Source organism: Lytechinus variegatus, chromosome 6 (assembly GCF_018143015.1).
Source record: "Lytechinus variegatus isolate NC3 chromosome 6, Lvar_3.0, whole genome shotgun sequence".
In the NCBI taxonomy this organism is placed as follows: Eukaryota; Metazoa; Echinodermata; class Echinoidea; order Temnopleuroida; family Toxopneustidae; genus Lytechinus; species Lytechinus variegatus.
Window position 1 is genome coordinate 11,049,223 of NC_054745.1, and position 144,179 is coordinate 11,193,401.

The 144,179-nt window shown below is 36.0% G+C and overlaps 3 protein-coding genes across 3 annotated transcripts; all 3 read right to left on the reverse strand.

Moving 5' to 3' along the window:
• Window positions 1–15,689: 15,689 nt before the first annotated feature.
• On the reverse strand, window positions 15,690–16,646 carry LOC121416828. The gene is made up of 2 exons (XM_041610343.1): window positions 16,407–16,646; window positions 15,690–16,088 (listed from the first exon to the last, which is right to left on the reverse strand). Exons 1-2 carry the CDS (start codon window positions 16,644–16,646, stop codon window positions 15,690–15,692), a joined length of 639 nt encoding a protein of 212 aa, XP_041466277.1.
• Window positions 16,647–16,685: 39 nt separating this feature from the next.
• On the reverse strand, window positions 16,686–17,551 carry LOC121416830. Its single transcript, XM_041610344.1, has 2 exons — window positions 17,043–17,551; window positions 16,686–16,766 (listed from the first exon to the last, which is right to left on the reverse strand). Exons 1-2 carry the CDS (start codon window positions 17,418–17,420, stop codon window positions 16,686–16,688), a joined length of 459 nt encoding a protein of 152 aa, XP_041466278.1. The 5' UTR covers window positions 17,421–17,551.
• A 7,160-nt stretch (window positions 17,552–24,711) lies between these two features.
• Window positions 24,712–93,124, reverse strand: LOC121416831. The gene is made up of 47 exons (XM_041610345.1): window positions 93,109–93,124; window positions 91,108–91,290; window positions 84,567–84,648; window positions 83,640–83,817; window positions 81,185–81,349; window positions 80,032–80,178; window positions 79,583–79,648; window positions 79,042–79,156; window positions 78,385–78,516; window positions 77,592–77,689; window positions 74,643–74,669; window positions 72,619–72,781; window positions 71,942–72,067; window positions 71,254–71,429; window positions 68,424–68,566; window positions 63,376–63,438; window positions 58,999–59,250; window positions 58,327–58,443; window positions 57,653–57,752; window positions 56,830–56,976; window positions 56,017–56,201; window positions 55,458–55,540; window positions 54,579–54,690; window positions 49,747–49,821; window positions 49,163–49,330; window positions 48,547–48,630; window positions 48,060–48,136; window positions 45,939–46,000; window positions 45,267–45,322; window positions 44,530–44,714; window positions 43,970–44,073; window positions 42,660–42,803; window positions 41,489–41,650; window positions 40,042–40,158; window positions 39,582–39,715; window positions 38,686–38,839; window positions 37,963–38,347; window positions 37,213–37,442; window positions 36,797–36,868; window positions 36,130–36,392; window positions 35,033–35,163; window positions 34,375–34,494; window positions 33,828–33,955; window positions 33,022–33,104; window positions 31,955–32,045; window positions 31,325–31,465; window positions 24,712–29,885 (listed from the first exon to the last, which is right to left on the reverse strand). Exons 1-47 carry the CDS (start codon window positions 93,122–93,124, stop codon window positions 29,598–29,600), a joined length of 6,330 nt encoding a protein of 2,109 aa, XP_041466279.1. The 3' UTR covers window positions 24,712–29,597.
• Between the last annotated feature and the right edge of the window lie 51,055 nt (window positions 93,125–144,179).

Here is a 144,179-nt window from a genome sequence, read left to right on the forward strand (position 1 = left end):
CTTTTGCTTGTATAAAAGGATCACGCGCATTTAAAGCCGCGTATTTTTGCTGCGCGCTAAAGAGAAGAGACAAAATTTATGAAAATTTTTGTGAAAAAAGTTATGACCAACGAACGTAGAGGGCAGCAACACACAAGCGTGTTGCTCTAAGGAAGGTCAACTCCGCTCGAATTTTGTGACCACTCTAAAAAATAAGGGGGACTTTTCGGAAATTTGTCGAGTTGATTTTTTTTCATTTGTTAATTTTAAATATTTTTAATGAACAATCATTAGGTCGGTTATTCTAGGTAAAAATATTAAAAATATTATTTTTATTTTTAAAGAAATTATTTAGCTTAAATAATCATGATATTGACATTTTTTCTCATTTTGAAATATTAAGTCTATGACGAGGATACCTCTTATCTCTTATTTTCCTCTGCTGAATTTCGCTGCACCACTAATAAATGCATAGACAACCACCGTAATAATCGAGGTCATTTTTCTGGCCTGGGTGCGCCGAGTCTGGGCCGGTCGCGTAGCTACTAGTAACGTTGATGATGCGCTGGGGCTTCAGTCGACTCGTCATAGATCTTCTAGCACAATGACGTCTAATTTGACTGGTCTGATTTGAAGTGCAATTGCTTCAGGGCTGAAGTTTATCAACGATGATTGTTCAAGGTCAGATTTCAAATTTTAATTTTCATTTGACTTTTAAGTCTGTTAATCTTAATACAAAGCGCCTAAACCCCGAAATCCGGGTATAAATTTCAACTTCGAGTCCGAGACTATGGACGGCGAAAAAAAAAACCATGCATCGGATGCATTGCATTGGCTGCGCGCTGCGCTGCAGCTGAGCTGCACAGCCAGGCGCTGCGTCGCGTCGAAGGTCGATAATCATTGAGCAACCAAACTCCAAAGCCAAATTAAAGCTTGAATAAACGGCCACCTATTCACATTTTCCCTGGTTTTCTTCAATAATTTCTAAGAAAAATCAGCCAATTCTGGGAAATTGATTGCAATGTTACATCGTTTGCAGAGTGCCATCATCGTTTTGCGTTAGACTTAACCTGAGTTATACTTAGATCTAGACCTAGACTAGGAGAAATGGGAGCTAGATAGATTTTACACCATCTTAATTTATGATTTTGGGCAGAAAGTAGATTTGATAGACAGCATCCATATCTTAATTTGACCATTGATTCTGTGCAATCAAAGACTTTTACATAATTTGTTTGCCATATTGCAAGAATTGGTAAATTTTCCTGGGTCTGCATGGCCCGGGCTTGGCTGGCAGAACGCGTATTTTTTTTGGAGAAATTTCCAAAGTGAAAGAGCAAAGTGACTAAGCTCGTCGTGATTTTATTTTTATGCATTTTCTAACTGAATTTTAAAGATTTCATGCCTAACGGTAAGGCCTTACGGATTTAATGCATTAAATCTTCTAGTTCTAGATCTAGATTTTACCCTGTAGGCATTTAACGTACGGACTAAAAAATAATAACCTCCTAGCGGCTAGCCCATGCAGGCTGGCCTTAATTGAACCAAACTTAGCTGGCATGGACCAACCCTCAAATGGTCTAGATTTAGGCGTCCTATACTATAAAGACAATGTGGAATTCATCTGTTTTGAGTTTATTATTATTTTAGTATTTTTTTTATTGTTGTATAGACTATCTCATACCAACAAGTCGTGCTAGATCTATATATATTCTAGATCTACTTAGATATCCAGTGTGGAACAACATCTTCAACAAACAGATCGAGACTGGTCAGAGTATTTGTCTAGTTAGACAAATAAAGTTAGATCTTTAGACTTGGGTCTATCGATCAACTAGACAGGAATAACCGTCGTTTCTGGGGATTTATTCAATAATTTCTGACATTTTACGATAATCTCCATCGGTGAGTGAGCCAGCGCAGTTCAGCAGAGCAACCAAAATACAGAGACTGAAGCTTTTGGTCTATCGATCAACATGATCAAGATCTAGGTTAGATGTGGACTTCACTTATTACTGATTGGAATGTATTTCTAAATTTATAAGTTTTGGGGACAATGGTGAAAAGAAATGCTAACATACTACTGATAGATACGTGAATTATTTTTTTAATACCCCTTGGCATTGCTGCCTATGGAAGCTTAAAAGTGCCACCGAGATGTTGAGATAATTATCTCGGGAAGTCGACATCTTGATAGCAAAAGATAAGATGACGAGATCCTGGATCTCATCATGTCGACATCTTTTAGAAGAGATGTTGAGATGACAAGATCATCTCATCATCTCATCATCTTTTCTACAAGATGTCAACATGATGAGATCCGGGATCTTGTCATCTCATCATCTCTTCTAAAAGATGTTGACATGATGAGATCCAGGATCTTGTCATCTCATCATCTCTTCTAAAAGATGTCGACATGATGAGATCCAGGATCTCGTCATCTCAACATCTCTTCTAAAAGATGTCGACATGATGAGATCCAGGATCTTGTCATCTCATCATCTCTTCTAAAAGATGTCGACATGATGAGATCCAGGATCTCGTCATCTTATCTTTTGCTATCAAGATGTCGACTTCCCGAGATAATTATCTCAACATCTCGGTGGCACTTTTAAGCTTCCATCGCTGCCTGCTCTAATAAATAAATAAATAAATGAGTCACGGCCTATATGGACTGCAGATAAATGCTGATCGACGCCTAGCAGAACAAGTACCAGTGCTAGACTAGGGGGTTGAAATCTAAGCAGACGACGGAGCTTAAGCATAGAATGATGATGGGTTCAGCGAAGAGCCCAGAGAAAATAAGGGGGACATATTCAATCCCGAAATGCTTTGCGAGTGGTCACAAAATCGTCTCGGCGCAAATCACCTAATTCAGCCGTCTGGTGAAATCGCTGATAACAACAATCACCGATTTGGTAATGATTTTAGTTTCCTGAAACTTGCATTTGTAAAGTTTTAAAAATCAAAGTATGTGTTCATATTTATGTATATCCTTCAACATATTTTTTAATGTTATCTTTGATATCGTTGTAGTCATATTCTTTCATATTCGTTTCTTGATCACTACTAATTTGTTGTTGTATTTGATCGGCATTTGATTTCGTTGTCATGAACAATAAAATGTGCGCGCAGCTCAGTTGCATGCGCGTATCGAGTTGACCTTCCTTAGAGCAACACGCTTGTGTGTTGCTGCCCTCTACGTTCGTTGGTTATGACATCCACCAGAATACCGATTTTGTCATATCTCTGAGATAAGATAAAATATGGAGAAAAGACAATGTTCAGAATACCGCCCGTGGCCTCTATTCAAGATTGGTTAAAACACAATGAGCTTTTGTTGAATGTTAAAAAGTTTATGGTCATTATAGGCTCGAAGCGTAAGACCAATTTATTTGCCAATGTCAATGTACGGATTAATGACCAAGTTGTGGAAAGAGTAGAAAAACCCCAATTGTTTCGCTACATTATCAGACTATTTCTGTTGATTGCTTGAATGTAAAGTTAAAGAAAGACCTCGTCACTTTGATATTCAAACTATTAAATAATCTGCTTCCAAATGTACTAGACTCAAAACTTACAATATCAAGGACACGCACCACTCACTTAGAAATATCGAACAGTAGGCCTATTCATCTTCCAAAACCCCACACCAATTATGTGAAAAACAGCTCTTTATAACTTGCCAGTCATTTATTCAATACCCCCCCCCCCCATCGTTAAGAACACAAACAAATCTACCGGTTTTTAAAAATGCATCCAAAATATCTTTCCAACCAGTTTTCCGTAATTGTTGCTGACTGAGATTCCGACCATTGAATTGGTTTCATTTTTTATCATGTATATTGATTGTACTTTTGTTTATGTTTTAAATGTGTATATATTTATATTTTTGGTTGTTTTTTAGTTCTTATTCTCTTATCTCAAGTCTTTATTTTTATCATGTAATTTATGTTCGTTCAAATGTTTGTATTTATTATTTTTTCATGATTTATAATTTGATTTATGTTTTTCAATTTTTATTTACGGACTTGCTGAAAAACAGCTTTGCGGCTGAAAGCAGGTTTTTATCTCGTGTTTAGATAAATAAGACAAATAAATAAATGAAAACACCGAAAAGCTCAGGATTTCACTCATTTACTGAATGAATACACATAGGCAGATGGAAAGTGTGGAACACTTAGGTAATTGTTATCAGCACCAAAACGTTTACCTGCCTGTCTGTAAATTATTGTTCAATTTTTATGACTTGTAAGTTTATCCGATCTCTCTTTTTTTCAGAACCTTATAAATCCAGCAATTGTGGTGAAGGAAAGAGCCATCAAGATGGTAAAAACAAAGGTGTTTTGAAAGTACTCCGCTCGTGGATGGAAGACAAACTGGGTATTAGAAAAAGAAGAAAAAAAAAGCATTAGAAAATAATCGGTTGATCTGGTAGTAACCTGGAATTGAGGTTTGATCATTCCATTACAAAGGGAAAACAAAAACTCGATTCTATTTGAAATTTAAAGGCGTATTGATTTTTTCTCAAATTTTGCGTAATCTAGCATTTTATAACCCCTATTATCGATGATCGATAGTTTTTTTATTTTCACCTATTCTTGGTGTATTCATGTACTACTGGTACAAAGACGGCCAGTGTGTGAACGTACATTTGTGAATAGTCCGTTTGATAATAATAATAATAAAAATAACTTTTAATGAACCCAGGATCGCCATTTCGGTAAAGCATGGACCTATGAAGAGAATGACATTCGTCGCTTAAATAATGAATTCACTCAACATGCTCACAGGGGACTATTATTGTCATCTAAATTATATTCTCTTTATACTTGTCTACTTTTGTCCTATGATCGTTACCGTGGAAAGGGCCTGAAGCAATTCGTAATCGGAATCGATGTGCATTTCTTGTTTACCTTTAGTAGTCTTAGTTCCATGTGTTTTATTGGAGAAAATGTTTGCATATTTTAATATAGAAAATGTGTTTTATTGGAGAAAATGTCTGCATATTTTAATATAGAGGCAAATTTGACATTTTTAACCACTTAAAATTCATTTTTCCCAAGTTTCTCCATAATATAAACGTGGCACATAACGTGTATATCTCTCAATGTTATTGAGGTCCTTACGTGCGTCCAGAAGAGTGTCCGGATCGAATAATATATTTTATACAGTGGCATAACTACGGGGGCATGGGGGGCACGTGCCCCCCCCCCCCCCCCATCGGCTGACCAAAAAAAGGGGAAAGGGAGAAAAAGAGTGAGAAAGGAAGAGAAACGTAGTGGGAAAGAAGACATTATTGTTCATTATAATGTTCTATTGTATCATGATTATGTTATATACATAAGAAACATTTTTTTTCATAACTTTATGAAACAGAATTTGCTCAGGGACTATGTCTTCATTTTTCCTGGTGCTCGCATTGTCTGTTTACCGAGATATATAATACTGTTTTACTAAAACCTCCCATTTTCAAGTCAATATACACCAAACTGCAAAAAAAAATCCCTCGCACTTCGAGTTATTACTATTTTATGTACAATAGTATGCTTCTTTTTCATGACTACTTGAAGTGATTGCCCCATTTTAAGGTCTTAATATAAACATTTCCTGTCCGAGCTTACGTTCGCTGTAATGGATTGGTGAAATATGTCTTCTCTCCATGAATTCCTAGAATCAGTCCATGAAATGACCCTTTTTCTAATCTGAATATCACAAATTTTCAGCTCGCGCTTCGCGCTCGCATCATTTGGTTAGTGAACTACGTATGGTCTTCGTGAATTCCTACAAACAAGCCTTAAAATGCCCCTCTTCAGGTCTGGATTTCCTAAATTTTCAGCTGACGCTTCGCGCTCGCAAGAATTGGTTAGTGGGTTGGGTATGTTAATCATGATTACAAGTGCTTTATGTCCATGTTTAAATTCTAACAAAATCAGCAAGCGCTTATTGGCACTCGCATTAGACCACTATGGTGAGATGTGTATACTCCTAATGGATTCCTAAAACATAGTCCTTAAAATCTTCCTGTTTGGTGGTCAATATTTACAAAAATTTCAGCTCGTGTTTCACGCTCGCATTATTTGGCGAGACATGTACATATCATGATTACAAAAGATTGGTTATTGTGTCCCCTTTTAGGTCTGAATATCAAAATTTTAAGCTCACGCTTCGCGCTCGCATTATTTGACAAGTGAGAGACATATCCATTTAATGGCACTGTCCTCAAAAAAATTCTCTATTAGGTCAGTATACCTGGCAACTGGGCGCGCTTCGCGCGCGCTCACTTAGTAACTAAATTTTTTTCTGGTGCCCCCCCCATGCCGTGACCCAAGGTACGCCACTGTTTTTATATCACATAAATTCTCTGCATCTCAAGTTTGCTGCTCCAAATATGATTGATATTTGGAGCAGCAAACTTGAGAACTAGAAGCATGTTGATTAAAAGGCACATGGTGAAACATGGTATCAGCAAACAAAACAAAGACCAGGGACACTGATCCGTCTTTAAGTGATCAGATACGTCTTGGTAGTCAAGGTAATTGTTATTGTAACAACACCTGTATATTCCTATTAAGATGCACATAACCAGGTGACGGTAACTATCATTGGATAAAAGAAATGCTCGGGTTAATCGTCCATCTCTTTATAAATCCATGAGTAAAGTAACTATATAAAGGGCCCGCTGCAGTTACTTTAAGCCCCAGTCACATATAAACATGGATCCTCACGGATCAACACGGCAATGCCGGCATGATCCGGGGAGGTCCGGGATAGTTTTGCCCCGGATGACTGTAAACACGGCATCAACACGGCAGCTTCACACGGATCTACACGGACCATGCCGGCAGAGCATGTCGTCAACACGGACCGACACGTCAGCAACACGGACCTACACGTCAGCTACACGGACCAACACGTCAGCAACACGGACCAACACGTCAGCTACAAGGACCAACACGTCAGCAACACGGACCAACACGTCAGCTACACGGACCAACACGTCAGCAACACGGACCAACACGTCAGCTACAAGGACCAACACGGACCAACACGTCAGCTACACGGACCAACACGTCAGCTACACGGACCAACACGTCAGCAACACGGACCAACACGTCAGCTCAAGGACCAACACGGCAGCTATATTGACCAGCACGGCAAATGAAAATCTGTTCATAACAATGAGCTGATATTTATTTAATTATTTATTTATTTATCTATTTGTTCATTTTTTTCTCATCCTTGTCGCAACATTATCATGTTGTGTTTAAAAAAGATATCAAAACTCCCTTAACCAGTAAAAACGCTGTTTTTTATACAACACAGTTTACTGTTTTAACAGTAGTTGTTAAGTACTTTAAATCTTGAACGACAAATGTAATTTCGATTTGATTTGATATCACTTCATTGAAATCACAATAAAGGAAAGGAATTTACAAAGTCTACAGTGCGTATCAAAAAAAAGTTTACACTTTGAAAAAGCCCTGGGAATTAAAAAATATACAACATGTTGGTAATTTTTTCACATATAATTATGAGTTTGGGTCTAATCTATCCAATGAAAGTAAAAGTTTTGACAGAATGTTACACTTTAGTGAGCACTGTCCATTTTTGTAAAGCTCGCAGAAATCTGTTTGCGCAGAAATGCTTGTTTTCACGCTGTGTCAAGGAGAAAGGGCGAAATCAAACTTACCCTGCGAGGCATTTCTCATAAATTTCCCTAGTTTTTTTTAGCCGATTGAAATAAAACGGATACATTCAAGCATTTTGTAACAATTTTGCCGCCCAAATTTGAAATTTCAACACTTAGTAAGCACAACCTTTACCCTTTTTGTGCCAGCTGGATCTGAGGACATAATTGAATCTGAACAAAAGTTTATATCAGATATCTCCAGCATTTTTCACTTAGTTCTTATCATTTAAAGTTGGTTTACATTTCATTTTCATTTAATACTTGTTTCTCCACACTTTTCCCAAGCTTGGCAATGATTAACAAAATGAAAATCAAGCCTAAGCCATTTCATGTAAATCACAGCTCAGTGTAAAGCAAATATCGTCACGATGGACTCGGTGTGTGGGGGAGTGGGATGGGGCGCAATGCACTCTTCGAAGTGTTTTGGGCAAGGAAACAAGTTTAAAAAGGTAAAAGATATTTTCCTATCAATTTTACTTGCTAATTTTCATGTGTTCTTCATGATTAAGGTCTACTTTTATTCGCATAACTATTTCAAAGTTCTGCGCAAATCATTTTTCACCAACTTTTCAAAAGTGGTGCTCACTCAAGCGGAAATACTTTTCGACAGTTATATCGTCATTTGCTTAAATGGATCTGTACCAATGCTAAAATGTGGAAAAATCGTCAGGATATTACAAATATATAATTTTACAGGATTTTTTTTAAGTGTAAACTTTTTTTTGATACGCACTGTATAGAAAACATAATAACAATTAAGATGTTTTTGACAGTCAAAAACTGCCGTGTTGGCCTCCCGGACGTTTAAGGACCAACACGGACCACCCCGGACCTCCAAAAACATCCGGCGTCATCCGTGGACTGCCGGGTTGGCAAAGCCATCCGGGATGGTCCGTGTAGGTCCGTGTGGCTGCCGTGTTGGTCCGTGTAGGTCCGTGTGGCTGCCTGGAGTATCCTTGGCAGCCCGTGTTCTTTTTTCCCATCAAAATCATTACAACGCTATTTACCTTATGAACTTTTCAGTAGTTGTTAAACAGTTGACACAAATATGCTTAATTTATTTAAATGGATGATTAAATGTTTCAGGATATTTTCTTACGCTTTGGAGATTGGCCCCAGCCTAATATTTGTAGACTTAGTGCATGTATGAATATTTTTTTTCTCTTTTTTCTTATATTTACCCCCAACTTTGTCTGTTATTATTTCACATTTCATTTTTTAAAAAATATTTTATATGTATATGTTATGTACCTGTTACATCGAAATTGTACATTAAGTTTTATACTACTGCCCCGCATCGACAGTTATGCGTCATGACCTTTTCTTATCTTAATTGTTATTATGTTTTCTATAGACTTTGTAAATTTCTTTCCTTTATTGTGATTTCAATGAAGTGATATCAAATCAAATCGAAATTACATTTGTCGTTCAAGATTTAAAGTACTTAACAACTACTGTTAAAACAGTAAACTGTGTTGTATAAAAAACAGCGTTTTTACTGGTTAAGGGAGTTTTGATATCTTTTTTAAACACAACATGATAATGTTGCGACAAGGATGAGAAAAAAATGAACAAATAGATAAATAATTAAATAAATATCAGCTCATTGTTATGAACAGATTTTCATTTGCCGTGCTGGTCAATATAGCTGCCGTGTTGGTCCTTGAGCTGACGTGTTGGTCCGTGTAGCTGACGTGTTGGTCCTTGTAGCTGACGTGTTGGTCCGTGCTGCTGACGTGTTGGTCCGTGTAGCTGACGTGTATATAGGTCCGTGTTGCTGACGTGTCGGTCCGTGTTGACTACATGCTCTGCCGGCATGGTCCGTGTAGATCCATGTGAAGCTGCCGTGTTGATGCCGTGTTTACAGTCATCCGGGGCAAAACTATCCCGGACCTCCCCGGATCATGCCGGCATTGCCGTGTTGATCCGTGAGGATCCGTGTCTATATGTGACTGGGGCTTTACGCGTGGATTTATAAAGAGATGGACGATTATCCCGACCAAGACGTATCTGATTCTTTAAGCCCCAGTCACATATAGACACGGATCCTCACGGATCAACACGGCAATGCCAGCATGATCCGGGAGGTCCGGGGTCATTTTACCCAAACCAGCAGATCCCACCGCACAAGCCATTCAGAGTCTGCATAGCAGACTATGGCAGATATGGCAAATTCCGACTCGGAGTCCTCGTATAAGACACAGTAGAAGTCCGGATCTATGCTAAGTTAGTTGAGCCACATAGCTGATTGGCTTGTTGTGTTAAAACAGAAGTCAAATACATTTTATTTAAGGCATTTGCCGGCTTAAAACGAAACTCGAATTTTAGTTTTTTTATTTTTCCAACGTGTTTGTCCCATTGAAGACACCGTTAGAAAAAAAATTGCATCGAAATAAAAAAAAATCGCCAAAAATCCAAAACCCGAGTGACTTCGAACGCGCCCGCAACCCGAGTGATTATAATAAGCCATTAAACTGATGTTTCAGATCATTTTCCCATTTATCTTATTTTTAAAGAGCAAAGTCATTTATGTTTCCATCATTAAAATTTGATGATCTATATTTTTGCATAGATTATGCTTCCTCCGAATACATTTAATAATACCTGGTGATATCCAATGTTTTAGGAGTGTAGATCTCTTCGTTGATTTTATTAGGTGCATGTTTGTTTATCACACACTTGCACAAATATTTCACAAAATTTTGCATACACTACATTCACATCTTCATATCAATACAAATTAGTCCAACTTAGTTTAGACATATCATCATGAAATATAAAGTTGCACTGTTTATATAATCGAGTAACTTTCCTTGCAAAAGAATTATTCCCTAAATGACTTTGCTCTTTAAAAATAAGATAAATGGGAAAATGATCTGAAACATCAGTTCAATTGCTTATAGGCAAAGTCAGTGTGCCATCTTTTTTAGAAATCCAATTTGATATGACAATTTTATGTGGAAGGAGCACATTAAAAAAGTTTATAAATGTATACGAAGGAAAATTGGGTTACTGTGTTAGTTGAGACACTGTGTGCCTAGTACATTCTCATACGCTGGTATAAATCCGTTATCCAGCCACACATACCATATGGAATAGAAGTCTTAATAAGTTGCTATAAAACTGATGTATACTGCACATTACTGGCATAAAAAAATGACCTTGCGTGTAATAACATTTAACCCATTTTGAACAAGGTCCAGATCGACCACTACGTTTACATGTGTTAGACATTCATATGACTACGTTATCAGATAATTTTCGTCACTTGATAAAGAGTTGCAGCGGCACTCGAAAGCTCGAGAACTTGTAAGCTAGTGCACACTTTTTTGCGAGAGTGATCACGAATTTTCTTGTTGACCATAGTAGATTGCGAGACAAATGAATACCATCTAGCAATCATGTTTAGTCAGCAATAATGAACCGATTTAGTGTCATTCATAAGTTGTTTGAGCATTCAGTTTCAACATTTTGTATACGACCTTCGAAAGGGACATTTACCACACTCGTTAATGGATTACTTTAAGCATGGACCTACTACTGTGTATAGAATAAGACGGACAGAGCACTTAATGCTACGATTTCCTATATGACACATGGGACTTTTTCAATTTTTTTCATTGGTGCAAAGTTATGAATAATTACCCCCAAAATGTAAGGGAAGAAACAACAAGATCATCATTTCGCAGAAATCTAAACTTTTAGTTTTAGAGTTGTGATCAGTCATTAAGACTGAATGATATCATATTAGGTCCTGATATTTTTGTTTCTTTACGTTTATAATTTTGTGAACCCAGAGCCTTTGACTTTGGATTAAGAATACAGTTAAGTTAAAGAATCTTGAAGAACCAATCTCGACTAGCACTCGTGCTAACTGTTAGTTTTCCTTTTAACAACAATGGTTTTTCCCTTTTTTGTCTACTGTTAATAATACAATTTATTTAAATATCTTACCAATATTGACATTAGTTAAGTTGAATTTATTTCCATTGTTTTTTGTCCATTGTTAAAGAAATCACTGTTCAATGTACAATACATACACGTACAGTTGATATGATAGGGAATTATTAATTTTTTATTGGAATTTTGTGCAGAATGTACTTTGTTACTAATGTTTGAATATCCTCGGTATGTGTGTTTGCATAAGAACATGATTTATATATTTCATAACAATCTTATCTTTTTATTGTTTGTGACTTTGATCTGTCCTTCATTGTGAGTGCATGTTAAGATAAAGGCCTCTTTTGTGTGGATGCTTAATTTGGAAGCTATTGAAAATTGGGAATGACTAGCGCCATCTATGTTAAACAAATATGACGAAAGTTCGTTAAACTTCATTTCTTTGTCATTGAAATGATCCGTTAGGTAAGAATATAGTTAATGAAAATGAAAGAAAGAGAGAAATCTTTCCTGGGGCCCGTTGCAGATAGAGTTGCAATCAATCACAGCTCTAAAAATCATGCGCAACTTGATTCTCAACCAATCAATAGCGTGCAATTGTCACTTGCGATGATTTTTGACTTGCGTTTAAACGGAACTCTTTCTGCAACGGACCCCTGGACAAGCAATCATAGTTTAAAGAGAAAATAGAGTATATTTCAGAAAATCAGATATTACCAGCATGATGTTAATAATGCTACAATGTTGGAAAATTTATCGTTAAGATAAAAGAAGTTCCTGCAGCAGAGTCTCGAGAACACCTGTAATCTTTACAGATTGCGTAATCTGACATTATATCATGTATATCGTGTAAAATTACATGAAATTGGTATTTGGTGTATTGAACCTTACAAATTTCCTTTGATAAAACACCCGTTTTCCCTTTTAAACAGACCTGTTCTGTTAAATTGCAGAAAATTCCTGTTTTATGAATTTACGGAATGATTATGTTATTGCTTTCCGCAAAATCTTCCCTTTTTTGTCTGTAAACTCGGGGGTTAACGGTGTACAATAATTAGTGTTGCTTAATGTCTCTTGTGCTATCTTAAGATCGGAGAAATGAATAGAACTGAAGGGAAGGAAGAAGGAATTGTGGATACTGTGAAGAAAACAGGACAAATGGAATAAAAAAATATATATTTTCAGCGCTGTGGCCCAGTGGAATAGTCTTCTGTTTCTGAAACTGAGGGTCCTTGGCTCAAATCCCAGCCCTTGGCGTAATTTCCTTTAGCAAGAAATTTATCCACATTGTGCTGCACTCAACCAAGGTGAGGTGAATGGGTACCCGGCAGGATTAATTCCTTGAATGCATGAGCGCTGAAAGGCAACTCGAGCTAAAGCCGGGGTAATAATAAAAATTACAACGCGCCTCGGAATAGAATATTTCTAGATAGATGGCGCTATACAAATGCCTATTATTATTATTATCATTATTATAAAAACAACAAATATTTAAATTATGATGAACATGAGGTGAACGCTTGAATGACGAGCGGCATTTATGATAAATAGCAGAAAAAAAAATATGTCATGGAAACAAGGAAGACGGAAAAGCGCAGGTAAGAGTAAGAATAACGAGAACAAGATTGAAAAAATGAAAAGAGAAAGGAAATAAAAGCAAAATAGACGATTATACAAGAAAGAGAACAGTTGGTCTAGTACACGTGTGTTAAATAACATAATTGGAATACTCACACATTGTCTGAAATCGCTTTGAAAATAAACAGATACACGACTGTATTTCGCAATAATACGCAAAGTATATTATATATTTCGTTCTAAACGAGAAAAAAAATAATTGAATAAGTGACTGAGGATGTGTGCGTGTATGCTTTTAATCAGGTTATTATAGACCTTTATCTAATGCTAATGCTTTTACAGATAAACGTAATTTAACATTGATATTTTCATTGCATTCCGTAATTGATATTTAGAGCCTCAAACACAAGCAGGTCCTGGCTCATTTATCATGTTTATACGTATCTGGGTTTGTTTGGGGGTTTTTGTCTTTTTTTTGCTTTGTAAAAAGTGAGCTTGATGCTATACCAACACTGCTTCTGAAAAAATGTCTCCTTGCAATCTTACCCCTCAATTATATCTATTTTAAACTCAAGTCTTTATTCAGGGATAGTTCCTGATAGTATGAAGGTTGCAGCAGTGCGCCCTACCCTTAAGAAGCTAAAATTCAAACAGCGACTGTCTCTCAAACTATAGACCCATTTCAAACTTATCTTATCTTTTCAAGGTCGCCGAACGAGTGGCCTTATCACGTCTTCGTGCATATCTTCTTGAAAACAGTTTAATAGACAATTGCCAGTCTGCCTACCGCCCAAACCCTAGTGTAGAAACATCACTTACTAATCTTGTAGATAACATCCTATCGGAAATGGATAGAGGTAATATAACTTTTCTCGTGCTGCTTGATGTGTCGAGTGCATTTGACACCATTGATCACTCTATATAAAAAGACTACACTCTCTTGGAGTAACAGGCATGGCAATGAAGTGGTTTTTTTCATACATCGATCAAAGAACCCAATATGTGTCTGTCAATAATTCTCAATCAGATAGAACTCTCCTTTCGTATAGTGTGCCACAAGGGTCTGTAGGTGGCCCATTAATGTTCTCTGTTTACCTTCAGCCTATCAGTACAATTATTAATAAACAATATTAAGTATCATTGCTACGTTGTTGACATTCAGCTATTCATTTCTGTACACCCTTCCCCTGATGGGATTGCCAGTGCTTTAAGAGTCTTAGATACTTGCATCCATGACATGAAGTGCTGAATGGATTCAAATAGTCTTAGACTTAGTGAAAATAAAAGTGAATTCATTGTATTCGGTTCGAAAAAGTCTATTGTGAAAATTAACCATGATCGCTTGCTTGTACATATTGACGATAAAGTTATAAGGCCAGTTTCTAAGGTACGTAACCTATAGGTGTAGTATTTGATACCAATATGTCTTTTGTTGAACATGTATCTAGCACATCAAAGTCTGTTAGATATCAATTGCGGAACGTAGGGTTTATTCGAAAATTCTTAAACAAACAAGCATTAATTCATGCTTCAATCACATCTCGCCTCGATTTTTGTAATTCTCTTTTCTATGGACTCACAAAACAACAACTTAATAGACTGCAATCTCTTCAAAATTCAAGTGCCAGACTCCTTACCTTTACACCAAGAATGGCCCCAATCACACAAGTTTTACGTTCTCTACATTGGCTTCCTGTCCACAAACGAGTTCAGTTTCAACTTTTATTATTTGTATATCGAGCCCTCAATGGATTGTCACCGCAATATATCAAGGATTTCCTTAGGCCATACAATCCTATCCGCACTTTACGATCTACAGATTATAAGCTGCTTCAAACTCCCCGTATCTATCATTCCTGCCCAGAAGGAAAAACCAGTTCCACTGGACCAGTAAAGACCAGTATAATTTTAACTGGTAACTCTGGAAATTGGAACATCGGTTTACTGGTCTAACTGGTCATTCTGGTCCAGTTAAAATTTTACTGGTCCAGTTAAAAATTAAACTGGTTTTGATATTTTATACTGGTCTTGTTTCCGGTGGCTGTTACTGGTCTCACTGGTCTTCATACTGGTCTTCCTGGTCCTCTAATGCTAGGTTCCCACTGCCGATCAAACCAACCCAACCAAGCCCGATCAAGCCCGATCACCCATTTTTCCCCGACCAATCCCGACCACATGATTAAACACGAGCTCTTCCCGACCGCTATTTGACCATTCACGACCCATATTCGACCATTCACGACTCCTTCACGACGTACAGTCGACCACTACTTAGATCTCTTCTCGATCATTCCGATCTACTACGATCCCAACGCGATCCCTACTCGACTAGCTGGACGTCCATCCGATCTCTACACAATCTAGACCCAAGCAGATCAACTTGTTCGAAAAGAGATCCAAGATCAGTGGTGAATTGACTGTGGTTGCACAAACATTATCGTCAGCTGATGGTACAGTACTCATTTTTTTTACCAGGGTTCAGTTCATCTCAAACTTGAAAGAGATGGAAATCGAACAGTTACAGTTGTGGGCTAGGTGGTTAGAGCTCCAGAGAAACAGGGTAATGGCTGTGGTTCAGCTCGAAAAAGAAGAAGTTGATGAACGTAGATGCAGGAGGACGCGTAGGCAGCAATTTCTCCCCTCGGCTCTCATCCACAAGGTCGAGAGCCTGTCTAGTGACTCGGGTGATGAACGAATTCATCCTTTGCTGACCCATTTGGCGCATCAAGTACACCAAAAACTGGCCACTCTGAGAAGCTGCATCCCGTGCACCTGTAATGGCACCACGCACGGACTCCAACTCAGATGTCAGCGAGGAGATTGCACTAGCTGCTTTTTGACCGCCTCCAGATGAAGTTGATGGTGCTGACAAATCAGAAGCGGCATCACCATCATCATCTGTTTCCTCTGGGGCAAGCTCCTTCCTCTTTTCAGCAAACTACAAATATATTGGACATAAAGTAAATGGAAATATCTGTATATCCATCCATATTATGCACAATGTGAACATTCATTAGAGTTGGACTACAATATCAACATTTTTATAATTGAAAAGCACACTGTAATTAGCACTAAATCTCATTGTCCCATGGTCTTTTGGCATTTTGTTTTTATCTTATAGAGTATGTTTTCAGGTTATCTGGAGTACTTATTTGATAAAAGGGTTTACTGGGTGATATTCCAAAAGCCTCTTGCCGAAAAATTGAAAAAGGAAAAAAGAAAGGAAAAAGAAAGAGAGAGAGAAAAAAAATCTTACATTGGATCCTCTCTGATGACGCAACTGAACCAGGTATGGCCGGATGAATTCAAATTTGTTCACAATCCATTCCTGTCTTGCTGTTCGCTCTGCAGCACCAGATCCTGACTTGCGAGATGTCTTGATGAGTCTGGAAAACAGGTTTCTCATGTTGAGATACCAAATCGATGACAGATCTCCGGGATTCAAGTCCAATTTGTCCTCCTTTTCCCGCCATGTCCTGCTCTTTTTTTCTCTCATTTTGAACTGGGCAGATGACTTATCGTACAGAAAGGTGTGCTACCTTAGACACGTCACGAGATCGTCCTCTTCATCCTGAGTGAGCATTCGACGCATGGACTTCCGGGTTTTGAATTCAGTCTGAATAAAATCAATGTTCATAAATTATAGACCTACCACTGTAAATGATCATTCATTCTCTCTCTCTCTCTCTTGGGGGCGGGTACTACAAGGAAATTATACATTTATTTATTTGCCACTTGTGGGACGGAAGCACCCTCATCAGCAAAAGATGCTGTTTTTTATAGGGGTCCACGTTTAATGTATAAGGAATTTAAAGAATTGCTCTTACTGATATTTTTTTATATACAAAAGTAAAAAGAAAAAAAATGCATCAATACAAGTATTTAGGCCTACCTCTTTCTGCGGGAAGCGAGGCTGTTCCTGCTCTTGACTTTCTGTGCTATTGCTTGGGGATTGGTTCCGAGGTGGAGGAGCTGCCGATTGCTGCACGTTCGTTTTTTTCTTGGTCAACCGAGGGATTTCTACAGGAGGTGAGATGGCCGAGGTTGTAGCTACATTATCACTTTCAGTCACATCAGATGACGCAGCAGTAGCACTGACACTTCTTTTCATGTGCTCTTGTCTTCGGGTGTGTTTGGCAGGGGAGTCTTCGGTTTGAGGTGCTGCTGTACGCTCTTGGGGCCTTGTGACTGAAGATGTTGAAGATGTCGATCCATCGCCATCATCTGTATCAGCAGCTGTCGCAGCTTTACGTTTAGTTCTACGCGGCATGTTGGAGTATGTGAAGAGCTGCAAGTAGTCACCTGTTATCACTCCCAATTCCAGAACTGATTAATTTTAATATCAATAATAGGCCTACTGGTACGAAGAAAATGTGATAAGATCAGCACGTAATTGTGTCTTTGCCCCTTTTTTTTTTAAACAAGTGCACACCTAGTTACCAACAATGCATACAGCATTTCCATTTATTTGAAAGCAGGATAAAAGAGCATTGTAGATTAAATGCCTTGCCGCGGCCGGGGATCGAACCCCGGACTTTCCATGTATAGCCAGGCGCCTTAGACCACTCGGCCATGGCACCTCGGCCACGGCACCTCCACTGGCTTCCTTGGTTGAGTTGCGATCCGAAAGATCGAGTGCGGTCGAGAAGTGATTGGGATGTGATCGTAAAGCAGTCGAGAAGTGAGCGAGTTCGGTCGAGTAAGTGTTCAGGGCAGACATGTATCGATCGTGAAGCAGTTGAGTTGTTGATCGAGTTGATCGGGAACCAATCGTGTAGAAGTTGTGTGTGAATCGAGATGATCGGGTAGTGATCGGCGGAAAAAATCCACCCCGACCAAACTAGACCTCTACACGATCGATTTTCGATCAACTCGATCTCTACTCGATCAGTACACGATCGCTGTACGATGGCTTGCCTTCACGACTCCTACACGATATTTTTTGGCATGCCAAAAAATGTCGTGTAGGAAGCCAGATCGATACCGATCAAGGTAGACCGACCCCGATCGCCCTTGCCGACCGAGCCCGACCAGGCCAAAATAGCTTGATCGGGCTTGGTCGGGCTGGTTTGATCGGCAGTGGGAACCTAGCATAATGCTAGGTTCCCACTGCCGATCAAACCAACCCAACCAAGCCCGATCACCCGTTTTTCCCCGACCAATCCCGACCACATGCCTAAACACGAGCTCTTCCCGACCGCTATTTGACCATTCACGACCCATATTCGACCATTCACGACTCCTTCACGACGTACAGTCGACCACTACTTAGATCTCTTCTCGATCATTCCGATCTACATACGATCCCAACGCGATCCCTACTAGACTAGCTGGACGTCCATCCGATCTCTACACAATCTAGACCCAAGCAGATCAACTTGTTCGAAAAGAGATTGCTGCACGTTCGTTTTTTTCTTGGTCAACCGAGGGATTCACTGGCGTAAATCCGTGTTGATGGGTTGGGGGATGACTGAAATATTTTGGCATTTTTTGCAATCATGTTTTTAGATATGCAAGGAATTGTCATTGATATGTCCACACTGGCGTTCCGTGGGTCACGGCATTGTGGGGGCACCAGCAAATTTTTTGAATCACTGAGTGAGCGCGCGAAGCGCGAGCTGATTTTTTTTATATTCACACCTAAAAAGGGACATTATAATCAAATTTATGTAATCATGATAGGTACCTGTCTTGCTAAACAATGCGAGCTGAAATTTTCTTATATTTTGACCACAAACAGCGAGATTTTAAGGAATATATTTTAGGAATCCATTAAGAGTATGCATATCTCACCATAGTCATCTAATGCGAGTGCCAAGCGCTTGCTGATTTTATTAGAATTACATCTGAACACATGAAACACTCTTCGTAGTCATTGCAATCATGATTATCATACGCATTTCACCAATCAAATATTGCCAGCGCGAAGCGCGTGCTGAAAATTTAGATAATTCAGACCTGAAGTGGGGCATTCAAAGGTTTCTTTGTAGGAATTAACTAGGACCATATAGGTATTTCATTAACCAAATGATGCGAGCGCGAAGCGCGAGCTGAAACTTTTTCATATTCAGATCAGAAGAAGGGACATTTTAAGGACTGATTTTAGGAATTCACGAAGAGCAGACATATCTCACCAATCCACTAATGCGAACGTAATCACGGACAGGAAATGTTTATATCACTTTTTGAGTCATGTAAAAGAAGCATATGTCAATATATGATAACTTAAGTGCTAGAAAATATATTTGGTTTATATTGACTTGAAAACGTGATGTTTTAGTACAACAGGATTACATATCTTGTTAAACAGACAATGCGAGCACCAGGAACAATGAAGACGTAGGCCCTGGGCAAATTATATTTCATGAAGTTATGATAAAAATGTTTCTTATGTAATGTAACATAAATAATTATAATATAACATTATAATGAATTATTTTTTCTTCTTTCCCACTACGTTTCTCTTCCTTTCTCCCTTTCCCCGGTTTTTTTTTTTTTTTTGGGGGGGGGCATGTGCTCTCCATGCCCCCCTCCCGGTAGTTACGCCACTGTATGTCCATATGGCAAATACCCCTCCGATATTATTATCTTTTTTACCCCATTATGGTTTAACGGTTTTATTAGAGATTACATTCAAAATGTTTTGACATTCCATCTTAATCCCTCCCCCAAAACCCCAACATTGATGAATTGGAAGAAACGGGGGTTTCTCTTCAATGTTATAATAAGGACAAAAGTAATTCGTTTGCAAATGGTGAACTGGCTCTTTATTTGCATTTTATGATCCAATGATATTGTTTTATTTATTAAGCGGTATTTTAGGAAGAATTTTCACCAACAAAACAATTATCTCTTGTGATTTTTTTTTTCATTTCTTCCGTAAAAAAGTGGGGGGATGTTTGTACAGGCCATCCCCCCTCCTCAAAAAGTGGGGGGATATATCCCCCATCCCCCCGGGATTTACGCCAGTGGAGGGATTTCTACAGGAGGTGAGATGGCCGAGGTTGTAGCTACATTTTCACTTTCAGTCACATCAGATGACGCAGCAGTAGCACTGACACTTCTTTTCATGTGCTCTTGTCTTCGGGTGTGTTTGGCAGGGGAGCCTTTGGTTTGAGGTGCTGCTGTACGCTCTTCGGGCCTTGTGACTGAAGATGTTGAAGATGTCGATTCATTGCCATCATCTGTATCAGCAGCTGTCGCAGCTTTACGTTTAGTTCTACGCGGCATGTTGGAGTATGTGAATGAGAGCTGCAAGTAGTCGCCTGTTATCACTCCCAATTCCAGAACTGATTAATTTTAATATCAATAATAGGCCTACTGGTACGAAGAAAATGTGATAAGATCAGCACGTAATTGTGTCTTTGCCCTTGGTTGAGTTGCGATCCGAAAGATCGAGTGCGGTCGGGAAGTGATTGGGACGTGATCGTAAAGCAGTCGAGAAGTGAGCGAGTTCGGTCGAGTAAGTGTTCAGGGCAGACATGTATCGATCGTGAAGCAGTTGAGTTGTTGATCGAGTTGATCGGGAACCAATCGTGTAGAAGTTGTGTGTGAATCGAGATGATCGGGTAGTGATCGGCGGAAAAAATCCACCCCGACCAAACTAGACCTCTACACGATCGATTTTCGATCAACTCGATCTCTACTCGATCAGTACACGATCGCTGTACGATGGCTTGCCTTCACGACTCCTACACGATATTTTTTGGCATGCCAAAAAATGTCGTGTAGGAAGCCAGATCGATACCGATCAAGGTAGACCGACCCCGATCGCCCTTGCCGACCGAGCCCGACCAGGCCAAAATAGCTTGATCGGGCTTGGTCGGGCTGGTTTGATCGGCAGTGGGAACCTAGCATAACTGGTCGAACTGGTCCTTGTACTGGTCTTACTGGATCAGTTTATTACATGCATTTGGTTTGTTATATACCATGGCCAGTGAAATGTGATGGAAAAGATGGTTAGTAAGTTAATCTTTCTGCTGTTATTTTGAATGTGATGTATGAAATGACACATTTTCATTGTTAATTAGTTCCCACACTTATTTTGAAGGTTTTTAAACAACAATGAGTTCTATTGCAAGGATATCCCATAAAAAATCCTGATTTTTCTTTAAAAAACAGGAAATATGCAAATGAGGTAAACCACGTGATCAACATCATCAGAATTACTGGTATTACTGGTCTTGACCAGTTTAATTTCAAACATTAATGAATTACTTTAGACCGATTGACTATATCAAAGGAATACATCTTGTTTTGATCTTAATCATAATTAGAGGAAATAATTATTTTAATGATAATATTAATACTTGATAATTATGATATTATTAATAATAATGATTACAATATCAATAACAACAATAACAGTAATAAGAATTATTACAACAATGATCATAATAATCATAACAACAATAATTGTGATAATCATAAGAGCAATGATGATAACAATGATAAATGATAACGATAACTTTCTCTGAATTGCAAGATTCATTTTTCATAATTTGATTAAATGATCTGACTTGAAATAAAGACATTATTTATTTGACCAGTAAACAGAATGCATTGTTTGAACTGGTCTCCAGTTCATTTTTACTGGTCCAGTTAAAAATCAACTGGTCCAGTAAACATATACTGGAAACCATTTATTGGACCAGTAACACCAGTTTAATGATTACAATTTAACTGGTATTACTAAATGCTTCAACTGGAATACAATAGTTGGAACTGGTCTCCAGTTGATTTTTACTGATCCAGTTAAAAATCAACTGGCCCAGTAAAAATATACTGGAAACCAGTAAAATTATACTGGAAACCAGTAAAAAAAAATTACTGGTCTTACTGGTTTTTCCTTCTGGGTGGGGAGACCATGCTTTCTCGAATGCAGCAGCCAGGTTATGGAATATGCTTCCTCTCTCACTTCGCTCCATCAAGACATATACTACTTTCAAAGATCACCTTAAGACATACCTATTTAAATTGTAACTGATTTTAAATGTATTTTGTTGTATTCCATTTATGATTATAAGAAAGATGATTCATCCCTTCCCGTTCACTGGCTGTTCATGTGGGACCCGGTGTCCTCAGATTGCTAGAGCTCCTGTGAGTTATGTACTGACTGGGTTTACCCCTTAAATTGTCAGTGAACGGGGCAGCTCGAGGGCACTGGGTTCCGCATGATGATGGGCTGATGGATGGGTTGTGGTGAATGAAGCAGATGTGAAATTATTATTCTTACATTGTACTTGCTCATGGTTCTTGTGTAGTATTTATATAAATTTCTATAAAATCTCATTTTTCCATTGTAAAAGAGAACTGTTGCTCGGCTAGCGCCATGAGCGTCTACTGACGGTGTGCGCGCTCTACACTATTATTATTCTTAATCTTGATTGTGCTATTTTTGCCAAATTTGACGCGATAGTTGTTTTGAACAATAATTGAATACAAAATGACAATCTTAAAAATTAAAATCCCTTTTTATTTTTTTCCCCTATCATTACTCATAACAACGCATCGTGCTAGTTAGTGATGATTAGTGCAATCTTCCGTGGAGAAAAAGAATGAAAGAAACTAGACGAATGAAAATGGAAGTAATGAAGGTGTAAGGAATTAAAAGGAGAAAATGGAGAAGCAAGGAAAAAAAAGAAGAAAAGGAAAGGAAAGTAGAGATCACGTTCATAAAATATTGGCGTTTGCACGTCATATCCTATCACTTAGAGATGGTAACAGGTAATTGATATCGGTCAAGTAGATCTATAATCTTCAAAAACGTGATATGATAAGGATGAAAGATTGTTCATCTTCAAGAAAACCACCGTCATTAAAACAGAACAAGAGATTTTAGGATCTTATTTACCTGATCTGCTCATTATTTGTGGTATTGATATACCATTCAAATATAGCGTGCATTTTCAAAATAAATTTGCTCTTTGGTATTCTCCATCAACATGATTAATTAAAGAATAAACAACTCATACTGTTAATTACTCATTGTATTATTTGGAAACAACCCTATTTATCTGGTTAATGTCTCTATCTCAATAGCACGTATGACTTCGGGAAACAGTGACCTCTTTTGTGTGTGTGGGGGTGTGTGTGTGTGTGTGAGGGTGAGGGTGTGTGTTTGTGTGTCAATGATAATTACATCAATTTTGCCATTACCAAGTCCTAAGTCCTTAGCAACTACATGGCGGTGTGTGTTGAAAAGCTTCATTCTGTCATTTACTATCACTTTAATAAGTGTGGATCTGGTCATTTTCTGCTCTCATAAATATACACAAATGATCGAGAACCCTAGGTTACGAATATAACATCAAAATAGACAGTAAGCTTGTAAGTTTTTCATATATTACTTGTAATTATTGCAAAAATACCATTGTTTTGTAGCTACAAATTTCCCCTTGTTGCTGTTCTATAAATTCAAATATTTGGTGATGATAATCTTTCCCATATATCATTAAAGTCTTTGTATAAGTACAAATGATGATCTAAGAAAAAAATTAATTATGTGAACAGGTGCCAGTCACAATGGAATAAAGTAGATGGATATTCATAATAAAACAACATTTCAAATAACGCTCATCTTCATCATATTCTTGCTTATGACAAGCGACCATTTTTTTATCCTGTGAATTGAGACTCTCTTTTCTTATGACTTGTGATATTCAATCCGTATTGATAGTGTGGTCATTTTAGTAATCACTCTTTCACATCACGAAAACTTTTGGACGTTCGCACTAATGTACATACGTTAATTTGTATATTATATATTTTGTGCAAAATGAATTATTTACTTGAAATTCGACTGAGCACTGGGAAAAAGCAATAATAATGCACAAGGATAAAGAGGAAAGGTTGATGGAGTAATACACCAGACATTTTTTTATTGAGAACTAGAGGCCCTTGCTGGGGGAAAATGGTTATCAGACGCAACTCCAAAACTCAAGCTCAACTATAATTTTCAACCATGAGGGAAAGCCTTGTTATTTTTAGTAGTAGTAGTAGTATCAAAGTTGCGTTCACTTTAAAGCAAGTCTTCTGTTTTTTAAATAGTCCCACATGGTGAACAAGGAAGAGAAAAGGGACCAAAAAAATCATAGATAAAATTTTTAAAAAATAAAAAGATTCAATACAGAAAGATGGGGAATTCAGGGCCCAAACTCTCACACTATGATGCCACACACAAAAAAAGAAACCTTAGTTGTACCTTACACGACAATAGGGAAACCATACAAACATCGTTATATATTCTTAAAACACACTGGAAACTTTTATTGCAGTGTGAAAATACATTGTCCAATATGAGAAACCATAATGGTACTGGGCAAAAACAGAATATATCAACAGCATTTCCCGGTTACATTACCGATGACGAAAGAATAGGCAAAAAAAGAAAGATTCAAGAAATAGATACTCCTCAACCAACTACAGAACAAGAATAAATAAGAGAGAAGCATATCAAATGGTTTTCATATAATTCTGGGCCCCAATTTCATAAAGACTTACAACTGTTGTAACTTTACCATTATTGAAACTACCATGGTAACCTTGATTTTGATTGGATGTTGTGCCCGGTTACCATGGTAGTCGCCATTATAAGAAAGTTAACATTGTAACTCTTTATAAAATGTGCCCCTTCATTTACAATAAATTCAACAACCTGTTAGAATACTAATTAACTCTACAGTTAGGCAATTTTATGCTTTACAGTTATGTTTTGAAAGCTTATGACAAATTTATTTGGTTACAATGCGCATGTAAGTGTGCCTAACTATCACAGGCTTATCATTGAATAAATCAATTGTCTACCATAGGAAAGGGTCCAAGCCACTTGAAGAACATCAAATAGCACAGATCAGATAATTGTGGATCCTTGACCTTTGTGATATTGCCAAATATCATTACTTATCAATTTATGAAATATCATTTATAAACTACTTCAAATTGCCTGATTAATGTTTATGAGTCAAGTCATAAAACTTGGCAGTTATTCTTGATTACAAAGAACTCTTAAAGGAAAGATAATGTATATTAACATATATATTTTCCTCAATTCATGCGCATGAAAGTACAATTTCAAATTAGGGGCAGTAGATTGGTTGAGCTGCCTTGCAAAAATTAGATCAGGGGGATAAAACCAGCTACAGTCATTTCATACACACAAATAAAAGATAACGTAAGTTGCAAGAGTCTTAATGCCTAGTGCCTAAAACCTATTTTCACTGCATAATAGATGTCTGCAAGAAACAAGGTTGTTACTCTACGTGTTAAGCAATAGGGATAATTCTGTGTTGATAATTAGGTTTCTTTGGCATAATAAATTTCTACTTCATAGCCTGAGAAGCAAGACACATGCATACAAATTGAATCTAGCATAAGCATTCATCCTACTTAGAAAAGCAATAAGCATATGCATTCTAGATGTTAGGGTCGCTGGCTTTCCATAGTTAAACTAAATTGGATCAATCACTACTCTTTGTAAGACAGGGCCAGATTTCCTGACCATTTATCTTACAAGAAGACATGTCAGGCAATCAATACTGCCATTTACTACAGGAAATGCGACTTGGCTTCTCTTGCCCAATTTTGATAACTATAATGTCCCAGGTAAGTTCCAATATATCATAATTTGATTATCATCATCTAAACATGAAAAACCATCAGAAATGCTTGCATATATAAGATTGGCAACACAAATAAGATAAGATCTCTTTATTTTGAACTACTCTTTTTGAAAGTCCACAACTTAGCACAACTGATATATGATTAACAAATTGATTTCCTTTATACACTAATATATACAAGGTAAAAACTCTATTGACAGTTGATATAGACAAGATCATACAAGCAGAAGATAACTAGATCAAGAATAAGCATATTCCAAGAGGGAAGGATCGGTAATACACACAAATGAGAGATTAGGGCACCCTGTTTTAACGTCTTTCATGATAAGACTACCATTTTTTTTTGTCTGAGAAGTATCTGCCTAACTTTGAGAAAAGGAAACAGCTGGTGAAAGAGACTAATACACTGGCTTGATGTTTTTGGCTTTCTTCTATAATAATTATTGTGAATAGATAATACACTCAAAACTCCAGTTCTCACCCTGATGAAAAAGAATTAATGAAATATATGAATACATTATGCATGAAGGTGAAAAAGGGTCTGGCTAGAATTAGCTATAAGAGAGAAATTAAAAAAAAGAAAATAAAGACAAAAAAGGAGGAAAAGGGAATTGAATTATATTTTGAAGGGCAAATCATAATTAGGAGATATTTCTCATGTTCTTGTGCATACCATATTCCTTTTCTCAACGCAAGGCAGATAACGTATTATGTGCCAGTTCAAAAAAATAGTACAATGCCAATGAAATATAAAATGGTAGAAAAGGGGAGTATATTTTATGAAACAGTACAAGAATAATAATCCTTAAAACCAATTTTCTCTGGCCCAAATATTTCAGAACTATAATATCACCAAAAAAAAATCAAAAGATGTATAGTTTTGGGTAACTGAAGACTAATTGGTCCAAATTATTGACAAAAGACGAATTCCTCTCCATACACACACTAAAACAGGAGTAAAAAGGCTATAATTAGCAATGCACAAGCTTAAGCCATTAGATGCAGAATTCTCAAAATCCCATTGACTTTTTTACAGGAACCATGTGCTTCCTGTAGGCAATGATTGAAAGAAAGTGTATGATAGACGTAATTTAATGTCCCTTTATTCTTTAAACCAAATAATGGTTAAAGACAAACTCCTCTGTGAAATTTGGACTGTTAAGATCTTTACTATCAACTTCATCTGTATGTTGTGTGCATGACAGTTCTGCAAATGACATAGGATATTGTTTTTCAGCTGTCTACTCAAATATTTACTTTAATACACTTATTATCAAACTTTGCCTTAACGATTTTGGCTTCAAGAGTGATTAGAAAAGTCTGTTTGTAAAGAAAGAAAATCATATCAGTGATATTGACAAAAGGAGAGGTATAGTTTGAGGGGGTGGTGATTATACTCTATTTCACAACAGGTACAGCCTCGGGTGATTTGGAATAGTAATGAATGATGCTACATGTTTATACAATTCATATTTCTTCAAAATGACGAATATCTACAATGATGAATATAATGTTCCCCATTTTCAGGGGTTGGCAAGAAAATCTACATCTATGATACTGTATGTCCTATGTATAATTTAGAATTATGACAAGTAAAGCAGTACTGGTTCAAACATAATTATGCAGAAGAAATTACAATAATAACACATAGAAACTGAAACATGAGACCACACAGAAAGGAAACATTATTGCTGGTGTTACAATTTGAATCGAGAAAACAATACATTGACAAGAAGCAATTGTAGTTTAATGAAATATAACTTTAGGAAGATAAATACACCTTTGCAGACTGAAAGAATGAAATACTTTAACTGGCATTTCTAAGAAGATCCCTCACCAAAGCAACTGTTTGTTATAACAATATAAATGACAAATCTTCTCTGGCATAATACACAAACTAAATTTCATCTCTAAATTTCAAGAAGATAAAATAATTCAGAATTTCTCTGGACAATCATCATAAACACGTCCCAAGCAAAGTAGATTTAATAACATTTCTCAATACATTAATTGTCCAAATGAATCAAATTCTTTATAACCTATATCACTGTCCATTTACTGAAGATCATTGATGTTTAACGATTTAGATCTCTAGAGAAATTAACATCATTTGATGTGAGGTTCTTGGAGGAAGAAAATAAATGGATACATACAATATAATATACTCATCATTCACCATAACCCAATACGCATAGCTTAAATTAAAGAAGTAAAACGACAGAACATGAAACTGCTTGATAAAATCAAAATTAAAAAGCAACAACTCTGAAAAAACAGTATGAAAAATGTTATATACAGGTTTGAAATATTCATATATATACACACGCAATCATCTTCTAGTTAAGCATTCAAATACATCACGTTATACATAAGATTTATCAGTTAAATTCATACATTTGATAGACTTTTTTGTGTTTTTTTTTTACTCAGAGTAAGGAATTCAGAGAAATTTCTGTTGCAATGCATGGTAACAACAATAAATAGAGTATTTCGATTAAGTTACATCATTTCAATTCCGATGAGGATAAAGTTGAAGCAAATCATTTAAAATACGATAAAATAAAAATATTCAGCCAACTAATGGATATTCATTATAATCATGAATTCTATAGGTAGTGTTTACATATGTTGTATAATGTATGGACGAGATATACAATTTGAATACCGTATCCACCAGAATGGAATATTCTGATTAAGAAAATGTGATTATAAAGTAATAACATCAATTTGTGGCAAACAAAATGTCTACTTAGGAAAAAAGAGTAATTTCCTTAAAGAAAAGTCAGTTGAATATATAGAAATAAAAATCATGTTTTGCCACGATCAGTGAAAAAAGCAAATTATAGACGAAATGAAAAAAGGTAGAAACCAGATGGTAGATTTTTCATATGATTTTCTGCAAGATGTACATTGATTCGACATGTTCAATATTTTGATTTCTTTCTACATATTTTTAGATACAAGAAAGGACCCTGTTATAATATATGAATAAGTCTTGCACAGTCATTTCATGATGGTTTAGAATTATTTGTGATATACGTGTATGAACAAATCATTATATAATATACAAGATATAAGAGACAAACCTTATCGAGCTGCCAAATTTGCTCAGTTTGGGCGACAAAATAGCCTAGTCATAAATAACCTTGAATCATTTGGCACAAGTATGCATTGCATACACAAACATGAACACCTAATTGTTGAGTTGAAAAACTCTAGTACTGCGCTATCGCAACCTACAGGAATAAATGCGTCATAGAATATTACTGTAAAATTGATAGCTCACTCAACATTTCACACTTGGCATCACAAACAATCACGAAGTGGGCTTTGAAAATGACTGTGTAATTGCATACATTTCAGCTCGTTTCCAGTCATCCGATTGTCTTTGCATAGATGTATGCAAGTTTCGCTTTAGTTCAGAATTCAAGGAAAATAAGTACATGTATTCCATGAATATGTGAATTTTGGGGTCATCAAGCACTTTGTTTTGATAGATATGTCATACATATTCACACCAGTTGGGTATAGAGATGCATTATCAGTTTTCTAATCTATCTATTCACTGTGTTCACTACAGAATTATTAGGAATACACACCATCATACAATGCACACAATTGCATAATATATGTCTAAAAGAAACATCGTATTTAGGCCACAATTGGCTATAAATATGCAAGTTTTTCTTTCTTATTATCTCTTTCGCTCACACCTTACTCGTCACCTGCCAGCAGACAGTTCATCCCTTGTCACCAACGTTTAATACTTTGGGTGAAACGGACGCTCTGCTTTCAGAAGCAGAGCTAATAGCTTTTCTGTTCATTATTTAGACTTCAGTTTGCTTGGCAGGGAAGTTCTCCTGGGCATTGACACTGTTGGCGTAGTCACCATAAAGCTCTTTTCCAATCCGACGAATCTGTGCTTCGACCTGCGGATACTGCTCCAGCACTGATTTCAAATCGTGCACCGACAGTGAGAGAACATCAACGTGGGTTCGGCCTCTGTATGAAGTTCGCCGTGGTACGTCGTAAAGGAGGTTAATGTCATCCAGGAATTCGCCAGACTCTAAAACTCGGGCAACACGTGAATGGCTGTTGACTTCTAGCTCTTCAACCTAAACAAAATTATAGATGGAAAACAAAAATATAAGATATGGGACAAGCCTTTATTTTGTGACAAGAGAACAAAATAGGGCAACTTCTGAAGGTTTCCATGGCAAAGAAGAATGTAGTGGTTTCACAGTAGACCATGTATTCTTTCATGGGCAATTTTTGGTCCTGAAATTAAAAATCCATATTTACACTAATTTTTTTTTTTTAGGGGGCAGGGCAACAAAGGGGATTCTATAAAAGTGTATATGGCATTTTGACTAACAAATTCTTGTAGCAGAGGTCTTTATGGGTACTTATAAAACAATTCTTGAATGGTACAAATCAGATCAAAATTTACATCATGTGCTACAAAAAACCTACCTGAATTTAGAATCAAGAATTTAGCTTAGGGATGGGAGTTGACACTAAAAATGTATCAAGGATTAACCATAACACTGGGGGGCTGATTCAGCCCCCCCCCCTGACATTTTTCTCAATAAATCCGCCGTGCAACATATTTTTTAACCGCGTCGCTTGTTGACTTTTTACTTTCAAGTACCGCGCAACTTTTGAGACCAAAATTGCGACCCCGAGGTATGCGATTCCGAAATTACATAACATTTTGTAAGTGCATGCAGACCCAAAATTGCTCAAAAACGTGAATTTGTATACAAATCTTATGCAAATAGTGCTTTGAGCCAAAATTCATAAATATATCATTATTTTTTCTAATTTTAACTGATTATAATCAATTGATTTCATCAAAATAAAGTACCCAACAATTTCCAATGAAAAAAAATTAAAAAACAAAATACATAAGAAATCTAGAAAACAATAAAATACATGTAGAAAAAAATATGTTGAAATCTTTTTACAGTACTTTTGATCATATTCCTATAAAGAGACTTTTAACCTAAAATTATGATTTTAGGGGCATTTTTTAGGTAATTAGGGCAAAATTTTGATTCCAAGCATAAATTAGCATAACTATGAGATTTTTTGCAAAATTTGAGCCTAAACTAGTTTATAGATTATGCCATGGTTAACACCCACACCAATTTTCAATGCAATCACATGATCAACAGCCAGATCATAAGATGGGGGCTGTATCAGCCCCCCTCCCATCTTCTTAGGCATTGAAATAGCCCAGTCTATTTAGGGTTAAGCTTTGAGTGTCCATTATCATGTGCTTTCTTCTGATGTAATTTGTTGTTGTATTTACATACTAAACAATTATAATTTGCTTTTGAGGGTTATTTTTATTGGTTTGGCTCTGGGCAAGGATCCCTTTTTCTATGGAAATTCTATACAAATTTCATAAGACTACCATCTTAGATATTAGTAACATGATACATTTTCCCATTGTGTCATCAAATACAAGTGAAGTTAACATGCATCCTCGTATGCCGAGTTGTGTATTTTTTTTTTCAAATGACAGGATAAAGGAAATAAGGAATCCTACCACTCCTCTACAGATGAAGTACATTTCATCTCCAACATCTCCCTGTCTTACGATGAGATCATTAGGCATAAAGAGAACAGGTTTGAGCATGAGGGAAAGAGCACGCAGGAATGCTTCGTCAGCCTCTCGGAAAAGAGCCACCTGTAAGGATAAAAATATTCACATGACGAAGTGAAATAAATCCCAACGTAACATCATATAAAATATACTAACAGAAAGCAGAAGGTTGTGAATACCATCATGAACACCAAGCAAGCTAACAAGTTCTTACCAAGTAGAATGAAGCACAAAATTAAATTTATTGGGCGAATAATGAGTATGATAGCCAAGATGATAGGATAATGGTAGCCATTAGCCATTCTAAACCAGGTAGTCTCTGCAACGAATTACTGAAGTTTTCATGCAGGAATTCCTTATTGTCTTCCCATCTTTAATTATCACATTCACCACAAAAAAGGGAAATGTGAGAAAGTCGGTATAAAACACACACAGCACCTTTGTGATGAAGTGTGAAGATTTGAGATGAAAGGACAATTGTGAGATTCCTGCATGAAAGAAATTGCTCAGGCTTCTGTTTTGGACAAGGCTTCTTTGTGAAGGTACCCAACTGAAACACTACTGTCTACTGACCTTCTGTAGATGTTCGCCAGCAACATCCAGACCTAGATCAGTCTGCAGACAGAATGGGGCATCTCTGAAGAGAATACTTTGATCTATACCCCTGAACAAAAAGAATGAAATAGAGAAAACTTAGTGTATGATTTACAACTTTGGCTCATATAATGCAAATAATGCACAGGTATGTGAATAATCCGCTTTTATATAGCGCTTAATCCATCGGAACTTGTCTAAGCGCTTTACAGATATATTATTACCCCGGTCGTCGGATTCAATCAGTCATTCCCGCACACAATGTGTGTCCTCCACTCCCTGGGAGTATTCCAGTCAGTCGCCTGTGAGGTGCACACAGTACTGGACAAGCTACAATGACTTTCACATCCTTCCGGGTACCCATTTAGCACCTGGGTCGAGAGTGGCAGAGTGTGGATTAACGCCTTGTCAAAAGGCGCCAGACTACAGTGGGATTCGAACACACGACCCTCTGTTTACAAGGCGAGAGTCAGAACCACTACACCACGGCTCCTCCGTATGTGTTAGTGGGTAAATACAATGCACGACAAATTACAGTACAAATACAAATTTTGTATTATTTGCTTTATAAACTGGCTGGATCTGTATCTAAAAGTTCAAATTCTTTTTTTATATTCCTTGAATCACTAAAACGAAGAAGCAACATTCTGCTTTCTATCCTTTAACCTGTTTCATGAAATACAACATTAAATGTAATGATACAATACAATTCATGCAACTGCAAATTATTTGGTAGGATGGTCCAATAAGTTTCAAGAGTTATTAATATGAGCTTAATGTAATGGTCACAAATACCTTTTATGATCACGGTACAAACTTTTTTATATATACCAATACCGGGACCAATACATGGTATGAAATCATTCATAAGGTGTTCGTTTTTGTGACCGTAGCATTAAAAGGTAAAATTCATTTCATTTTCCAGAGGGTTACAAGGAAAATATATTACCATATCCTCTACATGATGAAGAGAGAGAAAACAGCAATATATCAATAAGAAATGTACATCGCTTTAAATGGCAATCAAATACCAAACTCTGACTTACTTGTTACGTGCCCATAGATAATCAAAATAGCTAATAACTCGATTCCTCAACTTGCTGTTCAATCTCATGTCTTTCATTTGGTCCTGTGACAGAATGATATAAAATGCAATATTTAGACAGAGTTGAGCGAACTTTGTGGTGCTGAAATGCTTGGCAAGAAATCCAAAACAGAATTATTTTAGAACTGTGAAATACCAGTCGTTCATAAACGCATTTTTGTTTTTTGTGGATGTATATGAAAAACACAATTTAAAAGAATATTATGAATAATCAAGACACCAAAGTTGGTGCTTATCTCATTAAATTTCAAAACACCATGTCACTTTATTACCAATGACCTTCCTCTGATCATGTGCAGAATGGAACTACGAACTGGCTTATTAGCAAAGATCTTTGTTAATGATGATACAGTACTCACAAATCTTTGGTTCCATCACATTTCACAATATAAAAAGCACTATAGGATACACTGAAATCTCATTATCAACGTACAACCAAGAAATGCTGCTGCTTATTCTTCTACGCTTTAGTACCAACAATAGTAATTTACTATGCTGAACCAGAATGTTTTTTCCAAAAAATTTTTAAAAATATTAATTAATTTTCACCACACAAAAGGCCTTACAGGGAGTGCTTCGTGAAGAGTTTGACGGAATTGATCTCAGCTAATCAGATGCAAGGATTTGGATTAGCTTATAACATATGGCAGTGAAAATCACTGATAAAGAACCATACATATCAATATTCCTGAAACAGACTCATCTCTCACAGAGAATAAGATGGAGGGGTGAGAATGCCCTACATACCTTCACCGCTGCAAGTCTCTCTTCATAGCTGACTCGTCCCGACTCTTCGTTTGCGAGGGTGGAGGCGATGTTTCCGAGCACCCAACCAAAGAGTAGCTTTCCAAACACCATCACCATACTTGCAAATACTAGAAACAAACACAAAATAGAAGATGCAATGTGAAAGCTGAAAACAGTCGTAAAGCTATAATGTAGAGGTTTTAATAATCTAGTACATATTTAAGTTCAGAAATTCTTCTACATACCAATGGGGGGAGTAATCACTCTCCTGATTGTTAGAATAATCGTTTGGCCATTTATTTAAACTATAAACCATCTAACAGCACTACTGTAGCTATCCTTCTTCACTTTCCTGAAGATCTTTCTCTTCATATTGCAAAATGTGGGGAGTACGATGACCAAATGGATTCTGTATAAAACCTATGAAGTCAAAACATTTTTTTTTTGTGGGACTGAGAAAGGGAGCACCCGACCAAATGAAATTAGTATCATGTATGGGAGCAAGACTACTCGCTCTACATTTGAAATTGTTGAAATCCAAACTTACTTAGCTCAGGAACACTGTACGCATGTATGTCACCATACCCCGTTGATGTCAAAGTAGCCACAGCCCAGTAGATAGTATCACAGTAACGATAGAAGATGTATGGTTCATTCCCTCTGTAACCTGTCAAAGATTGAATAAAATTGAGATATTGACAATTAAATGGAAGTTGTGAGCTCTATAGCAATTGTTGGGCAACTGTTTTCATGTCTTTTTTTGGTTTACAGCACATGAACTACTACTATATGTACTACTAATAATAATGTTTTACCCAGGGTAGCTACTTCAGTTCTGAAAACTGTTTTGTAGCTACCCTGGGTAAAACATGTTCCAAGTTTGTTGACCCTTACTGACCTTTGACCTTGCTCATGTGACCTTACACTCAGGAAGGATTTTCAGTAATACACCTTATGTTTGAGTTTCATGAACTAGGTCCATATACTTTCTAAGTTATGATGACATTTCAAAAACTTAACCTTGGTTAAGATAGCAGCGCCTGTAGTCTATGCTATGCAGGCAAGACAAAAATGAAGAAAAAAAGTGCATGGAAGAAAACAGAAAATTTTTGACAGAGTAAAAATGTTGCAAAGGAGAAGTGAAGAAAAGAGAATCGCAGACTATCATGAAAAAAAAAAGAAGAAACGGAGGATGGACAACTTACCCATCTTAGTAGCCCATGAGCCTTCTTTGCAAACACCAAGAGGACATGCTATGGTGTACCAGATGCTAGCAAACAGATGAATGATGATCAGCAGTAAAACAAAGAACTTGGTTAATCTCACTTTCAGGATACTGTAATGAAAAAGATAATCAAGAGACAACAATTACATTACTGACTATATACAACTCAATCAACCACGAATGTACTGAAACTAATGTTTGCATTACAATTTGGAGCATATGTCAAACTTGTTTTAAAAACAACTTTTTGTTTGTTTTTTTAATTAGTGTATATGTCTGAAGACCTGCTAACAGTGGCGGTTTAGAGGGACTAGACACATTAAAACACCGGGTGGTGTTTCACAAAGTTTCAAGTGGGACATAGAGTCCCTCTTCACTTTAAGGTGCATGTGGTATATAACACATCATCGCAGTGGCCAAATCATGCGCACAGGATGGGAACTTCTGCACATCCTACAATAAAAATAAAATTGAGCATTAAATAACATGTGTGCGTGCACGAATCTGTTACACAGGACTTCTGTTACACCGGATTTCCCAAGTAGTCTCGGCGTGCCCTGAGACCAGTCATGAGCAGGTTTCTCATCCGGTGTAGACACAAAAACCTACCCGAGACCCCTTCTCAGCAAAGCTATCTCAGACCACCTCGCAGTGTGTTCCGAGACCGGTCTCAGGGCGCCCCAAGACTGCTTTGGTTTCAGTGTAAACACAAACCTGCCCAAGACTGGTCTGACGCAGGTTCGCTTGATGCGCTACAAAGACACGATTATCCAAACTACAAATAAAGCGCATGCTGGGCGTCCTGCTAAACCTATCTCCGACAACTTTGGTAAGTCAGTGTAAACGCACAGAAAGCTGTCTCGGGGGGGAGGGGGGCTGTGAACCGAGACTCGTTACAATTCCGGTGTAATAGGGGGTCAAAAATTTAGGTCAACTTTTTGAAAACCAGTCTCGGGTAGGATATCCAGTGTAACAGGGTCTTAGTCGCACTTAACTCCTTGAAAAACACCACCCAGAATAAGTGACCACTTTACAATAATGTGTCATCTTCCAATCAAATACTCTTCCATTACTTACTTGATATTAAGTTCCTGTTCCCATCTATCAAAGAACTGTGACACACGCATCAGACGTATAACCTGCCGGAACCTCAGGAAAGACAGTACTGCAAAGTGCTTATCCCCCTGGGCCAGGAACGCAAAGAGTTCTATGGGAAGCGTAGGTATCAGGTCTTGGGCAAAACCACTCCACTTGCGTAAGTAGCTTTTGTATATCTTGCTGAAGTCTTTCTCGAGGGCGCCATATTCGTCTGCATTGCTGACATGGAACTTGATGTAGATCTAAAGGAAATGGGCAAAATGGGAAATACCTGACCTTGTTCATACTCATACATAAGACAAGATAATTCATATTTTGTATCCTACTCAAAATAAAATGCGAAATCAATACAAAGTATGCTTACTTCTGGTTAGTACAATCTTTACAATAATAGACATTTCCTGAAGAAGCAAGACACTCTTAAAAGGCTAAAAGCAAGACACTCTTAAAAGGCTAAAAGCAAGATACTCATTGTAAGAATAAATCTACAAAAAAATTATGATACCTAGAGAACTACTATTGTAAAAGAAAAATTGAGATTCTTCCAGTTCAAAGAATTGGAGCAAGATTAAAATTCAGAAAATGAACAAAATCTAACCAAATCACCAATGAGCATTAGACAAATATAACCATATTTTAAACTGACCTCAAAGATGAAGACACATTCACAGACATAGCTAAAGATGAGGAAAGGCATGCTCTGGACCTGGTAGAAAGCCTGCAGAAAAAAGGAAACAAAATGCATTATTTATCTTTATTATGATCTTAAAACAGGGCTACCACTGCAGTAACCTCATATTTTGGCATTCACTTATTTTCAGTATTTCCAAAAGTTTGCTGAACTCCAAATTTCTAATAACTTTCTGTGTAGCCAATCAACATATCACTGTTATGCCCTGAAACGTAAGAGATACAATTAACTATTCAATTCAATATTTTGTTTACCATCCCTCCTACCCTGTATGGCATGACAACAAAAACTTCTAGATCAAATGCACCCTCGCCTAGATTGGACACCGAATAACATGAAGAATATGAAACAAAAAAAAAAATTATATCTACCTGGTACATGATGGTCCAAGAAGTCGCTACAGCTAGACAACATGTCAGTCTGGCCAGATTACGCACCACAGGGCTGTCAGGGTTCAGAACAAAGCGGTTGGCATGGAGAAGTGCCTCTAGGTAGTTCTTATCACGTCTGATGCAGCAGAACGGCATGGGGTAGCGAGTTGGTACATGGGTCGTAGAGGAGGAGCTGTCAGGAGCCGATGGATCAGACTGCGTGTTGGAGGCTGTCAAGATTAAAGAGTAAAGGTTTTGAACAGTAAGATTCAACAGACTACACTATAAATCAGTGATATCAAGGGTTGCTGACTTCTTCAATGAAAAAATAATATATCTATAAAAGAAAGATGAACAATTGATACTGAAACAAACAAATAATTTAGGGATCTCTAATTTCATGAGAAATTTCATCCCCAAACAGACAATAAAAACTTTTTCTTCAATAGAAAATACACCACTGTTTGCTCCACATCCTTTGAGTTTTTACCAATCCTTGTTAAGCTCTACACACAATACTCTTAACTATAAACTACCCATTCCCAACAACCATGCACATATGTGGCATAGAATTGATTGATCTACATTTGATTGCATTGACTTCAATGCACAATCAATCATAAAAATCAAGCCAACAATTTATCGCTATCCCTCGTGTTACGGGACCCAGATCACTGTCCACCATCATTTTTTTGCAACATAACTAAAATTCCTTTACAATTGTTGTGGAAGGGTAAAGCAATGTCTTACCATTATTTCCTCCTTGGTTGTTGTTATTACCACTACCTTCCGCAGTGCTGGCATTGTTATTGGCATTGGGCTGTGGGATCTGACGGGCCGGCTTCATGGGTGCTTCACCAGGGGGTGGAGGTGGACTAGTAGACGTTGGCGTCGTGGCTGCCGTGCTGCTGACGCTGGGACTCTCCGGCTCACTCCTGTTATCACTGGCAGCTGCTGCGGTGCCGGTGGAATGTCCGTCCTCCGGTCGGGTCTGGCTGCTGGCGTTGTCGGCAGTAGAAGAGGATGATGGGTGGCTGCTGCTGCTTGCGCTGGCTGTAGAGTTTTCAGACTTCTCAATGCTGTTGAAGCTACTACCCTTGATGCTGTTGTTATTGCTGTTGTTTGGGGTATTGCTCTGAAAATAAAATGTAGAGCAAATATTGGATTTGTGCAATCTATGGCCTTTGTTTTGATGGTTAAATTTCACTATAATATCATCACAAGAACATGCAGCATTGTCTATGAGCTGCTAACAGAATTGCTTCAACAATAGGAGGAGCATTTCATAAAATAAAAGTCAGTAATTTTTAGTTGAATATTGTGAAAAGCTTCTGCGAATCCTTGCATCTGATTGCCTAAAAATGAGTCGGTGAAAATCGCTGACTAATCCTTTCATGAAATGCTTCCCAGGGGTCTAGAATCATGCGGTTAGAATAGTTAATATTAACTTTAGACAAGGGATTGAGAACTCACTGCCTGGTCAACTTTGGCCTCGCTTCTCTTGCGTACAGCAGTGATCCTCTCCTCAGCAACCTTGTTGATCTGATCCTTGATGGATGGGTAGTGGGTCAGTACCTCATCTAGATCTTCCTTGTTCAGCACAAACATGTCCACATTGTTCTCTGCCCTGGTAAGTAAGATCAATGATCAAATATGTAGACTGAATGTTCATGTGAGAGATGTAGCTGAAATCCTACAATGATAAACTTTTTTTATGTTGGAGCAAAATATTTTTAAATGACTTAAGAAATTACTCAAGCCAAAGTTCTCACATTTACAACAGAGAAAGTCTTTACAACGTATGGATTCCTTTTAAAATGTAATTAAATAACAATGGAGAGCTGCAAAGCTTTTGTCGAAAGTTGGTGGACTGGGACAGCAGATCAAAGATTTGCACCAGGCAGAGAATTGCAACAAAAATGTATGTCGTTGTCAAGAATCAAGAGATTCTGATGCTATCCCAGTCCACCAACTTTCAACAAAAACCTCTCAACCCTCCATTAAGATTTGATTTGCAATTTTAAAGGAAGTGGTGCTTTGTAGAGGGTTTCCCCCATTGTAAATGTGAATTTGAAAGCAGTACAAAACTTATATGGAGCACAAAGAGGAGACAAATAACATTAGAAGTAAAGTTACTACACATAAATGTTCATTCTTTCATGCGAAGAGACCCTAGGCTTGGTGCAAAGACCTGGGGCGTTTTTCATAAAAAGTTGTAACTGTTGTAACTTTGCTAATACAGCAACTACCATGGTAACAGAGTGCAGCAGCCAATCAAAATCAAGGTAACCATGGTGGTAGTTGCCATAATGGCAAAGTTACAACAGTTGTAACTCTTTATGAAACGGGCCCCAGCTAATTCAACCTACCTGATGGAGGCAGTTCTTGGACAACTGAAGACCAGACTGATTTCACCAAAGAATCTACCAGATTGCATTGTATCAAAGACAATTGATCCATCTTCAGAGACAACCTCAACAACACCACGATGGATGAAGAACATCTACAAGAAGGGAACAATAATAGGAAGTGATTATCATTTTATTTCTAAACATCCCATCCCAGTCTTTCTCCATTCCTATTTTAATTCATGAACTGCACAAGTCATTATCACGTAAGAGCATTGGAAATATCTATCAGGCATTTTGTTTATTTTGTATATATTTTTCATATCCAATCTTTCTTTAATGTTTCCAAATTACAAATCCATGACAAATTATTGCAATTAATGCTGCTGTCAATGACACTTCATTGCAAGATAATGGTTATAATCATGATCCGCAGGTGAGGGACATTGAAACAAGATGAATAGGCCATAAATATACTTACTTCTTTTCCAAAGTCATGTTTGCGTACGATGTATTCCCTGTTGAGGTAGTAGACTGGCTTGATGCACATTGCCAACATCTTTTGAAAGCCTATCTCTGTGTTCTGGAACAATGGTACCTGGGGTTGAACAGATTTCACAGGATAGATATCAAATGCCGACACAAGGAACATTACTGAACCATTCTCATATATAGTAAATTAAGAGGCTTTTATAGGAGGAAATTATAATTTAACAAATTTTCGGCATTACTCCTATTTGTTAAACAAATTATAATTTCCTCCTATAAAAGCCTCTTAATTTACTATCTATTGTCCACGGCAGACGGCATTTGAATAGTGTTGAGTTAGAAAGAAGAGGATCGAGGGTATTTGAATTCCAGTTCATCGTGGCTTAGCCGTGAACCAGAATAGCCTGGTGGTTGAGTCGCTGCCCGGAAAGCAGTAGATGGCAGATTCGAATCCCACTGGTTCCAATTTTTTCTGATTTATGATTTTCATACAGATCGAGCATACTGATCTTATGATTTTCATTACAGATCGAGCATACTGATATTGAACAAATAGGAGTAATGCCGAAAATTTGTTAAACATTCTCATACAACATTGAACTATGGGGTACGGTCACAAAACAGTGCAGTGTTTTCCATTTTTTCACTCCCCCCCTCTTGCAACACTTTACCAGCACATATTATTTTTTTCTATTCACTCATGATTACAAATTTGATTTACAAATTCCATTTATGTTCAATAATAGGTCATGGTTAATGGCCAAAGTACACACAATATTCATCCTACAATCTCATTGGATAGTACATGGTCGGCACACCCTTAATTTCATTCAGACCAATGTGATGATGTCACAGTGTAATATTTTACTCACACTTAAATTGTTTGGTGTAGGGGATCGTTAGCTCTCTTAGGGAGTAAATTATAAATTGCTGGCGCTACATTTGTTAAAAGCACTGAGAATATCTGTTGTCAACCTTGAGGTTAATCCCAAATCAAATTGAATTCTTCGTGAAAATTGATGATTCTCTGGCCCGTATTCTGAAGTCGGGTATAACTTAGACCGTGGTCTAACTTTGTACTAAAATCGTGGGAAGCCAAAAATGTCAGAATCTTGTTTACATTGTATATTTGTTATGTTTCACTGTGTTTGTTTCTAATTCTTGAATGGAGAAGACACTATCTTATATATCCTTCCCAGGCAGCTAAGATTGATTTGAGAGCCAAATGAGCCGCTACATTGAACCTTTAACATTAGAAATTTATGTCACATCTGGCTTTCCATAGTTAAACCACAACTTTAAACAAGAGTTTAATTTGAACCGGACTTCAGAATACGGGCCTCTGTCTTTAAATCTTTGTGAAACAACCCCACCAACCTCCTGTTACTTTCAATGAGGACTTTGTTCATTGAGTATGATTAAACCGAGAGTAATTATACCTTGTTGATGATCCCTTGATAGAGGTCAAGGGAGACATCAGCTTTGAGAGCCAGAGGAAGTCCATCAAACAGGGAGTCCGGTTCCACACCCTTGGTCCTGAGCCACATGTAGTTGTAGTAGACGTCAACGTGCTGCGCCAAGGATTTCTCAACAGCCTGGTCCTGTGTGTGGTCAGGGACAACAAACATTTGAACTATCATGAAACTTTCAGCTCTAATAAACAGTTGTTGTGGACAGCTATGTGTCAAGGCAATCATTGTTCAATTACTATGGAGCCTTTTCATGAAAAGCTTCATTTGATGAGTTGATTGATAAAAGTCTGTGCTGCATCTTTCACTTGTTAATTTTTTTTTCAATTTCCATGTATTTATCGATTTAATATTCTGTATTGTACAAGTTGTCATATGTTAATTTTGCACTTTGAGTGTCATTATCAACAGATATGTGCACTATATAAAACTTAATCATTATCATTTATATCATTGTTAGTATTACTATAGCAAGTCACGCTTACATTCACAGAGCTTTGCACATTCCTCTTGTTTTGTCTTTTATACAAACTCTCCTGAGAGGAGTCAGTCTATTAACAATTGTAATTGCCCCCTCCCCCCCCCCCATAACATAATTAAAACTGGTAACCTCTTGATGTGGTATGTCCCTTGCATGTGATATGATTCTGTCTGCAATGGGCCTCAGGGCCACTTTATGCAGGGGCCTGTTACATCTGGGCCAAGTTGCATAAACTGTAATAGTCACTTTGCTATTCTATGGTAACTTCTGATAGTAACAATGCTATCAGCCAATCACAATCAAGGATTTCAGGGAAGTTACCATTGGATGGCTAAGTTACTATAGTACCAGTAGTAACTTTTATTGCAATGGGGCCCTGGGTCGTTCATTGTCAAAATAATACCTGTACAGCTGGGCATTTAACTTTGATGATAAGACTCAATATTTTCACGAGCATCCCCCCCTTATACCCCTTAGCTCGAGCTAAAGCCGGGGTAATAATAATAACAACGCGCCTCGGAATAATAGAATATTTCTAGATAGATGGCGCTATATAAATGCCTATTATTATTATTATACACTGATCTACCAGATGAGCTGAAGTCCGTCCTCATATCAACATAATAATGATGACATATTATGTACGTGAACACTCCATACCTTGAGGTATCTCTTGATGGCTGTAAGCTTCTCCTGGTATCGTGCTCTCTGGGCGTCTGCGTTGGCCAAGCTGGCTGCTACGCTAGCTATGATGTACCCGAAAAAGACAATACCAACGATCATGGAGAAGAGGGCCAAGATCATCTGAGAAGGATAAACAAAAGAAATATTATAGAGGAGTTATGGATTCGTGCATAAGTCCCCAGAAACAACAATACAAATCCAAAATCATTACTACATGCAGGGTCTTAAGGCGACCGCACACCTTACGATTGGTCTGCGACCCGATTTCAGAATAAAATGTAGTAGAATTTGATGCTAATATTGAGACTTGGAATATCATACTGTGTGATGTTCTAAATCATCGTAAGAATACCTATATTCAAATCTGATTATGCTATCATCCCTCTTAGAATAAAAGCGAATTTAAAATCTCATTTTAATGACATCATAGCAGTCGTACGATTGGCTTCGATTTGAAACTAATATGACCTTTTCTCCAAAAATAATCTTTCAAAATGCTTATATTTGTATTCTTTCAATTAATTTTAACCTCAAATAAAATGATATGTTCCATTCACATCTTTAGAAAATGAGCAAAATGCAATTTGTTCCAAAATCAAGCGCGAACAGTTGTAAGGTGTGCGGTGGCCTTTAGGCAAGACACTAATTTGCATTTACTTTCAACACAGGTTATAAATGGATATTTCATGGATAAGTCATTGTAATCAACTGGCTGTTTCAGGGAAAAAAGAATGTGCACACATTGAATACAGGCAAAACTGGTTGAGAAAATATTTGTGTTATCATAATTATACAAGTGTTAAACTTAATATTACATGCCTTTTAGCAAGGGCTAGCATTCTGAGCTTTCTTTCGTCTTTTATGTTTTTTTCAGTTATGATGATCATAAATGAGGTGAGCCGTTGGCATAACATTGCACATATTTGTTCTGTTGGTATATTGATGCAATTTGGCACACTTCAACCATTCACCTTCAAATGCACTATAAAATTTTCAACATGGAAGATTTTTGGAATGCTAGCCCAGGCTAAAACTAAAAAATTCTGTCTTAATGCCACTTTGGTGAGGGTAATTACAATTTTCAACATTGACCTCAATGTCTCAATATTTAACTACACACATAGCTACCACGAATGCATACAGCATCCAATCATTTGAATGTAGGATAAAAGAGTACTGTTGATTAAATGCCTCACGGGCACAAGTGCCGGGACCGGGGATCGAACCCTTGACTTTCATGTGTCAGCAAAGTGACTTGGACCACTCGGAGAGTCAGGTACACTTACCTCTGATACATTGTTGGCATGGATATCTCCATATCCTACTGAGGCTCCGGTGGCTGATGCCCAGTACATACTGGTCACATATTGGGCAGCAATCGATTGATTGTCTATCAACACACAAAAGAATAAGGTTGGGGTTATAAATCAATCAAGTACAGCAGCTGCAATGTGATACTGCTAATTTGGTTATCCAGACACCTTAAAAAAAACTCAATTTGTTGGTGAGGGTAATCCTGCCCATGTGTGAAAACATATTGTTTAAAATATAAATTATTGGTAAAATTTTGGATTATTTTAATTAATTTTAATTTTTTAAACAAAGAGTCCCCTTACTGCCATATCTTTGAGCAGCTGTCAATCTAAAATCATGAACGGTTATGGTCAAACAAATTCAAAATTATATCTGCATGTGACAAACACAAGCGTAAATGAACATATAAGCTCTTCAATAAATGAAATAAATCTTCTTTGGATAAAGAAAAATGATAAAAAATTAAATCTGAAAACTAAATTCTAATTAACTGATCTAACTACTAGTTATCTAACAAATCACACAGACTTACAGAAACTAGTATCTGTTTTGGATGTCCAGGAGTTGTTCTTGCAGCGGTGGAAGTTGGTGTTGATGAAGCCACTGAATGTATCACTGGTGATAGGGTACTTGAAGACAGGTGGACAAGCATTCATGTACCACATACACGCCAGCATGTGAATGAATAGGACCATGTAGAAGAAGAACTTCATCATTCTGTTAAAAGGAGACAACAGGGTGAAATAAAACTTCACAGTCTTAGGCATGAATAAAATGTGTTAGCCATAATGGAGGGAAAATATAAAAATGGATTGGTAAATCAGTAATGCTCCCCCCCCCCCCTTTCCCGTGTTATACTGCACCATTCACCAGTTTAAAAAAAATAATGAAAATTAGGGTCGGTAGGCACATTTTGCTTGGTCAAATATGAATAAAGCAGAAAAGTGCACGATTGGCAAGAGCAGAATGGTGAACAAACTTTTTTTGCCTATTAACCATAAGCTAAAACCCAGAAACCCAAGTTCACTCACTCTTCAGGTCTTACAAAGAGAGTGTCATTGAACTTTAATCATAAAATACTGTTCTATTGGCAAGGTACAGGGAAAAAAGCGCAGTGGAAACTAAGAGCAAATCTGCTCAAGACTGCCTATAACAGTCATTTTATATTCCCAAACAGCCCCATAAAGTCTGTATGAGTTAACTAAAAAGATTACTTTCTAATGAATAGCAGGACAAACAGCCCTAGTATGCTAAGAATTTTTCTTTTACCTGATGTTTCCTGTCAAGTTCTGGACGTCGGACTCCAAGTAGTTGAAGGCAAGTGGCTGAAAGAAGGAACCAAAAGGACGTAGAGTATAGGAAAACACTGAGAGGGGACAACTTTCTGCACAGATTAAGCGAGGAATACAAACCTATAAACTGAAAACATTCATTCTTCACGTAGTTCCTTAAGTTTTCAATATTTCCTGAATTGATGGTATCAGGGGAAACTCTCAACCCTTAATCTTAATTTCAAGCAAATATTGTTTTAAATTGTCACACTGATTTCAGCTTATAACCTACTTCAGCTACGAGAATTATCAGTGAAGTGCATCAATTGATATTAAATGGAAGAAGAAGAGTGTTTGTCAAGGAAAATCCTGGATCATCATATGAGGATAGAGGGGCCGAGGCATACATGTGTTTATATTAGGATTGGACAATGGGGAGCTGCAAGAAAATATTTGCAATCAATTACAACTTTCATGTTGAGAATTTACAAGTGTTAAAACACTTTCAAAAAGCAAATCAATCATAGTTGTTGATACAAGAAGCGATTAATTGCAAATTTGCAATAATTTGCAACATTCTGTAAGAGTGTATGATCAGGACCTACATATATTCATTGGATGAATTGGGATTACTTGAAATAGTTTATGTTTGTATAAAATGGTCTCTTACCACTCTGTAAAGCTGAAGAAGCCTGTTGATTCTGACCAAGGCATACACATGAATTGCTTCCTCTGTTCGTAAAACCAAAAAAAACAGATATCAATTTTTCAAATTGCGGTAATAACAGAAGAAATCAATATATGAAGCACAACTTTACTGGAACATGTTATTTGGTGCAAAGTATTTAAAGCTACATAGGCATAAATAATTTAGGACAGGGAAGGATCATCAGTCAGGGAAATAGTATAGCCATGAGTGACTTATTAAATGTCTCCTACATATAGATTGATTGTATATCAAGACACTGACATTACGAAAATCTCCTGTTTAAATCTCTCCGAGTTATCCCTGGCAAACTCGGAATTGAAACATTGACTTCTCTGCAGCACCCCAAGAAAACTTATCTGTCCCCCAGACCACAGAATGCCCTCGGGTGTGATAAGGGCATAAAGGGCTTGATAACCACAGAATATACAACTACTGAATTCCTACCAAGCTGCATAGTTGAATGATACTCTCCTGTCACAAAAGTTGTCTCTTTTTAATATTACAATGGAAAAGTTGTTAACAAGAATTTGTATCCCAGAATAAGCTTTAAAGCATGAAAATTTGATTGGAAATAGATGAAATAATACTCAAGAATCCTCTAAACACAGACATGATCAACTTGCATTGCGAAGGGAGTAGCCAAAATATGTTGTTTACACAATAGTCATCGCCAATCACTGACCTTGGCTGTGGTTTTTAGTTTTACCGCAAGTGCAGATTAATCTGACTAGCTTGAATTTCTGGACATCATGATTCGTTTTCTTGTTAGTTATTTCATCTTCATTTTATAAATAAGACTTCTTAAATTGATAGCTACCCCAGATATAACTTTGAATTTCTGAAAAGGACCGAGTATAAGCCAAGATATGTTATATTCAGTGTCTCTCTGCTGAGCGTGCTGTCAACGCTCTTCATGTGTTCGTATCGAACGGACGCATTTTGCCTCGTTTAAATTGAAACATTGACTTCCGAGTTTCCCATGTAGACAGTCTTCGGGAACTCGGAAGTCAGTGTTTCAATCTGAAAGACAGCAAACTCGTTATCATTGACTAGTCTAATTCATAGACCAGACTACTGTTCTATAAGTGTATTTTTGGTTTCTAATGTAAATGAGAGGGGTGTGAATCACTTCAAAACTATTAATTAAATGATGGAATTATGAGGTTAAGCGTGGCAATGATAATACTCCTAATAAATAATATTTCTTAAAGTATGAAAAATTAGATCGCAATAGATATTAAAGAGTGAGTATGCATGTTGCACAGATGGAAATTGGAGTAGATAGTGAAACAGCTAGGAGAATGAGGAAGGAGGATGAGGCAGAAGGGAAGAAGAAGCAGAGGGAGAAGTAGATAAAGAAGAAAAAAAGAATCAATGAATGATGATATCAAGCGTAAGAGTATAGAAGAAAGAGGGAGAGAGGAGAGAGGGAGAGATGACCATGACAAAGTGATACAGGCAGGAGCAAAGAGAGAGGGGGAGAGAGATGAACGACTATAAATTGCGCCAACAAATGTCTGAGTACAAGACTATCCAACCTATTAAATGGGTTTCATTGATGCGGTTAACTGTTGCCCACAAGGGGCTACTTGTGTTTACTTTCTTTGATAAGCTTCTTCGAGTTGGAACTCTCCCCTCTTTCAAAGGCAATGACTCAAAGTTTAAACGAGAGGTTTTCGTCATGGAAGAAGAATTTCAAAATGTTCCTTTATACTATTTTCATGATTTTATCAAATAGTTTCAAAAAGAAACAGAAAAAAATCAGTTTTTCTGCTCATAATCTCTTATTTCTGATAATCATTGTTGCAAATGAAACAATTATATTACAATGCAGAATCCTAATACCTTGCATATTGACAATTAAAATAAAACGATAAAAATCTATGATAATCACTAATGTGCGAAAAGGTTAAACATTTACATGTTTATATAGCCAAGTTATTCAAAATAGACCTGAAGAATTTCCATCATTCATGATTGATACCGAATATTTCATTTCGTCTCTATTTTACCTCATTTAATGAGGTAAATTTCAATTTAAAAGAATAATAACAGAGCTATAAACTGGTTTAGTGTACTTACGAGAGAAATTTCCAATGACGGCATAAGCTATGAGCTCCGTTGGGAAGCAAGCAAGGACATCAATCAGGAAGTTGGTTCTATAAAAAAATTTAAAATAATTTTCAATCAGATAATGTAGACTGCATACAACAGTCTGTTGTTCATACAAAGAAATGTATACTTTAAAAAAGATTCAAAATGTCTATGCAATGTCAGATATACCAGAAAATTAACACAAAATACTAGACACGGGATAAAATTTATTGTTGTATCATGCAAGCAAATTCATCAAACAGTCCTGAAAAAAATAATAGTACCTATAATAGAAAGAAGGGAAAACATCAAAAAGATTATGAAATTAAAAACTCACAAACTTTGCAAAAAATCACAGAAAATATTATACCTTGTAGATATTAATCAACTAGATTGAGAATTTGTTAAGAATATCGATGTCTATTTCAATAGAAATTTTCCTATGGAAATGTTTAAATGATTAATAGTAACTTACCTTAGATAGTGCTTGGCAGTAGACAATGGGTGAGTGACCAGTACATTGTTTTCATTGTAGAATGCAGTATGGAATTTCAGGTACCTGTTGAAGGAAAAATACATTGTCAAACGATAAAAATATCACACATCTACATACTCAAGCATGCACAGGAAATCTTGCAACTCAGATTTGAATAGCTCATGACAGAAGTTGACAAGCACAAAACTAAGCAAAACTTAAGAAAATAATACTAAGAGGCAGCATTGTTTAAAGTCATTACACTCATGATATGAAGTCCCCAAATGCAAATTCAGATTTTATAGACCATTGGCAATTGCATTGCCCTACAAAACTGTCATTCTGTTGATATTTGTCTTGGACTAGCAATTAATAAACAAAACTTTTAAAACACATTAATTTTGCCATCATGAAACAATGTGTTAAAACAATACATTTTTTTATTTTGCAGAATAAAGCATGTTTAGTTTGCAAAGTATAACACATTTGGGGCCACTTTAAATATGGAAATAAAAGGAATTATTTAGTCTATGGAATTTACTGAAAAGTTACTACAGCCTGAACATACATCATCAGATTTTGCTTTTTATGGTAACATATCATTCGCAGCTCTTACATGTCAACAAAGCAGATGAAATCTAGGGCGTAGTTGACAACCCACAGGCCGATGTTCATGTGAAGAAAAGCTGCTTGGAGGGTCACTGTGAAGGCAGCTAGGATCGCCACAGCAACTCGGATGGCTTCCCAACGCTTGAAGCATGTTCCGTTCGGGATGAAAGCACGACTAGTTAGAAAAAAAGAGTATGTTTAAATAATTACAAATAGTAATTCATACTTAAAGTTCAGCACATTGAGCAATGACAGATACTTATAAAATGGTTTTACACAATGTAAAAAAATAAAGAGAGAAAAATAATTACCCATTCAAATGTTTATTCCTTTACATTACTTGTAAAATCACTGCTATGTTTCATGATCTTATTCATTGGAATTTTTTTTACTTTTTGTTCTGAGGAACAGTTATATTTGCACTCAATTATAACTTTAGTTTTATAATACAGTATGCTGCAACTATGCCATCCTTGATATTGTAGACATTGACAATTCTATATGTATCAAAACCTGTGTTCTGGTAAAGGACTATCATTACAAGAGACAACACACTTCTTATTTCATTGATCAATGGTATGCGGTGTTTACCTCATGAGAAGTTTGGCAAATAGACGACTCAGCAGGCTGATCTCCTGAAAGGGTTCCTGGAAATCTTCACTTTTCCTGAAAGAAAATTTTACAAAAGTACATTGTGAAATATCATTAACATTTAACAATGGTGTTGATAATGATGATTACAAGAGAATTATATATCATCTTCATACTATGAAATATCAACAACAGTAATCATCATGACAATGACAGTTCAGGATGAAGATTATGAAAATATGCAGAAAATTACTTTTCAATCAAATCTCTCTTTCCTGTGATGTCCTTCGTTGTTTATTATGCATATGTATAAAGAAAAGTTTTTGTTAAATCCACTAGACCATACAGTAATTAATACAACTAAATTGACCAAGTGGGTGTCTTTGTAAACAAACCAGTGTTGTAGTCAAGGCTCAAACCTCCAAGGCCAAGGCCAAGGCTTTAATACCCAAGGCCAAGGCTTCAATAACCAAGGCTGAGGCCAAGGCATGGAAACCCAAGGCCAAGGCCAAGGCCTGAAAACCTCAAGGCCAAGGCCAAGGCATTTCAATTGTACAATATATGGAAAAAAATTAAACAATGCTTAGGCAGCATAGATGACACACAGGACCAAATGTATAAAAGGTGTGAGCGAGCAAAATTTTTTACCCTTGTACATTTAAAATGAAAATAATTTCATAATAGATCATGTAGATTTAGACATAAAAACATTTAATTATTGTTCTAGGCGATTCACATTGCAATAATTATTATTACCAAGGTGATCTGATCCTGGCATGCCCATTCTCAACATATGTCTTTCTCCTCTACCTGGTACAGGGGAGGCAGAATGTATTTTTTTGTGGGGGGGGGGAGGTCAAAGCCAAAAATGCACTTACAATATAAGTCAAAATGAGAATTTTGGTGCAATTCAGCAAAGCTTTTTTAAGTGATTTCTAATTGATAAGACAGATATTTTTATCTGGCTTTAATTTCCCGCTATAGAAAGCATAGCGAGCAAGTGGTTTTGAAAAAAAAAATTGAAGTTGTAAAACTCGATTTTGGGTCAATTATGGTGCTAATCACTGTTAAAAGGGCACCCTTGCGAGATGTTGTAATAAGATGTAATAAGAAATGAAATTTAAATATTTCGAGCTGTTTTTGTTATCATGAAAAAGGTGTGCATCTTACTAAACAAATTAACGCGAGCACAAAACACAAGCTGAAATTTTTACTAACCAGAAAAGGAAGCTGTTCTGGACTGCATTTAGTGACTCATAAATAGGATACATACTCACCAATCAAATAATGCGAGCGCAGAGCGCGAGCTCAAAAATTTGTAATATTCTGACCTAAAAACTAGACTTTCTAACCATTTTTTTGTGTTGAATGCGAACCTTTCTTAACAATAATATGCAAACACAATCCAAAAGTTGTTGATTTTGAAACCTAAAATTTTGCTCTGTATGCCATGCTTGGCCCCTCAAAATTTTTGGCTCATCATGCCATTGATGCCATAGCCCATCTGGAAATGACGAAATTGAAGTCTGTGTTCAAGTTTACCGAATCTTTTCAGAATATCATTAAGACTTAAAACATTCTTGTTGGTCAAAGAAAATAATACAAGGAAAACCTAATGGAATAGAAATCAACCTTGTTATCATTCTTTAGAGTAAGCTATTTTTAAAGTATGAAAATTGCAGTCAGATCTGTCAGAATGATTCCTGTCATAAAATCACTATAATCAGTGGTGTACCGTGGGTCACGGCATTGGGGGCACCAGCAAAAACTTGGAACTGCCTAGTGAGCTCGCAAAGCGTGCCCACTTGCCAGGTATACTGATCTAATAGAGATATTTTTATAAGGACAGTGCCGATAAACGGACATGTATCTCACTAGTCAAATAATGCGAGCGCGAAGCGCGAGCTTAAATTTTTTGATATTCAAACCTAAAAAGGGACATTACAATCAATCTTTTGCAATCATGATACGTACCTGTCTCGCTAAATAATTCGAGCGCGAAGCGCGAACTAAAATTTTTGTAAATATTGACCCCAAACAGGAAGATTTTAAGGACTATATTTTAGGAATCTTATCTATTTAGATTATACACATCTTACCATTGTCATTTAATGGGAGTGCTAATAAACGCTTGCTGATTTTGTTAGAATTACACCTACACATGCACATAAAGCACTTGTAATCATGATTAACATTTTCATCTCACTAATCAAATCTTGCGAGCGCGAAGCGCGAGCTGAAAATTTAGGAAATTCAGACCTGAAGAGGGGCATTTTAAGGCTTGTTTGTAGGAATTCAAGAATACGTACTTCATTAACCAAATTTTTGATATTCAGATCAGATAACAGAAAAAGGGACATTATAAGGACTCATTCTAGGAATTGATGGAGAGCAGACATCTTTCACCAATTCACTACTGCAAACGTAAGCACGGACAGGAAATGTTTTATATTAAGACCTTAAAATGGGACAATCACTTAAAGTATTCATGAAAAAGAAGCATACTATTGTACATGTAAAAGAATAACTCGAAATGCGAGGAAATATATTAGGTAGTTTGGTGTATATTGACTTGAAAACGGGAGGTTTTAGTATAACAGGATTATATATCTCGGTAAACAGACAATGGGAGCACCAGGAACAATGAAGACATATATGCCCTGAGCCAATTATGTTTCATTTATATGAAAAAAATGTTTCTTATGTAATGTAACATAACATAATTATAACATTATAATGAACATTAATGTCTTCTTTCCCACTACGTTTCTCTTCCTTTCTCCCTCTTTTCCTCCTTTTTTTTAGTCAGCCGATGGGGGGGGCACGTGCCCCCATGCCCCCCTGTAGTTACGCCACTGACTATAATCCTAATCATAATTATTGTCATTATTATTGATATTGTCATTATCCTTATTAGTCATGATTACATCATATTACCAATAAATAATATTAATTTTCATCACTTCTCTTTGTTACACAATTATGTGATGATAATTGCAATTGATGGCACTGCTAAGTACACTTACTGCTTCTGCTGCTGCTGACTGGTAGTATTTAGTGTCATTAGATGTACAGAACAATTGAAACATTTATAATTACTTTTATAAAACAAATGAAAGTACAAAATACAAAATGCCTTGAAAAAGCCTTGAAAATGCCTTGAAATTTCAAGGCTCAAAATCCTCAAGGCCAAGGCCAAGGCCCTCTCAAGGCCAAGGCTTGAATGTTCAAGGCCAAGGCTTTGAAAAAATAGGCCTTAAGGCGCCTTAAGGCCAAGGCCGAGCATCAAGGCACTACAACACTGAAACAAACTGTAGGGGAAGGCGGGGTAAGTTGAGCATAGGGGCAAGTTGAGCCACCAGCCCCAGGCCAATAATGAATGAGTCAGACATTGTGGTGGTGTCATGTATTGATGACCCATAGCATAACCCCTAACCCCACCACATTGTTTCCAACTTTGAAACAAAAACTATTTTTTTAGAGGGAAAAATGTGAATTTCAGCCAAAAAAGTAAAAAAGAGTGTGAAATAGATAAGTGCTTTATAAACACACACGTCTTTAAATATAATAAGACATGATAACAACATTATTAGTCCAGGTATGGATCTTCATTCTTGTCATAGTCTTTTATATGATGGATGCATAATAAATGTGTGGATACAAAATTATCGCACTAAGTTCGGACTGGGGTAAGTTGAGCCAAACGGCATGGGGCAAGTTGAGCCATGGTAATTCCTATGGTAATGTATCTTAAAAAACAAACAAACCATAAAAATCGATTGAAATGCAGGCTGAAAGGAACAAATTTACATGACTGCTCTTTTCCTTTTACAGGATGTTAGTATTTATAGAGAATTAGCAAGTGAAAAGACTTTAAACAAAAAATTGACATGCTGGTTCTCCCCCCATACATTTTGGACATAGTTTTTGTGGCTCAACTTACCCCAGAAGGTGGCTCAAACTTACCCCATATATGGGGCAAGTTGAGCCATTTGACATCGGTTTTTTCAAAGGTCACGATGACTTTCAGTGTTGGGGTAGAAAGTTATATATAGGTGGAAAATATTTCAGAAGAATGAAATTTCAAGGCAAGGTAATTATTTTGACAAGATTATTAATCATATAAATTCTAACATGCAAAAAGCAAAAACTGTCACAACTTACCCCGCCTTCCCCTATTGTTCTATTTGACCTGATTCTGGAGGATTGAGTTTTGACATCGGAAGCGGAGTGTCAAGACTTTTTTGGCCCTCATCGCTAGGATTCAGTAATTAAAAAATCCCAGAAACTTGGCGGTGAGGAATTTGTGCTCGAGCCCCCACTGTCAGAGATGGTCCAGGCTTGATTCTCCGGAATCGTTTCAAGCACACCTCTCTGAAATACATAGCCGATTACATCTTTACGCTCAAAACTTGATCCTTTATATTTTGTTATAATTTTTTTCAAAATGCTGCTTATATTGTGATTTTTTTTGCTATATTTACCTTTGTTGCCCAGCATGTAATTTATTAGTTCATGACCTGGGGCCCGTAACACAAAGCTTAGCAATGATCGTAGAAACATTTTCTACGATTGATTGCATAGACTACAATGTGCAATCAATCGTGAACATCAAGCGTACGATTTATAGCTAACCTTTGTCTTAAGGGACCCTGGTCTTATTTATTTTATATTATGTATACCCCTATGTTCCTTGTTTGATTTTGAATATTGAATAATGTGATAGAAAAAGAAAGCCATGATGATTCTCTGACCATTGAGACCATCCCTTGTAGACCAAATGGATACAACCCACCCAAAGACTGGATTGGAATAAATTGGGAAAGGCTTACTTGTCAAAGACCTTGATAGAGATATCGACAGGTCGGAGGGACGTGGCAGCAGGGTAGAGAGACATGTCTTCAGTATCGTCTTCATCTTCAGGCTGCAACACAGTACCAGCAACTGGCAAACAAAAGGAGTCAACATAAGCATGATCATCATCATGCACTAATCCGAAAGGTATTCATTTATGCCTATCTACTATGCACCTTGAGCACTATAAAGAGAGAGTTTGGCACTTGTATGTATGTATTATTACTTTGAAAATATTCATCCCATTTCTCTGAGACATGAAAGAATGACCATAATCCAGACCTGACAACCTTCTACTAAAAAAAGGTATTCTTAGAAGGAAAAAAAGTATATTTCAACAAAAAGAGTATTTTTAAAAATCGCCAGCTTGTTCTAGTGAGATCGGTGAATAAACATGTGAGATGACTCTACTTGAAAATTCACCCTTTTAAACATATGCTCATAGGCAAGAATTTACTTGTTCTTTTCATGCAACAGGTTACTGGCCCGACAGTGATTTTTACTGGTCTGGGACTGTCCCGGCACTAGTGTCACACGCTGTGTATAAAACATACTCCATGATCGGAAATTTTAAGAATACTAGGGCATTCACAGCAAAAAAAGGGGAACAAATACTCTAGACGGGAATGGTTGGCATGTCTGATAATCCATGATTTGAGTGTATTGGATTGAATGAGGAAACAAAATCAGATTGTAATTTTACCAACCCAGATTGACAAAGTCTGTTCATTATTCTAGCTGTTTGAGGCACAAGAAAAGTGTACCACATTGAATACTGTTCATGCAGAGTTTGCATGGCTCATCACTTGAAGGATCTGTTATATCAGTAAAAGATGTGGGTGACAGTGCTAACTTACCAAACGGGTCTGCTTTCTTCTCTTTGGATGCATCTCTAAGCTCTCTCAGATGGCCTTGATTCCTGGCAGCATCCGAGAATTGCCTATCAATAATAAAAGGGTACACAATGAAATTAATAATTTGAAAAAATATAGAATATAATCACAATATTTAAGAAACATCCCAAGTCAATGAACACAACTGATGATGAGATGATGAGTTTCATGGAAATTTGGGAAGGTTATCAGTATGTGCCATGATGGTATAGTATCTGGGTAATCATGGTAAATGCTTTAATTTTTTTAGGATCAAAAAGTCAAACTACCAGGGAATAATTTTCCTGGTATCACAGTGCAATTTGCTCCACGTTTTTGAAAGAGTGCTATGCAGAAAGTCTTTTGTATATAAACTCTGAATATATCAACTGTTTATATGCTGTAGAAGGTGCAGATTCTCATCAACTAGTATTTGTGATCAAATAACAATATATCCACAAAAAACAGCCATCACCTAACCACATTTCCTATGACTTAATAGAGAGCTCTCAAAGTCCAAACAATAAGGAGGCTAGGAACTTACTTCTCAATCAGAGGGAAAAACTTGAGCACCTGGTCAAGATCCACTCGCTTCAGCATCAACAACTCACAGTAAGATGCTGCACGCACCGTGGCCGTGCGGTAGTCCCCAAAGATTAGGCCCACCTCGCCAAAGTACTGGCCAGGTCCAATATTGCTCATCACACGGTTGCCGTCTTTGGACAAAACCTGGACAAAGAGGTGACAAGAAAAGACAAGTATGACAATATGCAGCCGATATAGATGTTCATTTGTGACTAGCCATCCCGACACCAACAGTGAGTTGCCTAAAATGAACGTTAAGACTATTATTGAGCTTGAAAAGCCCTTCCTAAAGCGTTGATATATCTTGTCAAAATTGATCAACAATGACCCTCACATGTATTTGAATGAATGGAGAGGAAAATCATTGAGGGCATAAAAAAAAGAGAAAATGATGTTTGAAGTTTGGAGTTCACTCAAGCATAGATGTACACACATTGCAATCTCGGTGGAACTTCCAAGAAGTGTGCAAGAGTTTGTGTCAAGGACACTCTCATTTCACTTTAGTTTACAACTTCATATTTTTGCAGTAAGAAGTATTGCTATTTTAGATTAGCTAATTTATATATATTTTTTTTGCATTTTGAAGACCAAAATTGTTTAGTCTAATGACAGAGAACCTTCATGGTAAGTGACTTATGTTGGTTTTGTCATTTGAGGTGGCTGGTCACATTTGTTCTACATAAATTGAATTCTTCCACTTGAACAAGTACCATACAGGTGCAAGCGTTCACGTTTTGAGGGGTCAAACTTTGATTTAATAGTTGTTTCTTACCTCACAGGTACCTCTTCTAATGAAGTACATCTCGCGGCCCATATCCCCCTGATAAACAACCACATCACCAGGCATGAAGATGAATACATGGAGCTTCAATGCAAGCATGCGTAGGAAGTTGGAGTCACACTCCTTGAACAGTGGCACCTGTGAAATTGACAATTGATTGTTTGATTGAGTGATTTTATTTCTCATGATAAAAAACAATACAAAATATATACATTCAAAATATAAAACGTTAATGATTGAATTACATAGTAATCAGGTACATGAATTTGAGATTATAAAAAACTTATAAGAGAAATATGGGAAAAACTAAAAAGCTACAAAGAGCTTGAAAGGGAAGTCAAGTCATTCCAGAGAATTCAAAATATGAGAAAAACATACAATGGCTGAAAATTAAGATGAATACTTATAAGTATCGACACATGTATTTCCATGCACAACATAATGATGCACAGCAATAAAAAATAAATTTGCGATAATTTAGAGGATTCAAAATCTTGCAGTATTAATCGAGCACTTCTATGAGTTGATTCAACAGTTCACAAACACTCAAGCCTGCAATCTCCAGATGAAACTTATTTTTCTCTTAAATAGATCATATGGAGAATGTCATGATGGCATAAGACACTTCCTTTGAAGTGCATTTCCGAAGCTCTTTAAGGAGAGCTGGCAGGCTTATTAAACTTTGTTTTCAACTTTTTTAATCAGTTAAAATTCGATGAGCCTGGATTTCCCGCTGAAACACTGTGGTTCAGGTCAAAACTCATCAAATTGGTTATGAAACTGTATGCACTATCACAAAGTCTGAGTTGATTACCTTGCTAAGTGTCTCATGTACATCTTGGTATGCGATATCCTGCTGAAGCTGAATAGGCATATCATGCATCACACGCTCTCCACCCGGGATCGCTTCTCCTCTGAAAATGAATGATAGGATGAAATAAGAATGAAGGTGAAGTTTAATTCTATATCAATGCTTTACAAAAATATGATAAAACAGTCAAACCTGTCAGCGGCCACATGCATAAAACCTGCCCATAATGGCCACCAAAATTGCCTTTCATTTGAAAGCCACCTGTTTATAGTGGTCACTTTTTCTGTTTGGGGAGTGGCCTTAATAGACAGTCACAGATTTTGACAGTACAATATCTTTGCTCTGAAAGAAAAAAGTTAGTTCCATCTAAAAGTCACCATAATTCACAGAGACGTAGCAACTACCTGCCTATCAACATGCAGTCTCATCTTACTGTAGTGATCAAAGACCCAATCATCGATCACATCAATGTAATGCACGATTTTGATTAGTTGAAAATCAAGTTGCGCATGATTTTTAGAGTTGTGGTTGATTGCAACTCTTTCTGTAACGGACCCCAGGTCACACCACTGAGGAAGGCTGCACTCAGTAGACGAAATTTTGAGGTAACTCTTCAATTTTTTTGTGTGTTTTGCGATCAGAAGTAAAACATTTTGTTAGCCTTATTTTGAGTGTACCTGTGTCTTCTAAAGACAAGACTGAGATAGTTGATAACCCTCTGTTGTAGATCTAGGTTCAGATTGTGTTTCTTCATGAAATCCTGCACGGCAAACAGCTTCTCCTGGAAGCCCACTCTGTAGAAATAAATCAAAATCAAACAATGTCATATCAAAAAGTCTAACAAGTGCATGTACATGCTCTACATTCATGACCATACATGATTCAAATTGTTTTTACAATATTTGGCCTACAATAAATATGTCCCAGTATTCTCAATTTCTCATTACGAATTTCACTTTAGAATTTAGGAACAGGATACATTATCATTTGGAGGCCTAGTGCGTTTATTGCACTGGACACTCAGGAGTCTGATGATTTGAAGACAGATTTCTGTTAAGTATTTTTTCTGCTTTTCAAATACTTCTTTTCTAATTATTTTTGCTAGAGGGTAGTCATTTTAAATCAAAAGAATCAATGGTGTTTTTGTTTTGGCTATTACAAAGTTTGTTTTCATATTTTATTTTTTTAATTCCTTTATTTTTTATTTTATAATAATCAATGGCTAATGCTATTGTTAGGTCCTAATTCTTGATGTTTAATTCCTTATTGTTGAGTAAAATATTTAAATCATATAGTTTAAATGATTCTTTTAAAGATATCATGATAAATAAGTTTAAACTGAGACTGACCTGGGAGCATCTGAGTTTGCCAGTGTAGCAGCGATGGATGAGAGGCAATAGCCGTAGAGGAGGAGTCCAACAAGCATCGCAGCCAGGGCGATGGCGCGGCCGATGGTCGAATGCGCGCTGATGTCTCCGTAGCCCGTAGAAGTCATCGTAGCCGCGGCCCAGTATAGCGATTGAATGTACTCGTGGGACGCCAGAGTGAAAACCTCCGCCTCCGCCGGGTCGGCGACTGGAGCGGCCTGCGCACTGTCGTCGCTGTTCGAACATCGCGAGGGAGGTAAGAATAATTTTTCAGGATTAAAATCACAAAACTGACATCAAATTACCCATTGATAAGAGACCAACTAACTCATCAATAATTCATAGTTCACTCTGACCACTTGCCAGTAATCTACACTTGAGAAAAGAACTAGCAATTCGGCTGCAATCGGGTAGTAACTTCCGCACCTTTTACGCAATGGAGATTCCAATAATGTTCACGGTCATCTGGTAATCACCTTAACCGTGGGAAGCGGAAGTCGTCTAGGTTGTATTTTTTGTAAACAAAGTGTTTGGTTTAAAATTGATTGGAGGAGTCCAAATTAAAAAAAAAAGTGAATACATGAAAAATAAAATGCAGCAAGAATATAACTAACTTGACATTCCACAACCAAGGTCTCAGAACAGCTCCAACAGTACATTACTTAATTAATATATCATTCAAATAAATTATTCAGTATTTTGTAAAAGACTATGTTCTCTACAACTTTCGTCCAATAGAAAGCGACCTCGAAAGTATTCGCAGAAATGTGCGGAAGAAAGATAGTTTAATAGAAAATCTTGATTTTTTTTCATATCATGCCATCGCTTTGTGGATAAATTCTACACCATAAAAATCAAATAAATTTTCAAGTGTAGCAAACAAAATGACATCCCGCCTGCCCAGGCAAAAGGACACTAATAATATGCTATTTGGGAAATAGTCTTTTCTCCCCAAAACAGCTATTAAATTTAGGGAGCTAATACACTTTCCGAAATGTAGAAATATATTTCAAATAAAATTTCCAGAAAAGAAAAGAGTCAAATCATACTTACCTATATTTTACATTTCAATAATTAATAACAATGAAAATGAAATGGATAATGCCAATTGTAGCAAAGGCTAAGAAAACTAAATTATCTAAGAAGCGCAAGTTAGAAAGGAAATTTGATAACTGTAAATATCTAAAATGCTTGTTTTCTCGCAACCTATGACAGGGATTAGTAAGCGGCGAATATAATCTATTGATCTATATCTAGAAGCCTGCAGTAAAAATAGCCAAATTCATATGATTTGCGATAAAAGACAAATGAACCGATATTAGGTTAAAGAATTAATATAGCCAACTCATTTTGCAATAAAAGACAGATTAACTATTATAAGGTTTAAAAATGGACATGAAAATAATGATGAAAATAATCCCATGGTAGGTATACCCGATCTAAATATATATATTTTTTAAGAAAGATGAATGAATATGTTTCCTTTTCTCTATGGGGTTGTTTTGTTTTACATCCTTTTATCATAACAAAACAACAACAAAAACCCGTACCAAATAGATCAATGATAAACAAGCGGATAACCAAATAAACTTTATTAACAATAACATTAACAATAAAATTTTTAGCTATTCTTTTAAAGTCCTAATTCTATAATACTGAAAAATACAGAGAATCCAAAATTGAATTCAAGGATACTTGCATTTAAAAGAAATATCAAATTCATTTCATAATAGAAGTATAAACTTCTATAGACTTTTTTTAATTTACACAATTTACAGTGTTTAGGGACATGTTTCTTTTTCATGATATTCATACTAATGACGATAATGATAATGTCGATGATAATGATAATGAAAATAATAATTTTAATGACAATGAAAAATAATAATGGTCACATCAATTCCATAATAGTATTGGAGATCGTAATGGTATTTCTTTCTTCTTCGATTTATGGACCAGACACACAAAAGAAATCAACTATCCAGCCAGTCAGATGAGAAAAAAACACTCTAAAATGACGATTTAGGACAAATATCAGACGGGCAAAAAATGGGCAAAATGTTTTGATGAAATTTGAAGTAAAGCCTGGTGTCCCAACATTGACTGTCTTGACTTTGCACATGACCACCATGACCACAATGAGTTATGATAGTATGAGTTATCATTGTAAATTCATTGAGTAAGTTGCGTAAAATTTAGACGAGGTTCTGTATCATCGAAGCGAGGTCCTCGTAGTACACAACCATGCAAAGAATTTACTGCATACATGACCATGACATGAGATTGCTAATCCGCATAATGTGTAAGCATTGTGTGCATGGAAAAATGATCATCTTAAATTATAGCGATGGATTTACGAAAGTATTAATTCATGAATACGTCTGCCGTTTTATTTTGCTGGTATACGGTGATAATAAAGAGTGATACTGAATGACACAATCACATGATTACTTTGGCTTACATGTATGTTTTTTAATAATCTTTTGTTTCTACAAATATTATTTTGTATTCCCATTACCCTTTAAATAGCCCACGAAATACAAGCTTGACTTTCTTAGTGGTCCTCTTCATCTTCACAAGAATATAAATCACAATGTTCTATTATCGATGTCATATATTCATAAACAATTATGTATTTAAACTGTTATGATTACACAATCTCGTTTATCGTATTGATTTGTACTTAATCGACTGTATCTACTTTCCTTGAGACGTATTTTTGTGAAAATCAAAAATAAATGAAATGATTTTTAGGATATTATTGGTATAAGTGTTTTTGTTTTAATAACACGTAACGAAACTGTTTATAGATTAACGTTATCCTACTTAAAACAAATGTAATAACATCCTTGTACAGGAAAATACACAAATAATAATTACTGGCATTGCTTCACATGATAACTTTAAATTCATCAGAATGATATGTCTAAGTCTACACTAAATGCACAATGGAGAGATATATAGGGAAGTGTAGGCTTACTCGTAAACCAGCGGGAAAAAAGATCATGCCTTCTCCGTGATTTTGAAATAAATGTCAAGACAAATAACACTGATTAGCTGATTTTCTTGTATTGATGTTTTTTTATATATGACTGACAAGCAGGTGAATATCCACTCTTTGTTCGATTTTTCAATTATATTCTGATATCATATTATTATTCTTTTTTATATATTTCATTCCTTTGGATTTCTAAATTTCCGGTAAATAATTATGCGGAATATTTACCTTACGAATTATATTCATCCACTACATCTAATTTGATTCGCTGGTTTTTGAGTATTTGCCTTTACTCTGGTTTTCAAGTTATCAGAAAATTACTACTAGTATATGAGGTGTACATGTACTATCACCTCCCTGCAAAAAAAGCTTCATAAATACACTACACATATATTATATAACGTAAATTTTAACATAGGAATGATTACTTTGAATGGTAAACCAATTATGCTACTAACTCTAATGATGATCTATCAACTACTGCTACAGATATTGTACTAAATTATATAATTTTCCCCGATGATGATGATGATAATGAAGCAAAATGCAGCTATGCAGCGAGATTGTTGCAAGTTGCGAAAGATGTTCATGCTCCGAATATAAAAAGCCACAATTAAAGTAGTAAACTAACAGAAGAAAACTACAAGTGATGATTATTTTCCAAGTAAAATTAGAAGAAGCATCGTTTGGTAGCTAAAATATTTACTAATCAACCATTCCGCCTGCATGCAATTTAACTTGCCTCTAAACTGACCGTTTAACTAACCGTTGATTTTAAAATGTTTGCTTTTTAGTCGTTGTGTTCAAAACACGAGGAACTTTAGATTTTTTTTAATGTGATCAAGCTAGCTCATGTGATGGACATAATCTAATTACAATTTTGTATTGGTCCTAACTAGAAGCTTTGCCAGAGTCTCGAATTTTCATCACATTTTCCTCCCTACATTTGTTGAAATTTTAATTATATCTTCATCGTTTTATAAATTGCTTATACCAAAGACCCAGAGTAAGAAATAATACCATACAATATCCATAAGCAAGACAATCAACCAAATATATCTTTGATAATTACCAGTCCCCGGAAGAAAATAAGGATATATTCAAACGTTATATATTTAGATTATAAAAAAATTCGCCATCATCCAAAGCCTAATATTAGTAAACTATTAGAATAAATAGTTTATTTACGGTCATATTTTTGTAAATAATATGATACCGGTACCTTATACACTCAGAATTAGAGGCAAGTTTTAGGAGGTTAAAGCAGCAATGATAGAAACCCCAAGCCAGAAAGAGAAAGCGAAATACGTGTGAAAAAAAAATCATACATAAAAAATACCAAACCATTCATTTATGCTAACCTCGTCGACCCCTTACTGTTGAACACGAAATGTGCATCGCTTTTGAACATGTCCACTTGACAGCTTCGTGGCGTAATCCAAGTTGGAAAAGGGGCGGGGCACAGATTAAAGGGGGAGGGGAAGGACACACACGAGGGTAGTTACCATAGTAATTTCACAAGTGGGGCATGTTGTTTACGAGAAGGGCGGGGATTAGTGATTGGACGATAGGGGGTGTTAAAGAAACGCGTAGTAGAAGGAAAAGTTGTAAATGGGAATCAGGAAGGAATTACACGCACAAAATTCGGGAGAAACGGGTATCATCGGGTAAGCATTGAAGAAACAAAAGGGAGAGAGCGGGGAGAAACATGTTGTATTATAAAGATTAACAAGACAGGAAAAGAACAAACGTTATTGTCAAAAATTAATTTCCAAGTGTTATTTACACTGATTGTTCAAGTCACGAACACCGAATAATCCACTCAACAACTCAACAAAACTATGGTGAGGGTTCGTGAGCTAGGACGGGTGGGGCTGCAGAAGCGAGTGCTTGAATGAATGTGTTACCATATTGTGTGGTGAGTCGTGGGCTTACATTATCACAATACTAGTTAGACCACATGTCATGTATGTAATTTCTTAATAGGAAGGGGTAGAAGGGGTGGGGCGGGTGATGCTCTATAGTCATGCAGAACATGGAACAAGTGAACCATAGAGATGTGGGACCGCATGGCTGGGGCAAGATCCAAGGGTCGGGTGGCAATCTATCATTGTAAGAGCTCATATTAAACTACAATGTAGACTCGGTTCAATATTTCTATCCCTTTCTACCTAACGTATAAGTTACAAAATGATGTAAGCCTAGACATTGTCGGGTTTTGTCATATACACCGTGTATACTGAACACTCTAATTATATCATATCAACACAAATGTATAATATTCAAAAGAAGATTCTAGATGATATGGAATAAAGACACACTATAAAGCAATGATAATTGTGCGGAAATATATGAGGTGCTCGAATAAATGAAGTAGATCTATAGTTTAGTTTTGGGAGACGCTGCTGAATATATGAAAAGGATCGCTAATGTCAAATTGACTAGAACTGAATCTGTTGATACAAACTACAGTTCAACGAATAAAATATCAAAATGAGAAATACAAAGGATGTTCGTTGTAAAACTAACAAAATGTATGAAGAAAAGTAACCTGTGCGCGTGGACACAAATGCAACGAAAATAGCTAATAGAGTAACATGTAAGAGGAACAAAATGTATGAAAAAAAATAGTTGGTAGGACGAACTACAATGATATTTTGCTGTTGATTTCTATCGAAGAATGAAGAAATAAATACAAACTTTTTTTAACTCTGATATGGTCAACAATGTCTAGATCTGCTGTATGAACAATAAAGACATTAAGCACTTATGATTTGACACAGTCACGTTTTGAATTACATGTACAACATCATCACAAAAAGAAGATAATCAACTTGTCAAAATTCTGACAATTTATGACCTCATCAAAGAATGGAGACACAAAAACACTGAATGGAAAGAATGAATAAAATGTCCTAAACCGAGCTGACCCTGATTTTTTTTTTATATTTACAATTTATGTAAGTTTAATTTAAGCTAAAAGTGGCGAAAATAGCGCATGAAATGGAACAAGAAAGAAGGAAACTAATAATCAGCACCGATTAAAAACTATGTATGTGCCACAAAAATTTCATTTTGTGGTAACTAAATCGTAATTTGTTTTTATTTTCATTGATTTGAGACAAAAAAAGGATATTGAATTTGTTTGGACAATTAAAGGAGACCGATTTTCTTGGTAAAAAACAACAACAACGATAAACTGGCTTTCAAAACAGAACATAAAAGCCGATTATAATGCCCTCTTTGCATGGATATTGATATTAGATTTAGTTTTCAAAATGTGATACCACTCGGGAAATCCTTAGATTAAAGAAAATGAGATGTAATGTTCCAAACACTCATGGCAATGTTACTTTATTCACAATAATTAACTTCAATCACCAATTTGATTGATTCGCATATGGCACTTACGAAAATCCGAAAATATCCGCGAACAACCCAACACAAGGAACCGCAAATAAAAGTGTAACTTCGCGGGGCACCCAACAAATTTCACACGAGCGCAAAACAAACACGCGGTACAAAGCTGAAGATACTGGTAAAGGTTAACGTAACTTGTAAGCGATCGCAAATTTCAATAGCAATTTTGAATTATAATATCAATTTCAACCATACAAAAAAGAAATAAAAATCGAAAATCAATGGTTGTAGACTTATAACTGATTTTGAAACTATTTACTGATTTTCAAGTTTCTTGCAACAAAATGTTGGCTCTTTGGCTCTTCTCCGAATACCCGCGGTTGCTCGCGCATGTCCCAGATATTTAGATTGACCGTGTCTCTCTCAGATTCGACAATGACAATGGCGTTCAATCAACATGAATGAAGTATACAAAGAAAAAACTTGCAGGACTGAACCAATCTTACATTTGTAAGCAAAAATTGTTTTAAAAAAATAATAAATCAATAAAAAAAAATAGGACATAAAACGAAACTAGAATTGCAGACAAGACTGGACACACATGACAGAATGAACGCAGATGGTGATAGGACTAGTACTAATACATGTATACATCTACGTTTAACGAATGTCTCAAAATATACATTAGAAAGGGAAAGTTATAAAATCGTCTGAAGTTTGATTTGATTTTTGAAGGCTGAAGCTAAGTTCACGACGAATATTTTGTTTTAACCAACAGAAGATCTCCGAGAAAAACAAGTCTCCCGCAAGTTTATGAAAAACATATTGACAATTGTACGGTGGCTTTCCTCTAGAATTTGCCTTTGTGACTTAAATTTAAAAGTGTAGTGTTACTGAAAATGATTTGCCGTTTCCGGTGGCACACACACAAATGTTTAGTAATTTGCTTGAAGAGGATTTTATTTTGCCCATAATACATATTGCTTACTCTTTTATTCAAAAGTACAAATTTGATTAATATCTAAAAAGTGTAATGGAGCTTAAGCAACAGGGCGGTGTTCATTCTACAATTCTAAAGAATATCTTTTTTTAAAAAAGCATAGCCATTGTATTCATTTGAAATATACCCTGCTGCCTTCAAGTTCCAGAAGAACTGTTTAAGAGCCCTCTTGTTTTTGGTGGTTATTATAATTTGTATAGGGTCGAGGGTACTACTACACGCATTCAAACGAGTCTATCTGGGGAATGAGTCTCTTAAATATAAGTTCTAATATAGCTATTATGTGGATACTTGGACAAAAAATAAGGAGTCTACACATTGTTTTGACACTGCATGTTGATACAACATGGGTTTCTACAATATGCGTTGATAAAACCTACTAATGCAAAAGCAACATGGATAACATACAAGGCAATTCACAGCGAAGCGGCAACTATTTTGGACGGCGATGCATACCACAACAGCGTTGTACCACGAAGATGCTACGTGAATCACATACATATGTAACAGTGTACAGAAATATGACGAATAAAACATAAATAATTGGCAGATACGGCATTTACAGTATTAAAATATCATTGATAATAAGTACATAATTTTTTACCACCATGACGTGACGAATTTTGTCATAATATCTCATTCCTTTAATACTAAACGAGAAAGTGTATTCCTTTCAAAGAATACTATCTTCATTTGCTTCTAGATTATTTAATTTGTTTACTCATTTATTAATACATGAAGAGAAGTCTTGGAGACTCAAACACATGCAAAAATACAAATTATTATTGTTAACGAGAATAAGTTGCGCATTAATTAGATGTATGATGATAGAACATGATTAAACTGAGGCGAAAGTATGATATCATAACGCGACGAAGAGTATTTATGGAAAACACGTTGTGAAGTCCATGCAGAATAAAATGGTGGACAATAGGAGAATTAAATAAATCTCTCACACGTGATATTGGATCTTACTTGAGGAAGCGAAATTTCAGAAGAATATTCTCCGCACGGTTGTTCCCGAACAAAAGTATTGATACATGTTACAAACAGATTCTTTTCAACAGCAAAATTATCATATATTTGTAACTTCCCATATTCCATATGATGCTACGACGGTACTATGGTGAAAATCACATCTAACTTAAAGAATTAAGCTTAATTGATTATACAGCAAACTAAATACCAATTAAACAATTTTTGTCACATGTTGTTTGCAATAGCCATAAAGCGTATAGCAACATACTAATTTATAGACTATTTTAGAGCATCGTGAAATAACAGAGAAGGCAACATTTTTTGCTTTTTATGTTAATGCTTAAGAATTGCATTTAAGTAAGTGAGCGGATTGTTTAAACGTATTTCTTTAGAACCAAGAAGAAATGAGTTCAATAGAGTAATCAAAAGTAATGAATTGTTGTTAAAAACACTGAAATCTAATGAGGGGGGGTAATAGATAACTGGAACTGAGGGTGTTCGGTGGTACCAATGGTGATATCTATCACGATATGATACAATTACAATTGTGAGACAGAAAGACCCTGTATCGCGAAAATCAATTATGGTATCATTGACATCCAGTGATAACTTGTATGACATCATTGCTTTTGATTGGTTGTTGAGCATTGTATCCAAGGTAGTTACTACTGGATGGTCAAGTTACCATCATAGTGACTTTCACTCACCATGTTCATAGGGGCTCCATTTTCTCTTATCTTTTTTGAGGGGATCCATATTAACCAATCGTGTCCAAGGACAGGAACCTATTTGTTACATAAAATCATCCCTAGATGTAGGCCTATGTTTTTTTTTTATTCTTCTCTGAATATGTGGCCATTTCAAGGCAAGAAGCTATTAAAGATAACAGAAATCAGCTGTACCAGATGTACATATAGTATATGTTATATATTATATGGGATATTCAATTGCAGGTATGGAAATCGTAAAGTCAGGTGTAAAAGGTACCACGGATTTATTGTACCATGATGGTATCTCGGGTGTCAAACGGTACCATGATAGTTAAGTCAGCAGGTATAAGGGGATACTTACTTGCCGGACGGGCATGCGAAGAGGTACCATAGACAGGCACTCCAGTGGGAGAGAAGAGCAATGTAGATGACAAATTTGAAGAATCGGATGGTTCCAATGTTGACGTCAAGGTTCTGCTCCAAGTTCTGCAGGTAGTTTGGAACCTGGGTACAAGGACAAATCCTAGAGGCGTGAGTATATTTTCAGTAAAAACTTCTGCTGGAACTGTTTTGTTTGTTTTTTTAATCAGTAATTCTTGCTCAGTTTTTTATATCTTTGTCACTTAGAGAAACCCTGACGTGATTCTGAATTCTTACATCAATTTTCCACTAAATTTTGTCACTTCTCTAGAACTGTTTTGGTTTTGTTTTTTTTTTAATCAGTAATTCTTGTTCATTTTTTATATCTTTGTCACTTAAAGATACCCTGACGTGATTCTGAATTCTTACATCAATTTTCCGAATTCTGATGTGCCTCAAGAAAATGTCTTTCTAAAATGATTAGTCCATTTTTTCTATTTCATAGGAATTATTTAATGACTTTTAGCCGTTCATAAACTGAAATAAGAATGACCAACATTGGGTGTCAGGTTTACAAAAAAATTTATCTAATAGAATTGCCGAGCTTTGTTATTGAATCTGAACTATTTGTCTTATTGTCAGATCCTAAACTCTAGTGAGTGCTTAGTCTTTGTACCTTTGAAGATACTTTGTTTTTTCTTCTATTTTTGATATTTTTGTTTTATTCAGTTATTTATTCAATTATAATTATTACATTATTATTAGTAGTTAGTAGTAGTATTAGAAGCAGTAGTAGTAGCAGTAGTAGTAGTAGTAGTATTAGTGGTAGTATTAGTAGTAGCGGTAGTAGTAGTAGTAGTAGTAGTAGTAGTAGTAGTAGTAGTAGTAGTAGTAGTAGTAGTAGTAGATATATACAGTCCGACCTCTCTTATCCGGACACGTTGGGACCAGCACCAATCCGGATAAGGGATTTATCCGGATCTGGGAGACCCAATATTAAATACACGCAGCTGCGTTGCCGGCTGCCTCCCCAGGCCACCGGCGGTAGCTACACTGCACTGTTGTAGTGGGCGTACGGTAAAGACAATATTCACTGCAGAGTCAGTGCAAATTATAGGCAGTGTTTTTTATTGAAATGAAATTGATCGATGGCCAAAACGCTTGGATAATTTACCTGCTAAAAGGACTGAGGTATACATCGAGCATACTTCCAAAGAAAGTGAATGACTCGATGAAACCAAGTTTTAAAATTAGATCATCACGGCGGGTATCGCAGCTTCGCAATGTCAGCCATTGTTCCACTGACTGTAGGCTCAAACATGATAGATGGCGCTGTCCGTATTGAGGCCTAAAGTTAGCTAGCAAGACATGTGGTCTCACAGGCCTAATTCATTCCCCATAGACTCATGTGTTAAATTGGCACTTTAAAAAATTCATAAAAAATAAGGATGAAATTCGGGGGTCGAATGTTTACTACCAGTGGATAGGATTTATATCTGGCAATCCATATCTGACCAGAAAAGGGTCCCTCGACCGGCTCATTTCAAAAATAAATTGGCGTGTTTGAAGACACCGTCGGGGGAGCAGATTCATCAACTCAAACAGCAAAATGGCCCTAATCCTTCCGCCAGTCAAAATATAGTCCAAAATTGGTGATATTTCTTCCCAATTAGGGAAAAGGAAGTTCAGTAATTACCAAAAATAGAATCAGTGTTAGATGTACAATCATATGCATACACTTTGTCAATCAGCCATATCAAAATAAAAAAAATAGCAATGGGTTGGCTCGAATGAATATCTATGGGCTACCACTAGTAATTAGGCCCGTGAGACCTGTAGGTCTCACAGGCCTAATTCATTCCCCATAGACTCATGTGTTAAATTGGCACTTTAAAAAATTCATAAAAAATAAGGATGAAATTCGGGGGTCGAATGTTTACTACCAGTGGATAGGATTTATATCTGGCAATCCATATCTGACCAGAAAAGGGTCCCTCGACCGGCTCATTTCAAAAATAAATTGGCGTGTTTGAAGACACCGTCGGGGGGAGCAGATTCATCAACTCAAACAGCAAAATGGCCCTAATCCTTCCGCCAGTCAAAATATAGTCCAAAATTGGTGATATTTCTTCCCAATTAGGGAAAAGGAAGTTCAGTAATTACCAAAAATAGAATCAGTGTTAGATGTACAATCATATGCATACACTTTGTCAATCAGCCATATCAAAATAAAAAAAATAGCAATGGGTTGGCTCGAATGAATATCTATGGCCTACCACTAGTAATTAGGCCCGTGAGACCATGTGCTGTTTTTCCCGCGAAGCATAAAGAGAAATGTGATGAAATGTTTGCGCTGCACCCTGATTTACTGGAAATTATCATTCCTAAAGTTCTTTTGGTGATTTGGGTGAGATATTTTCATGAAAAATATATTTGGTGTAGGGTGACTATGTTGGGAAATATATGTAATCAGAGTGGGTTTATGTATAGGATTGAGTTTAGATTGAAATCTCATTTCATCACGTACCTGTACTAGATTTAAAAAAAAAATCTTGGCAAGTGTGCGTCCGGATAATAGAGAGATCCGGATAAGGGGAGGCCGGATATAGAAGCAGTAGTAGTAGTAGTAGTAGTAGTAGTAGTAGTATTAGTCGTAGTATTAGTAGTAGTAGTAGTAGTAGTAGTAGTAGTAGTAGTAGTAGTAGTAGTAGTATTAGAAGCAGTAGTAGTAGTAGTAGTAGTAGTAGTAGTAGTAGTAGTAGTAGTAGTAGTAGTAGTGGTAGTATTAGTAGTAATTTTGCGGGGGGGGTTAAATATCTAAAATATCCTACCCGCCAGCACTTGATAAGCCTGTTTAGAGCGAGTAGATAGAGGGCGTGTGTTCGTTTGATTCCAACGGGTAGGAGGAGACAGAACAGATCAAGAGGAAGGATGGCCACCACATCGGCAACAAAACCCCAGCTCCGTACGTAATGGTCCCGAATGTAATGGAAATCCTTGAATGTACCTTTTCGGAAAAAATGGAGATGTGAAGGTCATAAATACACTGTTCACAGATTATTTTTCGTCTCTTTAAAAATATAAAGCTGTATCTACTTTGATGCTTTTTACTTATCCATGATTTTGGAAAAGAAGCTTGGTTTTTTTGAAGAAACAACTTAAAAAACTTTTTTCCTCTTTGATATACCAAAGGCGTTCAATAACATAATGCATTTTTACCAAGAAAAAAAATATATTAAACCAATATGATGCTGGAACAATGAACTGCATGAGGGGGAATAAGTCATTGTTTTCCTTTTTTTGCTTCCTGCTTTCTCACTTTTCTGATTGGGTATTGTATGTCTGGTTTCTTTTTTTTTCTTTTATTATTTTATGTTTTTTTAAAGACATTTTGCCTTTTTCGTGATGTACATTTTTCCTATGCCTTTTTTTCTGACCTTGATGATATGTGAATACTGTATGTTATAGAAGTACATAGGCCTAATCGCTTCTCTTCACACAACCTCAATTATATTTTACCGTTTGGCGTAGTGACAGCCGTTCGCAGTCTTACTACGATATCAATGACGAGCACGAAGTCCATGAGATACATGTGTGTGAGGAGAATCAGGTTTTCTGTTCCTTCATCATTTCGATTCTGGTTGGCTGTGATGAAAATAGAGATGAAAATATTTTCATTTTTTAATTTGATCAATAATAATGAAAGTAAAAATGTTAAATATGTGTGAGCACAATCATCGTACATCCCTGGCTAAGAACTCAATTATTTTTTTTCCAAAAATACTCAATAACTTTATTCACAAACAAACAATGAATATTCATTTAATTAATCTTTTCATGTAAAAATTGAATTAGAAAACTTTAGAAGTGATAAAATATGTTTTGAATAAATTTTGAAGAGATGAAAATATAAAACTGATAAAGGAAAGCAAATTTGCCGGGAAAAAAGTTGGTGACTAAAGGCCCTGATAAATCGCCGACGGATACTCGTCATGCTTACAACATTCTGTTTTAATCCTATATAACTCAATCTGTTGTAGACAAAAGCATATACACTCAGGATATTTGAAGTAAACGCCTCAGTTCAATATTACAGATAATGAAATGAAACAATTAATCATCCAATTTGGGTATAAGAAAAGTGAAATTATAGCGGTCTTGCAGTATTAAACTTTGGTAACTCCAACTCAGCATACCGATGAAGCTGGCGCAGTAGGGGTATAGGAAGGCGATGATGAGAGTGACAAGAAGAACAAGAAGCTCCCAGAGCCTAGCGAATCGTGAGTTTGGTAGAACCACTGTGTCTGTGATCAGAGATTGAATGTCATCCCATAAGATACGTAAATGACGTCCAGTACGCTGTGGAAATAACAAGCAAAAATGGAATCAATCATGTAATTCAGCAATCGATTAATTTGCTTGAATTAGGATTGTTTTAGTCCACTCAAAATATAAGATATCTTTTTTCATCATTGTAATTGAAAATGTATTTTCAATGTATTTCTTGGATTTCATGTACCTTTAGTTACATAATATGTAATAATTGGTATCTTATGTCACAATGTCAGTAATTGCTCTAGAAAATTCAATTTGAAACCATGAAACTTTTTAGAATTTGCCATCTTGTTAATCACTGTTATCAGATAAAATCTGAGCGACATACTGAGGGTGAATTTCTGAACTGTATCCCGTCTATCTATTCTATGTCTGGTTATTTAGCAGTTTTTGCTATATTGTTGAAGAAAGGCCTCATCGTCTACTTGTTATATTTTTTTCCATGTAACTCCATTATTTCTGACATCATCCAGTCATCGCCGATTTTAACCTACCTCTTCTTGTTGTGTATAATCTTCTGACCATCTGACATAATTTCTACTTGCTTAAATTAACCAAATCAATTGTAATGGTATGCAAGTATTCATGATTTTACCAATACTTACATTAGGACATATCAATGAATTGAAATCAACCAATCATCAGCACTGCTATTTCCAAATGCAGCCATTTACTTTTAGAGTTTTACCGCTCTCTTTTTAATTGATAAGATTAATTTCCTTAGTCTAATCATTGCGAACGAAAGTATTGGCATGAATTTTGTTAGTTTCAGTGTGTATTTGTAAGTTAATATGCAACGTTAATATCTGAAACAATTCCAGTAAAACATATACACCTAGAACATTAACAAATACAGACTATTTTTTGTCATTAGGTTGAAAGGATAAAGCAAGGATATACAGTTAACATCGAAAGCATATTGAGAAGTTAATTATTCTGTGTATTATCGGAAAACCACACAAAATGTCGAAAGTAGAGTAGGAAAACAGAAAATAAGCATGCAGAAGTATACTTGATTTTTTATGTAAATATAAATAAATATATCTATCTACATGACACACATGGACAAGTTAAACGAATGACTGCAAAGAATTTAGCTTCAAAGTGTCAGTATGAAGATGAAGAATAACTTTACAACACCTTTTCACAATGTACATAAGAAAAAAAAAACATATTACAGCTTGTATAAAGAGAGTAGCGTCTTCGTTTGTTTGTTCATGTTTTTCTTTCAATGTTGAAATAATTACTTATATTTGATGGATATGAATACTTGAATATTCATTAATTTTATTTCTTTGGCTAAAAAAAATAATAATAATACCCAGGTACATGTATACAAAGCTTTGTTCAAGCAGAGATGTACATGAAGTTATTTACATAATTGTATAGAATATACGCATTGCAACAGTGAATGGGGGTAAAATTAGGATACACATATTATATTAGCTCTAGTTTGAAGGTGCATGAAAATACTGAATTAGCACTTGCTTGAAAGGGCTTGTGGATTCCAATCATGAATACAACGTTCGGTATAAGACACAACGTGTGACACAAGGGATATTGGCGCCATGCCTGCCTGAGTGCAAATTGTACGGTGATAGTAATTGGATTAGGGAAGAAAGTGGGCTGGGCTTATGCGACAAGAGATGCATATCACTACACTGATTGGATGAAAGAGAAAATACGGGTGGAGCTTAAGCGATGAAATGTGCACATACACAGACAAAAGACATTCTTTGCACATATCTACAAGGATTACTACAGTGCTATAGGTACTGCATAAATACAAGATAGGAAAATGTTTTGTGAAAAGGGTGACGTGACAAGCTTTGTTTGCGAGATCGAAGAAGCTGAATCTCGACTTTGGAAGCAAGAACTTTCTTACCGATGGTGTCATCCGAGCCGGGCTGTGCTGATTAAGGCAATGTGATAAAATGTCGTACGATGTCAATAAAAATGAACAACTGAATGGACATTGAGCTTATCATCTGCTACTGAAAACAGGGTTGTACATATACTTACTTTAAAAGTTATTTACACGATTGATTTACGCAAAAAGTGTTGATTATTATCATTACAGTAATTAAATACAATTTTATTTTTCTTATCCGTTTCTATTAATACCGGTATATCTTTTAAGTAGCCCCCCCCCCCCCGATAGAATAAATTAATTAATAAAATCTACTTAATAAATAGATAAATAAATAAATGCATGAATAAATAAATAGATAAGACAAAACAATAAGCAGAGGATCAAATTCGATCATAACCAAACTTGATGAATGAATTCCTCAAAAAAAAAAGATACACATGTCATTCATATTATTTACCGGTATTTTATGTCTCGAGAACGCTCCAAGACAAATGCCGTTTATGCTAATGCATACGGCAAAATAACCGATTTTAAGCAGAGTTACCACTCCCTTGCTTCTGCAACTAGTTTGATTATTTTGATATCAAAGCATTGTTAGTCTACTGGCATTTTTCTACTCGTTATTTCACACTATGTTTTGTTAAGAAGTATCAAAGTCAAGCAATTTTCTAGAAACCATGGAATTTTTTTGGATAAGTTAATAAAACTTAACCCTTTTTTCTGAATTCGTGTGTACGACTTTCTTTAAGTTCTTCAAGTGATAGGGAAATGCAGTGACGAGGATATCAAAAATTGTTTCAATCAATTTTGCACCATTTGAAATATGGGGTAACGTTACGAATGCTTATATGGGGGTCAATCGGGATGTATTATTTGTTGTTAGTCTTTGTTTGAGGCAGCCTGTAAGCAATGCATGATGTTAGAATTACTTCCTGTTATGTTAGGCTAATCAAAGAGGGAACATGATCCGATAATATGGGGGTATGAAAAACAGCAGGAAAAAAATAAAGGTGAGACAGAGACAAAGAAAAGGGGATATAAGAAAATCAAGAAACGGAATCATAGTACACGCCTGACATAACCTACCTCAACTCTCTCTCATACACTTATACTCAAAATTGCTAATGTTCTTCTCCGTTGAAACGAGATCTCAACTCTTGGTTATCATCATTAGCCAGAATTATACTAAAATATGTGTTTTTATCTGTCATATATCCCCGCTACCACAAACAGACATACACACAGAAATACACAACCTCGCGCACCTCTATCCATACAGTTCTTTTGCATGTCATTCTCTCTTTTTCTACTAAAAATGTATGAAAATAATGAATTACAGAAGATTTCACACCCTTCCTTTTGCGCCACTGCTACATGAGACTCAACCAGGGGCCTGAAACGATTTCTAAAGAGGTGCTGGTTTGTTAACAAGAAAAGATTTTACTCCAAAATGAAGGGGATTTGGGTCATAAAAAAATATAAAAAAAAGTTTTCCCTAGCTAAATAAACAATCGTCAGAGAAAAAAAATACAAGCAAGCAAAAAAGGGGGGTGGTATTCACTTCCAAATGATGGAGATTTTTGTAACATAATTTTTAGGGGTTACTGCCTATGGTGTATAACATACACAGCTCCCCCAGACAACTACCCCCAGAATCCCTGTTTCCAAAAGCCATGGACTCAGCCCGAGGTCACAACCAAGGCCATCAAAATGTGACTTCGAGTCCGGTCTAGACTCTATTCCTAAACCAAGGTACCCCCCCCCTACACTGTTACACTATTCGTCAGCAGGTGTACAGGTTAAAATGTATTTGACTATAATTATTAGGGAGAAATGATTCAATATTGTCTACACTGATAAAGCTGGTGCCATGTTATGCTCTAACTGGTACAAACAATCTTTGAAGAAATAGGGAAGAGGTGTACTAATTCATAAGCATGCTGTTAGAAGTGTATAATATTGGTTTGATACCAAATGAAACTTGGATCTATTTGGTTTATTATATTTCATGGTCAGTCACAATTGTAACATAAAACGATACAGTTCTACATTTATTTAAAAGAATATTTTTAAGGGCCAAGTATGAAGAAAAGAATGTTCAAATCATTAATTTCACACACATCAAAAACATAAGTACGAAAGACAGATGGGAAATCTTTGTTTTTTATTATTAAAATGTGCTTCAATGAATATTACATTTTCTAGCGCTGATATGATAACTTCGCATATGAGAAAAACTACTTTTTCAGCTTTGACAATAATATTTTTTTGTTCAAAAAAAAAAGTTTTAGATCTCTTAAAATCATTCATTGGAGTAATGAGAATTAGAATTTGGAATTCAGAAAGCTATCCATTTCGTGTTTGAAAAGTTGTTACAGATGATGTGAAGCAAAAAAGAAAAGCCAACATCATTACCAAGATGTGAACGAGTATTATTAGTATTTTGTTAAAGTTCATGCATAAATAATTATATATGTATGTCAGTATGGACTAAACAAAGAATCAACTAATTACACGCTTTAAATGATATCAAAGATAGGACGTCAAAATACTTCAATGCATGATGTAAAAAGAAAACAAATCTTGAACAATGATACAGCTAACGTTTTGTCCTCAGAAATATGGAGGTATACAAGCTACATGTATCTGTTTCAAGTGAATTTCGCCCCCCCCCCCACTTCTTTTCTAACACATTGTGAATATTGCAAGCTTATATTCAGAGGCTATGTAATTCTTAATACAGAAAAAAAAACATTCAACAAGTTTGCGATTTACAACCCTTGCCATATTTTTTTTTCAATCGTTCTTCAAACAACTATTCTTAATACGAGACAATCCAGATTGATTTACATAACTATCAACTTTCCAAAGTCACCGAAGGCCAGTAAATAAACAATAATGGAAATAAGTCATTCAAATTTAGTTTCCTATCGAATGTATTACTTTTCGTACAATACTTACCATGACTACCGATCCTCTGTGCACAGTTACCCATTCTGATTCTACATCTTCCATGTCAAAAGCTTCATAGGAATTGAGTGGATATCCAGCGTCATGTTCTGAATATAAATAGAAATAGCTAGTTGATTACATTTTTGTTAAAATCCTACCCCCCTCTCGGCACTCACCCTGGTATTTTACGAAATGATAATACGTTTTTTTATGTGGACGATAGGGAGGATTAATTGAATTCATCTTATCATCATCACATAATTACAAAATAATTTTATTAGGTTCTGTCTCGAATTAAAAATTTTACAGAAAATCTGACAAAGTACATTTTGTTCTGTTGTTCATATAAAAAAATCCTTTATCAGTGTCTTGTAACATGTTCTCATCTTCCGTAAAAATATCCCTTCAACTATAACTGTTCCAACGTATACATTTATGTATAAGCCCCCCAAAATGATTGGAATGAATAAACTTGGAAAAAACGTAAATTATGGAGAAAATGGTAATTTCATAATTTTGTATTTAAAAACGTAATAATTAGAGCAAAAACGCAATGGTAGATTTAAAACGGTGTTTTTATCTGTTCCCTTTACTAATAAGAAATAAGGGGTATTTTTGTATCTAGTATGTCATATCTTTGGCGTGAGTCGTATCTAACAGATTCTACACCAACAGTAAAACCTACCAATTTAGCTCTACAACAAACCTATATTATGACAATATATTGGAATCAGGGTTAAAAGACTGCACTTTCAAGATACCAGAAAGTCCGGTAAAGGCGCATTTCTGTATAAGTGCTTACTGTTTTGTGGGTTACCATGTCTTGAGAGGCTCTTGGAAGCAGGAATGATGCCTTCGCCAGCCCGTACACGTTCTTCAAGAAGACCTGCTGCATCGCATCGTTGATCTGCGATATCCTGCAACTTCTTGGCAACTACAATGATGAAAAAATAATTTGAAAATTTATTCCGCATTAGATGAATAAAATCCAATTGGGAAATTCAGTTCATTTACTGATCAGTTTGATAATACTATAAGGAGATTACTGGCTGTATTTGAGTGCGCAAAATTAGTACACTTATCTCGTGTCATTTAACACAATTTCAGTGAATATTAGAGGTAAAACAGCATGGGTTGGCCCTAACGGTATTGATATTACTATTTTGATTATTCATATACTGCGCTTCTTCAAAGATGACCCAAAGGCTTTCCAGTAAAGGAACTTTATATATAATTTTAATTTAAACAGATGGCTCCTTTGGGGAAGAAGAGACAGATGGCTACTGCAAGCTTAATCTGCTGCAGTTATACAGTATGAAAGTCCTACCTTCAGACAGTAATGATTTAACAATGAATACGAAGTGGAACCGTTAGAAGCAAGGGGTGTGTAAAATGACGCGATCACAATTACGTAGATACCAATATGCCCCCCCCCGCTCAAGAAAAGGAAACAACTTACCTTCAGGGTAATGTAGGAGAACATTTTGTAAGTCACCCTTGTCCAAGACTAACAGGTCGCAGTGAGCAGCAGCTCGGATAGTGTTTGTTCTGGGCATGCTGAAGATAAGACTAACCTATTGACCAGAAAATACAAGAAAGAAGGAAAGTAAATAAGAATTTGTACAGCTTATTCAATATATTCGTGTGATATCTGTAGAAATGTAAGGAAGGGGTGAATACTGGCTATAATACCGTATGCAATGCTCAAAAGAAATTGTTTAATGAGATATACAAAGTATACTCTTTTTCATTGCTTAGTTAAGTGAAAGTGATTTAGAAATGTAGAAAATGAATCTGAATTTGAAAATAAGAATCCTTTGTGTATTGTTAGTATTTTGTTGCATTCTTATACTACCCTTGATTTTTTTCCACTTGTAGGGTGACAAATGTAGAAATCATGTTAAACAAACAAAACCAATCAGTAAAGAAAATATATGAAAAGCTAAACTTGCAAGATATGGATCTCCTGATTAAAAAAAAAACGAAAACAAAACGCTCACTTCTCCAAAGAGTTTTCCATGATTGAGTCTCGCAATGGGTGTGTCATCATCATCAGCTGAAAGAACCTGCATAAAAGAAAAGATCCATCTTGAACTGTTATCAGTTAATTATTGTTTTGATTAATGCCCTTTTTTCCTCTAGAAATGTTTTAATGTTTCAGATTTAGCTAACATCTGAAAGGTAATTCAATATTTTAGTAATTAAAATAAACCACTCATATTTTGATAAGTTCTATTTAGTGTCCCTTGTTTATCAACCCGTTAATCAGTTTAACTAATGTCATTTTCTTTTTGTATTTCAAACTTACTATCTCTTATTGATTGATTCACCCCCTCTCTCCCTCTCTCTCTATCTCGCTTTCTCTTCATTCCCAATCTTTCTGTCTTCAGTCAATTAATGATATTTCGCTTAAATTTGTTGTAGTATTAATCAAAACATTCCAAATTACCTCAATTTCTCCTCTCTGTATAAAGTACATGTCATGGCAAATCTCGTTTCTTCCCGCTATTTTTTGCCGCGGCAGGTACAGCGATGGCTTGATCTCCAGAGAGAGCATGCGCAGAAACCCGTCATTCAGCCCTTGGAACATGGGTGCCTGAAAACGTAGAGAAAAGTTCGTGACCATGGGAAGATTATGAGGGTTTTTTTTAAACAGTTCTATGACAACGATATAGTAGAATAATTTTGAGTTGGAGGTGTGTAATTGATCTTCGACATACTGCCTAATCCCAGCTCATTTGGAGAATGCAAAAATACCTATTTCCATATGCTTGACAATTGTCTTTTGTAAATAAATAAGACTGTGATAAGGGTATTTAAGAAAATAGACTATAAATGCTTGAATAAAATACTCTTCCATAGTAGCAGAACAGACCAAAATGTACAGTTTGCAAAAAAGACGGTACTGAAGAAAAAATGACCTGAATCAGCAATGCACTGGATGCCAATTTCCTTCCAGCTTTGAGATACATGTATTATTGATGCAGGCTGGAAGTAGGAGATAAACTCGCCTAAAAATGTGCCAAACAAGCCACCTGTAGCCCTGCAGGTATTTGCATTTTGTCAAGCTAAACTCAATTCCAACCTGCAAGTGTTTGTTCATAGCTCTTTCTTTACACTGATCTAAAGAGGTTAGGATTCGTAGTGATAAGTTCACGTATTGTCGACCGTTAATTAAGTTGTTTACATGAAAGTAGTAGGGAGAAAAGGGGGGAAGATAATATACTGTACCTCCTTATGCCCAGCGCACACTATGCGTTCCAAATTTCAAAGAAATTTGAATATTGCCAAACATTATAGGCCAAACTTCAATTAAAGATTGTACTTCTTGAAACTTTCATATTTAATGCAAAATGCGAAATAGCAAAAGGAAAATCGCGTTGTATCGGCAAATACCCCTGCGATAACTGCCCATGTCTTAATATCTCAGAGGACATTGGGTTACAATTAGGATTGTATAATAGAGTTTTTCGTTCAGAATAACGTAAAGATAAGGATTTCGGTTTATTCCGTTATGGATTTGGGGTTTATGAATGGCTTAAGGTACAGATTTTCAATCAGAGCAATTGTAGCCGGAGAAAATGTCATGGAATCGATCTTACCTTGTCTAGAATGTACTTGTTCCCACTGAGTGAGACCTCAGCATGGAAGGTAAGTGGTAGAGCGTTGATCAGACTGTCGTCTGTCACACCTTTCTTTCTGACCCACAGGTACTCGTAGTAACCTATCACTTGCTTCTGTAGATCTTCAGGAACACTTTGGTCTTTCTGTATCGTCAAGAATAATGATAAAAAGTGTAAGTTACCCCGTATTGCTTCTTTTTGCTTCTTTTTATTTCATAGAAATTCATAATGAATAAATGCACGAATAAATTCAATTAAACGTAAACAAATGGTACATCTAAACAGCTATTAAGAAATTAATTGAATAATTTAAGGATAAACAAATATGTTATAGGTATCTAGGCAATATAAAACTTGGATTGACAAATAAATGTCAATATGTAAACTATTTCATACAGCTTCTTGTATGTTCAAATAAATTTGGGGGTAGAACGTTAATCATTTTCTAAAGCAAAATGGTGCATGCAGAAGTATTCATGAATTGCACGTTGGGGGTAATAAAATTATCCACAAAAAGTGCTAATTGTTGACCATATGGAAGTAGTTATACAATAATGTACACAATAGTGTTATCTTTTGAAGATATGGAAGTAGTTATAAAAAAAATCATCCACAAAATAGTGCTATGTTTTAAAGGTATGGAAGTAATTATAATGAATCTTCCAAAAATAGTGCTATCTTCTGAAGATGTAGAATTAATTCAAACAAAATAATCCACACAAAAGTGTTATCTTTTAAACAAATGAAAAAGGGTATAATAAGATCATCCGCAAAGTATTCTTATCTTCTGAAGATACGGAAGTAGTCATGAAAAAATCCACAAAATAGTGCTATCTTCTGAAGATATAGAAGTAGTTACAATAAAATAATCCACACAATAGCGTTATCTTTTGAATACATGGAAGAAGTTATAATAAAAGCATCCAAAACTAGTGCTATCTTCTGAAGATATTGAAGTAGTTTTGATAAAATCATCAAATTAGTGCTACCATCAGAAGACATGGAAGTAGATATAATAAAGTCATCCACAAAATGGTGCTTTCTTCTGAAGATGTGGAAATAATATGATAATATCATCTACAAAATAGTGCTATCTTCTGAAGATATGTAAGTATAGAGAATAAAATCAGCAAAATCTATTGAAGATTTAAAGAATTTATAATCATCCACAAAATAGTGATATCTTATAGAAGTAGTTACAATTAAATAATCCACACAAAACTTTGAAAGTAGTTATGACAAAACATCCAAAAAATAGTGCTATCTTCTAAAGATATGGAAGTATAGAGAATAAAAAATCCACACAATAGTGTTATCTTTTGAAGAAATGGAAGTAGCAATAATAAAAGCATCCAAAACTAGTGCTATCATCTGGAGAAATTGAAGTAGTTATGATACAAAATCTTTCAAAAATGGTGCTATCTTCCTAAGATATGGAAGAAGTACTGAGAAAATCTTCCGCAAATTAATGTTTTTCTTCCTAAGATATTGAAGTAGTGATGATAAAATCATCTTCAAAGTATTGCTTTCTTCTGAAGATATAGAAGTAGCATCGACCTTCAAACACGTACATTACTTGGACACCTCATTATACTTATCAAATCTATTCAACAGGCTGAGGCCAAAAGTACATGGGTCAGGTATTACAAATACATGGAAAAGGATTAAGATTGACGATGTGTCTATATCACGATCTGGATTATGCATTTGTATTAGCAGGAAGTTTATGTATGATAGGGACATTTCATTTCAAAACGCTACTGCTCATGGTGATTTGTTTTTCGTTATAATCCCATTATTTTGCGGAACGAGATTCTGCTTAATACTAATCTTGTATAGCGCATATCCCATTATTAATAATGTCTCTATGCGCTTCCAAGGACTTGGATATTATTACCCCAGCTGTAGCTTGGCAGCTAAGATTACTGTGCACATGCATTTCAAGGAAGATATGAAGATATTAACCTCTTCGTTTACCCAATTTAACTATAACGCTAACCCTGACTATTGAATAATGAGTCTCGAGAACACATCTAATCTTCCCAGATTGCGTAATCTTACAGGAAACTGGTATTTTGTGTATGGAACCTTACAAATTTCCTTGAATAAAACGCCCTTTCCCCTTTTTAAACAGACCTGTTCTATTAAATTGCAGAAAAATTCCCTTTTTATGAATTTCTGCAAAATCTTCTTTTTTTCTGTAAAATCAGGATGTGTTTTCACAGTGTATGTGTGTCAATATTGAAATATATTCAAAATATTTTTTTTACTCACAGTTACGACAAACAATATATTCGGGGCTAAGAGTTTGGTTTTGTGTGTGTGTGTGTTTTCTAATAAGAATGACGAGAATTCTTATCCAGATCATTATCATTTTTAAAAAATATTGCATAAAAAGAGCTAATAGCTTTTGATTAATAAAACATCTTCTTACAAGCGAATCCTTTATGACGTTGAAACGATGTGTGTAGCGTGCCCTCTGTGCGTCAAAGTTGGTCAACATGGATGCCATACCACCGAGTATCATACCGAAGAAAACAACGATTCCAAGCAACATAGCACCGATTGAAAACCATTTCTCCTTCTCATTCACAGCACTTATGTCACCATATCTGTACGGGTTTGGAAAACAAAAAAGAGAAGTAAATAACTGTTTGTAAAATACTCCTATAAATTCCATTAGCGTTAATGACTTGATTATTTTCTAAACTTATATTGCATCATGGTCCACAGATTTTCTTAACGTCACGACAGCAGCAGTGCATTATGATTAATTTTGTAGATTTCATATTTATCAACATAAATGTTATCACGAATACATTTAAACAAGCAAAAGGAATGCAAATATACATACAACGACTACAACTGAATCGTGATATCAAGAAAATTAAATGATATCAATGTTCGCAAATGACAGAATCTATGCTGAATCCGGACCATAAATGAAACAGGTCTTCTTTATTTCTTTATCGTCAAGGAATTTTACTACTCATTTTCGCGCATTTGTTTGTAAGACAGTTGTATATGTATACATATATACGTGTGCATTTTGCTTTTGGGAATTCCATATCTGGCTGATAATTATTATACATGTAGTACAAAAAAGTAGGAAGATTTTTTGTTAAATCCAGAAATAAGAATATCCTTGAATTTCATATTCTACACCATGATTTTTTTTTTACAGAAATAGGAACACAAAGATTTGTTTGTGTTTTTTTTTCTTCTTTTCCCCCCAAAACAGGAATATTCCCCCATCATATAGGAAAACTTGGTAGGTATGGAAAATTTAATCTTAGAATGGGAAAATCAAATAAGAAACAGTAACTCGATTTTAAAAAGGAAGTCTGACTTTGGTACTTACCCAGTTGATGTCGCCGTTGCAACAGACCAGTACAGTGAAATAACGTATGAATCTCCAGTTGATGCTTGGTCCAAGTCTTGACCTACAAAAGTCAGAACAAAATATAAATACAACTTATTTCAATATTCTGTACAATGTTTGGTACAGACTTTAATACAGATTTTCTTAATTGATTTATACATCCATGTTATAGGATGCATGCAAGACTCAAAAAGAATTATTCATATTGCCCTCATCTACGGCTCAGGCAATACAAGGGTGGTCTTCATTGTATGTTAACGCTCTAATTGCAATCAATTGCAAGATGACACTGTACTCATGATACTTATTGATAGAGGGAAAGAGTATCACTTGTGTTTACAAATCTATAACGAGACATAAAGTGTGCGCTCATATAACAACAACAAAAAAAAATTTGTCGAAATTGGACAGTGGTCGATGTTCAAATAACAAGGCTTTCATATTTTACATGTATTTATATTCTAGGAATTACATGACAATAGAATTCCAAGGACTTGGAAAGATTGTAATGAGGATAGATCAAAGTGTTTCATCTGAAATAGTGATAAAAAACATTTTAAAGGTCAAGTCCACCCCAGAAAAAATTTTGATTTGAATAAATAGAGAAAAATCAAACTAGCAAAACGCTGAAGATTTCATCAAAATCGGATGTGAACTAAAGAAAGTTATGACATTTTAAAGTTTTGTTTATTTTTCACAAAACCGTGCTGGGCACATCTAAAATGAGACAGTCGATGATGTTCCTCACTCACTATTTCTTTTGTTTTTGTATTGTTTGAATTTTACAATATTTCATTTATTATAGATTTGACAATAAGGACGAACTTGACAAAACCATATAGTATTAAACAATACTCATTCCACATGTTCTGGGAGGAAGTAATCGTTGTTTTACTTGACAATGAGTAGAAAAATAGAATATTCCCTATTTCATATCATAACATACAAAAGAAATAGTGAATGGATGACTTTATCAGTCTCTTCATTTACATAGCGACCAGGATGTGCATATAACAGTTTTGTGAAATTAAGCAAAACTTTAAAATATTTCCGCATTTGTTTGTTATCCGATTTTGATAACTTTGTTATCCGATTTTGATCAAATTTTCAGTGTTATGCTTGTTGGATTTTTCCCTTTTTATTCAAATCAACTTTTTGTTGGGATGGACTTGTTCTTTAAGGAATCAGGGAGTGAAAGCAAAAGAATATAAAAGAAAAAAAATACTTTAACACATGATGATTAACTATATAGAACTTTCATGTGATATTTCATCAATTGCGTGAACTGTCATTTTCACTGAAAAACAAATAACTAGGTAAATGAATGAAGAAACAACGTATTAAACAAAAGGTGGATACTGTTCGTCAAATGTAATCTTATACTTAAATTAAACTAAACGGTCAGGTAATTATTAATACCAAAACAGCTTATAATTATGTTTCATCACTCTTTTCCGACAACCTTCATCATGTCTTCATTTTTCAGAACAATATGGCGCAAATGGAATTCCACATTACTCATGCAATGTACATGTTAGTAGGTAATATAAACTGCACGCAAGACTGCCGGAGCATATACTCCACGATGATAGCATATTTTAGACATGACCATTTTTCCAGATGCGGCTAACAGGCAAGGAGAAAGAAATCCCCCTCTCCTAATGACGTCACCACCGTTGCCATGCCAACTCACCCCCGAAGCAGAGAGTGTAATCACTATTATATGCCCGTATGAAATGTAAGGGAGGAAATATTATGTATGAGTGGATACTTTTCCATGCAGGATTGAGGAAAAAACTCAGAATTTAAGACGAAGGGAAAAATGTCAATTTATTTTCTGTGCTGTCCTTCAGACGAACACCTCCGGTGAAATTTGAGAGAAAAATGGGACGATGCGCTTGTTGCCTTGGTAACGGATAGAAACTCACATCCAGAACGATGAGGATTTTAATACATTTTAATAATCAATTTCCAGGGACCCTTTTCTCGAAACATTTCATTAATAAATCCTTAAAGGATTTGCATTTCCTGCATGTGTAAATATGCAAAAGGTCCTGATTGTCATTAATTGTATGAATATAAAAGAAGGATTTCATCTATATTATTATCAAAACTTGAATATCGTTTAATAATTACAGTATATGTAATGTTTTTTTTTCATAGCAAAGCCTGTTACCAGGAAGAGAAGAGAATGTTTTATTAATCTGGATAACATTTTGATTTCAATTTACATTTTGAAATAAAAAAAAAAGAAACACGTATTTTCAGTCAGAATCAATGGAGACATGACAATGTCACAAGACATGTAGATCATTAATGTAAGGGAAAATAGCATTAGCATCTTAGCACGTCATAATGGTCCCCTGTCATACACCCTACAAATAATATTTGCTATATAACATTTCAGTTGCACAATTTCATAAGTGGATATGAAAGTGTAGATATTTATAATTTCTTACTTGCACAGGATTATGTAACATATCTGTCATAATACCCATTGGTGCAGAAAGCAGTAATATTTTAATTTCATGAATTGTGACATTGGAAGGAGTAGAAATGGTGAACCCCTGAAACAAACTACCGGGTACTGAATAATGGTTTCAAAGAAAGGCATCTTCAGCAGGGGTACATTAATGAGTAACATGGAAAACTGATTAGAATTTTATTTGGAACCTCATTTCGGTTCGGCTTGGTAAACGAAACGACTACCCGATGTGCCTCTTCTTTTGATATCTCATCTTCAAATGTAAATGTACTCCAATTGTGTTTGATAAATGTCATCAACATTCGTCCATTTTCACAACAGGGTGCGGTGTCCCGGGCATTCATCTTTGACGTTATAGCAGACGACACTATAAGAAATCGAGGTCGACCCAATATAGAATGCACTTTTGTTCGCTAAATTGACCGGCAAAATAACGAATGTGCCCGCAGATGCTAGCAGACACTCGATATGTTGTCCCACGTGCAGGGGTTAATTCGGAAGGGGCGACGGCAGTTTTTCACCAGGCATTCACTTATGTTTGAGGAGAAAGGGACAAGTGGAATTTGGTGATTTATTTTCAATCGGATGTAGACTGAAATCCAACATAGGACTATTTTGGTGTTGAAATGGGGGATTCTCATAATGTTCAACAAATCTCCCCGCCCCCCTCTTTTGCCTCCTTTTTCTTACATCTCAGTCATTTCCTCCTTCTTCTTCTCCTTCTTTTCTTCTTCATCATTATTACAATCTCCTTCTCCGTCTACTTCTTCCTATCCTTCTTTTTCTTCGTTTCTCTTCCATTTTTTTCTTTCATCTTATTATATGTCATAGTTTAGCTGCTCCCGTAGCACAAAGGTAAGCGATCAATCGTACGCTTGATTTTTACGATTGATTGCACGTTGTCGTCAATGCAATCAATCGTAGAAAAATGTTCTACGATCATTGTTTAGCTTTGTGTTACGGGCTCCTTGTCATGGTAGTGGTGGCAGGTGTAGTGATGGTAATTAGAAGTTTGTACACATTTCTTTGTATCCTTCCACTTCAGTTTTACTGGCTGATTTTAATAAAGATGAACATAAAGAATAGCTAATATTCAAGTCTTTAGATTGCTAAGCTTGAAATATCGGCACAATTATGCTTATTTATTTACACTTGAGTGACCAAATAGAGACTGCGCTTGTTCGCATCTGATCAATGGTGATTAAACCTGCGATTTATTACGGTGCGTTCTCCGAAGATAAGATCTATTTCGCTGAAAGGCAACAAATTAAAGCTTGTAAATCGGCAAAAGAACATGCATTCCTTGTATAATTTACAAGCTATACATGTATTTCACAACACTATCACGAATACTTGTGGCTTTTATTCCTGCCCTTACACTGTTTTTGTCTTGATGAACATTTATTAAGAGGAAAGCAACATAATTGATGATAAAATGAACGAGGGAAGAGGTAATGTCAAAGCAATATAGCGATCAGCCACATGTAGTTTAAAATAAAGTGGGACTGTCTTTGTCTGATGTTCTATTTATTACAAGTTGCGAAGATTAATTGAAAATTGAAAATGAAATGATAATATTGATAGAACAAACAAATAGACTAATAAAATCCAATTTCTTGTTTTCTCTCTCGTCTGTCTCCTAACCACTAACCAAGTTTAAACGAGTCAATTAAGGTTGATTCGTCCAGAAAGTGTCGAAAACTATTGCCAAAACCGGCAAGCGTCGTTGCACTGGAACGAAAAAACTTCCAATGGCAATGTAAATGGGGGAATGTCGTAATTATTAGAATGTTCTTGTTGATGTCATCTACATGTAAATAATTTGTACTAAGTACAGTACGTACATGATAATACTGACTTTGCAATTACTCAGCATTGTTAAAAACAGAGCAATAGTTCTTCCCTAAAAGGGAGTCACAGGAAGTGGGCCAAGAATTGCCCCCTCCCTGAAATGGGAGCTATTTTTTTTACAATGTTAAAATAGTGTACTTCTCAGAAAGGGGAGCCATTTTCCTTTGGGGACAAAATTGGAAAGCACTCTGTGCCTCTCAACTTTCACCCAAAGGCTGGATTTGCATATTTTATGTGAAATAATTCAAAATTGACAAAGTATTTTGAAACATTAGAAGAAGTATGGAGGTAAGTAAAATATATTTTTAAAATATAATGCTCTTACATCAAATATTTGTGGTTTATGCAGTCTAATCATCAGTAGACATGTACTTATTTAGGAATAAAATTTCTACATTCAGTTTCCTTGCCCCCCCCCTCCTCCTTTCTTTCTCTGTCTCTCACTCTCTCTCTCTTCCAATCTCTTTCCCTCTCTCCACCCAATCCCCTTCCTTTTCTTTCTATCATCTTTTTATCCCCCTTCCTATTTCCATCCCAATCTGTTCTCAACAGCAAATAAACATTGCCCGACGCAATACATCACGGGCCAGCATAGTGCGAGGAGATATTACGACAGAGAGCGATGGCGGTAAATAAATACTTGGGAGATTTTCTCCACCGTTTCTGAATGACAGAAGGTGACACATGACATTTCCAAAGAGTTGCTCGAACAGGGTTTATACGATAGAGGGCGGAGTGAGAAAACAAGAAGAGGTCTTTGGAGCGAAGATTTTGATTGTCCTGCTCCCTCCGTCTCTGATTCTACAGAATCATTAAACAAAAATCACCATGCATGAAGATATGGGGTAAATTTATTTTGTATCTCTTCCTGGAATTTTTTTACGCGTTGTGAAACTGATAATATTTAAAAATTGATTTCTTTTACAGTTTTCATTACGGTCTTTATTCAAATCAACATACTCGTGTGCTAGTAGAGAAAATGGAAAGGAAGTTTTTTTTTATTTTGAAAAAAACAATAGCATGACCCTGGGTTTGAGAATTAAATAAATCATGTAGACACGATATCAAAAGGCTATGCACTGATGAAACAACAATCAAAATAGCAATAGGTGTGTTTTGCCCCCCCCCAAAAAAAAAAAAAAAATGGGGACTTAAAACCACAATTAATTCAGAATTAGACGAGTAATATCATGCTTGACGTGGGTTATCGCATTTTTACGCGTCAGAGCTTGACACGTTTAAATGCGTCGCCGCATTGAATGTAAGATCAGGCTTGAGAAACGTGGGTTATCGCGTTTTTACGCGTCAGCGTTAGACGCGTATAAATGCGTCATCGGATTGGTTGCAAAATCAGGAACAGGAGACGCAGTATTGTTATATGGATGTCGCTTTTTACGCGTCAGAATTAAACGCGTATAGATGCGTCACCTGATTGTAAGGTCAGAATTTGGAGACGCGGGCTACCGCGCAATCGTCAATAAAATAACGCGTTAAATGGTGTTTACGCTTCGATGCTTAATCCGACTTTACATGTAATTCACATTCAACCAATGACGGCGACCAATCTGGGAAAAACTGGGGAAAATAATCTGCCATAACATGGTGACAATTAACCTCGATTTTAAAGACTTTCGCATCAAATCACTGTTTACCGCAAATACTTTACCTTTAATAATAGTGACAATAATAATGGTAATGTCTTATAGAGCGCACACACCGTCCAGGGGCCTGTTGCATAAAAATTTTAACCTGAGAAAACTCAGGTTATTTTTACCCGAGTTTTTGCCCTGTGTTAAAGTCAATGGCAGAAATCAGACGAACCTTAGTTTTCAGTTTTTACCGGAGTTTTCTCAGGTAAAATTTTGTATGCAACAGGCCCCAGAGGTGCTCATAGCACTATCGCAGCAACAGTTTCTTTTGATATATACATGTACATATAAAAAACTATAAATGTAGAAAAAAAATAGTCAAGAGATCTTAAAGAGCTCTACAATTTCGAATCACCCACCAGAATACATAGCTACATCCTGGTGGGGCCTGCTACCCCCCCCCCCCCCTTACTTGCTTGCTGCTCCGTTCACCAACAATTTAAGGGACAAGACCCTTAAGAAACCCTTTTTGTGACAAACGTAGGTTAGTAGATTAACTCTATGGCATGATTATTCAAATGAGATTAAATCTTACCGAAGTTGAATGATAAAGCCCACGATCCATTTTGACAGGAGGGTGTCTCATCCCCATGCCATCCCGTACAAGCTAGATAATACCATCCGCATGATGTTACGTGAATCACCATAGCTGCTACCACCGTGTACTTGAGCGTTCTCAACAGAGCCGTGTTGGATCCCAACTTTGATTCCCTGTTGTCTGTTGGACGAAAAAAAAAGAAGAATGCAAATTAGACAAAACATACAAGATGAAAGTGTGCACACATTAATACCAATACTACAAATAGATTTTTTGAATTATGTGATGCAACATTAAGAGCAATGGTATAGTGGGGGCGTTGTGGTCTGGTGGTAATGACTCTCGTATTTCAATCTGAGGGACGTGGGGTCAATCCCAGCTATGGCGTGTTTACTTTCAGCAAAAAATGGCCCACATTGTGCTGCACTCAACCCAGGTGAGGTGAACGGGTTCCCGGTAGGAAGAAATTCCTTGAGTGACTGTATGGGCAGCGCAGCCATGCTCAAAACAAGAGCCGTATCGAGAATTGAAACCTGGGCCCCGTCTTAAAAAGAGTTGAGATTGATGGATGGCCAGCAAAGACAGTCAATATGTAAAAATGCATGTTTCTTTTAAAAATATAAGAATGTGTATCCATAGATTCATTGATTTCTTGACAATTTGGTGTGTTCTCCTTTATTTACAAGGACATCTTACAAATTTCCTGTAGAAGAAATTATGACAATGATGGATTTGCATAGAGTTACGATTGATTGGATCGACCATAACTCTTTGTAAAGACAATTCCCTGGACTTACATGGTGTATTCGTGCGCCTTAAACCACACGGCCCCGGCATATCGGTTGATTTGATAATGAATTAGCGATAATATCTCACGTTTGAAAAATTTCATGTTTCTTGGCATAAAATCTCATAGATAAAGAGGAGAGGAAGGAGAATGATAACACCAACTGGTGTCAGTTTTAACACCACAGTTTTTACAGTGCTGTATTGCACTTATCTTCTATAATTGATAGTTATCTTTTTTTATCAGAAAGTTAATGATCACAATATTTTCTTCATAAATATCATCGATTATCCTACTTAACTTGTTCGCCCACAATCACTCTTCCTTTTGTTTTTATTTATTGTCACCTCTCTTTGACTCTCATATTAGACCCATCTGTCACTCTTTTCTATCACTCTTTGACACCCACTTCCTAGTCTATCATGGCATGCGAGAAAAGAGGATGTTTCAGCATGGGATTAATGTCACTTTTACATCGTCAGGGCCACAAGTGCTTCACAGTACAGGATGTACAATCAATTCTCTCGCCCGCAGAACGCCATTCCCTTTCCAATATCCCGGATGCGCACTCATTGCACCCTCCGCAATAGGTTTGGAGGGAACTCATCCGCCATTATATGAGGAATGCATGTTGGGTCTATTTTCTCGCATGTGACAGCTAGGGAGGACTGATGTACAGGAAAATGGAGCAAGATTATCACCATAAAATGCATATTCCTCGTATTCACAGCAGAATAACACTATCGAGAGGTCTACAAATTACAATGATTCTTTGATAATATTCTAGATTTAGATTTTATTTTCTATCAACAAAATACAAAGTCAAATATTTACAGAATCTCAAATTCGGCCTTTTATAGAGATGATGGTTTTGCTTCTGATTATGTAATAGTTTCCAGATTTTTTTTCTGATTTCACAAAACATCTTTTCCCCCAATCCTACCCTCCTCCATCTAATTCTCAAAATAATTTCTTCTTTTATCCATTCAATGTTAACATAGATGTTCATGATCCGGCCCCACCCCCTTCTCATCCAACAATCTCTCTCCCTCTACCCTCTTCCGACCAGCTATCTCTCTCTTTCTATCTCTCCTCTTTCCTGACATATCTCTGCCCTATCTCTTACTCTTCCATCGCGGGTGGCGCGTCACATGGCGATGGCTATATAATCTCCCCTTTCTCCATAAGACAGCAGGAAGTCTAGTGCTTACCCGGTCTTAAGGTCATGGTACTATCACTCTGGACTAGGCTTCAAAAGTTAATTTATGCTTGAAGACTGCTGACGCCCCAAATGTACCCGGCATTCAATCAAAACATAAAGACACAAACGAAGCTATATATAAATCTCACATTGATCGATATAAGTTTATTTTTGTTTGCTATACTTGTTTTGGTTTTCATTTGTTTTTTTCTATTGTTGTTTTTTCTTTGTAGTTTCAGATGGTGCTGTTTAAAGTTATTTTAGGATCTTGAATATATAGGTTCGAATAACGTGATTGAAATTCACGTACAGGCATGCAACATTATACATACTCAGCCATTTTAAAGAAATATGGTGGCAGACCAATGGCGTAAGGGGACAGTTGTCTATATAATAATTACCAGCATCAATATAATATGATGCAACGAAAGGTGACTATTTTAATTTCAATCCCGTTTATCCAAGTGATGGTGTTATGTTATTATTGTATTACCAGTTAAATAAGAAAAACAACAGATGTAAATTTTGCCATGCTTATACATGTATGCATGATCTTCAATAAGGACATTAAAGATATTGAAGCAATGAAGTTCATCCTAAAATGCATTTCCAAAGTTTTGCAGGTGTGAGGTAAATAGCAATGACCATAAGCTAAAATGATAAGAATTATCTTTACTTTTATGATATCAATGCCCATAATTTTCACAATTTATCAACAATTGTATTATTATTATAATATTATTGTGACGGTTTTGAAGGTGATAAGGTTTGGTTGATGATGACGAACGTAATTTCAATTTCTGATCATAAAAGACTACAAACCTTTTTTGTTGTTGTTGTTGTTGTTGTTGTTATCTCTGTGAGTGTATAAGAATATGATGCAAAATTATGGTAGCATTCATGTAGTAAGTATGCAAATTATGATTACTAGTATGGCAATGCTAGTGATAGCGACTGCATTGGATGTTTTGAATGCCAAAAATAATGGCCGATGTTGATTGGTAGCGGTAGTGGTTGTCGTGGTATTCGTGATGCTTAAATACAATGACAGTTATGATCACGGTCGTGGTGCTGATGATGACCATCATCATTAAATTCCAACCATAATCATGGAAATAATTACCGCATTAATGGTAATCATTATAGTTATGTGGGATTTCAAATGGCCAACGGGCAACAGTAAAAGCAAATGACATCAATGTCTGTACTGCCATGAAACAATACACCTTCTCGTTCTCCCTCTTTTTATATAAATCTTGTTAGACTTTAATAATGAATAGGCATTAACCTGGAACACTTTAACAATTCCTACCCATCAGACATAACTACTAAACGGACAGGTGGATGTCCAAAATACATCTCCTAAAATTAGCCACACGCTAAAAGCATCTTTCCCTATTTTTAACTCTCTTCCATGGACACCACAATGTGATTATGGTGCGTGGTATGGTATATTCTAGTCACTCGAGCGATAGCCTCTTCAGGATCCTCCCCAGTTTTCGCCCAGGGATGCGACGAGTGCCCTTCAATACTGCATGCCTTGAATACAATTTCGCTACACTAAAACCTTTCAGTGAGATGGACGCGAGCGAGTGTGTGAATTTCGTTTATGATTATTATCCTATGCTGTCTTACCAAGCATAAGCCCTTGGTATAGCCATGGATTTTATTTATGCGCACGCAATAGCATACCGTAGTATACACTATCGAGAAATTCACGTTTATCGCGTTTATCAATGTTCATAATATCGCGTTTATCAATGTTCATAATATGTTCGCCTGCTCATATAATTTTATATGCACATCCGCTTTTCGCAGAGTAATTTAAGAAATTCACAAAAGAAAGGAGAAAAAATCAAACAGTATGACCATAATTACTCTCATTAGTACATGTCTTTTTTATTGACGCTACGTTTCAGCATTGCTAGAATTTTCCTTATTGTTGATTATGTTTTTTAAACATGATATTACTGTAGATTTATAATTTCAACCAGCAAGATAATATGTTACAGCACAACGTCAATTTCGAATTATCAACAATAAGCGTTTCATGATAAGCACACTAGACTTTTGATAGTTATGAATGTTTCTGCGTGCTCTATAAAAAAATATTATTTTGGGCAGGGGTAGTAAGTAGGATTCTGGATTTCCTACACATGACCTATGCAGGGTAGGCGGAAGCGGGGGTGGGCGGGAGGGGGGGGCTTCGGCCCCCTTCCACCACTTTTTTTCCAAAACCGTGTAGAAAGGCGTAAAAATGACCATATGATGGTGATTTTTTGCATGGTCAGCCCCCAACTTTTGGCTCACCTCCCCCTCACTTTGAAAATCATTCCGCGGCCCCTGATATGTACTTCCTCCACTCACTGTGGATCACTTCTAGAGATTTCTAATTTTATTTGTGAAGCATAATTTTATAACTCTTTCCTGACTGTCTGTCTCTTTCTCTGTATCTATCTATTTCTCCCTTCCTCATCCGTTCGTTATCGTAAAGTCCTTGCCTATTGAGTATCAGCCATCAATCTTTGACAGGTCCCAGCCCTCTCACTACTTTCAATTAGCTAATGCTACATGTCTCCCTTCACTTTTAATCATTCAGCACGTTCGTTTATAGGAAGGTCCATTAATATCCACTAAATCATTAGTTGCCCCATATTTTTATCGCAAAAATATATAGCGATTGTTTAAGAAGAATTCGGAAGAGAAACGAAAATGACGAAAATAAATCATACAAACATTATTCAAATATTGATGAGCATCATTCTTATATGGCTCCATGTAAACATCATAATGTGGTATCAATCACTCAAAATAGAATCGAGTTTTCTAAATTAAGTTTTCTCAATGAAACAGTTGTGTACATTTTTCGTCACTTAAAAAAAATGTATACCCATCATCTCACTGTCCCTGTTCTATCATTGTGTTTAAAGGATAAGTTTAGTTGGCTGTCTCCCCCCCCCCAAAAAAAAATGATAATAATAATAATATAATTTTATCATAAAATGAATAAAATGATAGTAATAAATAAAGAAATACAGTAAATAGATAAATGAAATAATATGTTATAGCATTGCACAGCTTGTTACTTAGTCTGATGTCAGCAAATTATAATTAATTTCCAATGAAAGCTCTTTAAATTCAAAGTTCAATAAATAATATGAATACAAATATAACACGGAAATTTAACTTCAAGGACATCATTGCAGTATGGAGATTGATATTGTTCAATATTATTGGGTACGTCTTCATCTACATTCCTTGTGCATTCAAGACAAATCATTATACATGAAAACCTCAATTATTTATTCCCGGGGCATCTTTGCACACCATTCTCGCTCTCTATTTCGTTCCATTTTTAATAAATCTATAAAGCCATTTTGCCAGAATGGCTGAATAGAAACTACGCGTTCTTAAAATTTCTGTCATAGGATCTAATTAAAGGAATACCAACGTGCCTTTCAATCAACAAAAATTGTTTACCGATCACAAACACTGTAACTAGGCCATGCCAAACGGGTCAACAAAATCTCACAAGCTCTCTACAAAACGGGAGGGAAATAGATCATAGTTTATGCTTCCCCGGGGCTCTATCATCATTTCAGAATCTTATCGCTGGAGAGACGATGATGACTATAGGATGAAATGTTAATGATGCTGGGCAGTCTTCTCCTGTTGTATTTTACGATTGGGAATTGAAATGAGGACTCATCATACTGATACAATCAACAGATCAACGATAATCATCGCCTGAATATATCAATTATTTGCCATTGTTCTACCTGTTCAGCAAACAGGAAGGATTGTGTTACGACTGAAATTATAGGGGGGTTCATGTTTTTAGAATGTGTGTCGTGTGTCTGCTTGCTAAGTTGTACACTGAAACTTCTGGGAAGCTTATTAAGTTGCAAGATATTTACGATATGTCAATATCTTCATTAGATCGAATAAGATTCATCATTTCATTTCTCTGGCAGTAAAAACCGCAGTGCAAGTTTTGCCCCGAATATGGGCATTGCTTTACAATGATTTATATAAAAAAGCATTTATTGAGGCATGGATATTATCTCTGTTCTTTTTGATGCATGGATACAAAATGATTTGTAGCACATCCCGAAGACCCAATCCCTGATCACAGACGTGATGGCGTAGTATACAACATACCTTAACCCCTTCTTCGTGCGAAATTATTCCTCCAGCCCCTCCTGTTATCATCATCCCTGAACCCTCCCGGGGGAGATTACACCTGTGGGGTGTGTGAGATGGAAGGAGAGATGTCTCCTAGCGTGACTACAATACCAATTGGAGTCTAATCATAGGAGTGTACAGATCGCCTGTTCTTATTTCATCGTCTCACCAGTGTGTGAGGCTGGCGTATATTGCCTTGGGAAGCAGTAGGACTCCATGTTCCTGACGCCTTGTAAAGCCTAGTCTTTTGGACAGTCGTTTGCCATGTTTACCATGGCAGATGCAAGGTATTGTGTAATGCATTGGAATGGCTCTTATGAATACATAACCTTTAAACCTTTAAACGCTTTCTTCTTTGGTTGCTGTTTTGTTTTGTCCAGTTTTTTTTGTATGTTGTTATTTTGTTTTGTTTGGGGTTACTACATAGATTGACCAAGAGACCAGAGACATCTTTTAAGCCTCCCGTAATAACTTTAAAGGAAAATAATTCTTATTGGACCGAACATCGAAATTGACTTAATCCTTGTGTTTGCAATGCTGTAATTGATGATTGCCTCTATTGAAGAAAATTAAACTTTGCAACGCATGCAAGATTTTTTTTCTCACCTTTGCCAAATATCTTTATCGAAACAAATGTAGGTAAATCTACTTGTATTGCTCGGCCTTAGGGTTAAGAAGGACCTTGGTATACACTACAGATCAATGTCAATTTTGCATTAATTCTATTTAATCTTTTTTAAATATTCAGCTCTTTAGATTTCAAGATGACTCCGAAAAAGCAGAGTCGCCATGCACAATCATGATGAAATAAGAAGCAGACTTGGAGAGAATAAAGCAAGAATCATCTCTGAGATGATTAACATGTCTCGGCACCTTGTATAAATGATCCGAATGTAGATATTGGTTTTTGTCATCCGAGCCGTTTCAAAGACTGATAGAGTAATATGGATGGAATACCAAACTGACAGAGAGTGTTACCAATTTACATTCTGACTTGCCATGGCTTGGTGTGTGGTTTCTTCTGGGTGATCTGGAGGTCGTATATGCCACCGGGTATAGGTTCCAAGGTTTGCTCCTTGTTTCTCTTTCTTAGAAGTGAACAAAATATGTTAATTGTGATAACTCTCATTCTCTCCCTTTTGGGCCCGTGCAAAACACCATAATGCGGTTTATTTCAATAACGAACAAAAAATGGTGACCTCTCTTATATTGCATTGTTGATTTGTTAGGTAATGGGATAGATTGTATGAGAATAGCCTTGCATATAGATAATTTATATTGACAATAATTACTGTAGACTGGTTTACCTGTTTGTTTCCTATTTCACAGTGAGCTACAATACAAGTGGGGATAAAGGTTCAACGGCACTATTACCATAGTTTTCTTCTAAATCCAACATGATGCATATAAACTTAAAATGAGTTAAGTATTAATCTTAAACAATACATCATCATTCAATCAATAAAAACATAAAATAAGAATGATATTATTGTAAATCATTATAGCTCTAAACTCCTTCTGTTCTATCTGGATGGTCGCAATTTTAGGGGGAAATGTAATAAACATATTATTGTAGTCGCTTATCGCGTGGTTTTTCTGTACTGCGTTGTAGATGGGCCATAAACACCGAGATGTTGAAGTTATACAATCATTACTTCGAAGCAGTGTTTGTTGAACGACATCGCGATTGAGCACTCCGTAATATGCATTACGGTGTCCTCAATGAAGACGGGGTGTAGTGTCCGATATGGGGTTTTACAGTGTCTTGTATTGAGTGTTTATTGGATGATTTACTTTGATGCATGTACTCTGCTAGATAATATCAGTATAGACGTGTTTTAATAGAAGCAATCAGACAGTCGCATACCTTTAATTATCTTATCTTTCCTTGATATGAATGTCTTCATGAAACGATTCGCATCATCCACATCTGCCTATTAGGGCGCCCTCCTAAGGGATAGTGCGCGTGATCCAAGTCTGCAATATATTATTCTCACAATTTAGTATCATTTCTCGAGCATCAAATTTATCTACCATTCACATTTAAATTTGGTTTACTTCAGTTGTAAAAGAATGTTCTTCACTTCTTAAGATGACTTTGAACTAGATTATATAGGGCTTATAAAAACAACAATTTCACGACCCCTTTATCAAAGTATTGGAAGTAAAAAGAAATATTAAAACAAAAAATATTAATAAAGAAAGCAGAAAAATGATTTAAGAATGCTAAAATGATATCAGCTAGTTAGATTGCATGGCTGTTGTCACGCACGGCTACTTTGCCGCCCCAAAAGAAGAACATAAAAAATCATGGAAAGCTAAAAAAAAAATGTTCTCTTCTTCCCCTCGCTGACACGTAAGAAGCCAGCGATAATTGCCTCGCTCGGCCAGGCCATTTATTGATCTGATTGTGTACTATTATCATAATCGATACCGTTGTCTGTCGTAACAGCACCGCGATGAATTGAAATGAGAGAGGAACAGCATGGTGGGATGATGAAGGGAAGCATTTAAGCATGAAACCTATGTGCTGCTTCTTCAGATTTGGTGAGGAAAGTAGGCTGAACTTCTCGGTTTCTTTATTGGCGTTTGATCAAATTGAATGAAGGACTGACCTTAAAATGAAAAAAAAATGTTGAACGTTCTTGCTAAAATAAAACATCGCTCGAACCACTATAAGGCTCGCGAGGGAGGTAAATGTGTCTAAAATGTTGTTTTAACTGCATGTGGATAGCGCATTGTGACACTCTAACCGTAAATGTGCAATTTAGTAGTTCATTAATGTTGATACTCACTCGGCCATAGCATATCTCTCTTGGAATAGCAATAAAAATACTTTTTTCTCAAAAACATCATGAGGAAATAACATAGAAGAAATGAGAAACAAGTGGAATGCCTCTGGCCGTCTCACCTGCATCACGCGGTTCAATATAGCAGCAGTGCTGACTCTGAATACTACTCTAACTCGCACAAGATGTTCAGTGATACATGGTTACTCTTATGTCCACTTTTTATGAACTAGACCAATAAACTTACAGAGATATGATGGTTATTCAACAAAAAACCCCAACATGGCCAAAGTTCATTGACCTTACATGACCTTTGACCTTGATCATGTGACCTGAAACTCGAACAGGATGTTCAGTGATACTTGATTACTCTTATGTACAAGTTTCATGAATCACATCCATAAACTTTCAAAGTTATGATGGTAATTCAACAGATACACCCAATTCGGCCAAAGTTCATTGACCTTTGACCTTGGTCATGTGACCTGAAACGCGCACAGGATGTTCAGTGATACTTGATTACTCTAATGTCCAAGTTTAATGAACTAGACCAATAAACTTTCAAAGTTATGGTAATTCAACAGATACCCCTGATTTGGCAAAAGTTCATTGACCCTAAATGACCTTTGACCTTAATCATGAGACCTGAAATTTGCACAAAATTTTCAGTGATGCTTGATTACTATTGTGTCCAAGTTTCATGAATCAGATCCATAAACTTATAAAGTTATGATGGGAATTCAACAGATATCCCCAATTCGGCCAAAGTTCATTGACCCTAAATCACCTTTGACCTTGGTCATGTGACGTGAAACTCATGTAGGATGTTCAGTGATACTTGATTAACCTAATGTCTAAGTTTCATGAACTAGGTCCATATATTTTCTAAGTTATGATGACATTTCAAAAACTTAACCTCAGGTTAAGATTTCGATGTTGATTCCTCCAACATGGTCTAAGTTCATTGACCCTGAATGACCTTTGACCTTGGTCATGTGACATGAAACTCTAATAGGATGTTCAGTAATACTTGATTAACCTTATGGCCAAGTATTATCAACTAGGTCCATATACTTTCTAAGTTATGATGTCATTTCAAAAACTTAACCTCAGGTTAAGATTTGATGTTGACGCCGCCGCCGCCGTCGCCGTCGGAAAAGCGGCGCCTATAGTCTCATTTTGCTTCGCAGGTGAGACAAAAACGATCTAAATTCTTTGAAAGGATTTTTAGCATCCCATAAGTCAAAAGATTTCAAAATACGGACCATTAATAGGTGAGAAAATAATGTTCAATTAATATTTACAAAGAAAATATTTCAGAATGAGATCAATCAAAACAATGACTGAAATCGTATATTAAAATATTACTAGGTCAAATCGAACAAAATAAATAGAAGTAAAAATATTACAATTGGTGAAACTATTTTTTAAATATCCGAATCTGGTAATTCACGACTCTTCTTTGGCTCTTTCACAGTAATCTGATTGATGACAACTCCCTCCCTTTTCTTGCCAGCTTTGCCTCATGCCAAAAGGGACAAGGTCTCTGATGAGTAGTCTAGAAGTGGCAATCGCTTTTTGCTATTTAATTGGAAAGACGATAGATTGATCAGGTTTGCTTTTGCTGAAAAACTTTGCTACCATGCTGACATTTTGAGCATTTTTAGTTTCAAACGAAATATAAAAGAGAATTATTCTAAAATGTTAAAAAGAGATAAGAACGATAATGATACTAATGATACTATCAATTGCAATGAAGATGATATTACAGTAGACAGTGATAATGCCTAATAGTAACAATAGCAATACTGACATTATTCAAATTATACACAATCAGTTGCTCAAGTTTTGCAATATCGGCAACCAGAATAGGTGAGACATGACCATGTCAAAAACAAATGAAGAGAGGGAGATAAAGTCAGAGGTATATTATGGTAATGATGAAGGTTAAGCAGAATACATGAGAGTTCCGGAGGGATATATGGAGAGGGGAGAAAGCCCGAGACATGAGGAGGATGAGAGGGTAAAACAAGGGAGCGAAGGAGATGTTTTATGCATCTCCGTGAAGCGCTATCGAGGGGAACTCAAGTGGAAGACTTTTAGCTTGTTTCAATCACTGTATACAGAACCGGGTCCTTGTATAATATCCAAACAAATTGCCCTGTACTGTGCCCGGTTGAAAGAGGCCAATTCACGCCGATTAGAGAGCAATTTCATTGACCTTTTTGGTGTTATGCATAGGATGCGAATGAAATTAGAACTATTTAGAGTAAAGGGTCAATCGCCTTGTTCGAATCATTTTTGAGAGTACACTCCAACTTCAAGCATTTAAAATGAATGTAGATAGGTTGTGAACAGTGACCCGCCGAATATAATGAATTAGATTTAAACTTTGTGAACTGAAATATAAAAATAAAACATTTGAATTTATATCTTTTAAAAGATAATCCTTAAGATTGATAACGAATCAGAAAGTCGGCTAGTTACTTTTAAAAACCAATCTGGATTTATCTGAAATCCTGTAGTTTTGAGAGTAGAGATTGATGAATCGGAAATACCTTCCTTTCGTTGTATACGTCGACCACATTTCTTCAATAATGATCGTTACGGGGAAAACTGTTTTTGTACCAATTAACAAATAAGTAAAAAGTATACATATATCATACAGATTATGAACTTTTTGATTTCACAACAATTTCATTTTAACATGTTCAAGTATACATTATTTCGAATTCGATTTATATTTTTTTAATGCTGTATATCTTCGTTGTTGTCTACAATGAAAATGGTAAGCAATGTACTCTGTTAAAAAAAACGCACATAATACACGTTATCGAGCCCATCACTCAAACAACTATTGTTTTAATTTTCAAACAGGTTGTTGAATGATTGGCTTAAAACAACTTGCTCAAAAATCAAACAACGTTTTACAGTGTAAAATTGCCTTATTTTCGATTATCGCGTTATTGGTGATTACATCGTCCTCCGGCTTATTTGGAATAAAACATAATTTCATTATTACAACACAACATCTTTTCCATGGTTGCTTGTAATTTTTCTCTTCTGACTGTTTTATTTTACTTCCATACACTGATTCCTATTGAAAAAAAAATAAATAAAAATGAGTCATCGGAACACGTTCAAATGCGTACCTTTACCACTGTTTGCTGATGAACCAAATCATCAATGACTAATAGGAAATTCGATCTATACCTCTGCATAATCCGTTTATAGGCGAATACAACTCTCACTCATTACGCTTACAGTTACAGGGGCTCCACGGAAATTGAAATGATTCGAAGCTTTGCTCGTTGAGTAGATCCATGAATATGCACATCATTGGTAAAGAACTTTGGTGATAAAGAATGTCAAATTTCATGAATGAATAATTTTCCTTATCACCCCCCTTGTTATCAGGATTTAAACAAAATTATGCCTTCCCTCCCCCTACTACCTTTTGTCTCTAATTATTTTTTTTTTTTTGCTCCTTTCACTTTAAGTATATCTTTTCTTTTTATCTCCCAGTAAAGTATTCCTCTGTTTTTTTTCTATCTCTCTCACTCTGCTTGCCATGCAAAAGTTTATGTGGCTTATTTAGTTATATTTATATTGTAATGTTTTTGTCATTTTTTATACATAATTAATATCGTTTTATATCAATTTTTAGTGTCGTATCAGGGCCATGATATAAACGGCTACTGTGCCGATCATGTTTTTTCGTGTATTTTAATAATAAAGATTAAAATACATTTAAAAGTCGTGTTTTTCGTATTCATTGATTCGTTTAGTGTGACTTCTATACAAATCAGGCACAAATGTGCATTCTCAAAGGAATTTATGTCAGAGAAACTGAAATGTCATCAAAATAATAGATATATGTAGTCATGGAAAATACCGCGCTTTGCTAGTAATATTAAAGGGGATTTGAAATTTGAAATTCACGCATTTTATATTACATAACACATGGGGCAGCTGCTCGTTTATGACGTCACAAATCCATAACTTTGAACTCTAATAACTTTCTTACTCTTTAACGGATTTTCCTCAAACCGTTACCAATATTTTTTACTATTTTTTCTGCTATTTTTACAACAAAGTTTTCTTCAGGGTGAACTTCCCCTTTAACACTGAACAAAACAGTGCAAAATAAACGAAGTTTCTTTCTTCCAAACCTAAAGCAGTAAATTACGTTGTTTGTTCGTCATTGTCTGCATAATTATATGTTATTAAAGGGTTTTTCAGACTTGTTATTTCATTTGATTCTGTGTTTATACGTTGACGTCAATTATTATTTTTGGAAAATTGCTTCCAAGACGTCCATTGTTGCAGGAAAATTGAAGTAACAAAAATTCCAATACATCATCACCAAGTCGCCTTGCATGTAAATTGGAACAAAAAAATATAAAAAGACCTAATGAAACCACAGTAATTTTCTTTTATTACTTTGTATCAACGGCTTAGGATGTGTCTTTTTTATCTACAATTATTTGGTTCATTAACTTCTATTATACTGATTCTATTCTTATTTCGACTTATAGCAATATATCTGACAAATTGACAATGACTCTATTTCTAAATTTGTATCTCACATGTTCATTTCCATAATGATGTTCATTTCCATAATTTTGGTAGTGAAAAATAAATGTTGGCTATTTAAACTTAAGAGCATTTCTGAGCTAAATTGCCCGCAACCTCTGTGTGTGATCGTTTGTTTTTTCTGCTGCATGCATATGCATCAAGTTTCAACATTCAAATCACTGCGTGAGACGAGCCCCCTTCCGAATAAGGTTATGGGGGAGAAAGTATGGGACTGCCTGGACAAATATTTGAGAATCCAAATTGGACGGCTGAAGAGGGATAAGCGTAGAGCCGACAGCCAACGGAGGCTAATGGTTGCCATGGTTATTTCTTCCTCGTTATGACGTCATGAAATGTTCGAATAAGCTTTATGTTCAGGTTATTTCGTTTCCTGCTTTTCAGACTTTGGCCTGGTTTCATACCCCATCCACTCTGCATTTAAAAAAATGATTCTCTCTTTTATTGTAATACATTTTTGAGAGCATATACCGCTTTTGAATTTGCGTTTGAAATAGATGATTGAAATCGTCATCACCATATTGCACTTTTAATAATGAAAGGGAATCATTATTTAAGATATGATAGCTACATGGAAGTACGTGTTAATGCATACAATGTTTTCAAATACCTTGTGTAAATAATTAGGCTTACACAACTGTTTGTACATGTACCTCCTTTTTTCAATAGATCATGCACCGCGCCCGACGATGCAAGGATCCACTGTTATATGCCGTGAAATCATGCGTGCCCGTGTATATAAATATCGGTTTGCAAGAAACTGAATATTGCAAACGCCCCCGGGAATACAGTTTAAAAAAGGAGATGCAGATAAACAGCCAACATAATGGCCAACACCGTATACAAACGGCGTGTGAGGGATGAGCATGGGAGATCGTGTTAAGTGGTCATAAAGGTACCCAAACATATTAAGAAGATGATCTCTGCTTTGTTATATTTCTGGCAAAGAATAATGCAAACATGGATTTTAATACACGAGTCCCTGCAATTCCTTAACTAGAAGATATCTATTCTAATTTATTATATTTAGTACATGAAGAGAATTACGGTTAATAAGAAAGAAATCATCCATATTACACTCTTTATATCATTAAGTATAGCAAACAAAGCGAAATACCCTAGCTGGCGTCCAGACAGCAAAAAAAATGGATGATAACTACGGTAACATGGATGTACGGTAAATAAAAACAAAATAGAAAAATTGGATGAAAATGGGATACAATGTTAGAAACAGCTGACGAGGCGATATCATAAATTCTGTATTTTTAATATGTAATTACTAGTAAATCAATATCGAAGAGTGTCGTTGGTTTTTGTTGTTTTTTTATCAGCCTTTCAAACCAAACATAAACCACGTTCTTGTGAGGGGGGTAGCCAAAGTATTCTAAATCATTTAAATTGAATCGTCTCATAATCCTATCACCTTTCAATGTACAATCATGCGCATTTTAGATAAAAGATGAGTATGCATAATTTACGAAAAATGATAATCAGCCTTATGTCTTCAATGCTGCTAAATCCCAAAGCGCATTTGCTATCAGTGTGTGCGTGTATGGGAAGGGATGCTGAAGAGAGAGAAAGGGTCAAAAATGAATTTGCGGAATAATTTAGCATACTCCACGTAGATGTTGGTCTAAATGCATGCATGTCACGCCTGGTTTCGTTTGCCCCAGAATGAAAAACAACCTCTTGGGGTAATCCTCTGCTGAGTACGGGCCGGGGAAAGTGTGTCACTCAGCAAGCCATCTTTTCTGTTCCCCTGCGCCATTTCATTCAAAGCTAATACAGCACGAGAAAACCCATTCCAAAAATTATTTGAAATTCTAGTGTACTTTCTACACCTCTCTCCTTTGTTTGAAAGAATTGTGTGAGATAAGATAACAGGAGTGTAGTTCACACTGTTTAAATGCTCAAATTTTACTGTGTGAAAAAAACTTCCGACACTCTGGAGTGTGGACACCTCTGCATGTCTGAGCGATCGCAGTGTGTTCACATATTATGCGTGAAAATATGAAACACACTTGTGCTTACTATATAATGCTTACATACAATGTGTCGATTTCACATTGTGTTCAACACTGTGAACACACTGTGGAACACTTTGTCCTTTCCATGTCTCCTTATTTAAAGGACAAAACGAAATGAATTGTTAACCGTTTAGCTTTCTTTAGAGTAAAATTAAATATTCTGGGGGGCATTTCATGAAAGGACTTGTCGGACGTTTTATCCGACAAGTCCCATTTTATCCGACAGTTACCATAGAAACAGTACCTCTCAGCTAATCAACATCAGAGAAAGATGTCAGATCTGACAACTTGTCGGATGAAAATGTTGATGAAACGCTTCCCTAGTCTCTCTTTCTTTGTCTTTATTTCTATCTCCATGATGCATCTCTCACACACACATACGCACTCACACAAACACATACCCTCACACACTGCATAGAAACGCATACCCATACACCCACACGCCCCCCCCCCCCCCCCCCCCCACTGCTTAACACACACACCCGCACATAGAGACCCCAACCGTCCAGAGTTTCTCTTAATTCTTAAGGGCGCTTATGTGCATAAAGATGATGAAAGTCTTGGTTTCATTTTCTGCCATAAGGATTATCGATAAATCATTGTGTTAGAGTGTGTGTAATTTATCTCATGCTGTCATAATGATAATAATAATAATACATAACATTTATAAGGAGCTTACCACTGGTGTTTCTAAGCGCACTATCTGTTTATGGTTTTTACTTCGGATTAAAAGAATAAATACTAATAATAATATGCTAAACATGCAAATCTAATTCCCTCTCTTTTATAGTCTTTCAAAATATTCATGTCCCCCATTTCGACGGCCCTGAAAATGTACCTTTTCATCATGCCCCGGCTTATGCAGAGCGTATTCCCTTCCCTAGGCTTCTACACTTACAACTTGCATCACTTATTTCACAGTCATACCAAAAGATCAACTCCAAATCGACAGATTGCAAGTCTTTCATTATAACGAAATACCTTTGATCGGTCTGTGGTCACCTTTATTTGTCGTGACGGCAACGATTGCTTCCTAGTTCTACTTTATTTCCTTTACAGATAACCCCGTGTCCATTTGCAATATCAACCTTGTATTCTCAATACTTGTGACATTATGCGCTTTTAATTCTTAAAAAGGTTTGTTGGATGACTATAAAATCATTTATTTTTAGTCCTCACAAATATGCTTCACTTTTTTAATCAAAGAATCTCAAATGTTCATTTTTTTTACTTCCCGTACCACGAAACTTCGGAAATATTACAAAGAGCAGAATACTAGTACCACCAGTCAACAGACGAGGGCAGTATGTTTTTTAAAGGGTAAATTTGTTGCTGTTTTATACGACCCAGAAAAAAAACCTACAATATCATCACCTGTAGTTGTGAATGATATACATTCAAACCGTTCGTTTTTTATTTGTATTTGTTTTGATATCTTTTTCATAGGCGGCGGAAGCGGGGGGGACAGGGGGGACGTGTCCCCCCTAAATTTGAGGAGGGGGGGACGGTCCCCCCCCCCCTAAATTTGTTGTTGATGTCCTTTTTTTTTGCTTGTCAATTTATTTTCCTACGTCCCCCCTAAAATTTTTGGGTTGAAAACCTTTTTTTTTTTTTTTTTGCTTGTCAAATTTGTTGGGGTTGTCCCCTCCTAAAATTTGTGGCTTCCGCCGCCAATGATCGTTTTATTCTGTTTTGGGGGTTATAAGCGGCATCAACATTTTCCACTGTAACAGACCGTCATTCATCTAATTATATTCAAGGCGGGTTTAAAATCCAAAGTATTGTTGTAGCTATTTTAGCGCGCGCACGGTAATCATGGTAATGGGCATTTGCGTTTTAACGAACAGCAAAGTGGAATTTGTCCGAATATCACCCTGATGTTTATAGGACGGTTGTCACAAGGCACAATCGACAAGAGAGCAATACTTAAAGCGTTACATGGTCCAGATTTGTATTTGGATAGTGAGCAAAATTCGACTTACCTGTGAATGGCCGTAAGTAAAGAGAAGTAGTGTTCAGACATCATGGAAAACATGCAGAGAAAAACAAAGAGAGAATAACGAAGTCATTAGAAACATGTTGATAATAGAATGAGAACCATATCAAAACATGCTATCTTTATGTTTTAATAATTATCATTGCGCGATTTCAAGATCGGTATTCGGTGTTGATGTTGGTGTTGAGAGCGTGAAAAGGCCGCTGAACCGAGTTCCAACACTGAGATGGATTCAGAGGAACGATAGAGATCTCGTTATCGATAGCCTATGACATCACGCCCCTGCGCAGCGATGCTGATCAGCACAACATTACGCGAGAACTTTTCTACGAATAAAGTGAAATCAGGGAGAAAATGAAGTAAAATCTATAGTTCAGAATGCATTGGCTGATATTACTTCAACAATCTAAAAGAGTAAATGTAATTGTTCATCAAAAGGTATAAGGCTCTAATGATTTTCATTTATCTTGGACCCGTTGCATAGAAGTTTTGCCATAAAAAAAAAATTGGCAAATAAACAGAAACTCTGGCAAGCAAATTTATGCCATTGAAAATTACACATTAAAATACTTTGACAAAAAAAAACATATTTTATGGCAAAAGTTTTTTTGCAACGGGCCCCTTGTCTGTAAAAATCTAATTTTACGGAGATGTTTCATCCCGTTCGCCGCCTGTTCGTAGGCTCAAAATCACCAACACCGAACTTGAAATCACTATTTTCTTATCCCTAGGTGTTGGTGTTGGCGAAATGTGGAAATTACACGTAAATCGGTCAACACCAGCTGTTATGCTTGGTTCAGCAGACGACATTCAACACCAGCGCTGAAAACGAACTGCCGCAAATAAGTCATATTTTCCGAGCATCACCATTATTTCAAGTACGGTGCTGTTGCTGGTGTTGGTTTTGTCACAACACCAACACCAGATTTTAACAACGTACTTGAAATCACCCAATATGGCGAAACGTGTGCCCAACAGTAAACTATGCTTGTATCCGTGAAAATATGAAAATTAAAGCCTCTTGCACGGTGTCACGTTTATAGGTGTATCATAACTAAACAAGCTTTGGTCTTGGCCATGTTGGAATGGTCGAAATTCTTCTTTTTTTTACTCCAAATTTAGGTTATTGGACGTATAAAGGGGTGATATCATTAATATCGGCATCACCGGCAAGATCATTATCACCATCATAAAAATCATTATATTTATGTGCGGTTTAAACACTACAAAAATTCGATTAAACAAGATCAGGGTCCCGTAACACAAAGGTTAGCGATTAATCTATGCTCGATTTCTACGATTGATTGTACATTGTAGCCAATGGATCAATCGTAGAAAAATGTTCTACGATCATTGCTAACCTTTGTGTTACGGGCCCCAGGACTCCGTAACACAAAGGTTTGCGATGAATAGCAAATATGAAAGAACGCTTCTGATTGGTTACTGGTCAGTATTTTTAGCCAAAAGCGCGTGTAACACTGATCTTAATTGGTCATTTCATTTGAAGATTGATCACTAATCTTTGCGTTACGCTCCCCAGATCATTCCTCTTAAAGTGTACAATCACCATCAAACAGCTGAATCATAATTTTGACCACGACCAATCACCGCCGTCATCTCACACAGATTCACTGTTCTCATATGAAAATTAATAAGATTAATAAGATTTCGAGAATTCCTTTATATATAATGACATCGTCTATACTAAGTCCAAAATTAGATTTTCTTTGAATGTGATTGCCACACTGTTCTACCCCTCATCACCCTTGATGTACAGCCGTTCTTAAATTTTATCTAGGGTGAGTAATGAGAGTAACAAATGACCATCTATTGAAAATGCGTAATAGTGATTGATAACACAGTTTCAATATTGTGGCATCATCGCGAGGTACGGACTGTTTTTCTCGGTAGTTTATTAGACTAGCTATTAAGAATGGACCAACCTGATGTGATTGATAATCATTTTAATGCTTCATTTGCACGCAGAGCTAAGGTCATCTAGATTTGGAGCAATTTACATGTGAAAAACTTTCCATTTGATGGACTATAAAATACCCTCAAAATGTCTCTTATTGCTTCTTCTTATGGTGATACAATCTCTTTATCCGTGACGTATTCTTTAAAAACCTGTACTACATGCCCTCCTATAGAAAGAACACATGATCTACTGATAGATGTGATTAAAAAGGCAATTTAAGTTAAATATATAATACTAAAGTAATGGGGAGAGTTGCTCACAAGTGACATCACACATCTTTGTCATATTGCCAATTTGAGGATTTCCATAGCATTAGTGATCACAATATTCAAATACTCATAACTTTCTCATTATTTGACCGAATTTTCTCAAACTTTCATTGATCTTTTTCTTTGATTTTTCTGTTTTCAGACATGCTATTTTGTTCCAAAGGTTTCATTCTCCTTTAACATTTCTATTGCCCATAACATTTTCATTGATAGTTCTACAACTCGAATTGATGTCATTTTTGTTCACACATCGAAAATAGTTCAGTTTATCATCATTACTAGTGCTACACTGAGAACAGCTTTTACAGGTGCAATTTTACACCTTTCTTTGTCTAAAAGGTGTAAAGTTGGACCTATGGTGGTGCTCAGGGGCGGACAGGTGCATATTTGCACTTCTGCAGAGTTAAAGGTTTTATTTTGTTTTTGTTTTTGTTTTGGGGTTTGGTTTCTTAGAGTGTATCATTATTGTCATCATCATGACCATTATTACTCTAATTTTAATTACTATCGATGCTATCATAATATGTTATTGTTGCACATGTAGATGTTGTTGCTTTTATAATCATCTCGATTTCTCTATAAAAAGAAATGAAGAAAAAAAACTCACCACCTTCTTGGTAGTGACCTTAAGATTTATTCAATTTTTGTAAAACACGTAAACATGGAAGTAACGTTTACTTTAAAAAGGGTAATCGAGTAGTTAATTATTCACTTGACTTTTCTTTAAGAGCACAGGAACTTTTTTTAATCAATGACTTTCAATGTAATCAGCAGAAGTGGGTGCCAATATGGTTTTAGTCTATGAATTTGTTGTACCAGTACCAATTCTACAAATGGTTAGCTGTACACTTTTGAACATGTTAGGATACACATTACTGACTTTTCAGCATTGAATACAGTACGTCAGAGTTGATGGATGAGCGGTATGTATCAGAAATATGTATATGGGAAGATGCGACTTCAAAATATATTTCGTTTTATGAATTATCAGTTGACGGAATGGTTGAATAATCTCTTTAATTCAATGCGCATTGATCGGTGTTGATTATCAGAATGTTTTCAGATCTACTTAAGACAAGACCTGAAATCAGACACTCATGATTTTCCTCATTTAATCATACTGTTTGTCTACAAATTACATTGCATGCTATAGTTAAATGTTTCAAACTTAATTGCAGTTTATAAAAACGACTCTGGGGGGATGCTAGACCGTAAACACTTTTAACAGGCAAGGATTTTTAACATATCAGTTTCTGTTATTTTGCAAGAATTATACCGGCAGTCCATGGCAGTATTATTATTAGTAGTAGTATAGTGGTAGTATGGCACTAGTACAGTAGTAGGATGGTGGAGGTGGTAGTGCATATATCAGTAGCTCATATATATTTCTACTCATTGCTTTTGGTGTACCTACTGCATACAGCACTGACGTATTGCACATTGACATGTATGTATTATGTCTAGCTCGTCTCGTCTATGGGTGCATACTTGTACATCGCAGTATAGGCGAGGTGGAATAGTCCCCTATGCCTCGATTACTCTGCAGGATTAATGTGACACGTGACCTATGCTTGGAAAATTCAATTTCGATTCGTACACAGCGCTCATGGTCACTTTATTGCCAACCGCTGCGAAATTAGACGACTCGTGTATTGGAATGGGGGAAGAGGAAGGATGCCGCGGAATGTCCTATCCCCGAGAGACGTGGGTGCATTAGGTAGGAGGATCGCCTCAAATCGAGTGTGCCGTAAAATCTACCGAGCAAGGATTGCACATCTATGGAGGCATAAAATCGGGTCCTCCACTTACTTCAAAGTGATTATTACTTGTTCCATTAAAGGATCAAGAACCTTTTTACGGAATTCTTCTACAATAGTCACTATTCTAAAGACGAGATGCTGTTTTGTTTAAGACGATAAGGCTTTATGAAAAAATATTCAACCCAAGGACAATACAATATCTAGTTTAGAATCAATTATATCTATGGCCAAGCCCCTAATGAAATTCAAATAAAATATAGGGCTACATCTACAATAATACTAACACACTCAAAAATAAGAAACATATTATGGAAGTCATCCTCGTCAAAAAAAGTATTATTATTCATAATGTTGTAATTTCAAGAATTTTGTCATATCTTATTTGAAATCCCAATCAAATCACGATAATACTATTGCATGAAAAAAAGTTTTATTGATTTCCCGATTATGTATGAGATCATTCAATCTTACTTGGTCTGAGCTGCAAATAAGGCGGAATGGAACAATAGCGGTGAATATGTTCTCCACCATGTCCATTGAATCGTGCATTATGAAATATTAATGACTTTCATATACGTATGTTACACTGTTTGATATGACAGTGTCATCAAGTCGCTTAAAAAATATGTATAACTAATCATCATCCCACACAAAAATTATACATAATCTAACGTGTGATTAAATCGAAATTACATGACAAACGGATTAAAGCGCACAATCTCTAATGCAAGCTTAATGTGAAGTCGGGAAAAACGCATTTCGTTACAAACTATAGTATAAATATTTTAAGTTACCAACATGCTTAAATCGATCAAATAATTTAACAAAGAGGATTAAATGATAAGTTATACGCCAATATACTATTATAATGTGTGCTTATTGTACACATTCCAAATATTTAAATAGATATCGAGATTTTTGCACTCAGAATACTAGTAGCTGGGTAACATTCACGATTGTTGTCTTATGTGATGAAATGTTTTTGTTGATTCAATAAGTTCCCTTGTAACAGTCGCCATATAAAAATGATATACCGGTAATTTAAGTTCAGTCGTTAGAAACCTATTCAGAGACCCAGAGAGTGATGATATAACGGAGAGGGGTCTGGTAGATCATGATTTGAAAAGTGACTAGAATAAATGTGTTGTAAGACCAGACTTGAACGATACTAGACCAAACACACCAAGCATGACGTACACTTGAACGTTGAAAAAAATCAAATCAGTCCCCAAAACACACAAACTTTTAGAACGAAAATCAAATGGATTTGGCGCAAAGATGTTTAACAATGCTTCAGAAAATATCCCTTCACTCCAAGCTTACAAAATATTCCAATATTGGTCGAAAAACGAGCGTACTTGTTTAAATTTAGAGGTAGAAATCTAATGAGGCATTCTAATTTTTGACAATATTTTACCTAAAACTGGAAAATAACATACCTAAAAATTATTTGATAATGGGGTTTATCCCAAATGCTATTTTCCTTGTGACATTTTTTTCTACGTTTTATTTCAAAGTTACCCTTAGTATTTCCCTTTAAGAGGGCTCATGCAATCGAGTTTGAGTTAGGAGCATGCGGTTGATTATATGTCAAGGTCATAGAAGTTATTCGATGCCTTCTCCCATATACTATAGCCTGTCCAATAGTACGTTATCTCATAATCAATACAACTATATCCTGCATGTGGCACTGCTTTTTTGCACGGGTTTAAATGTGTTTCATTTCTTCTCTCGTTTTTTCTTCCCTTCTATTTTATTCACCCTTTTTTACTTTGTCCCGTTTTTCTATTTTTTATCAAACTTCAATTTTCGAATTTGGTGTGTTATAAGAAATATTTCCAGTGTTTTCTATTTTTTTTTGTTTCCTTGCCTTTTTCTATTTCTTTCTTTCTTTCTTTCTTTCCTGTCCTCATCTTAATTTTGTGTTTCTATTTTTAAGTCTGGGATTGTGATTAATATGACACGGTTTATGTTTCTATTTTTCCTCTTTTCCCCGTCTTCTCTCTCTCTCTCTTTTATTTCCTTTATTTAAAAATCTCATGAGGTAAGTTTGCACAGAACTATATGTGATTTAAATAAATAAGTGTTTGGTACCGCAAAATCATAAAATAGCTTTAAAAACGGACAAAAATATAACGAAGCTTTTTGTAATGCACTGATCGGAGTAAAATGTGATTTATCATATCTGCTTATATAGATATACATACGTTTCTCTCAATTTTTCCAAAAGGAGACATTAGGCAAAAAAAAGTTGCGTTCAATCTTCTTTGTATGTGAATCAATCGCAAGAATATCAAGAGTCCGGTCATCTTGTTTTAAAGTTGTATAGGCCTATTAATGACTTCGATGAGGATTTCTATCACTTTAGCCATGAAAACTAAACTAAAGTGTTGAACCCAATACTATAAAGCGTAGAACCCTTTGCAAAATCATTTTTTGAAAAGTCTGGTATCATATTACAGAAATATGGGTTGAATTTTACATGCTTGGGAGATTACCTTAAACTGTTAAAGAACCGTTTTCTTTTCTTTTTTATAGTAGTCGTCACCAATCATAATCACCAATCGTACGTAAAGTCGTTCGTAACTTACGAACAGCTTTGTAGAACACCCATCAGAGGCCCATAACTTAAAGATTAGCGATCAATCGCTAAATGAACTGACCAATCAATATCAATGTTACACAGGCATTACCATGGACCTGGTAGGTCCATGGTGTTACGGAGCCCAGGGGCCCGTTGCAGAAAGAGTTGCAATCAATCGCAACTCCAAAAATCATGCGCAACCTGATTTTCAACCAATCAACAGCGCGCATTTTTGATTGCGATTGATTTTTTTACTTGCGTTTAAACGCAACTCTTTCTGCAACGGGCCCCAGGTCACCTTTTTTTCCTAGATGCCCTCTGATGACGTCCGAGACAGACAAATCTTTAGGACATCAATCGTCGGGCAAGCAATCAGTATGAACATGGAGTTTATGTTGAGGATTCGGACTTAAGCCTCAATGTACGCAATATGGTAAACTGAGTAGGTCTTGGGATTATATCAGACTTACATGTGGTATCAATATGGTGACATCTGCTCATAATAATTCTAACTTTCGCTGGATTGATGCCGGTAGCAGGCTATCATGCAATGGAACACTGCGGTACATGACTTCACGGTCAGATTGCTGATAAAATATTAACACCTTATTCTACAATCACGAAGAAAAAACATCCAGACTAAACAAAAAAATCAATCAATAATTAACATATTCTACAATCTAATACTTTGTGGCAAAAAATTATAATTTGGGGTAAAATTTTGTAAAATGTGCAGATCATTTGCTTCAAACATAACACATTATCCTAAACTAGAATTAGACATACGTACACTCTACTGAAGACTTAAATTTTAAAGTTTTGATGTAAGGATCATACAAACAATTCACGGTGTGTAATAGTAACACATCCTCCATGTAATAATTTTAATTTTTTAAGACAGAGATTTGTTTTTTTAGTTTTATAAGAATGTTATCGACATTATCTAAAATACAATAGTAAATAGTGTAGCCAATTAATAAAAGTATTTAAAAACTAATGAAATATGTGAGGAAATATTAGGGAATTTAGGCGTCCCACTGCGTTATTCAGACACTCGCCCATTTCATTTTGTACACCGTAGCATTTGTATGCTACTATAGTAAATCATGACAAAGCCCTTGCAGGAAAATAGTCAGTTTCTTGATTGAAAGTTTGAATTTCGAACGGGGCAAAATAACGATTCGATCTATTACAGAAGCTAGAATAAACCCATTGGAAATAGGGAGAAAGGTGAAAGTAATGGAATATGTACCCCGGAGGTCAGCCGGGGTTCTCTGGGCGATTCATTATATATTGCGCTTCTCATCTCGTCCGGTCAGTAAGGATACAGTTATAGAGATGGGGTGCGCAAAGGGGCGAATCATTGATTGGTTTCTTGTCATTGGAAATGATGGGAAAACAGTGACTGATAAAATGTCAAACCCGAAAGGGTAGAGGGGTAAAAAATGAAGTTGTAAATCAACAAACTAATCGACTAAAAAAAATGTGATGATTAAAAAAAATAACGGTGAATCGAAACACAATAACAAACACGGTATACCACAGGGGTCACATATTTTCGGACAAATTTCCACGATGTCTCAATATGATTGACAAACTTACAAACATCTTCAAATATTCGAACAGAATTTCAAAGCTGCAAACCAACTTATCTCTCTGATGATCATGCAGCAGCTTTCTCAATTTAGATCATTTTTTTTCTTTGCGGATTGTTGTACTTAATTGTGGCGGTTGTGGATATCGTTATTTCTTAAATATTGACCTTAATGCTTTTCGTTACCCTGATAAAATTTTAAGAGAGTCTTGGGCATTTTACCCGATTAATTTGCATGCATCATCATCATTTTGCCGTAAACGATATCTCGAAAACAGTACCCTGTGTTGATCCAACTCTTTAGCCATGTTAGCTTTATTGGCATTTGGCAGAACAAAAGGGAGAAAACAAAACATGAAAGAGGATATTGAGAACCGGGTAAAAGTGGTCATCTTCAGAGATACTGACGTGATGTAAAATTAAACCGCGCTGCACTGCGATCTTGTAGACTTGCCAATCAAAGGGTTTGTACAGCAGCCAATATTAAATTGGGGCAAGTCTCTGAGCGCAGGTACGACGAACGAATGATGGACATTTTTGTGGTTCGTGATTAAAAAACGAGGGGAAGCGCCAGAGAAGCAAAATGAATGGAAAACAAATTGGTACTAGGCAAGTAAAATAACCTAAACGACTGTCTTCAAGGTGCAATAACCATGCACATACACGTGCATCAACATTAAGTTGATAGGACATTCTTCCCAAATACTGAGGAAGAAACTTTCTTTCTTATTATTAGGTAATCTAACATGACTATCGTGTGAAATGTTACCTTTTCTGGATATGATATCATAAAAGATTATACAACCCCATATTTCATATGTTTTACTGAGACAAACATAGTCAATGAATTTTTTAAAGCATATCTCTTTTGATATGCACCTCATTAGCATTTGAATCGAACCTTGATGATTTTTATATTAGTACGCATGACAAGAGACCATGTTTGAAAACATGCAATATTTTTATTAGTTCACTTGCATGTTAGGTTTATTGGACACAATGAACACGATTAACAGAGAATATCAAATGAATAAGATTGTGGTAATAATTAGAATAACGATAATAAAAATAAAAACAATAATAATGATGGTGATGATGATATCAATAATATTAATAAAAGTAATAAACAGACGCATGAAAAACACAAATAAGGTGAAGAGGTAAACTGATTTCACATGGTCATGATTTTATACTAATTGATGTAGGCCTATTAGAAACAAGCTTTTGATCTTATCCATGCTATTCGTACTATGGCCAAAGTCACAATAAGCTATATTTCTTATAATTTTCCTTTATTTTCCAGAATATATGAAGGACAACGTTGTGAAATGAATTAAAGATATATGTATGTACAAACATAATTAAATATTACATTTTATGTCACCATTCACCATTGTTTCAAAGTTTTACTTCATTGGTGCTGCGACCTGTCACGTATAATTGGATGTCGGTAATTATTTATGTATGTTTTTCAGAGGTCAGTAAAAGCTTAGTTTAAGCATTTCAACTGAGCAGAAAACAGTCTCCATCGGTAGTTCAAATAAGTATTCAAAAAAAGTGTAAATGTATTAGCTGCTAGTATTAACCCTGTGTGTAGCATTTATACATTTTTTCGAGGTTACTTCGATAAAGTTACTTGTATTTACATTTACAAGTTTCTCACATCATCACAGGGACCCGTAACACAAAGGTTTGTAATTGATCGTAGATATAACAAAAAAATCTTACTGGTTCCAGGTCAGTGCTTCAAACAAAATGTGTAAAACATTGTTCGTGATTGTCGTTTCGCAAATGATTGCAAAGCGTTGTGTTCCCGGGCCCTGGTTGTCCCTCCATTCGTATGTCTGTTATTATTGCCTATTGTTATTAGTGAATGTTTACTTCATGGTTGTATTTATGGATCTTGACCTTTTTTCATAGACCTTGTACCACCAATTCATTTGCTTTTCTCGAAGGTTGCTTAAATTTTCTTTGTCATATTTTCCACTTGTTTGTGCTGTACTGTTCCGAGAAAATATAAATTGAATGTCAGTAGATATGTATATCAACAAAAATTTCACGACTTTCTGTCAGTGAAATCTTTGACATGAATTTATCGGTGTGTGATTTAGAAATCCGTTCTACCCATGCTTATCATAAATGTATTTTCAATAGGTTTCCAAAAGAGGGAGAAAGACGAAATTATCTCTGGCTAAATTTCCAATTTGGTGTTTTACATGAGGCAATTCTTACGTTGTTAGAATTATCACTATTATTTTCTTTGTAATTATTGTTATCATAATTATTTAAATAAATCATTAATATTTTCGTTATCGTTTAATTAGAATTATGACTATTATCATTATCATTATCATCAATATTATTACCATTATTATCATCATCATCACATAATGCTATTTTGTATAGCTACAGACTTCTCCAAATCGGCAACAGAGATTCTGGTTTCAGTAAAGTCAATAGTTATTCATATCATGCAGGCGTGCTACTAAGAGATTTCCCATATGCCATCTTACAGTGCTCAGAGATGCATGGGTAATTTATTCCCGGTGCATATTTATTTGCGATTGCTGTAGACATATAGTTGCATACAAACAGGAGTGTACTATGGCATCCGCCCCCCCCCCCCCCCTGGGAAGACAAATTATCTCCCTCTCATTATCTATCTCTCTCCCTCTCTTTCTTTTTCTCTCTCTCTCTCTATCTCTTTGTATTTCTCCATCCAATCCCTCTATCTTTGTTTTCTTACCCATACTCTTCCGTTTTTTTTTCTCTCTCTCTCTCTATCCCTCTATTTGTGTTTATTGTGTAAAGTTTTTATTCCAATAATAGTGTTTGCTTTACTCACAAATGGATTGACATCGACTTGATTGAGAAACTATGTTATTCTTAAAATGTTCTGAATAAAAAGGTGTAGAAAAGAATCCTAGATTGACCAAAAGTTTCTAAACATACTTACCTTATTCATTTACATGTACGTCTATTTTAATGTATTTTAGGCATTCATTTTATTTTTATTAATGTACATGGGAGAGTCTCTGAGGTCATCATTGTACATGTAGTTTTTTTGTCATTTCAATTTCTCCTTTCTTTTCTGGTCTTAATGAACCAGATCTTAGTGGAGCGTTGCGGCCGAGTGGATTAGTCTTCGGACTCTGAAACAGAGGGGCGTGGGTTCCAATCCCAAGCATGGCGTAATTTCCTTCAGCAAGAAACTGATCCACAATGTGCTGCACTCAACCCAAGTGAGGTAAATGGGTACCGGTAGGGAAGTGATTCCTTAAAAAGCTGTGTGCGCTATGAACGCCTAGCTTAGCCAGGTAATATAGGAGCGCCTGAGCACCTAACAAGGTGGATATGTGCGCAATATAAATACCCTATATTATTAATTTTAAATCAATATTCATTTACTATTATCATTATAATAATTATAATCATTATTATCATCTCATTATCAACTTCATTATCATCCCGATGATTATTATTGACATTGTAATTATTAACGTACATCTAATTACAACTACATCTCTTAAAATTATTCTCTTCCTACTAGTATTTTTCCTTTTTGATTCTCTCTGCATCACATTCCTTCCGGAGATAAAATGTTCATTGCAATATTTCTTAACGCATGCAGAACACAAATTAATATCAAATCATCAATGTGCAGAAGGCAGATGTAGCCAACATCGTCTGAGGGAAACCGAATCATGAGGCAGAACGAACGAGCAGGAAAGGTCGGTAGCCATGTTTTACTCTCACCTAAATTAATTAGCTCCTCGGATGAAATGTGATCTAGCCATTAAGACAACACCGTTAGGATTGGAAGCTCACGGTACATCCGATTGGTAAACGTTACCGGGTAAGGTCAGGTCGAGCCATTTTACGGCGGCGTCATGTAACAAAAACAAAATGGGGTATGAGTGATGTTTGCGTATTTGATGTGTTGCAATATTATGATCAAAGTGAACAACCGCTGAATGTTTGTATTTTAAAGTCAAGTTAACCATACAGGAAAATTGATAATATTTCTGATATACAATGATCTTTGATAATCAAATTCGCATTAAAACTGAAGAGGACCATCAGACGACCCCCCCCCCAAAAAAAAAAAATAATAATAATAATAATAATAATAACAAAAATAATAAAAACAATGAATAAATAAATAAATAGACACGGTAAATGAATAAAACAGATTAATCAATCAATTAAACTCAAAATAGATAATATTGATATCAATATTATGATAATTAAATTCATTAAGATACATTTGATACAAGGAAATTCAAGAGGATATTGAGAACCGGGTAAAAGTGGTCAACTATTTTGTTTCTTTCAATTTACACTTTTTGTATGAAGTATACAAAACAATAATTTCAGAAAAAAATAACAAAATAAATGAATAAAAAGATAATATAATTACACCTGAACGCCTGTTTTTAATATAACACGATTAGTATATGATTATAAAAACATATTTAAGTAATCTATCGAATTTATCTATCACTGTTGGTTAACCATAAGGAAAATATTTTCTTTTATTTCATAACATACTTTATTATTCATGTAGCTATTCAACTAATGTTCTATATTGCAAATCAATGCAGAACATAAAGTGTTACTTTCGCTCTGTGCTTGTCATACGAAGTGAAACCCGAACTGGGTGAATTGCTGAAAGGCATGCATTTCACACACGTGTAGTAAAGCGTTGGTGTGTTGCTGGGTGTTTAGGTGACAATAATGAATTGGTAGTCTTAAAGAGCCTCGGGGGAACCGCTAGGGTGTTTTTCACACTCTCTTCCATTTCGTGCTATCTACTGTAGACGAGAGTTGCCGATCACCCTCTATGGAATACTCTTCTCGCATATCCTTAACACACACTACAAATTGTGGGTACAAAAGAATGTCATAACATTAACAATAATGACATGATGATTTAAAGGAAAAAAGACATTTACGAACGATCAATCCATAAGGTCTAAAATTCATCCTGTTCACATAATGGGTGACATTGGCGTTAAACCTCCTTTTCCAAGTAGCACACTATTCAAATCTATCTAAACTGTTAAAATGCTTCTCGCTAGTTCGATACGTTCGCTCGAATATAGGTAATTGAAATGCCTCCCATCATACATGTATCCTAATCTCAGGTCACCAAACTTTGTCTGTCTAGATGATCTGCACAGTACAAAGATTACACCCACACGCTCATGAACACAAACACATGACACCGCCCACGCATCCCTCTCCTCTCTTTCTTCCCCATCCCTCTCCCTCTATCTTCCCCATCCCTCTCCCTCTATCCCTCTCCCTCCATCCCTCTCCATCTTTCCCTCTCTCCAGGGAAGGAGTAATCAATCAGAAATAATCGCATTTGGATAAAGATAGCATCCCTTCTCTAAGAGCACGGGAGAAAATTAGTGCATTGGTGACTGACGAAGAGTCTGCCAGCATTCCGATATACTTGAGTATTTGCTTTTTAACAAGACAGTGATTTCTTGAATTCACTTCTTCAGTTTTAGCGTCTGTAAGCTTTTTTTAATGCAATACACGTACAAAATTACCTTGAGCTTGAATAATAGGAGTGACACAAATTTCTCTTTTGAGCAGTCACCTGTTCCGATGTTATATGTAATCGCTAAATTGCTTTATTTTGTTAGAGCCTCGATCTACTTTTCGTTTCAATGGAACTGAAGAAAATTTAAGATCGCTTATACATCATAGCCTCTACATACGTACATGTACTAATGTTTTTTTTTAGAATAGTAAGTGCATGAAGTTAACAATCCAGAGGGAAGGTCTAATAGATAAACTGCATAGATATCATTGAGCCATGCATTTACATGTAAATGTTAATTTTAGAGCTTAGTGTAATACCAAAAATAATATATCCAAGACATACATAATTTGGCCTTGATTAATAATAAGAGTGACACACATCTCTCTTTTTAAAAAGCAGTAACCTTTTTCCAGTGTCATAATAAATGTATTGATATTGTTTCTTTGTTTATTTATACTGCAATGTTTGTTAAGGACATAGCTAAGACCTACTTTTCAGTCATAATTATTGAAATAACTATTTAGGTCATGTCTTATAAAAGTATATTGCGTGAATTAGACATTAGAGGGAAGAATGTCTAGACGCTAATCCCCATTGGCCATATTCCGAAGTTGGGATTAAGTTAGACCGTGGTCTAACTCTGTGCTAAAATCATTGGAAGCCAAAGGTGTCAAAATTTGTATTAAGTTGCATGTTTCTTGTGTTTACTCCTTATTCATCGATGGTGAAGACAATCATCTATTTATACTTCCTAGACAATTATGAATGGTTGAGAGCAAAATGATCTGAAATATAATATCTCTACTGTTAGTGATTTATGTAACAATTGGCTATCCATGCTTAAACCACAACTTTAAACCTGAGTTTAAGTTAAACCCGACTTCAGAATACGGGCCAAATTGGGTTTTTTTTTTGTCTTTTTGCCTGTCAAAATGAAAGTAAATCCCTTACCACAAGCACATTTTCTTTGGTATTATACTAGACTCTAAAATTAACATTTACATGTAAATTAATGGCTTAAGACTTATCTTGAATATAAGGCGCAGAGACGGTCAAGTCAAAAGAGCACTCTCGATAACACTATAACGTGAACAGGTATTATCTTACACGGTCTACAGAGCTTGCGCGTATTGCGTGACTGAGCCGTATTTTGGAACACGCACGTCACGATAATGCAGGCGACAGTCAGGGTTTGAGCTAGGTGAAAATAAATCAGATTACTCCATGGATTATCATATTTGCTGCTCAGCGGCTAGGTGGTGCATTGTAGCGGGGCCCTGTGAAAAAAAAAATGCCTTGCCCTTTTGGACTTTCGTCTGGAACCTCTTAAATGCATGCATATAGGGAGGCTTTTGCTCTCCAAGAAGGAAATACCCGTTTATTCGATTAATGTACACGACATTTTATGAAACAAAAAAACGTTAAAAGAACCGAAGCCTCTTGGTGGTCAAATTACATCCCTTCCCTTTTTGTTCATTAACAGTTCATTAACGACCGTGTCTCTTTATAATATTATCTCGGTATTTATCAGTATAACTCATATCTGTTAAAGATGGTAACAAAATAAGATACCCTTTATCTTTATGTGCCTCTTCTTGATTACATGCAACCCCATTTACTCTTTTTATTTCATCTTCCGTGCTCCAATTCCTCGTGCTTGATCTAGCACATCCATCGTTGTTATATATTCATTCCTCTCAATCAAAACTCGTACCCTTCTATATATATTGGCCCTGTATCTTTTCCATTGCCCTTTCTCTCTTTAACATTCTGAGGAAACGCTGATTTTTTTTTTTGCCCTTATTGTTAGTACAATTTTTGCAACAGCAAAAAACATTTCTATTTATATATAATAATCATTTGCGACGTTCAGTGAATTTTCTACGCTTACAGATTAGAGAGGTTTCTATCAAGATGTTTTGTGATTTTTTTTTCTTTGAATAGATTAAATATATCTTTAAATCAGAGATGCCTTGGGGTATAGCACAATTAGAAATTCCAAGACTTTCTAGGACTTGAGCTCAATAACTTTTTAGGACTGGAAAATGAAAAAGTAAAATTACAGGACTTTCAAGGTTTTAAATATTCAGTATTAAGTCAGTACACGATTACTTAAAAAAATCAACTATCAATTGATAATGGTTTGGAACAGTAAAAATGTGATATCTTGTATTACATGTATTTTGTCCCACATTTTGGACACATAGGCCCGAATTCACAATAATAACCATCAATTTTGTTAATTTTGCAAGTGTGGCTTAATATCTGTCGTTCAAATGTTCTGTAATTCTGTCCATTTGCAACCTCTGATTGCATTTGTGCGCATCCCTTTCTGTGAGGCCCTCCTTCGCGTTCTCAACTCAAATTTCCTCCTCCGGTTTCTTATCTTTCCCGCCATTTTGATGGAAGCCTTCTAAAGCCTCACTTATCTTTGCATCTACAAGTCTTACTTCTCTGATCGGTGTAACCGCAATTCCTCTCTTTCTCTCTCTCTCTCTTCCACCACTCAATCCACCGCCCATCCCCCCCCCCCCCCCCCTTATTTCACTTCATTGTCTTCGTGCCAATTTTTGCTGGTCGCATAATCAACCTCTGTTCCCTTTTTTATCTATGTATCTCAAAATCTGTCTGAATTTCTGTTTTTACCTATATGTGCACTTTTATTATTCACGCTAAACACAGTTAATACACTTTAAGACTTTATACAATGTTATTTACTATATGAACCTGGAAATAGTTGTGTAACAATAAATTTCACGCTTCATTTATTTAGAATCAAATATTATCCATTAAAATAAAAATTTGTTATTTAGGATTTAAAAACTTGCTTAAACTGTTTGAACTACTACAAGATTCATATAGCACGTATAGTAAACAGCGTCTCAAACGGCAGTTTTACTGTGTATAGCGCTTCGGGAAACAAATGAGAGTTTGTATCCCCTCCCAAATATATATTCATTTTTTTTTCAAATCAGGAACACGGTATGTAAGAAAAATGTTTCTGAGATTCATCACGTCATGTCCATGATGTCTTATGCTACAGTCGTACCAACCAAGCCGACTCGATACTATGACAATTACATACACAGAAAAACGGTGGTGTTAACCGGTGTACAGAGGACCACACCAGGTATTTTACACCGGTGCTAAATTGACAGTGTTAGTTTAACACCTATAGATTTTATTACAACACCCTTGGTTGTTAAGTTTACACTCTTATGGTGTAATGTTCAATCTCTATAATTTTAACATCTCAGGGTGTGGTCCTCTATTAACACCAACTGGTGTTATTTTTAACACCACAGTTTTTTTTCGTATACTATCGGTCGGTTTGAAGTCGAAATCGTTATGTGTATCTGGCATTAATCATTCGTGTTCCATGATGGGTATACGTATACCTGACCAAAACAACCTACCTACCCTCGGGCAATCCAAGGTAACTGCTATACCGGCGCCATACCATCGCACTTGTACCGTGGAATTTTGCGCAATAAATACCTTTCAACCTAGTGTGATATCGATCGCAACGTCCAAACTGCTAATGCGTTTTGATGCTCCATAGAATCATTCAGATATATCTGACAGATGAGATTTATGACAGCTGATAATGAGCTTTGTGTTATTACATCTACGTGTACTGTAATCACACTAGCCATTTTTTAGTACATTCCTCCACGTATTAATTTTTGTTTTATTTATATTTTTATTGTGCTTGATTCATCATTGTTAATATTCTTTGAAATTAAGTTATTTTCGTTTCACATTACATTTTTTCTAATGTTTTAACTTGATATACCTATATTTCAGGATATGAAAGACAGAAATAGACTTTTCTTATAGTCTTGTAGATTAGCATGGACGGTCGAGAATATAACATAGACCTACATTGATTACATGTATGAGAGTAATAATAATGATAAAAACAATATTAACATAATAATAATGATTAGAGGGAGATAATTTTTTTTTTAATTTTATAACTTAATTCTAAGACCTTAATGATTGTTTATTTTCATTTTTTAATTTGTTTCATTTTAACTAATTTTCAGACCTTACAGATTTTTTTTAAAGAGAAAAAATTAAAAGGAATTTATGGATCTGAAAGATATCAGTCAACGGATGTTCCACTCGTTTGCACAATAAGAGGGTGATCCCTTTCTCGATCATTCCAAATATACTGCAAATATGTCAAAAGAAAAGAATTTACAATCAATAACATAATGCTTGAATTATTTCGCATTGTTTTCCCCTCTCCTAACATTCTCAAATGACGTCATAAGCTTCGTAATGCCCTTCCGTGCATTTAGGTTAAAGCGATCACCAGTAATCCACTCACAGGAATAAGAGCGGCAAATTGAAGAATCGCCAGTCTTAAAAGCCAACTGTAGCGCCAACACTTAAGACTTGCACTACTCTTCAATTTACTTTAATTTCCCTAAAATGCAATTTAGCTTGCTGATGTACGGCTTTCAAGCGCGTTTTGATGTGTCTGCAGACCGCTCCGTCATTAGTACTAGCCCATGCATTATCGATACTTCTGATATCATGGATATGGAAAAATAACCATACGAGGAGGATACACGAACGAGAAGTACACAACCGCTTTGATCGTGATTTCTATTTTCCCTTAAAACTTTTACGTTGTCCCAATCAATGTCGAAAATTGAAAGAAACCTTAAAAACCAAAATTGTCATGTTTGTTGACATCCAATTCATATTTTCACCTTAAAATGGGGGTTTGGTAAGCAATACGATGAATCTATCAAAGAAAGGTGTTGAGGTAATCCGTCTCATTATTCAATGCAACTGTAATTGCAGTAGGTCTATCAACATTTAAAAAGTTAATATTTGAATTAAGAAAGAGGGGATTTAATGAGTTTGTTCCAGATGCGAAACACCAGCTTGTGTGTCACGCCCTCAAAAATAAGTAAAATAAAAATGAAAATCTCTCTTGCTCTTGTCTCTATTTCACTACTAATACATACCCTTTAATTTCACCAATACTTTTGTTTCTCACAGTAACATGTCTCTCTCCTACTCTATCTGTCAAGCTTTCTAGCATTCCTTTTTTATCTCTTCTCTTAAACTATATGTGGTCATGGTGGTATTCGATACTTGTTTTCTTGTGTGCATAAAATGAGGTCTTCTGCAACACTTAAGCACCCTCAGATACGGCAATTCAAATAGCCGAGTGTTTTTATGTGTGCCCAATTTGTTTTGATACATTTAAATCCGAGTACGTCGAGCCGGCCTCTGGTCCCACACACTCGCTTCGGTGCAGCGGTAAATAGAGACGATTGGCGTTGCATTACCAATTGAAAGTAAACGCTCGTTTTGGAGCCAAGAGAGCCCCTCGACTGGTTTCCGGCCGAACGGCAGCACTTAAACTGGGGTTCAATACATGGAGAAAAGGGGAACACTGCCTGCATGTTCACCGCACCATGGTGTGCATTGATATCAAGGTAAAGCATACAGTGCACATTTTACATGTTGATTGAATGAAAATGAAGATAAAATAACATCGCTTCAGTCCCCCCCCCCCTTGCGTCAATCTTATTCTCTTTCCTTTGCGTCTCTCTCTCTGCCTGTCTCTCTCGTTCTATCCCTGGCTTCCAACCATTACTGTTGACTAAGAGTTAGTGAAAATTATTGAATGAAGGCAATTGCCACAACACTGTAGTCACTTCATACATGTTGGGTTATTCATTTTCCATCATTAACTTTAATAACCAACGAGAAAATGTGCATTTTAAAGCTCATTTGAAAGTAAGATTTATGAATATAGGCGAAATTATTATTTTCAATTATGCATGTTTATCTACAATGTAGTGAGAAATCAGCTTATAATTACATTAATTAATGTTTGAAAATGATCTAATCTTCGACTGCAAAGAATCCCAAAACACATTTATATAATAAGCAAGTCATGGGATATTTAATACTTGATATTAGGTAGTGTACATGAATAAAATCATGAATGTTGACGAGATCGACTAGGCTCCTCAGCAATTTATAAGACGTGATGAACAAAATGAGTTCGAGAGAGGCTCCCTTTAAATACAATGTATGACGTCACGGTTATCTGTCATTCAATGTTAATATCAACGCAGGCCCAGGGCCGTGGCGCTTTGTGAGGGAAAGAAATCGTAAAATACACACTACGTGATATTAAAGCAAGGGGCGAGACCGTGGTAGAGAGAAGGGAAGAGAGGAACGAGAGGCAGAGAAGTGAGGGGATAATAAGGGAAATGTCTAGAAATAGGAAGAGTAAAGGCAAAAATCGATATGCCAAATGGTAATGAAAATTGAATTAATATCGTTTCATGGCAAATGGGGGAATCAGAGAGGAATCAAATATTAAGAAGATATTTAACATGTTGAACGGAGATAGTCAAAGAGAGCTTTCTCGAGAATAAAGACTTGAAATGTTTATTATTTTCAGACTTTTTTTCTACTTACATGATTTTTGTGTCAAGCTGTATTTCCTTCTTTCTTTCTTTTTTCTTCTCTTTTTTTTTAAATAATTTATTCTTCCATAACTTTTCCCAGGAAGCATTATTTTCTAAGATGGTGAGCAAGGTGAATTCGAAGAAGTATTTAAACAATATGATTCAGAATGTGGGATGAGAAAAGCCAAGCAGAGAGGACACATTAGGTAAGCATTGAAAGAAAGAAAAATGGAAATTATGAAGGATTAGTCATCAGAATCACTAAAGGTTAACCTGGAGAGTATTTGAGATTGGAGTGACTCTGTTCGATTTTTGCCTCACAGGAACATCCTGGTATTTACGCCAAAATACGTAAACCGAAGTTATTTTTAATTAAATATTTGTTTTGTCGTCATATTTCATAGTTTCGGGATAGTGTTCGACTTTCTTAGTGTTTTTCTGCAATCTAAAATGCAAAAGGTGGTCTATACGGCTATGCCACATCCAATAATAGCGTAACATACTCCTTGTTGAATGTTTTACTCTTTCTTACATGTAGCTCCATATAGATAAGGGGGTTGTGTACACCCAGTATGTACCCTCTTGTTCACATCAAGGCAGCAACCCATTGGATGATTTAAAGTTCAGTGTTGACCTTTTGGTGTTGGTGTTCATAAAATGAAGATGGTCCTGAAAAGTCAGTTACTATATTGTTGAGGTGTCAATAATGTGATCTGGATCAGTTTTACAAACTCAGAATGGGTTTGGGGCTACACTGTTAAAAAGAACTTGATGTTACAGGAAAACAGATTTTGCAGAAAGCAATTAACAGAATCATTCTGTAAGTTCATGAAACGGGAATTTTGTCTGCAATTTAACAGGTCTGTTTAAAAAGGGGAAAAGGGTGTTTTATCAAAGGAAATTTGTAAGGTTCCATACACCAAAAACCAATTTCCTGTAAGATTACGCAATCTAGCTGGTAAGATTTCAGGTGTTCTCGAGACTCTGCTGCAGGAACTTCTTTTATTTTAAAGACAAATTTTCTAAAGTGTAGGGGAAGCAATCCAATTTGTGCTTCCAACATAAATACCGGACTTGAAATCACCCATAGTGTGTATATTTCGATGGAGTTCTTAACTTAAGCTCTGCCTCTGGTTATCCAATCTAAAGTCAAAAATCCAACTTATGTGGCGGAATGCATTATATGCAATCATCACGCTCTTACGGCTCAGATACCAGTCATTATGCCGGCATTTGTCAAGCCTTCGCCATTAGATGGAAGATTGATGCTCTGAACATAGTCCCTCACGTGCCAATGTATATGTTTTGTATTGCAAACGATACGAATATGATGATCATGACATTTCGAATGTGGAGAAATTCAAATTAAGTCTACTGAAGTTTGTTATTGCTTTTTCATGGAATATAAGATATATCCACAATTTAAGCAGGAAAAAACATTATCTTTACAAAAATGCGGCAAGATACAATTAAGACCTAGAATTTGCGTAAAATAATAAGCAACCCCCTCCCCAATAACATGGATGTCTAATAAAGTCGCGTGAGAATGTCGCGTAAGCTTACTAGCCATAAATTATACAACATATCAATACACGCTCGTGGAAATAAAGTATTCTCCGATGAACGAACGCATATTTTAAATATGAATACAAATTTATTTTGTTGGAAGAACACAATCCCTCTGCAATGAATAATTCCATTCTACCTCCGCCGATAGACATATCATTTTCGCAATGCTTTTTTTCTTCTTCCAATTTGTCGTACATGCATGGAGCCGTGTGCATTGTCATCTGACATCTATCCCTGTCCAAGCCTGAGGCTAAATAGCACTTTGCTTCTCCACTAATGGTGCAGCGGAGGCGAGGACGAGCTGCCATATTTAACCAGTTGGACTAGCAGCTTGTGCACAATGCTTCACCACATGACAATTTGCTCCAACTGCAATTGCAAACGGTGTCTCCTTTAGATGTTGACCCCTTCAGGGAATTTCATGTCTTTCCATAATTTCGACTCGTTGCCGCCATTTTGTATTTATAGCAATCTGCACATTTTATATCTTACCATGACTCGTTGTATGTAGCAATATTTCTTTTAATTTTATTTCCGTATGAATCATGTTCATGTATGATACACCTCTTTTATTGCATCGTCATCCTTTTTGTTTAGGACTAATGTCATTACACACGTAAATATATGTTTCCAATTAATTTCGAAAACATCATCAAAATCAAATGCTCCAAATTTTGTAAGATTTTCATCAATTGGGGAAAAATCTTTGTAACGTATACAACACCGGCCCTGCATACAATTTTATCCTTTTCTCGCAGAAACACACACAAATACATCAACACATTCTCACTCCTTCATCCACCCCACCCTTATGGAAAGAACAGTGTCCTTTTCGGAAAAGGTGTCACACAATGTCTTTTACATCATAGTGGACTATGACTTGTCAAGATGTGATTTACACTGTTAAAATACACACATTTAACAAGGTACAAGTAATTTCACACTGTGGGGATCTCTACATGGTGAGTGTTCACAGTAAATTCACATAGTTGACGCAGTTCATGGTTGTGAAGATGTGCAGGACTATCTAAACGGATAAGTTCATATTTTGTTTCACACAGTCATGACAGTGACACAGTGTTGGAATTGCACGCTGTATCCAATCTAAACAGAGATGTGAACACACACGTAATAGCCAATATCTCAAAATGCTCAAATTTTGCATAGAGATTGTGCTAGATTTGGGTATTTTCATATTGACATATCTGCCGGTTTCTTTGTTGTAAGTGTATAGCATTCACGACTGATATTAAATACGGTAATTCTGTTCGTTTCCATTATCATGATGAATATAGTCCAGCGACTTTGGAAGCTACATTGTAATTTGGTCTATCAGAGTAAAGGAAGTTTATTCTAATGCCAGAGTTGATCGAGAGGATTGCTCGATGAAGCGTTCGAAAAAGCGAGACGTCCGAGGGCATTGCATGAAACGTCTTGCGAGTGATTTTCACTGACAAGTATGCTGTCACCCAATGAAATGCAAGGATTTCAAGATTTTAAATCACTTCCAAAAGCGCTGACAATATTTTCATGAAATACTTCCATTCCCTTTATTATCCTTAGAACTTAGAAGCATATACATGTACAGTGTAATGTTTATTTAGCTATACATGAGTCGTGTCAAGCAACATGGAATCGTTACTCAAATTCAAAGGAGAACCTCTAAATTTATACAATATCATTTGACTCACGGAGCCTGTAACATGAATGTTAGCGACTGATCATGGGGCTTCTTAAAATTGTAAATTGATATACATGTACGGTCTCAATAATCAACCCCACAGCTTTCCTATAATAACTTGAAGATGTGTCAACGACACAAAGTTTTTACAAAGATGTACAGCACACATTTTCGTTGTAGTTTGTATTATCTTCGGTCATGTCAGTAGGCAACACATTCAGATTTGTTTCACATAATTACATTCTCCTTTAGTTTTTTGGGGGAAGGGGTACTTCTTCTTTTAATGTAGTTGAGTATTGTCTTCGCTTTGCTTGATATCACACATTCTGCTAAGAAAATAATGTTGCTAATCTAAGATATAATACGCTACCAATGAGTATCCCAATGTAAATAAGGGTTTGACAAATTTATTGTCCAGGATATGGAGTACGGTGGGGTCCGATGTCCGGACACTTATGCAGGGGCGTCGATCCATTTTTCAGATTGGGGGGGCAAAATCATTAATGTTCCAAAGGCGCTCGATCGTACAAAACACCCACCCACACACCACACACATACATATATAATATATGTATATATATATATATATATATATATATATATATATATATATATATATATATATGACTCATGAGACCCAGACATGTATCTCACAAACAAATTGATGCGAGCGCGAAGCGCGAGCTGATTTTTTTTTAGTATACTGACAGGAAAAGCGTGCCTGTTTAGGACTGTTTGTAGTAACTCATGAGGAGGATACATATCTCACTACACAGATAGTTCGAGTGCCGAGAGTGAGCTGAAATTTCCTTATATTCTGACCTGAAAACTTGATTTTCTAAGCATTTTTGGTACCAATGATAAGATTTGTATCTAAAAGAACATGATGCGAGCGCGAAGCGCGAGCTTAAAATATTTATATTTCAATCTGAAAAAATGACAGTTTAGTGGACGTTTTTGATGAAGAACAAGATATATATCCAAGAAAAGATGATTGCAAATCGAAGCAGGAGTTCTTTTGAGGCTTAGAACTGAAAGTGGGACATTTACATTCACCTATTTAATCATGAAAAGTATGGGTTTTTGCTACAGAAATGATGCGAGCGCGAAGCGCGAGCTGAAAATTTGTATATTCCAATCTGAAAAGCGGACATTTTGAGCACGATTTTAAATAAAGAACGGGTTGTGTATCACCATCTCGCTTGCTGAACATTACAATCTTGTTTTTTTTAATGCATATCCGGAATTATTGGGGGGGGCAAAATGATATGTTTGCCCCCCCAATATTTTCATTGGTGGGGCGATCGCCCCCCCCCCCCCCCCAGGATCGACGCCTCTGAGTCTTATGGGGATAAAACCATCTTTTGCTTTTGGTTACCTCAAAATGTATGCATCAAAATTAGAAATGTTTGTGCCTCAGAAAAATGTGTAATAATTCCTTTCAAACAATATCATTACAAGGAAAGTCTTGAAATATCCCGCTGGTCGCGACAAACAACATGTACGGACATGCTAACCAAAAATGGCGCCTTTGATATAGATGTAGTCTTAAGGAAATAATAAATTTCGGCTTGATGTGAACCACTATCAATTGTTTGTTTGTTTTTAGATCTTGATTATACTGAAATTTAATTCACTATAATTCCCGATGCATTCACAAGCAGAACATGATTGGTCATCGTAGAACAGTGAAGTCCTATCATTATGTTTGCATTGTCTGTTTAGATTTAACTTCCCATTGCAGTCGTGCCAATTAAATTAATGCGAAAATCGTGACAGGCTGGTAGTCTTAAGGATGCTTCCATGTATTTAGGACCATAAAACGTCATCATGGTAAAACGATTATACATGTACATGTGCACGCTTCTACAGCTTGCCAGATTTACAGTACATCACACATGTGCATGTTTGTAGCTTATAAGACCTGGGGCCCGTTGCAGAAAGAGTTGCGTTTAAACGCAAGTCAAAAAATCAATCGCAAGTCCCAAATGCGCGCTGCTGATTGGTTGAAAATCAAGTTGCGCATGATTTTTAGAGTTACGATTGATTGCAACTCTTTCTGCAACGGGCCCCAAGAGCCTGTTTTATGTTCCGAGGGTTTTTGTGCTAAAGCCATGTGTACGTATATATTTTCAATTAAACATTTAGTTCTATCCTCATCGAACGCACACTCATACGCATACACACGTTACATACATTTACACCTGAAATGCAGTCAAATAGCATCACTTTCCGTCTAGATTTAAGATAACTCTATAGGCTATATGTTATAATGGTTGAAGGAAACGTGTTTATACATCACGATCCCAATCAGACAAGTCATAATGGCGCCATGTCCAACTTGCCTAACAGGATGGAAGAAGGTTTATAGTCACGTGACGTCGGTTGACCTGGCCACTGCTTTAAGGGTACATATTTGTACTACGTGTATAAATTATAAGGAACATATACAGGAACATGTAGGTAGCCATGGGAGCTCTAAGTTTTGTTTTGAGCTAAAGACCATATAAAACAAAGTCATAAACAAAGTCATTTGATTAAATGACAGTCGTAAGGCTCTGTGGAGCATGGCCGTGCGTGTGTCATACACCTGCGTGTCATGTGATACATTTCGTAAGAAGTGTTGGTATATTGTACAGTCAGTATGCAGTGAGGATATCCATTACTTGCATGTTATATCCCCTCCCGTTGTAAATAAATGCCATTATCTATGTAAACATAAGCAATTAATATGCCAAGGTATACCTTGAGAATACACACGACAGCCACATGTCTGAAACACTGGGCATATAGCACGTAGTACTCTATCGGTCAATGAATTCAAGTGAAAGTCGTGTCAACCAAATCCCATCTGCATGTACATATACATGTAGGCCTTAAGATTTTAATATCGCTCTGTGCAATTAGAAGTATACCGTCATCTTGCATTAATTGCTGACAGGCTCTTTTAATAGATATGGAGTGTGTCATGTCGTTATTTGAAGACATCTTCTTGCTTGGATTATATGCTCATTTTTGTTTTTATTTGTGTGCAAATATTTCAATTTATTGGCACGGTCGGCAAAGGTCAGTCTAGAGATTCTAGACTAGAGATTCCAACTCCAACTGATTATGATCTCAAATTAGATTGTTGTGGTATTATTTTGTCGTTATCGTCTTACAGAGTATTTACACCCTTTCTCAATACTACAGAACTACTGAGACAAATGAGCAAGATTTGAATGTAAATGAAAGCCGAGTATGCCAAGCTTTTTTATCCAATACCGGGGGATAAAGGGAATGCACGTACATCACTCTGAATTTGAGTTATATAGCAACGGGGCCCTATAATTGCATTATTCATGAGTACACGCGTACATAATTGTGTATTAAACATCATTGGGTATTATGTACTTTTTTTATTATGCATGATGCTGAAAAGAATGTATAGATTCCATCAAAATGTTTAATATCATTTATTAAAATAATACGCTAGGCGAAATTGATGTTGATCCATGATTTGGTTGTGTAGATTACAGCATGTGTATACGTGTTATAGTTCAAAGTAAAAACAATGAATGGTGTATTGGTGTCACCCAGGATAACTTGATAGGGCCTATTTTGTTCTATAGATTCGTAAACTGCACGTTACAAAATCATAGAATTTAATAACAATATCAATAGCAGTTCAGGTTAAAGTAAAGCAACAAATGTGTATGTCACACAGGATAACATTATAGGGCCTATTTTGTTTCAAATAATTCGTGTACATGTATGCGCATACCATACAAAGTCATGATCAGCGCCAATAATTTTGTGGCGAGACTGTGCTGTGTCTAGCCAATGGTTATGGTACATTGAATACATGCTTTCATTATCTTCATATCAGTGATAGTCAAGCATAATTGGCCGCGGCTGAACGTGTCTGCAATAATATAACCGTGTACCTTACTCATTAACTCTCGCTTGTACATGTATGTGGGGGTATAGTGAAGTGTATTGTGTTCCTACATCTGTACATGGTGCAATATAAAGTGACCTTGTTGTCAACAGCCAACACAAGAATGCAAGAAGGCTATTCTACTATTTACTTTGTATCATTACTGTATGTACCTATAGTTTTTCATTATGTGACCTTATTATGCTTCCCATTCAATATTGTAAGGGTATTTTGATGGTTATAACTTTCGATCTAAATCAGTAAAAACTGAATTTGCATACACCTCTATGTTATGATTTTGTCGGAGTCATTCCACATCCGACCTGAATTCAGACTTTTGCTATTTTGCTGTTTTGAGTATAATTTTCATGACGTGGCTGAATATAAAGAATTATTTTTTAAATCCTGATTACATGATCTAGTTTACTAGATTTTACATGAACAATATATTTCTTGTAGATATTTATTGATGTTCTGGGAATAAAGCGTTGGGAATACGTGCTTGATTTTATCATCATGAGTTACATTATGATCAACAGCAATGATTTCACTCTATGTTGCTTACACCAAGGTTGGAAGGTTGGTTCATATTTTCTAAATAGATATCATAATGTTTGTGTACTTTTCTTCATTTTAAAATGAAATTCGTATTCTATTTTAGTGATTTTATAGTTTCATACTAACCTTCAACTGCTACCATAGTTTATTTGGGCTTAAACAAACTAGCCTTTTATAATATATATATATATATATATATATATATATATATATATATATATATGTATGTATATAATGATAATCAATAAACAAAAGATATTATTAAAAATCGCTCTCTTTCTTTCTCTCTCTCTCCTTTCTCTTTTTTTTATTCTCACAATCTATCTTGCGATCTTTAATAAAGTACATTTAATGTACACTACACAGGTCTTTGTACCCGTAAAGGTGCAGGTACACATAAAATACGATAGAAATATTATCCGATGACAATCCTCCCGACAGTAGCCTCGTCATTAAATACTTAGCCATATAAAATATTAATTTCCAAAATGACCTTTTAAAATCCGCTTGTGATTATAAATGGGTCACTTTATTCTTGATCTCGTTACATCACATGCACATGTTTTCGGCATTTTGACGCGAGTTTGAGTGTTTTCCCTTTTGTTAAAATCACATTTGAATGGGTAATCATTTCATTTCATTTTCAATATCAATCATATGTATGGATCGACAGATTGTATGAACATTGTTCTATTGCCCCCCCCCCCCCATCTTGTTCGTTTTATTCAAGACACTGTATGAGGGTCATTACTTCTTTGTTATTATTGTATCATTGCTGTTATTTCTCACTTCGCTTCCTCTTGTCCTTTTTCTCAAGTCTGGCCTGGACGAGCGGGTTTTTTTTTTTCATTCTAGCCTGCTTTTACCCTTGACTAAGGTGTGAAATGCATTTGACAGTGCGATTGCACATCATTGCTTTGCACAAAAACTCCCAAAACACGATGGCAATAAAAACAGTTACGGTGTGAAAAAGGCGCGATCGCTGATGTAGAAAATAAGTGTCGCTAATGGTGGAAATTTCTACCATTCTCACACGTGCTTACAAATTACCTATCAGTAAAAGAACTCGCCTTATTAGCTTCAATCATATTAAAACGGGTATACATGTGTGTACGGTAAAACCCCAACAAGCTCACATATCTCTTTTGGTTTCGGGCATGGTGCCTTGCTTATAATCGCATACACTTTGCAGATGAAATTCACTTGATGCATTTTGGCAATGCAAGTTGACTTTCACTGTAGGGACAAAGCGCCAATCTGCCGGACTGGTATTTGCGTTCAGCCATTCAATGACGTCACAACGAAATTCATTAAAATGCGATGCTGCTCTCCCCGTCGCGCTGAAAATCCCAGATACTCATCACTCTCCTTTATGCCCCCCCCCCCCCGTCTATCCCTCTCTATCTCTTTCTCCTTGTCTCTTCATCTAATTCCCCCACTTCCCGCATTTCTTTTTTTTTAGTCTCATTCTCATCCCTCAGAATATTATCCTGTCTCCCTCTCTATCTCTCTTTTTTTCTACTTCTATCAGTTGTGAATATTTTGTATGACCCCGCCCCCCCCCCCCTTCTCTCTCCCTCTTTCTCATTATTTTGAGGAGTTACATGTACATAATAGTGCTTGAGTGTTTATGGAGTTTTAAAGTACACGTACAGTCCTGCCTATTCCATTGTCTTTCTTTTCTGAGAAAATAGCTTTTCACATCACGTCTGTGCTGCGATTTCAATGCTGTATACTGGAACCCCCCCCCCCTACTCTATACCTTTCTCTCCCTCCTCTATTTCTCCTATCTACACGTACCTGTATCTGTCCCCATTTTCCCTTATTTCGATCCCAAGCCCCTCCAACCTCTCTTTCTCTTTCTGTCCCCTCTATTGTTCCATCATGTTTTCCTTCTCTCTAAATCTATCTCTCTCTCTTTCTCTTTCTTTGACGATCATGACGAGTTTTTGATGGGATGATCCTTTGATGGACTCTCCAACCGTGCTCTCTGTAGAGATAGAGGAGTGTGTCTCATCAATCACTATGGCGTACCCAGGTGCAATAGCTATCTAAGGCTGTCATTAGCGAACAGTTCTCTCACAAACCTCATGTGGGATTCTCGCCATGCATGCATCAAAAACACTACAAGGATCTATATAGCCCTACTTGCCAAATCATCAACATGTTTGCTCGTCGTGGATATAGAAATATGGTTGTGTTTTTAACAAGACAACGATAACGTGTAACATAATAGTTACAGTATGTTAAACAAACAAATGTGGCTTAAAAGTTATTAATTTACATGTACATGTACATATACATTTACATCACAGGACACGGCAAGCATTAACACCAGATATGGTGTTCCAAGGTCAGTGTTTATTACACCTTTTGGCGCTGGCGTTCAATATAAATGTACATCCATTTACTTTTAACATCTGACAATTTTAGATACAACCGACGGTGTCATTTTTAATGTAACACCAGGGTATTTCGCGTAAGCGTCAAGATACGCTGGACTTTTATTCCAGACCTATACTACACGTATGAACGTGTTAAAGTGAACAACAGTTTACATTTTATGAACTTGTGATTTTTTTTCATCAAAAGTACGTATATGTTTATATTTTTAGAATGGCAAAGGGAACATACATACACACACATCTTGGATTGCACATTTTGCGATAGTAACAATTTAAAAAAAAAACTCCCTTTAGTGAGTGCAATGAAATTTTATAGACGATGGAAGAATGGCGGCCTTCTTGGTCATTGTCTTGGTCTTACCTATAAGTTAACATTAACGACATTGTAGAAATATACGTGTAGGTAATGCATGTGCTATGCTATTCATTTAACCATGTAGACCTACTGAAACTATAAAAGAAGCTCAACCGGTCACCTCAAGAAGCACTCTGGGGCCCGTCTTAAAACATAGGCAACAAGTATTAATCTGACGTTGTTTGGATTAATGTTATTTGCTCAGCCTCTTCTTTTATTTAGTACGGTATCATTTAACAGTAATCCCTAAACTTTCTAGATTTTTCCCCTCGATGTTTTGTTGTTTCATGTTGTAAATAGTTTTTGATAAAGTTTATGATGTTTGTAGTTCGTGATGTTATGGTCTCTTTTCATGTTTAATGATGTTTATACATGTGTATTTGCAGGGCGCCTATGTAAAGCAGTTTTTGTTGTCTTTTTCTCAAAACTAAAAAGGTCCAACCCTGTAGTGTAAAACATTATACTAATAATTCATTGATTACGGTAAGTGATTATTTCATTCTTACCTTCCTGGTTCCAGGGGGGCGTTTCATGAAGACTTGCCAGACGTTTCATCCAACAAGTCCCATTTTATCCGACAGTTACCATAGGAACAGTGCCTCTCAGCCAATCAAAATCATGGAAAGATGTCAGATCTGACAACTTGCTGGATGAAAATGTTGATGAAATGCTCCCCAGTACCCCCCCCCCCCCTTTACGGTAATCTTCTTGTTGCTTCTTCTCCTTCTTCCTTTTCTGTTCCTTCCTTTCTTTCTTCTTTTGTTTCACACACCTTCCCGTTAACTTTTTCCTTTTCTCCCATCTTTTACTTTCCCTCCTTCTTCTCATGAGTAAAGACTCTTATCTTGACTGGCGACTTGACGAAATCTGCACAATAGCCAATCAACTTGTAGCTAGCTGCATTGAGAGAAGATGAACTATCAGTCTACATAGTACAACCGAATACAATGTGTACTGTAATCCATATGTTATCGACCTATTGATTTCTTCGTGCTTTTGTGCTACTCTATTAAACGAAACATTAACGTTTTCAATGGGGTGGTATACTGGTATTCCAAAATGCTTTGGACCATTCATACTGTTCGGGCATCGGGCAACTTGCTTTGGGGTGTTATTTCTCACAAAGAAATGATGTTGAAACATGAACTGAAGATATTTGAAATCATTAAACTCGAATTCATTGTTGGTCCAGACCTAGCTTTTGCAAGTAAATAAAAGAATAGATCAAGATTTGCGTGTACGTGTACCCCTAGATCTAGCTATTCTAGATTGGTTTATTTTATTAAGATCTATACTTAGATCTAAACTTAAACTTAAAGCTTGTTCTATGTTTGCAATTGATTACAAATCGATTAATTTCCTGCAACATCCACTAGATCTATAATATATCAACATGAGATAAATGTATGAAGATGGATCTAGTTACATGCTGGTGTAGATGGATAAACCATAAACATGATAAAGATCAAGTCTCTTTTAGGTCATCAAATAAGGATCATCTACATGTAGAGTCTAGATCTACATTGACTTAGTATTCTACATCTATATCTAACAAAATATTTTAATTTGCATTGATATAAATCTAGACCTAGGCCCTATCTAGATTCTAGATCTATGCAATATCATCCTTTCCTTCTATTCATGTACCGTAGTCTACCTCCCTCATCATATCCATTTCTGATTGTGCTTTCTCTCTGCTTTTCTAAAGTAAATCCGGTACTGGTACTTTCATATTCATCCATTCTTCCTTCATCATCATCATACATGTAGGTTCAGAACCCTTCCAAAATCCAAATTGTATTTTCTTCCACTTTGAGTTTGATCTCACTTTCTGTTTCTTTTTTTTTTTTTGCTTTGAAATAAAATTTATCTAAATAAACGGTAGATCTAGACTACGGTATATCTAGATATATATCTAGATCTAGTCTAGAATAGTTCTAACTTACATGTTGATCTATGTTATCTTCAGACCCATTTTTCTTTATTAGATCTAGAACCTAATGAAATTTATCTTACCGAAATACGAGTTGATTCGCATGATGCGGAACAGTCTGTTGGACAACCGAAAAGTGGCAATCCACTTCCAGAAGTTTGTTGAACCAAGGCCAGGATAGGCCAACGCTATCAAGTCCGTAGGTAAAATGGTGAACAGATCAATTGGGAATGTGGTACGAAGATAGTGAATCTTTATCTTATTGCTATCCGAAGTCAAAATTCCATCTTTCATATATCCAAGAAAGAATCGCATCACAATGTCCATCAAGTAAAGAATATCACAAGTGTAAAGAATGATCCATAATATGATTATTTTGGAGTCGAATGAAGCTAGGAACAAGTCAAAACTGAATGTTGTTAGAATTGAGATGATTATCAAGGTTTCCCATGCCTGCATTCGACTGTTTTGGGGATTCAAAAAGCATGAACGAGTTTGGGAGCTGATCGTTGCTCGATCAGTGCTCCCTCCAGTTTCTGTTTCTTCAAGTTCGAGGCTTACTGTCCTCCCAGCCATCTTGAACTGTAGAATCAAACACAGTCAACAAAAAAGGTCTATTTGGATTCACCGATGATTCCACATCATACACTGATCTTTATCCACCCTTCTCTACCAAGGCAATACCGCAATCAAGATCCACCGAGTAACTTTCTAGGGCCTACATGATCGTTAACGGCGCCGAGACGGTGTCCAGTGTGTCAAGTTTTGGCAACTCACCGGTGGAATAAATCACTTTAATCCTGGGTGACCCACTAGAAAAAGTTGAGATACAGCACACAGATCTTTTATTACAGATCAATCGTGAGGAAAAGAAAATGATATGATGAAAATATCACATTTTGCCATACGACGACAGATAACTAGGCGTTCTCCTGATCCCCGGACCCGGTGCCACTCAAATCAGCTCCGATCCGCAGCAAGCATCCATGCAATTTGCAATAATGCAATTTCTTGCAACCCAACTTGTGTGTAAAATTGTGTATGCGTGTGCTATACATGCATGGTGCGTAGCGTATCGTGCTGGCGCATATTGTGCGTGACGGATTCATGCGCTTTTAATGCGCTTAACATACACAAACCGCTGCAAATCATTTGAATGCGTGTCGGATAAAATCATGCGTATGAATTATGATTAATTTGCATAATAGATAAAACAAAAAACAAGAATGAAATTTCCCGGAAGACAATAATTTTTTCCTAGATTTCGTTTCCTAGAATTGAAAGGAAGACTGTAACTTTCTCCACCATGTGGATGCTATAGGATGGGGGGTCGGGTGTCCGGACACTTTATACTTTTGAAGCCGTCGTTTTGTCTTTGGATTACACTAAAAATATGAATTCACTAGTTGTAATTGTCTTCTAATTTGTTCTCTATAATATTTCCTAATATTTTGTACTAAAAATCGATGAAGCTTTGCTTGAAATTGTTTCCAAATGACTTTCTAAAATTGATCGTCCGGACACACAACAACTGGGTATACCGTTTGAGTGATAGAACTGTGGAAAGTGATCAATTTCATTGAGTGGTGATCGTTTTTTTTTTTCTTCTTTGCAAAATATCCGCCTCTCGAGCCCCCATCATCCATCGTAGTCCAGCCAACTAAATGTAGGCCATCAAAGTGTCTTTCTATATCTGCCTGTCTGTCCTATCCAGATTGCCCGTCGATACGAGCTATGTCAAGTTTGCTTGAAGTCTTTCGTCTCTACATGACAGGCTATCATAAACATGATAGGAATTTCAGGGGGTGTCTAGAATAGACTCGGCGAGAGCTTGACCCAGACTTCATGAGACTCATCCTAAGGCACAAAACAAAAATTCAAAGCTCCCTTCCACTTCACCAAGAAGTAAGAGATGGATAGATTTATTAAATAAATCATATATCATTTTAAAAACATGAAATGATTTAATGAAAACAAAGGTTTAGGGAGTCACTTGTGTGACGGTCAGCATGAATAGTCAAACGGAACTGAATAAACTTATATTCCATACTAATCTCAAATTTAGGATTAATCATGACATTAAATAATTATGTGGAATCAAACAATATTATGATTATCCGATACGAAAGAATATGAAGAAGAGATATTACACACTCATGTTGTACTAGATGGAAAAATAGCTGTCCTAGCACATTTAGGTCAAATTGAATAGAGACAAACAAAAGTTTGAAATGGAGAAAATACTTAATCAGATTAAACAAAAAAATATTGAAATAACTAATAATGATATTCTAACTAAATAGAAAAAATAATAACTAAGAATGACGAGGACGATGTGCGGAAATTGATGAACATGTTTTTGAAAAATATAAAGGAAATGGATGAGGGAATGTACCAGAAATTGATTAATGATCATGATGATGATGGTGGTGGTAGTAGTGATGGCGGTGATGGTGGTGGTGGTGGTGGTGATGATGATGATGATGATGATGATAATGATGATGAAGAAGAAGAAAATGACGGTTGATGAAGATTATGATGATGATAGTGATTATAATAACCGAAAAGGTAGTAGAAAGAAGAAGATGACCAAAAAATAGTGAGACCTGCCCACCGGCTCCACATAAACCCACACACCTTGCCAAAATGGCCCTATCCGTTGGACAGGGAATTAACTTTATAGGCTTACTAGGCTTATCCTGTTTTTTTTTCCATTATTCCGAATTCAATGGTATCCTGCTCAGATTGAAAGATCAGGGGCCCGTCTTACAAAGAGTTACGATTGATCCAACTATCGTCACTCTATGGGAATCCATCAATTTCATAGTTTTTTTTCTCCGGGAAATTTGCAAAATGTCCTGAAAAAGGAGATCACAC

Excerpts from the sequence above, each read along its gene's own strand:
- LOC121416828 (XM_041610343.1), bottom strand. The coding sequence starts at position 16,646 with ATGAGAGAAAAAAAGAGCAGGACATGGCGGGAAAAGGAGGACAAATTG. Across the intron at positions 16,089-16,406 it reads GTCATCAGAGAGGATCCAAT|TTTGCTGAAAAGAGGAAGGA; the intron begins GTAAGATTTTTT and ends ATATATTTGTAG.
- LOC121416830 (XM_041610344.1), bottom strand. The coding sequence starts at position 17,420 with ATGCCGCGTAGAACTAAACGTAAAGCTGCGACAGCTGCTGATACAGAT. Across the intron at positions 16,767-17,042 it reads CTCGCTTCCCGCAGAAAGAG|ACTGAATTCAAAACCCGGAA; the intron begins GTAGGCCTAAAT and ends GATTTTATTCAG.
- LOC121416831 (XM_041610345.1), bottom strand. Across the intron at positions 72,068-72,618 it reads CTACTGCGCCAGCTTCATCG|CCAACCAGAATCGAAATGAT; the intron begins GTATGCTGAGTT and ends TTTTCATCACAG. Across the intron at positions 40,159-41,488 it reads ATCAAGGGATCATCAACAAG|GTACCATTGTTCCAGAACAC; the intron begins GTATAATTACTC and ends GTTCAACCCCAG.